Source organism: Martes martes (genome assembly GCF_963455335.1).
Source record: "Martes martes genome assembly, chromosome: 11".
NCBI classification, from domain to species: Eukaryota; Metazoa; Chordata; class Mammalia; order Carnivora; family Mustelidae; genus Martes; species Martes martes.
Genome location: NC_137899.1, coordinates 73790312 through 73934490, shown reverse-complemented (window position 1 = coordinate 73934490; position 144179 = coordinate 73790312). Strand labels below are relative to the sequence as shown.

Sequence of the window (144179 nt, the reverse complement as noted above, 5' to 3'; positions counted from 1 at the left end):
ATGTTGAAGTACCTACTAAGGGGGAATAGGAATTAACATGATGAATGAGACTCTGTTTTTGCCCCAGCTATCTCTCTACATTGTACCAAATTTGGTATTAGTAAATGTACCATTTCACCTATCATGCTTGAAGTTTCTTCAGGGAAAAGAAAAAGTTTTTTCTCTTAAGGAGTAAAGGACAAATATTACGTTGTTATGGCAACCAAAGTTGCAAAACATGAAAGAGAAGGTTTGTTCTTCAAAAGTTGCTATAACTTGGTAATCATGCATGAACAATGCCATCTGTTTGAAATGCACTCATTGTTACTTGATTACAATTGTCCCCAGAATGTTCTAAAGAATTTTTAGAAGAATTACTTCCTTAGAGCCTTTTAAAAAATTAACAAGCCAACTGATTACTTTAAGACAAATCTTCCTAGCGTTTCACTGTGTCTAGTATTTTTAAATCTATTTTCCAGTAATTTATGCATATCTAGAAACTTTTATATTGACAAAATGTATGCATCACTTATAGCTAGGCAGGAGTCTATAAATGATTTATCAGCCACACTTAGACCTATTAATTGGGTTTTGAGTGGAGGGTGATATCCATATTTTAGATGATTTTTATTCTTTATGGACTGCTTAATAACAAATACATGATTTTCATGTATAATATATGTAAAATTGTGGGTCAGTATTTGTCAATAAATTCATTCTGTTTCTGCAAGTAGTATTCTAGTCTTAAAATCCTTAGTTTTGGTGTGTCTTCTGTAAATGTGAAAGTTTTATTAACTACAAAATGGAGATAATGTCACTCTATTACTTTAGAAACTTAACAAATATTTACATTTATCCCTAATTTTAGTAGCAAAACACAATGGAAATGTCCCCAAATCTACAGTAATTTTTAGCTGGTGTGCATGGATGTTTTCTAAGCACAAATTTCAAGTCCACATCCCTGGAAGTTCTCATTCTATAGGCTCAGGGTGGTTCTCTTAGACCCATATTTGTTTCATAGGTGATTTTTGCGGCATTGTCACTGCTAGAGATCCTTTGGACTAAGGTTGTAGACAGGAAGCATTTTTTTTTTTAGGATTTTATTTATTTATTTGTCAGAGATCACAAGCAGGGGGAGCAGTAGGCAGAGCAGGCAGAGGGAGAAGCAGACTCCCTGCAGAGCGGGAGCCTGATGTGGGGCTTGATCCCAGGACCCTGGGATCGTGACCTTAGCCAAAGGCAGATGCTTACCTGACCGAACCGACCAGGCATCCCAGGAAGCATCTTTTAAAGTACTGTGAATTCTGTCATGGGAACATGCGAGATCCTTCTAAATACTGTACTGAAACTTTATTTCTCAAATCCAACAATTCTTCAAAATCATCTTGAAAACGGTTCTCCTGGACAGTATTCTCCATTCAGCAGTGTTTGTCAATAATTCATAGCTGGAAGAATGCTCTGGGTCAGAGGGACAAACAGATGGTCCTGGTGCCGTCTGGGGCCTGCAGGCTTGCCATTGTGGTTTGTGCAGTGTATTTTCATTTGTTTTTAATTGAACCAAAGATTTTAAGATGTATTTCAGAGAGCGTGGGAGAGGGGGAAGGGCGGGGCAGAGGGGGATAGAAGCAGATTTCCTGCTGAGTGTGGCACCCCAAGTAGCTCATGACCTGAGCCAAAATCAAGAGTCTGATGTTCAGCCACCCGAGCCACCCAGGTGCCACTGAATGAAACATTTTTAAACTATACTTCAAGTTCCGTCATTAAGTTTTTGTTTCTCTTGGAGAAGCAGAAGTTCCAGCAGCACGGGTCCTGCTTTCCCACTGAGGCTGGACTGTGCTGTCCCTTCACATGTAGCTGACATCTCCAGGTTGTCACAGCTCCCATCTCCCAAGCTCTGTGTGTGTGCATGCGCATGTGGGTGCAGACGTGTGTGAATCTGGTTGAATCCCTACTTTGCCAGGGCCGGCTTCATGGGCATGGGCATGCAGCATATACACTTCCCCTGGGCCCTGCAAATTAGGTAGCTGGATGTAGTCCTCATTCAGATCCGTGACCTGCCAGTCTCTTGTAGTGATGGGGTTTGCACTATGGTATCAGCCATTGTCTTCTTCTACTCCTGAACTCTTCTACCATTTTCAGGGTACAGCTCAAGTATTTTCCTCCAGGAGACTTTATCAGAATTACCAGACTAATTTAAGTGCCCCTTTTCTGAGCTCCTAGGGTACCCTATTTATTTCTGGAAACTAATACAATAATGCATTGTATTAGAAACACAAAATATTTGTGTTTCTTCCATTAAGACCAAGATTGGAAGGTGGGTGTTGTACACATGGACTAGGTGTAGGCATAGAACAGGTTAGTAACAGTAGTATGTAAGCCCAGTAAGGGCAGGCGGGGCCCAGGACATCCAGTCAGGCATGTGTGCATAACGAATGGAACTTCCACTCTGGGCCACAGCATGTCCGTAGGAGTTTGGTGAATGTCACAGTGGTGATAAAGGTGAAGTCTTTGCCCCTAAGATAATTTGCATGTTAGTACTCAGAGCATAATAAGTATTTATAATTACTAAACTAAACTATCAAAATCAAAAGAATAATACAATTTCTGGGGCATTGTAATGCCTCATTGTTCTGTGTAGATTTTCCTTCTGCGAAGAGGATAAAGTGATCCATCTGCTTCAGGCTCAGGGTAGGAAATCAAATCAGCTAATAATATCCTAATTGAAGATTAAAGGTCAAAGCAAAAGATTTGTCAGCAGATGGGTTATGAAAATGTCCAACCCAAAGAACAGTGCCTTAAGAATGAGGCAAGGAGGGGCACCTGGGTGGCTCAGTGGGTTAAGCCTCTGCCTTTGGCTCAGGTCATGATATCAGGGTCCTGGGATCGAGCCCCACATCGGGCTCTCTGCTCAGCAGGGAGCCTGCTTCCTTCTCTCTTTGCCTGCCTCTCTGCCTACTTGTGATCTCTCTCTGTCAAATAAATGAATAAAATCTTTAAAAAAAGATAAAGAATGAGGCAAGGAGTGAGTGGAGAAGGGAAAAGGTGAATGAGTCCATATCTGGGCGGCCGGGGGGTGGGTGATAATAGGCCGAGAAGATCCATGTAGAGAAATAAAGTACAAAAATACACCTTGGCTAAATGAATGACCTTAATATCCCTCAATAAGAAAAACAACAACAACAACAACAACAAAATGAGCATCAGCGGAAAGCTTAGCAGTTATAGGCAGGGTAGAAAGTGAGTCACAGAATGAGGAAAGTCTTCTAAACTCCAAGAAATACATGTTGAGTTCTTGGTTAAGACCACTAACAAAAAGCCAGTTATCTTTATTCACTCAGAAAGAGAAATCTTATAACATGGAGCTGATTTTTTTTTTTCTTCTCATTTTTGGGTCTAGCAAAGAAATGAGAAGAAAAAGAAATGAAGCAAAAAAATGGAATAAATAGCAGTTTACCTGAAGCAGTAAATGTCTAAATAGAGCCTGTATTTATTTTGAGAGCTCTCCATCCATGTGCTAGACATTGAAACCTCTTTAGGGATAGATTCGTGCTTTGGAGCTAATAGTCAACCATGGTGGTCACAGAGCTCTCCCTCTGTGGCCTGGGAGAGCCTAGGTGCACACAGTTTGGAATACTTGTCTATTAGATGTCTATTTTTGTCTGTCAGTTCATTTTACAAAGAGATGCTGCAGTTATAGCTGTTATCTTTAAATGCTGGAAAATAAGAAAGCAAGCCAAAAGTCCAAAATTTACATTTGAACATGCATTTCTTTTTTTTTTTTTAAGGCATACTCCATAGAAAAAGTAGTAGAAAAGAAGAGGAAAACACAGAAAATTAAATGTTAATTCTGTGGTCCTTTCATTTATATTTTGGTGCATGTTTCTCTAAATTTTAATGACTTAAGTTTTAAAAAACATTTCCCCTTGCTATACATCCTTCTCTCTGGAAGATTTATGTACAACTCTGAATATTTCGGGAGGGATAATTTCAAAAGATGTTTTTTCTGGGCTTAATCCAGTGTTCTTAATTGTCCTTCAGAAAAGTTGTATGGATGGATATATGCTCCACACTTGGAATGAGAGGGCTTCTATCTACATACTCAACCCAGCATTAAAGAGTGTCCTTTTTACATGGCAGCAAACATACACCATCTTTGTATAAAAAGACTTCCAAATTTGTGATTTTATTCCCCATCTCCATCTTACCAAGACGTGGCTATGTATGTGGCTAATTTAATGTACATTTCGTTTAGAATGTTTTTGTTTTGAGGGACAGAAAACTGAACTCGAATTTGTCTTAAGCACAAGTGGCAATTCATTGATTTGCTTTGCTAAATATTCAGTTAGATCTCACTTGAGTCTTAACTATTTTTATATTTAATGAATATAAATATACAGAGGCTTAATACAGAGGCTTAAAATATTTTACCAAAACAAACAAAAAATTCCCCCTTTCTTAGCCACTGCCTCTGTTTTGACCAGTCTCAAATAGACTCTTCCTTGTGTCACAAAATGGTAGCCAGTATCTCCCAAGAACAGATATTTCCAGTTTCAAGTAAAGCCTAAAAGAACAAGCACTTGCACCAGCAAACATCCCAAGTAATTCTGCTGGGCCCAGCATCAGCCATGCGGTCCTATGGTATCCAGTTACCATAAACAATGAGGACTGGGTCCAACTTAACTGACGTCTCTAGGATCCAGTAGTTAGTAGCTCATGAACTGATGTGGGAGAAGGGAGCTCATTAAGTGAAAATGAGGGCTAATGCCGAAAGGAAGTGTTGAGACAAATTACACATAATCGTTACAATATTGTCCCTGTGTGTGTGTCTTATTTTTTTATAAAACTGGATTGATGGTTTCTCTGCATTAGTGTTTTTTAAAGAGTAAGTGTTTGGATTAACTTGAAAAACTATTTTCTAAACCACGAATCTCTATCCGTACCCTAATAATCCTTCCCATCTGTGTTCTTTTCATTGGTTGGTGTCTTTCTAACTTCTTTTCATTCCCATCTGTGTTCTGTTTTCATTGGTTGGTGTCTTTCTAACTTCTTGACGTGTATGCTATGAATTTCTTACTTACTTAAGGTAAAACCAGTTGGGCAAAAGCATGAAGATCGAGTAGCTTTACAGAAGTGTGAGCATCTTATTTACTTCAACTCAGCTTCTCCTTGCTGAACAATTTCCAGTTGTCATGGGACACAATGATACCAATGGAGAACGATTTCATCATAATCAAGTAAAAGGATGTGTTTCCTGCAAAAGATGAGCTTAAAAAAAAAAAGTCACTTTGGACCTAAGAGAGTCAGTTTGGAACCACTCTAAAGGTGATACGATGTAGTCATGAATTGAAAACCCTTTGGCCACAAAAAGAGATAGGTTACAAAGTGAGGCTAATGGGTATAATGAACATATATAAAATTTCTTCATGCCAATAAGAACAGACCACAATGAGTCTAATGGGAATTACTTGCAGAAGTGTACATGAAGCTATTTCATGTCCATTTTATAAACTAGGATTCCATACCACTACATCTGCCCTCGTGTTTACGTTGGCACTTCTTTAATGTACGTGGGCTACGACTTCCTCGATCCTCCTTAGAAAATAATAAATGGCTCAATATTAAGAGTAGCCACCCTTGGCTTGGATGAGACATAATGAAGTGAAGCAGCTCCTGATTCTTGTACTCAGGCATTTAACCAACAGTAAGGATCCCTTTGTGTCCAAGACAGTGTGTATTTTCATGGAAATAACTGCACAAAGGCCTTATAGATGCTTGCTAGATATCCCTGACTCATGTCTCACTGAATATTTTTTGAGCATTTTCTTTAAATTGATGCTGTCAAACATCACCAGATCCTGTTGTATTTTTGTATCCCACAGTCTATACCATCACATTTCAATCTTCTGAATAAAATGTCTTAGAGCAGTGTTTGTTAGATTATAGTCAAGAAGCCAGCCACCACGGGGCCCAGATGGCATTGCCTGTGAGTAAATGAGGAAGATCCAAGATAAAAAGCCTTTCACTTCTCAATGCAGTCTGACTCCAGCACAACCAAGGTTAATTTACAAAACAGCGTGGTAGTTGACCCTGATGATGCCTCAACACATTAATCTTGTGTCTAAGTGGCAGGCTGTGTGAAAGACCTCGCCTCCTCCACCTCGAGAAACACTCGACATAAACACGAAGTGAAATTCATAACTTATATTTAAATACGACTTTCTGTAGAGTGTTAGGAACACTTAGGAACAGAGCTGGAAGAGCCAAATTTCCCAGGTTCAAGTCCTGTTTCTGCCCTAAGGGGCTCTGTGACCTTAGGGAGTTGCTTCATCTTCTTGAGGCCTCAGTTTCCACATTCATAAAATGAGATTTATAATAGAAACCTACTTCATAAGCTTACTAAAAAGGTGGAATGAGTTGTTATATCAGAAGCTCTCATAACCGTGACTACCCTAGAGGAGAGCGCTAGTATTACTGGGCCTGCCCCCATGTCCTCTACCTTTCGTCTCATGTTTTGGGCCCCTATACAGTCACGATAAAGACTGCCCAGATAGTTCAAACAATGACACCTGTGAACTTAAAAGGCTAGTTGCATGGTGACCCCAACAAGTAAACAGGTGTTAGGGTTTCTGTGACTCGGCTGTTCCTCAGTCTGTGGAGGAAAGTGGCAACATGAGGGGATCAGAGACTTGGTGCCTGAGGCCCCCGTGGATGAGGTCTTCTAAGACTTTTCCTGCTGGAGGAGTGACCCCTAAGAAACAACAGGAAGGAGGAATGAGTGTGCAATAACCCATGAGGGACCCATCACGTAGAGTAGGTAGACCTGGGTTCCTGCTCCATGTGGGAAGGCCACACATGGTCTCTAGATCTCTCAGTGCAAGTACTGTGAAGTGCTGTGCTCTCCTGACTTCTCAGACGCCAGCTCCCAGAACTCAGCTGCCTCATCCCTGCAGTGCCAGGCCTTGACCCTGCTATCTGGCTTCAGGGTGGCTGAACTAATCAGCCTAAGCTTGCTGTTTTCCTGCGCATAATGTTTGACAACGCTGAGACTGTGTAACGCCCATAAGGCATGCTGCATAATCAGAGCCATGAAATTCTTTAGGCTAAACCCTGAGAGCAGGAGGGTGTTAGTCTTCCAAAAATCAAGCGCGCTGAAGAATGCACCTGCTCTCTCTGGATATTATTTCTCTTCCAGAGCAATTGGTTATACAAAGAGCCCTTTTAAAGTCCTCGTTCATCTTAGCCTTGAGATTAGAGAGAGGCAGAGCAGAGACCACAGGGTTAAGGTCTTAGGCTAGTGCCAGACAGGTGGCAAGTCTTCTCTAAATGCTAGTTGCCTTATTGTCCTGCTATTATTGTAACTGAAGAGATAGGGTAGCCATTTACAAGGGCAGAGAAATTAACCTGAGGAAAAAAATTTGAGTGTCGGAGAAATCAAATCTTAACAATGACATCAAAAAAAGTTAGTACTTAAAATGAAATTGGACCACTTTGGATAAAAAGTAAAAATGTTCACTGCCTAGGCATTTCCTTAGACTCTGAGAAGCATCTCCACTTTCAGCCTCAATCTGCTTGCTCCTTGACTTGTGGGATTCTTCCAGATGGCAAGCAAATCATGGTTCCAGACTCACTTGGCTCAGAAACTTGGCTCACGTTTCTTATTCCATTTGGACTTGTTAACAAGGATCCAGATTGTCTAATTCATGAATAGCTTATAAAGCACAAGACACCCTAACACCAGGAATTGTCCCCAATGTTGCCTCTCTTGGCCCTAAATGGGGTCCTTAGAATTCCCACTGTAAGAGAGCAGACAAAGATGGCCCCAGGAAAAGAAAGTGGCATCTCAGCAATGTCAGTGCGGACAAACAGCCAAGGACTACTGATATGTGGACAACTTAGGAGGTAGAGAAATCTGTGTTTGGTCAGGAATTGTGCTCTAGGAGCAATGGATTCCTCAAACCCTAGTGAAGGAGTGTTTGTATTACAGCTCCATTGTACAGTAAAGCTATTGTTAGAGTCCAGTCATCCTAAATCAATTTTTGTTACCTTCAAAGGGTCTGAAAGAGTAGATTTTGTCTATTTCATCAAAACATGGGTGTTTAAAGTGGGGAAACAATGAAGCAGGATCTTACTTAATGCTGTTGAACAAAGATTTCAGTCTGTACAATGTTACATGTTAAATATGAAGCCTGTAGGAGTCTGCGGTTTCCTTTCATTGGTGTGGCCTACCTTGTTGATTCTTTACAAAATTGAGATCAGGATTATCTAAAATCTGACAGTTAATGACTTCTGACTGTTCTTTTTACTATAGTGCCCATCCCCACCCCAAGTTTTTTCTCATAATATCAATTATTTCTCTCCTAGTTTTTTTTTTAAAGATTTTTTTTTTAAGATTTTATTTATTTATTTGACAGACAGAGATCACAAGTAGGCAGAGAGGCAGGCAGAGAGAGAGAGGAGGAAGCAGGCCCCCCGCTGAGCAGCGAGCCCGATGCGGGGCTCGATCCCAGGACCCTGAGATCATGACCTGAGCTGAAGGCAGGGGCTTTAACCCACTGAGCCACCCAGGTGCCCCTCTCTCCTAGTTTTTATGTCAATCTATAATTACTTTGTTTATTTTTTAACTGTCTCTTAGGCTTCTTAAAGTGGATTAGAACAGAGACTTTGTTTTTCTTGTTCAATGCTAAATTCTCAGCTTCTGATACAGAGTCAAATACATGATAAATGCCATGTTAATGCTGGTTAAATGTATTAACCTGGCCCTGTTCCTTCATGTTACATTTACAGATGAGGAAACGAGATTTAGTGGAATTGCATATGATGTGTTGGAGATCTTTTGTTCAAGGCAAAATCCAGAAGTGAGCACTGGTCTGCTGACTCTTGGGAGAGTTTTTTCCCTTTTACAATAAGTTGCCTCTTTTTATATGTTTAAAAAAAAAAAGAAGAAGAAGAAGAAGAAGTGCTTAGCCTCCAAGTGCATATCTGAATCATCTGGGAGCTTTGTAAAATCCCAATGCCCACCCACCACTCTTCACCAAGCACTTAGAATCAGCATGTTTTAAGTTAGGTGGAAGATTCCAGTGGGCCTCAAAGTTGAGAAACTTAGCGTGTACGTACATGTGTACATGACCATTTTGTGTGTGTGCACACACAGGTGTGCAAGGGCAGGCCCAGAGTCTGAATTTCGCATGTACGCACATGTGTACCTGATCATTTTGTGTGTGTGCACACACAGGTGTGCAAGGGCAGGCCCAGAGTCTGAATTTCATTTAGGAGCCAGTGAAGGGTGACATAAGCATTGGCCAATGTATTTAATTTAGCCTGTGCTTTTATAAAGTATAAGCTCTAGCTATCTCTTGATGACTTTTGAATCCCAATTGTTGGTTGGCTGTATTGTTTATTTCTTCCCTGGGGTGATTTTTCATGTCTCCATGTTTTGGGAAGGCTTACCTGGCCACTATATAGGACAGGTTGGGGTAGAGGTGGAATGACAGCAGAATAACCACTTACTAGACTAATGCAGTTCTCTAAACAAGAGTAGGGAAGACCTGAACTCAGGTGGTAACAGTGGTGATACAATGGTAGGAATAGAAAATATATGTGAGACATTGTGGGAAATAGCTCTACAAGCTTTGGCAGATGACTGAATGTGAATGCTACGGGTGGGTAGGGGGGGAGGTGTCACTTCAGAGACTCTTCACAATTGTGCCTAGCCTGATTCCAGAAGTAATTTGTTACCCACATGTGGTAAATTAATACTTTGAGTGACAGTGTACCAATTTGCAAATTACTTCTTTCAGGGCATTAATGACTGAAGAGCATAATCACCATGGCATTATTTTTATTAGCATTAGCATTAATAAATATTTCATGAGCAACCAAAAATTACAGTGCCTATACTTTGAAGAATAGGTATTCCTCCAAAATATGAAATACAAACCTCAGGCTATCACCAGTGCCAAAAATTCTGTAAATATTTATAAATAACAATTCATTTGAGTAGAAGATTAATTGAGATGAGTTGCAATTATGCTTAATGTTAAGTAGTTTTGTTTATGTCATTATAAATTGGAGAGCTTGAGGAATTGAGCAGCTTGAATTCCAGTAACAATTTAACTGCAACATTGGAAGAGTTTCGTAAACTCTCTGCATCTCAGTTGCCTTATCTGTAAACTGAAGGAAATGATTTTTTATTCACCTGACAGTAACAGTCTGAACCATACTTTTTTCTCCCTTACTGTAGGTCTTCAAGTTTAATTTAAAAAAAAAAAAAAAAAAAAAGCTCTGGGAATAAATAGAGTATGGAAAAAACCCTGGGTAAGGAATCTAATGTCTCACGATCCAGTCTCTCTATTCCAAACGGTGCAAGAATTAGACAAATAGTCTCTTCTTTTGAGCTCTAATGTTCAAAATTCAGTATCATGGAGTCTGCTATTTTCAGGTACATGAGTATAGCAAGATAATGAGGGAAAGCTAGCGTATAGAATTTCTAGAAAGACGAGGAAGCACAGTGGTCTGGATCTAAGGAGAAAAGAAGAGCCCTAGAATTGTCCTTGAGGCTTTCTTTGTCCAACAAGTCTATGAAAGTGCTAGAGGCAGAAGATGGCAACTATAATGTTTTTAATTTTTTTTTTCTGATAGAAGTGATTTTGTTGGCATTTTCAAATTTAGGGAGACAGGCTTTTTTTTTTTTTTTTTTAAATGGGAATATTGAAGAGAATTTGCAAGAGAAGTCTTCTGCTTTGTACAAATGCCAGGGATGCAATCAGGAAGGCACTTGATTTTGTGGCCTTTTTGCAGATTCCTTTTCACCATGCTTGTGTAGGCAGGTAAGTAACATAAATTAATGAGTTAGTATGATTGAGTTGATAAAGTGCAGCAATAAAGACTGCCAGGTACAGGAATAATTCAGTCTTTTATTTTAAGCCACTCGAAAGCTATAACACCAGAGGGAAATAGTCACACCGTCAGCAAGCCCATAGAAAATGCTTTCACACCATTGGGAAAGACTCTGCCAGATTTCTCAAGAAATTATGAAGTGAACTAGACAAAATAAGCCAAGCCATCAAACATCAACAAGACAGGTGTGAGTGGCTGGTAAGCACCATTTCCCTGACACATGTCATTGAGACAAGCAGGCCAGAGGATTATATAAAATGCAAACACACAATGATAATATCTAGCATCGAGAACACTGCATCAATCAGATGACTTTGAGGGGGGAAAAACCGGTTAAAAATAGAATTCTTAAGAGTGTGGTACCAAGATCTGATAAAAATGACAAAGTTACTTAACAGGAAATATAGAGAGTACTGAAGTTCATCAGTTTGGAGGAAAGAAATAGTTCAAATATTTATTGAAGACCTATGTGCCCGACTTTGAGCTCAGTGCCTCAGATGCTTGGGTGGAGCTTACACTCTGGAGAAAGAAAAACAGACAATAACCGTAGTAAAGTAGATGGTATGTTAGAAGGCGATATGCACTGGATTAAAAGAAGAAATAGCATAACTGACTGAAGTTTGGGGTTTACTCAAGGAGGATAGACAGAAGAGTCCAGGTAGGATTCATTGAAATGTAAGCAAAGACTTGAAAACTCTGTGAGAGCATAGGCCCTGGGGAGAGATGTGTTTCCTCCTCCAGGCAGAAGGAAGATAGAGCCAAAGTCCTGAGATGTGAGCATGCATGGTATGTTGAGAAACAGCAGGAGTTCAGTTAGTGTGACTCAAAAGGCAAAAATGAGTGGGGGTGCTGTAAGTAGCCAGAGGAGGTCAGAAAGCAAGTGAGGGGAGCAGACCATGCAGTCAGGTTGGACCTAGAGGCCAACTTGGGAAGAATGTTAATTTTACACAGGGTTTTAGATAGAGGGGTAACATTATTGGCACAGACGAGGTAGAACTTCTGTGTTGAGACTAGACTGGCGGTGGGGCAAGGGGACCTACTAGGAGGCTACGGCAATATAGAAAAAAGAACAGCGTAACCCTCGTGAAATGTGCTCCTAGTTGATAACCCAGGAAGGGAACGAGTTTTGTGGTATATTGTCATTATCTGCTGCTCTCCAACTTGACTCACAGCCAAGTGCACATAAAACAGGGTAGGTTTCAGAAGGCAGGAAGTCAATTGCTCAAACCTGGAGATTTGGTTCCTTTTCTCTTTAAATACCTTCTTCAGAGAGTTCCTCCGTTTTATTTATTTATTTTTTTTAATTTTTTTCAGTTCAAGTACTTACTTTCTCTTCTGAAATTAAAGTCACATTGTTGGTTCCTTCCTCTTGCCTGGGTCTTAATTCTTTGCCCCTAAATAACTGCTAGTTGCCGCTTGGTCATGTGTCTATTTCCCCAAATCAGTGTTTCTAAAACTTCATTTGTCACCACCTGTTTAATTTCCTTAATCATGAATCTAGGAGTCTGTCAGTCATTCTGGGTTAAAACCAGTCTTTCTGATTCATGGGTCCTTCTCTCATATATGTAGGCAATATCTGGAAGGCATTAATGATTCTTTCAAAATATCTCTTGTATAAATTGTTGCTTTTTCTCCTCTACATCTATCTCCTAAGACAAAGTACATCTCATCCTTGTATTACGGTAAGTTTCCCAAAAGTTCCCTCCTAGATCCTAACTAAGACTCTCATAAACATAATTTTCACTGACCTGCAGAACCCTTCAGAGGTCTACAGTGTATAATCTAGCATCTAAAGAAGGATCATTAAATGTACAGATATTTTAGAAGGAACAAAAGAAAAAGTTTTGACTGTATAATAATTGATAACATGGTATATCAAAAATATAATGATTCGAAAGATAAACCAGGAAAAGTAAGTTTTTAGAAATGAAATTCTGTGTTACCATAACCCAATGAGAAAAGTTGTTTTCAGTGCTAACATTGGTTGTCAATAGGGTATTGGTGGGAGGATAAGTGGATACAGTGTTTCTATAAAGCAATCTGACGATACTTAATGAGAGGTTTTCAAAACCATTGGCCGTGTAATCAAAGTTGTATTCATTTTCTTAAGGAAGGAGAATTTCAGGAAAAAGATGTTTATAAATACATTTTCAAAGAATTAGTTACAAAACCAAAGTCTTTCATATCCATCCTATCCTCTCTATCTTTACTATTCCTGTTTTCAGAGGCCTTTGTCAGCACTCCAAACATGTTCTTCTCACTGGACTATAGCATTCCCTTCTAATAGATCCTCCGTGCTTGCCCCTAGAATAAGCTTTCTGAAACGTTTCTCAGTGATACTATCTGCAGTGATGGAAAGTTCTGTGTCTGGACGGTCCAGTATAGTAGTAGCAGCTTAGATGCATATGACTATCGGGCAGGTAATGTGGGGCGAGTGCAACCGGATTTTTAAATTATATTTCATTTTGATTAAGTTAAATTCAAGCAGCTGAATGTGGCTGGTGGTTACAGTATTGGACATTATAGTTCTAAAATATATAGACCTTTTGATGGTTCTTCAATGCCAAAAAGTCCTCAAATTTTAACATGTCTGAATAGTCATGGTCCTCTGAATAGCTTGTTAGGAAAGTTGATGCCCAGGTTTTATTTTGTTTTATTTATAGAAGAAAGGGACCAAGGGTCTACTGGACTGTAGTCCTTTTTGCCCCAGAGACTGAAGGTGAGGGGCAAGATGAGTTGGTCATTTTCCTTTAGAGATGGACAGAACCAACAGAGGACAGTAATAGGCTTCACTTAGGTCAGACAAATGGCTGATACAGGGCCAACCCAACTTCCACCCCCCCCCCCGAATTCAAAGGTTTATTCGCCTTCTGTTTTAAACAAGGGGCTTTAAGTACTTTCCTCCTCCTAAGTTTCAGGATTTTAAAATTCAGTTCCAGGAATGATGTCCTTTCCCCACCACCAGTTTCAAGGGCAGAAGTCAATGTGGCACATAGTAAAAGCAGGTTATCCATCTACTGCGTTAGAAAAATTTGCTTAAGCCACATGGACAGGACTCATCTCTGTCAGTGGGTCCTGTGAATATGAATTCTCAATCTCTGGTGATGCTAAGGGAATTCTGGACAAAAATTTAAAGCACGAAAGTACAAATTTCTTTCCATACTGTAGAAAAAATGTTCATGATCGGGTCCTTTCAACTCTCCAGTTTCGTCTTACGTATTACCCCATGTTTCCCCACCATTCTATACCCATTTTGCCAAGCCATGTGAGTTTCTTGATATATACTGAGTTTCTGATTCATGGGAGAATTTATGTGCTAGGTAGCTGTCACACATTTTTCATTTAATTTTTTACACCTTTTCATGAGGTAGACATATCATCCCCATTTCACAGATGAAGAAATTAAAGCTTATCTTAAGTAATTTACCCATTACTGTATCACCAATATTTAGCATGATAGCAGGAACTATATACCAGAGCAATGGGTGAGATACGCGTAACCAGCATGGATGGATCCCAAAAACTTGATCTAAAAAGAGAAAAAAATAATCCAATGTGCAATATCATTTACTAAAATTAAAAACTGTATGCAAAAAACTTGACACATTTAACAGAATATATGCACACACATCACATACATATGTGAGTGTGTGTATATATATATAGATAGATGCATATATTAAGATGAATGAGTGGGGCAGATGGGAGTGGGGGACATGGATGAAAGACAATGAATGAGTGGATAGATGGATAAATGAATGAATGAATGAATGAAACTAAAGAAGGGTCTTGTTTGAGCCAATTATAATATGCCAGCATGACCTAGAGATACAGAGGGAGAGACAGGGACAGAATAAAGCAGTGTGTTATATCAAAAGATTTCTTTTATACAGGGAGTTCTAGCATTGGAATATGTTAATAAGAGCAGTTGTGAATTGCCTCTGAAGTTTTAAAAACAAATCTATCACACTGTGTGCATTAGTGAGTGAAAAAAAAAGTTGATATTTTAGCAACATATGCGTTATTACTCATAAATGCATGGATGTTTCACTACAGAGCTGGGAGAGCAGTTAATGTCATTTTAAGGTTTGTTTACTGTTTATTTTCCAGGTATCTTGGTTGTCTACTTCATGGTTATCTTTATACATTGTTTCTCTTAGAATAAAAATTTCTCAGAGTTGTTAGCTACTTAATTTGCTTGGCATATTTCTTCATGTATTATATTTAGCAGAATTATATTGATATCTATATCTGTCTCCTACTATGTGCCAGTATCTACGCTAAGTTCTTTAGTGAATATAAAATACTTATGATTATGAAATATGAAGTAGATAGCCTCCCAAAGCTTTAGTATTTTTTTCTTACCATCAAAGCTTATCATGTTTAGTATTAGATTTAGTCCTAATGTCTAGAACAATCAAATTTATGCTAGCACATGCAGATTGTTTTAATTATATAACCCCAGCCAATCATTCCAGGAAATAATATCAAAGAAAGGTTAAACTGCAGCCCTGAATAGCAGAATGTGATACTAGAAAGATCTTATGTGCAAGAAGTTTGATCCATATTAAATTATTTCTCAATATGTTTGTCAACATTTTGCTCCCCTTTGTGTTCATCTGTGTACGTATTTCTCACCAAAATGACTGGCATAAGGAAAATATTTAAAAAGTGACATGTAGTCCAAAAAAACCCCCACATTCTTTCTCTTTGTTGTTGTTGACTGACTAAATCTGGTTCTAATACTGAATGGAATTTCCAAACATGACCCCGGGGCAAGAGAGAAAGCAAAAGTCAACATATTTCCCAAGGTATTAAACCTATCAGAAGGAAGTTCTAGTGTTTCCTTAAATACACACAATGCAAAATGAATCAAGATATGATGTCATGCTTTATTGAAGTATTTATTTTCATTACAATTCACACAGTTCTTCAAGGTCAGAATGACAGTGGTCCTACAAGAAAATATGGGATTTGTATTGCATAAATCATTCTCTACTATTTAGAAAACAAACCATGAATTGCTCTAGGACCTAGATGATATCAAAATTCAAAGATAAGGGACAGTGTTTCTTTTTTAAAGGCTTCATTGGAAAAAAGTTAAACTTTTGTGGTTATGCTGGAAAAAAAAAAAATGCAAAGACCAGTACAGCCTATCCTTTTTTCTTTTAGAAGTTGTCGAGGTCTTTTTTTTCAGCAGTGTGATTCCCTGACATCCCCCGACTCTGCCATTCTACTCAATTTCCTCTCACATCTTCTGTACAGCCCCCTCCCACATACACAGGACAGAAGTGGGACAAGTGGAGAAGAAAATGATGAGAGTAATGCCGAGGGAAGACAGCAGTGTGTTTAACATCACAAGATCAGAGGGAGCCCAGAAGCAGAACCTAGAAAAATCCTTTCACAGCATGCAATATAGAACAAAAATCCCCAGAAAACTCAAATACTACTATTATCATGTTTCAAAACAAGAAAGCTAAGAAAGGTGACAAAAGGACCCAAGAAAGGCTAGCACATACTTTTAGCCACCTGTGTGTCAGATGGGAAGTTTTCATCAGAACGCTTTAATTCTTGCCTTTGATGTATGAGCCCAATCAAGACAATAATGTGTCCTTGAACCAAAATGAATCCCCTATGATAGGCTATATCACTCTGGGTGATAAACAAAGCTTTTAAAGACATAAACTAGCTCCGTAGGTGGCCTTCACTCACTCCAAGAAAGCTTTTGATTAAAATAAAAATGTATGGAGGAGCAAAGTTGAATGAAGGCATACAGGAAGTGTTATTCCATTTGGAAGAAATAAACATGAAAATGAGGCCTCTTCAGTAACTCTACAAGGGTAGACAAATGGATGAAACCTGACCGTCAGATAAAAGGAGAAAGAACAACTTCGCCTCCATGGCCTCAAGATTTTTACTTTGAGGAGAATAACCATACAGTGTTGAACTACTACCTACGTGATTCTCTTCCACAGTGTTGCCTCACTAGCTCAACCACAAAATATGAACATCTGCTCAATGGGCTTAGCTAAGAAAGCTGAAGAGCAACCTACAGGAAGCTTGGGACTTCTGACCTACTGGTGAGCCATTTGGCTCATCCTTCACAGATGAAGAGATGATTCCTGTGCAAAGGGGTGAAAGAAACCAAAAAGCAAGATTGACATGGATGAACAATGGGAAATAAAAGGGAGAGATTGAAGTGAGATTTTTCAGCATTGAGAGAAGTTCTAATGGAAAGGAATTTCTCTTGGTTTACATCTAGAGAGCTACAATAAAAATGGAATCTCAGCTGCCCAGTAAGAATGGAAATATGGAAGCACTAGTTAGTGGGGAAGGTCAGAAGAAAAAGCCATTATAGTAAGTTTAATCACCTGACAGCGTTCTGTTGGCTATTGAGTGTGACCTAAAACTTGCTAGAGACAACTCTCACGAGGTAATTCTGTGGACATAATCTCTAGAAGTACAAATACCTTTCAGGCTTTGGAGTCTGTGAGGAAAATGGAGAATTGAGGGTACAGTTAGTAAACTCACCCTTGAATTTCTCAGAATGTCATAGTACTTGGACATGTCAGTGAACATTGCCAATTCATTTACTTTAATTCTCTGAAAGCACAATTTTTAGAAGACCTACATACCACTGGGGGAAGAGAAAGGGTAAACTTGGGTGAGTTTGGTTGGATTCAGTTAGCTGCTGTTTTTGTAGGAGAAATAGAAGAAATGAAAACTGTACACAAACCAATATTTCTAAAGCTACTGCACAAAGTTCTGTGGCAGATTTGATGGTTTGAGAGCAAGGATGTTATAATCAGACTTCATTGCAGAAAAGACATAAAATAGGATATTTTACTTTTTCCATTTTTAACTTTTCAAATTTAAATTATTAAGAATTATGGGAATATTATAATGCTGACATGTCAATAAGAAGATAAAATTTAAAAATGAGTTCAAAATGTTTTTTATTAATCATCTTGTAGTGAAATAAAACTGAATATAATAAAAACACAACGAACTAAACTTAATTCTACAATTCAGAGTTTTGGGCCAGTCCTTCAAATCATGGGCAGATAGTAAAAATTTATGAGTTGTCTTCATAATAAGGGACTGGTGAGATAAGAAAACTTTAAATCAATATTTATTACCCAAACATATTTAAGATAATATCTTTCCTTTTTCTTTTATCAAATCTATTTTTTTCAAATTAGAACTGCTAATAATCAAAGACATTTATAAATTCACCTACTATTAGAATTCTGTTCTTGACAGTTCTATATTTAATTGTTGAACAAGTGCTATGAGCTTGAAGGAAGTATCAAAATATCTATAATTATTAGTGCCCATAAGGAAACCACGTACTAATACATTTAAGCAATCATAACTTTTATTCAAATAATTTTAAAGATTCAGGATGAATGATTTTTGGTTTTGCATAATACAGAATTTCAGTATAAGTGCATCATTGGTTTTAAAATGGTTTTAAAATATCTGGTCTTTAAACATTGTTAGGGTTTTTTTTCCCCTGGCATAAAAAGTAGAGATTTTAGAAATAAAGATCAGTAAAGAAAAGTTATTAAAAGAATTCTAATCTCACTGATTAGGGACAACCACTCACTGTTAAGTATTAGTATGTTTTCTGGAGGGAGGGAGGGCTGGGAGAAGGGAGTGACAGAATATTATCATATTGAGGATCGACTAAAAAAAAAAAAAAGCAATATATTCTTAAATAAAAGTTATTGATACTTGGCTTGTAAATATTTTTTGTAACAATTTGCCCAGTTAGCCATTTGCCTAATATGTTTTTGTATTTCTGAATAGTAGTTATTTAATTTTTTGCAAATTCACATTAGTTGCTCTTCCTCTCAATGATTTCTTCCTTTGCTTTTAAACTGAAAGTCACTAAAGATTTGTAGAAAAGATATGGCCTGAACTGAACTTTTTTTTTCAAGAAACCGTTCTCAAATGTTTACTTTCAGAATCCTTTTACTCTTTTAAAAACTAGTGATAATTCCAAAAATTTTTATTTATGCTGGTTATGTCAGTAGTTTCTATATTAGCAATGAAAACCACAACATTTAAAAAATCTGTATATTCATTCAAAAATAACATTAATAAACTCTTCATATATTAACACAAGAAGCATGTTTTTGTGAAAAATAACAATATTTTCCAGGAAAAAAATAATTAGGAAAAATTTTCATTAATTTACATTTTTGCTAATCTCCTTCATGTCTGGCATAATAGAAAAGAGCCAAATCTAATGTCAACTTTTGTATTCAATTTGTTGCAACATGCTATTTTGGGTGAATTATAGGAAGAAACTTCAGGCTGGAGATCTGTTGAGGAAAAAAGAGTATTATAATAACCTTTTCAAATAATGATATTCTTTTTATGATCACACCTCAGTAAACTTTTAGTACTATTGCATTAACATCTGTTGGCCTACCTAACACTTTGCATGGTTTTTATTGTTTGTTTGTTTTTTACCCATATATGATTTTTTAATATCATTCCTTGGTCTTTGGAAAACTCAGTTCCTTGAGTTATACAGACCTTTCGAATGTTGACATTTTCCTTCTAAAATATTTTTAAAATCACATTGATTGGTATCTTGGCTGATTTAATAATAAAAAAAAGGTTTTGAGTATTGAGTACAAGTTTTCAAAAACTCTAATTTTCATTTGAAGGCTTTAATGTTGTTGGCAATAAATGCTGGCAGCAGTGTTCCTTGAAGTGAGAGATCTTCTTATCCTTTTTCAAGATAATGCCTGCCAGGTACCCAAGTCTGAATAACCAGACTGTCTATTAGTAATCCCTTCATGTAGGAAAAAAAAAAAGGTGTACCAAGAAGCGAAGTGGCTTGTTCAGTTTATGACACAATCAGGCACGTTTTTCCTCAAGACTGTTACTGCTGCTTACAGAAGTGTTTATCCAATTTTGTTAGTTTATTTTGAAAGCCTTGTGCCTAAGAGTTGAGATTCAGTATTAATAATTATTGCTACTTCATGAAAGATAGTCTCAAGACAGAATGGCACCTTCTTTTAATTTACATGGGGGTTCATTCCAGAAAAGTGCACTGTAAGGAACATCATGCGCTCTCCTTGTTTATAGCGTCAGCCTCCCAACTGCCTCCTTGTATCTACTCAACTCCCAAAATAGTAATCAAATGACCCTTCTAAAACATTAAATCATTCTTCCAAAGCAGAGGTTATGAAGGAAAAAAAGAGTAACTTTAAGTGGGGAAATGTGGTGAATACTACCATAACCAACTGATGAATGTTAATATCCTGAGATATTAGGATATTAGGATATCCATAAGGATATCCTATATGACATGACTGGATGGGCCCTTCACCTCTGTGGTGTTCTTGCCAAAACCCCCAAACTTCAGTCTAATCGTGAGCTCAACATCCGACAAACCCAGAGTGGGAGACATTGTGCAGGATAACTTGGCCACTACTCCTCAAGACTGTCAAGGTCATGAGAGATAAGGGAAGACCAAGAGACCATCATAGACTAGAGGAGATTGTGAAGCCATGACAACCTGAAGTAACTCAAAGCACGGACTGGCTCATGGTACAGATAAAGGACATTGATGGAGAAACTGATGAAATCCAAATAAGTCTTGAATGAGCTTAATAGTAATGCACCAATGTTGGTTATTTACTTTTGACAAAGATGTCATGTAAGGTGTTACCAGTGGGGGAAACTGAGTGACACACATCTGGGAACTCTTACTGCTGCCTCTGCAAGGTCTCAGTAAATCTGAAACTATCCCCCTCCCAAAAAAGATGAAAAACTTGAGGCAGATAATTTTATTATTTTGCTCAAAATTCTCCATTTGCTACTCATCTCACTCAAAGTTAAAGCTTAAGTGCGTAACAATCCCTATATAATCTGGCCACCCATGAACTTTCTAATATCTTTTCCTAAGTAGTCTTTCTGCACCTCACTTTGCTTCAGTCATGCAGGGCTGTGTGCTGTTTCTCTAACACATTAAGCATTCATCTGCCCCAGGGCCTTTGCACTTGCTTCTTCCTCTGCCAGATAGCAGCATGATTTATTCGTGGAATTGCTTCAGATCTCTGAACAAATTTCACCCTTTTAAAGAGGTTTTCTTTGACTGTTTTATATAAAATAATCATCTGTCCCACTCTGGCACTCCTTATTCCATTTACTCTGCTTTATTTTTCTCTATCTGATGTAATATCAGCTGATATGTTTACTTGTCCATTTTTTTTTAAATTTTGCCCCCCAGGAATGCAGTCTTTTTGAAAGTAGGGACTTCATTTTGTTCATTGCTATCCTTTAGCATTTAGAACAGAACCTAGTATGGTCAGCTCTCAATAAATACTTTTTGAGTAATAATTCAACAATAAAGTATTCATGGGTTTAATTAAAAACAAGTAATATAAGTGATAACTATTTGTTTTGCTATAAAGCTGCCAACCATTATTTCTTGGGAAAACCAGTAACTTATTCTGACACTATGCCTTTGATTAATTTTGTGTGTTAAAATCTTTTGATGATATTAACTAGCATTTTTTTTTAAAATGTCTTTTCTTAACAAAACAAAATAGTCAAAAATCCTAGATTCAACAAAACTGTTTCTGGAAATTTTACTGTTCAAAGAAATCCAAAACCTTGGTTTTAAACTTCTATATACTACAAGGTTCTAGAGAGATTCAGGAAAAAATATGCTAGATATCAGTATGGAAGTACATTTCAAGAGACATAGTCATTCATGTAACTATTACTGATGTGAAATAGCAACACAAGTTCTATATCTTTTTTTTTTTTTAAGATTTTATTTATTTATTTGACAGAGATCACAAGTAGGCAGAGAGGCAGGCAGAGAGAGAGGGAAGCAGGCTCCCTGCTGAGCAGAGAGCCCGATGCGGGGCTCGATCCCAGGACCCTGGGACCATGACCTGAGCCAAAAGCAGAGGCTTTAACCCACTGAGCCACCCAGGCACCTCAAGTTCTATATCTTTTAATTCTGGTATTTCTTTCTAGAATCAGGTGGGGGAAAAACTTTTCAATAAATTTTCTCAAAGGTCATTATATGTATCTGTAGGACAAAAACAAAAAAACAGGCTAGGATTGGATTCTAATTCTTTTTCTGAGAAAGTCTTAAAGGATGCATTTTTTTCAGTATTTATCTAATTTTTTCCCCATATGAATATGTAGGTCTGCTGTTTTTAAGTATATATATATATATTCCATATTTTAATTCACATTGGCACTAGGTAAGTGACAATCTAACTAAAAAGTACACAATATTAGAGAAAAAGTCCTTCAGGGTCTGATTGCATTGTCCTTCACTAATTGTGCCTAACAATTTATTCAAAGTTTGAAACCTTTTTTTTAAAATAAAATGGGTTTTACTCCGTTTATAAATAACAATAGAAAATTAAAGGCTGTGTTACTGTATTTTGAGTTACTGTATTTCTTAAAAGACAAATTATTTTCTTTAGACATTTTTCAGACTTCTGAATGATACAAAGTTTTTCCTGGATTCTAGCTTTATTCAAATGTTATTTTTGTTATTGTTTATATTTGGGATCTATGGATGGTTACAATTGAGCTGAAGAAAAAGATTGTGGTTCAATTTTTAACATTTATAGAACTGATACACTTCAAAAACTAAGCATACTGGTTCCCCATCCCTCCTGCCTCCATTGTCCCGCCTCCTAAAGAGTTGGGTCTAGATTCTGGGTAATTGAGACTTGGTAGACCTGAGAGTAGCAGTTTTTATACATGTAAGTAAATATGGCTTATAAGGTCATCAATTTATTGGAACATGGAAGAAAGTTTTGAGGTTGGAAGCAATATCAATAAGTTGCTCTCTTAATAGAAGAACTCCATTGATTTAAACTCAGCTAAAACTAACCGTAAACATTACATACCAATTTACAAAATTGTGAAAGACTTAAAACATACTCATTTCCATAATTCTGTTAAACCAGCTTTTTTCTTTTGAACTACAAGTTTGTATCTTTTGACCACCTTCACCTGTCTTGCCTACCCCCCAGCCCCTTCCACGGGCCACCACCGATCTGTTCTCTGTACCTGTAAGTTTTGCTTTTGGGGGGTAGGGGTTGAGATTTGGTGTTTTCTAATTCCACCTGTAAGTGAGATCATATGGTATTTGTCTTTCTGTATCTGGCTTGTTTCACTAACATAATGCCCACAAAACATAAGGACCTCAAGGTCCATCTGTGTTGTTACAAATGGTAGAATTTCCTTGTTTGGGTTTTTTTATGGTTAATTAATACTCCTGTGTGTGTGTCCCACATTTTCTTTCTCTGTTCTCCTATCAATAAACACTTAGGTTGTTTCCATGTCTTAGCTATTGTAAATAATGCTGCCATGAACATGGAGGCATAGATATCTTTTTGAGTCAGTGTTTTCATTTCTTTTGGGTAAATACTCAGAAGTGGAACTGCTGGATCATATGATAGTTCTATTATTAATTTTTTGAGAAACCTCCATATTGTTTTCCATAATGGCTGTACCAAATTACATTCCCACCAACAGCACACAACAGCTCCCTTTTCTCCACATTCTTGCCAACACTTGTTATTTTTTGTCTTTTTCATACTAGCCATTATGACTGGTGTGCGGTGATATCTCCTTTGTGGTTTTAACTTGCATTTCTCTGATGAATAGTGACATTGAGCATCTTTTTGGGGACCTGTTTGCCATCTGTAAGTCTTCTTTAGAAAAATGTCTGTTCAGATTCTCTGCCCATTCTTTAATCAGATTGTTTGGTTTTTTTTTGCTATTTGAGTTGTCTAAGTCAGTTCATGTGATATTTGTGTTCAGTCAAGGTGGCATTGTAAGTTCATCCTTTGAAGTCCTCCTTGGCTTGAAACACACAGCAATGTGGAAAACAAAATATATTTTTAGCAAAGGAGGTGATGTATAACTAAATCGTGTGTGCGTGTGTGTGTGTGTGTGTGTGTGTGTATACATATATTAGCCCAAAACAAGCTAAATGCGTCTGTGGAATAGACCTCTGCAACAGGTGCACAAAGTAGTAAGTGAAGCCGCAGCTTTGAACTTGTTGGGTTCCAGATCCAACCCTGTCAAGGTAACAGGAAGTTCCTTTACTGTGATGTAATGACTATTCAGTACATCAGCGTAAGTTCTTAAAACAAAGGTCTAGGATAATATTTCCGACTCGTTGCCCCATTCCTCCCCCTGTCCTTTGAAAGGATGAAAATAGTTGCTTTGGATCTCTAAGGGTAGTGTGATTTAAATGATGGAATATACCTAGAGAGCCAGGAGGGAGGAGACTCAGATTTGAAGCCAAGCCTGAACCTAACCCAGATACTGGCTCAGTGAATCAATCAATTTGAAATGTCCTCAGTCCAGTCACTAGTCACCAGCTTAACACCTGATTCTGACAAGGTGGCCCCATGAGGCCAAATGGAACAACTCAAAAATTCTTAGACAGTAGAAAGGGAAACCTGGAATTCAGAGAAGAAAGAAATTAAAATGCATTCAAGAGGAAATTGCATTGAATAAGCATTCGAAACATATGAGAAAAGCTACCATTATAGAACACAACCAACAAAATCAAACTTCAGAAAATGAATTCACATCAAATCAAATAAAAAATAAATGAACAGTTTCTCAATGACTTTAAAAGTTTGGTTCATTCAGTAAAAATGACCCTGGGAACATAACTGAGGAAGCAGAACTTATTCTACCTTAACTATTAATGATCATTCATAGGAGAATGGTTGAATGACGTGCGTACTATGAAATCGTACACACTTGTTTGTTGGGAGATAATATATTTCTGCATATCTTGCAAGAATGTTTGTCTAATGAATAGCCTTGGAATATGGACTATTACCTCCCTCTGGAGCACAGGCCATGTTTATTCTCCAGTATAATAAGTATAATATCTTCCTCTAGGGCCAAAGGAAAGAGGGTCTGCTAACTGCCAATTACTGATGATTTGGGTCCTCTAGGCTTGGGTCACTCAAGTGCATATGCAGGCATTCCTTGTCCTTCTTTATGTTACCCTGTGGGATCTGGAGCTTGGGGTGTGGTATAAACGCTGATACCCGTGATGCTGCTATTGCTGTTAGTATAAAACTTCTTTGTCACTGACCCAGGAGTCTCATGTCACCTGCCAGCACCCACGAAGCTGTGGCAGGCTAGCTTTCAACTTGCAAATAGAGTAAAATCTCAAACCCTTCACAGCTGTTAAAATTGTTAGAAAGTTGAAATCTCTATGATATGAAATGGAAAGATCACCAAGACATACTAAGGGAAAAAAAAAACAATGAAGAGCAATCATGTATTCTGAATATACACACATACTACACGCACATATTTGAGCCTGACATGTGCAGAGAAGCATGTAAATATTTAAGGAAAATTCTGGAAGGATACAGTCAATAATCAAAAATGACTACTTCTCTATTGGAAGAGAAGAAGGCCAGGTACCTGAGTTAGAGGTGGATGGGACAGGGAATGGGATACTGAGGAGAGAAGTATTCAATCAGTTGGCTCATTCAGTCTTCCCTGAGGGGAGAAAGGAAATAAGGAAATAAGGAAAAGTGAACTCATCTCCTTGCCAGTTGGACTTAACATATATGTAAACTAATAATATTTGGTAGGTGAAAGAGACCCTCTCCACAGAATTCTTCCAGTAGGAGTCCCTGACTGAAGGATGACTACAGGAGATGAACTCAGAATCGATGGATTTATAAGGCATAACTTGTTAGAGAATGTCCCATAAATTCTAGAACTCTTTAAGGTATAAAATGTAGGTGTTTCATAACTTCAGTGTTCCTGACTTCTCAGGGAACCCTGCGAAACCTTATTTGGAGACTCCATATATTATCCTGGGCTGGGAATGGGATGTCTAATGTGGGCGGAGGGACCTGGAAAGCTGTGTGGAAACTCCAGGCCTATTTCATCTATGCTTGTTGATTGAAGGTAGCCTTTTTTTTTTTTTTTTAAGATTTTATTTATGTATTTGACACACAGAGATCACAAGTAGGCAGAGAGGCAGGCAGAGAGAGAAGGGGAAGCAGGCTCCCTGCTGAGCAGAGATCCGGATACAGGGCTAGATCCCAGGACCCTGAGATCATGACCTGAGCCGAAGGCAGAGGCTTTAACCCACTGAGCCACCCAGGTGCCCCAATTGAGGGTAGACTTAAAATTATTTGTAAAGCTCGATCCTGGGTGAAATGCCTGATGGGGAGGAGTAGGAGTGTTCTGGCCACACATTGCTTCACTCAGAGCGCTGCTCTCCTGACCTCTACCCAGCCGTTGTATTGCGATTGTTGTTGACAATCATCAAAAACTCAGCTCTTTTCTACCTTCTTGTCTGTATTTGCCTAATGAAAACTATCGTTTGCCTCTTTTTTGGAATTTTTTTCCCCTTGGGTTCTGTTACACAGCTTCTTCCTCACTTTTTCCCACTTTTCCAATGACTCATCATTAAATGAGCATTTACTTAATTCTAGGTGCTGTACACTTCCCATTTCATCCTCACAATACTCCTGTGATCTAGGTGCTACCATCTCTACTTTATCTGTTTTACAGAGGAGCATCACGAAGCTCAAAGGATGCAATAATCTCAACTTCAAATAGAGGCAAGATCAAACTCAAGTTCTTCTGATTCCAAAGCTTGGGCACTAACACTTCTTTTTCCGTCTTCTCCTCTCTGACTCTGAAATGTTGTTTTTCTGAAGTTTCTTTTCTTGAGCTTCCGTTCTTGCTCCAAATTGGCATCTCTTAAACTCTTCTGGATCAAGAAGCACTTTGAGAATGTGATGAAAGCTCTGGACTTCCTTCTCGGAAAAAGTATGTATAGAAATAAATATCAACATATTTAATACTGGTTGTGGGTTTGCTCTATAATCGAGCCATGGCAAGAGATGCCAGTCTACGTGTGTATTCAAGAGACCCCATCAGGCTGAGTAGCTTCAGCTAGCACCTCTCTGTGGTTACCTTTCCTAAAAACTCATCTGGTACCCGGACCCACATCCTCGAAGGGCCACCTCTGTTGTCTCATGTGAATTGGGCAGGTGATTCCTTGTGGACTGCTGCCTATTTCATGCTGACCAAATTTGGCCTCAGGGGACCCCTGACTAGCTTCGTGCACCAGGGTTTCTAGTTCAGACCTTGTGGGAGCTAGACTAGCCAGAGCCAGCACAGTTTGGAAGGTTGGGTGTTCACACTGCCAAGAGCAGTGTAGGTCAATGGAGTAGGAGTTTATAGATTAATGCCCCTGCCTCTTGTCGTTTAGGTACGCGTTTCTGGAAAACATTCCATGTCCATCTCAGCACTGGCAGAATTGAGCCTCTGTGCCCATAGTGATAACCTCAGTAATACCTTTAAATTGGCTTTTCTTCTTCACTTGCTTCCCTGTCCCTGATCCCTTAATCCTGCTCTTGGGATCACCTCCCAGATAAACTGTATAGAAGTTCTTGCTTCAGACTTGGCTTTCAGGGCAACCCTATCCAAATGGAAATAACTCTCAAATTTACTTGTCTAGTCCTGACCTCCTCTTGGCATTCCCCTCCTGTGTGTCAAGCTGCCTGGTACTTGAACTTCTGTGTGAATGGGGCCCTCATGCTTAGCACATTCCATTCATCAGAGGTTTCTTACATTGGTTCGTGACATTCCGTAAGACAGTTCTTCAAGTCATCCTTGACTCTTTCTTCTTCCTTGTTCTCCTGTCCTATTACAGATTAAGTCCCATGTGTTTGATCGTCAGCACATCTCCTGAAGGTCTCAGCCCCCATACTTTAACCCCACAGCGGTAGCCATAGGGAGGGACAGTTATGGATATCTCTACCGGAACAGCTTTGGAGCTGGTTTCGATTTCCCCTTTCTGTCTCCTTTCCAGTGTCTTCCATTCTCTTTGTCCAAATGACCTCTCTCAAATACAAATCTGAAATGATCTTCTTGCTTTAAGTTATAGCACATAGAATAAAATTTGAATTACGTGGCCTGGCATAAAAACTCCTCTTGACCACAGCTTTTCGGCCTCATCTGATGCCCTGTCTCTCCTGTTGGAGTCATTGTGTAGCCACGTTGAACAGGCTCGGGTGTTGGGACACTCCACGCTCTTCACAGCGTCCGCGATCTGTGGGTGCTGCTCCTTCTGCTTGACTGCCCCTCCCCCTCCTCTTTGCCAGCCTGCGAAACTTGAAATCACCTTTCAAGAACTGGCTTAAAATAACACCTCCACAGAATTCTTGTTCTGGCCAAGCCTCAGTCTTGTGCAGTCCCACACCCAGTTCACATTTCTCTGTCTCCTGACCATGCATTTTCATAATATGCTCCCATCTTTATTTCCCTCAGTCTGCCCTGTGCTCCAGAAATGTGGGAGCCAACTCTGATTTATCTTGTCTTCCCAGTGCCCAGAAAAAGTGGCCACTTAGGTGCACCAAACTTAACTGAATAGTACCGAGAACATCAAGAGAGAACTAGACATTGAGGAAAAGCACAGGGAAGGGGTCCCTGGGTAGCTCAGTCATTAAACGTTTTTGGCTCAGGTCATGATCCCAGGATCCTGGGATCGATCCCCACATCAGGCTCCTTGCTAAGTGGGAAGCCTGCTTCTCTCTCTCCCATTCCCCCTGCTCGTGTTCCCTCTTTCGCTCTCTCTCTGTCAAATAAGTAAAATCTTAAAAACAAAAAAACAAACAAAAAAAAGCACAGGGAAGGGAGGATGATGGACTTAGGAAGGGATGTCTATCAACAGGCACTTGGGGAGAAGGTGAAGAGTGATGAATGAAAATAAAGTTGGAATGTAAAAGGAAGATCAGAGTTGTGAGAAGAAAAAGGTGTGCAGATAGAGTGCAGGGAGAGGAGAACTGCCAATGATAGAGACAGATGTTCGGGTTCAGGGAAGTTACTCTGGTTTACAAAAAATCTGAGCACAGGTTATTAGTGCTCAGTTTCCTAAGTACTGTTATTTATACCAACTACTGTACTCTCCAGATTAATTTAATGTTGCAAATTATTCTTTAAGTTATTGTGTACATAAAGGCACCATAATGTACAAAGTAATGTGAAGCGATTTAAATGGTAATTTCTATTTTGAAAATATTTTGCGAATTGAAATTTGCCTTTTGAGAATCTCAAGGCTCTAGGCCTCTATCTCAGAAAGACTGTGGGGCATCGGTTTCTGAGTGTTTGCTATTTTCCCTGATCTCAAAGCCAGAGAGGGAGCCCCAGCAGCAGTGGTATGTGCCTGCCAAAAAGTTGGAAACTCTCAAAAATAAAAAAACTGGACATGCTTCATCATCTAAATAACTTCAGAGGAAATAGATTTGATTTATAGTGTTAATTTCCCTTGCTAAACTATGGCAGACAAGTAGAAAAGATGAGAAAACTTTTTTTGATTTTAATATAGAAGATACACTGGAGAGATACCAGACCTATTATGCTGTCTGAAGTTTCTGAATTCCTATGAAAAAGGATTTCCCATAGTTCCAATAAAAGCAATTTTCCCCTATAAGTGCAGTGTTCTTTTTCACTGTCCTGTAGACATAGAGATATAATATTCTGTTGTGCCACAATCTGGTAGTCTTATGACTTTTTTTTTTTTTTTTTGATACTTTGCCAATAGTCTCGTCATGTTTTCTTCATAGAGTATAATTGCATGTATTTGTTCTCTATCATGTCTTCTGTTTATCTGGGCTGTTTTGCCAGGGGTTTCTCCTCTTAGACATTTCTTTTCTTTTCTTTTTTTTTCTTTTAAAGATTTTATTTATTTATCTGACAGACAGACATCACAAGTAAACAGAGAAGCAGGCAGAGAGAGAGGGGGAAGCAGGCTCTCCGCTGAGCAGAGAGTCTGATGCAGGACTCGATCCCAGGACCCTGAGATCATGACCTGAGCTGAAGGCAGAGGATTAACCCACTGAACCACCCAGGTGCCCCTTCTCTTAGACATTTCTCCTCTATTTTCATGTCTATATTATTGTCAGATTTTACTAGAGAAGTATCGGTAAACATTCTTCAAGTTAGTTGTTCTGGACATTCTTCCAGGATCTGTAAGTCGTAGATCAAACAAGGATACACAGACACACACAGCACACACACTAGAAATTCATTCTTTTCTGGGATCTTTTTAATTTAGATCTTATTTTTTTAATATGTGGCTTACCTGAATGTGATTAGAAATTTGTATATCTAGCAGAACTGAAAGCAATCAGAAGATAGAAAAGGAAAAGTGGAAAATGATCTAAACACACTTTCTGGACTAAGTAAATAGTATTGACACATTGCAACTATAAACCTAGAGATTATATGATTTTTATTCTCTCTTGATGAAGCTCAATATAAGTTATTTCTCTGTGAGGCTATGTGTGTGTGTGTGTGTGTGTGTGTGTGTATAAAAACAGACACACTATATATATATAGTGTGTCTGTGTTTTGTGTGTATACACATGCATGTGGATGTGTGTGCATACACACACACACACACACACACACACACACACACGCAATCAGTTTCTCCCATTAGCTGGTAAGAGTTCCTAGACCATAAACTATCTCTGCAAATTGATTCTACATTCCCTCAAATATGACTTCTCATAAGCCAAGTCCTTTAAAAATACAACATTTCATATATTTCTCAGACTACATGTCAAATCAGTATCATGCAAACATAATACTTTAACTACTTTCTTAGAGCATGGTGTTGAGAGGAAAAAATTTAATATATCTGTGCTACATCTACATTAATGCAGTGGTGCAATATTGAAACTGCTTTTATCTGCCACATTTCTCAAATGAAAGCGGCAGCTAAATTTTATGGTAGTTAAACTGTGAACCTTGCACACAATCTTGCCTATGTGGATGCGGCCCTTTGGTGTTATTAAGGCCGTAGTCTTTATTCTGGATCTTAGACTTTAAAAGTTGCTACGGACATAAGAAGCCCATCATGTGGTCATGTCTACACCGTAAAATCTTTCCAGGGTGCGCAGCAAATTCTTGGTAGAATTCATAAGCCTTTCAAGAAATCAGAGTAAAATTCTGCCTGGTATTTGCAAAGCAGGCAGCAGGGGAAACTGTGGTCTACCTTGGCTCCCAAAGATACTGGACATGAACTGAACGGTAGTTCTTGAACGGTTCTGGAATAATCCACCACTTGTTGGCATCCCCTGCTATCGACCTATTTGTACTTCACACACAAGGAAAGCACAGATTCCACTATTTAAATGTATGATGGCTAATAGTAAGCGTTTTGAGGCAAATATGGTTTCTATTAGAGTTTAGTTCAATCTTGCAGAGAAGTTTACCAGAGAAGGGACCGCAGATAAACAGCTTCCCATATGAGTATGTTTAAATGGCTTAGAAAGGGATTATGTTTTAAATTTCCTCATACTTCTTAATAAATGGAGCGTGCTGGAATCCTTGCTGTGATGCTGATAAACTCCTTGTATCACTCACAGTCAACAGTACCTTTTCTTGAGCTGTTCCAATGAAGGGGGTGACGTTCACTCTTGGCAAATCCCCCACGGAGTAACCTGAGCTCACAGGGGCCTTGCCACAGTACCAGTAATGATAGGATTCTGAGAGGATTTGAAACCCTACCTCAATAAATTTTTTTCTGTTTTTCAACATACATTCAAAGCACTACTTTGGCATTGTAATGCGATTCTTGACAGGGCTAAGGTAAATTCATCATGCTAAACTGAAATGTTTCTGGCAGATGTCTACTCTGTAACAATCAAATTGTGTGTGCTGTGATATATGACAACCACAGTGCTACTTCTGGTTGTAAAACTTACAAGTGGAGTATTTTATTCATGCAAACTTGGGATGCAATTATGCAATGTATTATCCCACCATGTTTTTTCATTCAGAAAAACTTTTGAAGACAATCTGCCAACTTCCAAATAATGGGGATATTTTAGTGCCTGTAGAAAGAATGGAACTTTTTCATCACAAAGATGTGCAGCATTTTGATGCTTTGATGGGATGTAAAATCATATACTTGTTGAAATTTAAGAAAGCATACAAGTAAAGTGTTTACTCTTCTTAAATATTAACTTTGCTCCCCATGGAAATAGTCGGTTGTTCAAGGCAGATGCTCTTCATTAAAGAAGAAAGGATTGCAATGCCAACGGTTATGTATCAAAATAGTTTAAAAATAGATGTTTTGGGATAGCTGTTGCTTAATTATATGTATCACACATACCCTGCTGTATAATATATCATATTTTAAGTCAAAGAACCTAAAGTTTTGTTTAAAGGATAATCCAAATGAATGGCAACTCTGACTTTGATGATGCATGGAAATCCTAGCACCTGACTCCTTCTTTTCTATGACATGATCTCTGAAAACAACCCCCCACCCCAGGGATTGGAATAGACAACATTTTAAGAATCTGGCAAATCTAAGTTTTTAATATTATGGTTTGGATTCCCATTGCCTTGTACTCCACATTTTCAACAATTAATAAATGTTCTGATGAACAGATAAAAGCCCTTGGTTCGTTTTTTAGGATATAGTTGCCAGATACAAATCACAGTAGTTTCTGGGCAACTTCATTGTCCTTCCCTTAAACAGACTTTTTTTTTTTGTTTTTTTTTTTAAGTTTTTATTTATTTATTTGACAGAGATCACAAGTAGGCAGAGAGGGAGAGGGGGAAGCAGGCTCCCTGCCAAGCAGGGAGCCTGATGCGGGGCTTGATCCCAGGACCCTGGGAGCATGACCTGAGCTGAAGGCAGAGGCTTTAACCCACTGAGCCACCCAGGTGCCCCTGTCCTTCCCTTAAAGTATCAGCTTGAACCCAAGTGGCTTCCTTTTGCCCTGGTGGCTCCCTCCTACTTGATTATTATTAGTAAGCACCTATATTTTAAAGATCTCCTTGAAATTTAATTAGTATTTGCAATGTGAATTTAAATATTCACATTTTGATGTGATTACTTTTTAAGAAAACAGTCTAATTCTATGATCCTTTTTCTATTTTTTGTGGGTTTTTTTGTGAAGAAAAATAGTTAAAGGAGATTTGGGGGTATTTTTGTTTTTTGTTTTTTGGTCCCTTTTATTTTTTTTTTAGAGGATAACATAACGTGTGATGCACAGAACTTAAGACAAATTAGGCAACCTCTGGGGGCCAGTAAACACCCTCCCAGACTAAACGCAAAACTTGGAAGCTGCCAAATTGAAAATTTGAATCAGGTTGTGCAAAAAGACAAAGGCCGGCAAGAATATAACTTTGGAAGATTTACTCGCTAATTTTAGAGCTGCTGGAGGCCCACCAAAGAGATTTGGGTCATGCATTACCTAAGACTTATGATGGGAAGTGGACTTACTCATTAGGGCAATTAAAAAATGACTCATTTAACTAACTGTTAGTAATCAGTAACTGGGTAGTGATCACTTTAGCTAAAAATGATCAAACCGTTGTGTGTATAGTCAAGTGGAAATTGTCCTCTCTTTCAGTTGTTATGCTTATAATCATCATCCAGTGTGTTGTGGAAATACACGTGTGATTCTGCTCATTGTTATTCATGCTACACACACACACACACACACGTTCATTTATTCATTCATGTATTAATTTAACAAGTATATAAATGAACACCTCTTAGCTGCCAGGAACACTGGAGATCTTTGTCCATGTCTCCTTACTCCTGTTTTCCTCGTACTTCCTCCCTGCACCCCCCGCTAGCTACATGCATTAACATCCATATGGTATTTTTCTCACTGGTTCACCACCAGAACACCAGGTATGCTACCATTCCTACCATATAAACCCTAAATGGATTTCTAATACTCGTGACACTGTTGATAAGCACTTTCAGACCCATTATCTCACTGAGTGAAAACATGACATTTGTGACCTTAAACATTAATGGACATTAAAACTTCCGTGAACTTGACTTTTGTACAGCATTCATGCAGTTGGTTTTGTATGCAAGCACTGGGCACATGTAACATGTCCATTCTCCAAGGATAGTCTTTCAATTCTCTTCCAGAAATGTCCCTCATCAGTCCCTCCTCTACCCCCATCTGTTCCTACAGTTAGTGCCTTAGTTCAGGCCCTCACCATCTTTTGTGTAAATGAACACACAGTCTTTTAACTGTCTACCTAAGTTCATCTTCAGTCCCCTCTAATCTGTCATTCATACTGCCGCCCCAATAAAATTATATTAAAATACAAATTTGATCCTGTTTCCTGGATTACAGTCCTCAGAAAGCTTTAGGTTGCCTACAGGTTTGAGTTGGGAAAACCTTCAGCAAAGCATTTATGGTGCTACCCGTTGGGCTCAGTTGTTGTTCTTGCCCTCACCTGTACTCTGTCCTTTTAATACTATCGCAACTTGAGAATGAACAGATAACTATTTACTCTTTCTCCAATCCTGGTTTTAATAATCCCTCCTTTGGGAAACCTTGCTGGCTCTTCCAGAGACCCTTAGTCACTCCTCCTCTCTACTCTAGCAGCAAGTCTACCTGTCTCTTAACTCTTGAATTCTATCAATTTAATGTGCATTCTCTGAGAACTCATTAATGGACACCTTGCTGTCCCTACTCACGGTCCTGGGTCTGGCACACTTAGGTGACCAGTAAATGCTCCTTGACTAATTGGGTGAATATCTGAAGTGCCAATTAAAATGTTGCCATTTACCAATCTAGTGTTGAACTAGACAACTAAGGCTGATGGTGGACCTACTTTAACTTAAAGTATCCAACTCTGAAGGCATACAGATTGCAAATTAAGTTGTTTTATTATCTTTGTTGACATTCTTATGGCGTCTCTAAGACCTTTCTGGAGGGACTGATTTCCAGGCTAAGATTTCTATTGTGGGTCTGCTTACATTGATAATGATGTTGAGTCATTCCAGGATGTATGGAACAAAGTTAAACCTCATCATCTGTTGGGATCCTAGAGCTCTAAAAACTCAATCGTAGATTTTGGATCCCTCACGGTAATGATTTCCTCGTTCTTTCCCTGTTCCCCTGCCGGCTTGTTATAGTACCAGATGTTAGCATGAAAGTGTGTAATCATCAAACCTGAAATTGCTAAGTTAATTTGTGGAGTGTCTAGTGTAGTTCTTGTGATACTAGATTTGACTGTCAATGCTAAAGAGACAAACATCTAAGAAACCACTAGAGTTTACGGTATTTTGATAAATCTAAGAAATACATGATAACAAGATTGGATTCAGACAACATGTGCATTTGCACACACACAGACTCGCTACTTCATTAGAGGACTGGTAGAAAACAGATGGCTCACTCAAAGGCCTTAATTAAAGAGCACTTAATAAAAGGGACTGTTCACAGAGGAAGAATCAGTTGTAAGGTAACTAACAGAGGAATCTGAAGTGCCAGGAACTAGCCACAGTGGGAGACGTTACTTCACCATGCCTGAAGGGGCAGAAACAGGGAGAAGGATGACTACATAGCAGCACTTTATGTCTGGGAATGGAGTTGTAAAGGTCATTACCTGGCAGAAAGGGGCCCAGGGAGCGGGATAGGAATCAATACCTTGACCTCTCTCTCCTCCCACCTTCCGATTGCCCATCAGTGCTTGCCATCCACCAAAGCCAACTAGAAACCAGAAAGCAAGGGATCCTGGCACAAAGGCAGAGACAGAGAACAGACCTAGAGAGACAAATGGAGAATGACCAGCAAACAATTCATGAAGAACATCTAACTCCTGATTCCTTATCCATCTAGGAAAAAAAAAAAAATTGATGAGTAGGCACAAGATAGCGGAATATTGTGGGTTGACAGACTTTGGGTCAATGCATGTAATGAGAGTTAAGTAGTACAGTGGCTGTGATTTTCAGTCTCTAGGAGAACCCATGCTAAGACACCACTCCAGGTGACAAAGATGGGAGACAGGAGTAAGGCTGGTGAGACTTCAGATCCCCATATCCTCAAGCCAGCTTCAAGCAGAGCAGTTGTGATTGAGTCTATTATATTAGATTACATGTAAAATTTCTTAAGCAAAATATGGTTGCAATAGCAAGATCTGGGAGATCAGGTTTCCTGGGTCTAAAGGAACTACTTTAGAAAATGAGCTTAAGCAATCCATTGTTTCATCTGCAAAATGGAAGGAAAAAATGCATATCCTAGATGAATCACAGCGTTGCGAAGATCAAATGGGAAAGTAGAAATGGCTTCTTTCTGAAAAGCTAAACAAGTGCTACAAATGTCAGGCCCTACCACTTTTGGATACTATCTTACAAAGCCGTTCCCCGAGTATATGCTTGCAATCATCATATCCGCGCTCTTGACTATCTTGCCTCTACACATGGAGCACTTCACTCGACTCCAACTTAAACAGCACATACAAAGAAAAGATAAGCAGTAAGAAAATCCAAATGTGTTGGCAATATCGCTGCATGTTAACAAGAAAGAACTAGGTTCACATTGAACTCCGTTTTCGTGGTGCATAACTCTCCTTTCCATAGGTCCTATTAACTTCAAAGGGAGCTCCGTGCATGTAAATGATTATATTTATTGGATGCGCCAACTCCTTCTTATCCTCTGGGCACAATTAGAAATATCATAGAAAAATGAATGTTAGAGACTTGGATCCATATTTGATATTCTATGGGAAATTTCCCATAGTTACAGATGTTAAAAATCCTGCCCAATGGTCCAGTTATGAATGTGTACTATTTCTGCTTCTATCATCTTTGGAATTATTTTTACTCTCGTTTTAGAATATTCTTTTTTACATTAAAGGAAAAAATGTTCTCTTTAGGTCCAGATCAGCCCGTGATAAAATCTTGGCTTATACAACTTGGTACGGTGATAAAAATTTGGACTGCATGGCCCTGCTCTTTCGGGGAACCATTAGTGCTTCCCCGAGAGTCTATCATTAATACTTAACAGCAGTCCTATTCCTACTTCAAGTTCACTCTGGGAACTGTTGGTTGGGTCAGTATCTGGGAACTAAATTCCTGGATGCCCAGTTTAATATTAGATCCCCTAAACTATGTTGTACTTTCAGGATTTGTTGTAAATTCAGGCCATTATTAATATTCTTAGTAGGTAGCTGTAAACTCAGGTTTTCTCCAGTTGAAATTGCCACAGTCAATGAGAACAGATGGTATAGGTGTATATGAAGAGCTGCACTTTTTCACACCTACTTGCTGTTTGTTCTTTAAATTCAGTGGTCTAGGTGCTCCTGGCTGGCTCAGTTGGTGGAGTGTGCAACCCCTGACCTCCAGGTTGTGAGTTCGAGCCTCATGTTAGGTGTAGAGATTACTTACAAATAAAAATCTTAGACAAAAATAAGTAAATTCAGTCATCTAATGGTTCTTGGTGGAGGTGTCTCTGGAACTCATTCTGAGAATGACTTCTGTCCTCGCCCAGACTCTTTAGTGAATGTGAGGGCCTTGGAAGTGGTAGAGATATGACTCCTTGGCCATATAGATTATTATACATTCTGTACTATACAAACAGTATGTGTGTTAGACAGCCAAGAGGGCAGGTTAAGTCTTTACCTGTACAGTTCTTTAAAGTGACAAAGGAGGGACAAAAGTAGAAGAATCCCCTCAAATCAAATATTGAGAATGCTGATAAAAGAGAAGATGTGTTCTATGAAAAGATGAAAACCTTTACTGGAAATGTACCTGCATGAGGGGTGGGGTGACAGATACAGAGACTTACGTGATACTGTGAGAAGCAATTTGATTTATGAGAAGAGTCATTCTAAGTAGTCTTACGGACAAATAAGACTATATCCACAAAGTAATTTGGATCCACTGTGAATTATTCGTAAGAAATAAGTAAGCAAAGGGAGTCTAATTTTAGTAAATATTGATAGAGCAAAACAATCCAAAGTATATATAACAATCATATTTCTAGTGAAAATGTGTGTAAGTGGGTTTATTTTGAAAGGAAAAGTCCTACTCCCAGTGTCATAACCAATTAAATTCTCCAGGTAATGACCCCATTTGCATAGTGAGCGGAACCCACAAGTGGGAATTTTAATGGGCACACCACCTGAGTACAGTAATTGAGAGTGACACAACTTGAACTAGTTTTGTGCTTACCCCACTGAAAATTCTACTCATATTATTTTTAATGTCAAGCTACAAGTCAAATTTCAAGATGATGGATTTGTTCTTTTTTAAGCACCGAGTTTGAGTAAAAGAAATGCTTTAATTCTGTTATGCATTGCATATCTTTGCTTTAACTAATCTGTAGTTCTGATTCTCACCATTGCTTCATTTTCTTCAGTGATTGGAATTTAATTTTATTCATTAATTTGTGAATAATTAGATAAAAAAAATAATGTCCTCAGCAGCCAAATTGCTTTTGGATTGCTATTTAATGTACTTTTACCAGGATATGTATTCTCGTTAAACCGGGATAATAGTTTACTAAAATGTAATTGTGTAAATATGCCCAATTATTCTTTCTGATCTAAGAAAATCTAATAGAATATGCATTTGCGAGTATTTCCCTCCTCCTCCGCCTCAACACCAAGAAAACGCCCCTCCTGCAGAGCTGATCACAGATGCCTTGTCATCTGAAGGTGTTACTTCTAAAAGATACTCTCCTTATCTCTCAGGCACTATTCATGTCCTTGAAAGAACTGAGCATTCTGATGGAGGGATCATATGACGTCCACATCAAATTATATAATAAAGGTGATCTCCAGACTCTAAGAGTCAGACACACATGACGAACTGCGCTTTCTAGGTTTTGAGATGACATTTTAAAACTTCTTTTGTTTCACTCTAAGATTGCTTGAGATCCTAACTATTTGTAGGTGTTTGACACCACTCGGCCACATCTGTAATTGGCATTGCATCCAGCAGACAGGCTCTGTACATCTTTACACTGCAACCTACCAAGTTAAGAAATGTATTGGTTCAATATAAAACAGCAGGCTGTTTTTAGACATAGTTACTAGTGCACAAGCTTTAATATGGCTTGGCTTCATCCTATAATGAGATCTTTTGGTTCCCTGCTCAACAGGCTTTTATTCCTTTGCAAAAGGCTATGAACTATGTCAAGTGGATCAGCTGCTTTTGTACACCCTCTTTCTTGGCTTTGGAACATAATTCTTTTGCTTCTACCCCTTTATGCATCAGACAGAACTTAAGAACCTTTTCAGTTTTTCAAGCTAAACTTAGAATTTGTTTGAATTTGCTTTTTACTATTTTCCTAATAATTATATTCTCAACCGAACCTCACACAAAGACCTGCCTGGAAGTGAGCACTTAATTGCAAAGCTACACTTTGTCTTTAACACATGTTATCTATACCCCATGTCGGTAACGTGTCAAAGGATGGTTATATACCAGTGATTTCTTCGCGGTCCCCTCGCAACTGAAAGCAGCACTCGGTTTCAGCAAGCACCCAGGTGAGGGCCCGAGGGCATAAATAACAGACTCACAGTGGAACCCGAACTAGTGGCCCGAGTTCAGTAGGAAGGCAGGAGACCGCTCATGTTGACATTTGGCAGCTTGGGAGTATTGGTGTAGCCCCCGTGGCCATTGTCCCACCATTGTCCCCTTTTAAAGAAGAAGGGGCTGGTGCAGGTTTCTGCTTGCCTAAAGATCCTGCTTCCTAGGTGAGGCGCGGCTGTGCTTATAATCCTTTTCACTCCAGAGTGCCTAGTGACGCCATTAAAATTTGAATATTTATATGATACTTTGATTTGCAGCCCTTTCACAGTCGAGGAAGCAATCATTGTTGGGAATTTTGAGATGCAAAAATTTGTGCTGGATTTAGTCACTACTGATCATTTTTGCCAAAACCACCCTCCACTGGAGGGCTGCGTCATCGCAGTGTTCTCCCCGCTCCACACCCACTTCTGCAAAATCTCTAATATTAAGTAAGCAAATAAATACTGGCAGTTTTCTCACAAGAGGTGCCAAACTCCTTATCTAGGTTGAAACTATGTGAGGGTCCTGACTCTTTACTGAGGTACCTTGAGAAAACAGACACTGGAAATTTACTGGTGACAGTGGGGCATGGAGAAGGGTTAAAGAGACTCCTTTGTAAAAAAAACGCTTGATCAAAAAGCATAAACAGTAAGTGTGCAATAAACCCTATCAATATGCTAACCAGTCTTTAAAACAAAAATGGTATGCTTTAGGGGTGCCTGGGTGGCTCAGTTGGTTAAGTGTCTGTCTTTGGCTCAGGTCATGATCAGGGTCCTGGGATCAAGCTCCCCATTGCATCAGGCTCCCTGCTCAGTGGGGAGCCTGCTTCTCCCTCTCCCTTTGCCCTCCCTCTGCTGGTATGCATACACTCTGTCATATAAATAAATAAAATCTTTTTAAAAAAAAGGTATGCTTTACTACGTTAGTGTAAAAGGAAAAGAAAAATGGGTAGTGTATTATTTGATGAAATTTTATCTTGCCTGTCAGATTAGATGTAATAAACCTATGGGCTTACAAATCACAAGTAATTGGAAAGGGCATAAAGGTCTTGAATAATTTGAAAAATAACCTCATTAATAAATAAACTTATTCATTAGGTGGTTGGGTAAATCTAAGCATTTAATCCAGAATTCCAGAAGGCAAGCCACAGACTCAGGATTCCAGTCTTATTTATGTTAGGCAGTGACTTTGACATTTATAACATTAGAATCTAGGGCACTGATAGAGGTTGTATGGATAAAGAATGAAAAGTTATTACATAAGGTTGCCTTGGTTACTCCTTGAACTGTTCAGAGAAACCCTGACTACTTTAGGTTAGGAAAAAGGATACAGTTGATAGACTATAAGAATGCAAAAATCCGATCCTATTCCTAAATAAAAAGCCTTCTAGCTAAAGTGATTGGGGGGTGGTTAAATAGTAACTATAAAACACTACACCTCCTTACTTAAAAATTGCACTGCTAAAAACCCTAGATGAAAATACTTCTGATGATTTAACTTTTGGATGAAATTCATTAACTCTAATACCCAATTTCATAGTTTTTTTGTGTTTAATCTCAGTATACATATTAAAATGAACTTTGTTTTCATTTACTTCTTTTGGAATTATCTCCCAACTTCTAAAAACCATTTATTTAAGACCATGTTTTAAAATCATATGTTAATTATGATCTGCAGTATAAACGGATCTGAATCTTTCATAGTTTATTTAGGAGCATGAGTCATATGATTTACATAAGGAAATTAGGAAATCTTCAGAAAGGGAAGTAACAAGATAAAAGCCTCAAGTTTTAAATGACAGTCAAATTCATTCAAACATCAGTGTATCAATTAGGTAGAAAATATGCTAAAGCACAAGAGAGAACTTTTTTTTTAATTTCAAAATAATGTATTCAGGATAATACAGGTCCAGTTTAAAAATATTAAAGGTTAAGTTTCCACATTTAAAAAGAGACCAAATCTGTAACTGTAAACTCTAGCACTTAGTCATGACGGCCATATATTCAACAAAACATTTTACATACAGAAATTCTAACATATACTGAAACTATTTTCACATTTTCCTACTTTGGTTTTTTTTTTTTTTCTTTTCATTTTTTAAAATCATACAAATACTTTATGGAATGACTAGAGTAGACAACAGAGGAAAAGTACTGTGAATATAAATATGAAAAAAAATTCTGCTATTAATTAATGTTCTCTGTTACGGAGAAACATTCCTTCAAAAGTGCTAATATTTTCCTTGCAAATAGTGGCAGAATATATTTAAATATTAGATAAAACTCGGCTGAAAAATCTTGCAAGATAAAAAGTGACACATCTTAACAATTCCAGGTCATTAAAAGGCTAATTTATATGTCAATACACAGATGATATTCCTCTATCCTAATAGATACGCATAACTTTGAGTATACGTAAATATTCAGATTCTGGCTACTATGAAATAGTACAAAGATGTTCTTATATTTACTGTAACAAAAACACTCTTTAGACAAGAGAAAGATAGCGGTTTTCTATAATTCTGTTTAAACCTGACAACTTAAAGGGTATGTGTGTGTATACACATACATAGCAGTGAAAAGGGGATTCAGAAGTTTGCTTTTTTTTTTCTCCTTTAAGTCCTTTAAGTAATGACAGAAATAGAAGCTAGGTTTTATCTCAAAGGAAAAACCAGAGGTGACATTCCTGCGCTTTAGGTTTAAAACCTTTCCTAAAAGGCTAGCCTTTCTATGCATTTGTTTTCACTATCAAGTTGAATTTTAGCTGGAAGAATTAAAAAATAACTATTAATCCAAAAGTATCCTTCCAGAATTTCTACAAGGAATTACATTAAATCAAACCAAACTACAGTTCTGGGAAGATCAGACTTAGTAGGAGAGCACATAGTATGGAAATTTGCCCCCACCTTCATCTGGGCTACACAAAGTGTCTGTGTCTTACTAACTATACACTTCAGTTGATTATGAGACTATTTCTTTACACTGCAGCATCTTGATAACCTGCAGTGTTATTTTCGATTCACATAAAATTGCAGTACTAAAATCTGGTCACAGTAGCAGATGTCCAGTTTCCCACTGTATTGGAAGGAAGGGTTTACATTTAAGGTGAGCCCTGTTTATAAACATTATGTACGAAGCAAAACAACCTCCCCCTCCTGCAAAAGACTGAAAGCTCTCAAACCCTCCCCGCCAAAAAAAAAAAAAACAAACCAAAAAAAAAACCACTTTTGATTAAATCAAAATCAGAATACTGAGATTTTAATATTTTTAAAAAATCACCTAATTTAAATGCATTTTGTCAAAAGTATTCCACATTCTTAATAAAATAGAGCTATTTTAATAAAGCATTATATTCTTATCAAAACTTTATCATAACATTTAAATGATGTGTAAAAAATTGCATATTTTTCGTTAATTTAAATTTTATAGGCTTTAATAAAAAGCTGTATTCCTGCAACTAAAGAAAATACATACTTAAGGCATTTTTCTTTTAACAGCTTAAGGGCACACAGAGTTCAGGCTCCCCAACTAAAACTTGGTCTTACTAAATCTGATTCATCCAAGCCATGGATGGATCACTCATCCTAAAAGGCCTCCTCAAATGCCCCCTTTTCCTTGAAACTGTGTGCCTCTGCCAGTAGACAAGAGCTAGTCTCTTCTGTGTATTCCTAGAGCCTTTCTAGCCTCTCTCTCTCGCATCATCCTCACTTCAGTATGTCTTGAGGACTGGTGTGTACTTGACAGGTGTCTTTCCTCTACTAAAGTGTATAGTCCTCTGGATGGGAGTTCAGTGGCATCCGTCTTTGCATCTGAGCAGGCCGTTACACACAGCAGGCACTTAGTGTCTGATGAACGAGGGGAGAAAGGGAGAACCCAGCACAGAGCTGAACACTGGGTGCCCAACTATGGTGTGGGTTTGTCTCCCAAAGTTCGCTTTGAAAGAAGGGATGCTTACTTGCAACCATGAACAGATAAACATCAAAAATATAAACTGTCTGGTTTAAATACAGAGAAATAATACACGTGGAGCAAGAGGCTCTTAAGAATGGTTAAAAGCAACAGAAACATGCATAAAAAGGAGACATTTAGCTTTTTTTTTTTTTGGTCAAAATGTCCCTCAGTCATTGTAACTTACTTAGTTTAGAAGTAGTTAAAATTTCACATATTAAAACACATAGTTTTGGTTAGAGAGAAAAGGCTTTCAGAGATTACTTAAAATAATGAGTTAACAGTGCAAATACTGGGTTGCTTCATGAGACTCTCACCATGTGATTTTCCGCTCCCTTCGAAGAAAAATTGTAAAACCTCCAGTTTTAACACAAACAGAAGATAAACACCTATGAAGGAAAACAAATTCCACAGCATTCCATACAGATTTCCAAGCAGTCTGATGATTCACAACAGGCGTCCATGATGCCACAGTCCATGTCACAAGGGCAGTTACAGTCGTCCCCCATCTCGTCTCCACAGCAACAGCAGCAGGCTTCTGAGGTGCAGATGCCACAGGAGGCCTGGCCCAGGACGATATTGCAGAGGGTGAGGAATTCACAGAACAAGCAGGCCAGGATACAGTGGACGCAGCAATCTTCATTTTCAGGTGGGAAGAGACCATGTAGTGAGGAGAAAAAAAAAATGGACACAAATGGAGAAATCATCAATGGACTAAATGATAAGAATTGATCAAAATAATCCCAAACCCCACGACATGCAGTCTTAGAAGCCTTCCCATGGGCTGGAAGCTCACAAAGAAGCTTAAAGTTTTAGAAGAGCCGCCTTTAGAAGTCGATGTTGCAGTCAGAAAACAACCAACCGACCGAAAAGGTGGTGGTGGGGTGTGGGTGCAGATGTGTGCACGTGGGTGAGATTTTGTTATTCTCACACACCATACGGTGGTCTTAGGCCTAGGTTCCACTGCTCTGTGCCTCTCACCCATCTTCCCTACATCCTGTTGCTCTCCATCACATAGGCTAAACACTTCCGTGACCTCGCAGTCCTTGAGCAATAGACGTTTGACTGCACCACCCGCCTGCTCCCAAACTGGAGGAAAAAATATTCAGTACGATACATTCAGTAGATTTCTGAGCGTTTCCACGATTATATTGTCATCATGGTTTGTAAGATAACTGTTATAAAGAGCTAGGTTTGTTATCCTATGAAGAAAACAGAGTTACCTTTCAGAAAGCCAGTTCTGTTCAATATGCCTTCACAGAGATATGAGTACTAACTAGTTCTAACACTTGTGACCTTAACTTTCTACGTCACTAGGGAACGCTGCTATTTCAAGGCTGAAAGGGGAATCTACAGAAACTCACTTGACGTTGAAGAACCTTTAAATTTTCTTTTTTTTAAAGATTTTGTTTATTTATTTGACAGAGAGATCACAAGTAGGCAGAGAGTCAGGCAGAGAGAGAGGGGGGGAAGCAGGCTCCCCGCTGAGCAGAGAGCCCGATGTGGGGCTGGATCCCAGGACCCTGAGATCATGACCTGAGCCGAAGGCAGAGGCTTAACCCACTGAGCCACCCAGGTGCCCCGTTGAAGAACCTTTAACCGAGTATTCTTAAAGCCCTAAGCATCTTCTTGAACATAAGATTCTTTATATATTAATCACAGAATACATCATACACAGAACTTTCCATATTGGATCAGTTTCAAGGGGGGAAAGAATGGCCATTCCACCCAGCCTGAGGAGAGGCTTACATCTTTGAAGGCTCTTTTGGTCCCTTCCTATGTAAAGCTCCCTCTTCCACAATATAATCAATGTCTCGAATCTTGACTGAGTCTTTCCCTTACTTTGCACTATACTTTTCACAACAGTGAATGTGGAAACGTCCCTCAGTAAGCTCTCAGAAAGGATAAAGGTACCTTCTGGATTCCTGTGAGTAGCATTTTTTTGCTCAGTACTGTGTATTTCCCCTCCAGGATCATGTTGCTAAGTTCACTTATTTTCCAGGTGTAGGGTATCCCAATTGGTTAAATATACTGTAATTAACTTATCCATACTATTTATGAATATATTTGTCATATCCAATGTTTTTGCTATTCCAGACATTACTGTTTGGAATAGTTTTGTGCAAGTGTCTTAGAGCTCCCATGCTAGGTGACTGGTAGAACTGTGGGCTCACAGGATATGCAAACTTGTTTCCAAAAACACTGCTTGCTCCAAAATTTACTCCCCCAAACCAAGCTTAAGAATGCTCAATATCTACATCCTCATCAATCTTGGAGACTGTCCTACCTTCATTACTGCCAGTTAGTTGAGTGTGAAAGGGCATCTCATGGTGGTTTTACTTTGCATTTATATCTTCACTAGTAAGTCTAGACATCTTTTTTGTGTTTCCTCGTCTTTGAAACAGGTGTTCAGGCCATTCATGTTCCCCCTCATTTTTCTAATTAAGTTACATGTTTTTTTTTTCTTACTGATTTGTAGATATTTAAGATACCAGTCCTTTCTCAAAAATGACTATTTGCTCTCAGTATGTGGCTTTTTTAAGGTAAAAATAAAATAACAAGAGACAGATGAGTTAATTTTTAGACCTTGAGAGTTTAAAGTAATAAAGAGAAATCTGAATCAAATCTTACAGTTAGCTAGAGGTATGGGATTGATTACATGGCTGAGGAGGCATTAATAAGATTTGGTAGCAGAATGAAATAAAAAGTTTTTATGCCTGATTCAAAAGAAGGGAGCCCAGCCATGCCTACAGAGAGAAAAGAGGAAGAAACCAATAATCAGGAGGGGAGAGACTGAATGTAATTGTTAAGAAATCAAGAGCCTGCAGGATAAAAAGGGACAGGAATGACATTCCAAACTAAACAGTTAATCGCCACTCAGAGGACCTATCTATTCACTGGAAATTAAAAGCTCTTCCCGATTTTAGACAATGACAGTTGTCATACAGAAATGAGAAGCCCTACACCCAGAGTAGGGTCTGTCCAAACTCCTACTTTAAGCCAACAAGATTCACAAATTAAAGTCTATTAAACTATTTTTAGTAAACAAAATGAAAAAGTTCTTAGTTGCCAAGAGATCAAACACTCCTTTCTAGTCTATCTTCTATAACAAAACGTGGTTTCTATAACTAATAGGTATGACTAGTTGTTTTTCATAGAATGGGAAGCCTAGTGTTAATGAAGGAAAATTATTTATTTGCTGTTTTCAGAATTAAGAAATACGTTTCTTAGGAGAGAGATGTTTTCATCACTATTTCATTTTTTTAAACGATTTATTTTTAAGAGACAGCACACACAAGCAGGGGCGAGGGGTAGAGGGAGAAGCGGACTCCCCACTGAGCAGGAGCCCAATGGGGGACTCGATTCCAGGACCATGACCTGAGCTGAAGGCAGATGCTTAAATATCTGAGCCAGCCAGGCACCCACACCATTTCATTTTTTTAAAAACTATTTTAGATACTTACTTTGTACTAAACTCTGTGTAAGGCTCTTTCCAAATATGAATTCCCTTAATTCTAATAATATTTTCAAGAAGCAGTACTGGTATGATCCCCGTTTTACCAATATAGACTTAGAGGAATTTTAGAAAATTCGCCCCGAGTCCTAAAGGCCGGCTGCAGAGTCAGAGTGAGAAGCCACGCGCCTCGCCAGAATGGGCCAGCCTCGAGTCCAGCATGCTGGGCTGACCACGGGGGTGGAGCACTCAGTTCATCTTCCTTGGGGGAAGATCAGTTATAAATCCAAAACTTTCTGATTTGTCTTGATCTGTTTTTAGCCTTGATTCATGTTCCTTTCCTTTCTAAAGATGAGTCTGACTCTCACTTTTAATGAAGAGTTGGTAGTAAAGGCTATAACCCTCAACGAGAGCAAAGTTGATGAGTAGGAGACCTGATAAGCAGCCGGTCACGCTGTGGAGATAGACGGGAGACGGTAGGCAGCCAAGAGAGAGCATGTCTCAGAAGAAACAAATCTGTCAATTTAAAGGATAAAAGTTCAGGTCCATCCTTACCTGAACAAAAGCAGTGAACGGATGACATAGGAATTCTGGTCAGACATGGTCATGACACTGGTCTCAAAAGAAGTTCTTAATGTAAATACTGAAACTTACACAGACACAAAAAAGACATCATCTTAAAACACAGGTTCTACATCATTTACTTGGAAACCACTCGGGGCTACTCTGAAAAAAACAGTCAATTCAAGGACACCTAAAAAAAGCCACAAACCAAAATACAGTTCAGAGAGAACAGTGATACTAAACAAGGTGCATCTATACAGACAGGGACCAGAGACAGTCATTATCTGTCCTTTAGAAGTAAAGAACTACCCAGGTACGACGACGACAACAAGAAGATCCCTAAATGCTCTCCGATCAATTTATTTTTCTTTTTAGTCGTGCTCTAGAAAGGGCAGTTGGATCATATGGTGACCTGAGGCAACGAAGAGGTTAAAGTAAGGCCAAAGAGCTGACAGTTTCTGCCACGGTCACCCCACCCCCTTCAGGGGAATCAACAATCACAAACAGCATTACCATGTTGGTTTTATTTGAAGCAAAGAGAGGATTAGAAGTATTAGCCAACTAAGAAGACGAAAGAAGATGAGTCCACTGCACTGATGTAGTTCACAGTCAGAAATAATTATTTTTCCCCCTGTTCTTGAGGTTTTTCATTTTTCTGGTTTTATTCAGTCATATTTGCAGTTTTTGCCAAAAGTATTTAACCTCTGAGAAGCCAACTAGGTTCTGGGAAGGATGCCTGTCTCAGACTGGGCCAAGCAAGAATTGCACAATTCGGTGTACTACTGAGAGGGGAGCTCAGCGCAAGACTGACAGCTACTGTAAACTGAGGACAACAACGGAACACACCAGCAGCCGCAAGAAGCTGTAAAAAGAAAGCTTTAGCACAACGTTTGATTAAAAGAAACCAAAACTGTTACGTAACAAAACTGTTACGAATGACTGCAGACAACAAACCCAAACAAAATCTTTTGAGTCCTGTGAGAGGTCATCTATCTGGAAAGCATTGAGCTGTCCCATGCCATGAAGGTAACACCGGGAACCTAGATGACCAGCATCCTTGATGGCTGGTGGAAGCCTCTGTGACTGGTCCGACGGCCTTGGTTCTGTTTAAGATGAGACCGGAGGCTCATTTTTAGAAGAACACATTAGTTTAATAAAGAAATGATCCCAAATTGATTGATTCAATCCTATGTGACCCAAAGTGCTTATGTCAGATTGATTGACCCAATCCTATGTGACCCAAAGTGCTAAGAAAATATGAGGGAAGCAGTTACAGTGAACAGACTACTGACTTAAGAGCCATCAGAAAACCATGTGCACCCTAAACTCTGCTCTGTTCTAAGGGAGCCTCTTACATTTCTTTAGTTTTCTTTTTTTTAAGATGTGGTATGACAGGTGCTCTGAATTTCTTGGAACAGAGACCCCAAACAGCAGAGTACTGGGAAGCACAGAGCAACGAATTCTGAGAATAACCCACAAACCATTTCTGAGTGCACGCAGAGTTGTATGTGTTTTATCTCGACTCATCTCTAATATCATTTCCTATGACTTACACGCTTGAAATGACTTTCTTAATCAGGTCCCCAACAAGCAAACTGTATACAGAGAAAAAGAGGTTACCATTTGTAACAGACTGACAGTGTGCCAAAAAGCAACTGCAGATAAAAATATGAGCAGTCAATTATGCGTAATTAGTAATTTAGGAAATTGCACAGAGATCAAACCTGACTTTATGACCAAAGCTACAGAGAACCCACAGGTGTCGCCATGTCTTTAGCTGCTAAGGCTCACATCTGCCCGGTAGGGGTACAAAGGGGCTCATTGTACAGGGGATGCCTCATTGGGTGGAGGCATTCTTGTGCCCAGACGCAGCTTCACTGCGACCGTTGTTTCTCAATGCAAAATCAAAAAGCAGGCTAGAAGTGGGTTTTAGTAATCCTGAATCACAGCCAGGAGAGCTAAGTATGTGGCCTCTGAAAAGCCAGCTGTGAGGGATGAGACACAGACATCTCCAGGGAGTTCTGCTCCTCAAGTGTATGCAGGGGCAGGAAATATTTACTAATACAGCACGGTAGCTCAGCTCCAAGGAGCCCTGTGTCTCCAAGCCAGAGGACACACAGCATCTGGCCTACAGCCCTAGGATGACCTGCCGCCTGCATAAATTGGCTCAAAGTGTCCCTCCTACCCAGAACACTCTGGCACACTGCTGTCCCCGTGAGGCCATGCTTCTCAGCCAGAACACAGTCAACATTTTCCTAGTAGGGAAGAAAGTGAGTTAGGTCAGGAGGTAAAAGAAGAGAAGAGCTGTATTTTCCACCGCAGTGCAGAGAAGACCACACTTAGGAAAACTGAACAATTATCTTTACTATTATCTTTCCTCTCAGCAAACTCAAAAGAACCTTGGGAAAAAAATAACACCATTCTCCCACCTCCCACAAAGGGACTCCTTGATTTTCCTCCCACATGTCCAAATTCTGGATTCCATCCTGCACCTATGGGAAGTGCATTTGCATTTTAAATTACAGTTAAGTGAATAGCACAGATTTGGTTTTTTTTTTTTTTTTTTTGGCTTCTCTTACTCATTTATCTTGCTGCCTGTTCCATGGTCGATTCATTAAATATTCCAAACTCTGAGAGATTTGATCCAGTAATTGTTAGTCATGACTTAACTGTAGCACTGAGTCAAGGAGTCCTTTCTGAAGAGTCGCATCTACTAAGTCTAGGAACACAGCCTATATAACAGAACACGCCCTGCCCCCCTGCCCTTCTGCCCCACTCAGGAGCTGTACAAAGAAACCTGAAGAGGAGTAAATGCTCAGTTAGTAGAGGTGTTTCTTTAAAACATGTTACATGTACAGTTAGTAATGGAGCAGAGAAGAGGGTAAAGAAAAGTTTTAAAAAAAAACAAAAAAACAGATGGTGCAAATAACATTTACATTACTTTAACCAGACGACAAGCTGCCCAGCTGGTAATAACAGCACTGTCCTCAAAGGGTTACGATGAGCATGACCATGCCTATAAGTGCCCAAGAAGGGATTTCTCGTGAAGTACTTAACCAAATATTGTTACTGTCATAGTGACGGAAATAATGCAAGATTTCTTCCAAGGAGCCCACACCCCGCTTTACCTACCAATATTTCATTACTCTGATCACCACACTAAAATCAGGCCATTCCATTGTAACCGAAGGAGGGTTATAAAAGGTTCGGTTAAGAGAGATCCAAAAAGGCAAGAAAGAGAATCTGCAGCAGAGTGAAGCAGGCAGAAATCTGCCCAGGAAAAATTAGGAAATTTTATGTTTGGCTGCAGCGGAAGACTTAAAATAATCATCTTTTTCCATATTTAAATTATGTCCATTTACTTTTCTCTGGAAGCTGGAAGGCTTAAACAGAGAAACACTACACTTTACCTGATCCTAGTCGGTGTTGACTTTATTCAGTTGGCCAGTTGGAAAACCCCTAATCCAAAAGGTTTAATTAATAAAGTTGAATGTAACTTTTGGATAACAAAATCCACTTTAGATCTTAGAAGCAGTTTCCTAGAAAGAGTATGTCTAACGGTCTGCTGAAATTGGTCATAATGCCATCTATGGCCAGGAAAAAATAATTTTTTTCATTAAAACTAAGATTTATTTTTTTTTTAAACTTGTTCTTTCTTTTATTAATGTATTGTATCACATTGGTTGATTTGCAGACGTTGAACCAACCTTGCAGCCCAGGAATAAATCCCACTTGGTTGTGGTGAATAATCCTTTTAATGTACTGTTGGATCCTACTGGCTAGTATTTTGGTGAGAATTTTTGCGTCCGTGTTCATCAAGGATATTGGTCAGAAATTCTCCTTTGTGACGGGGTCTTTGCCTGGTTTAGGGATCAAGGTAATGCTGGCCTCATAGAATGAGTTTGGAAGTTCCCCTTCTGTTTCTATTTTCTGAAAGAGCTTCAGTAGAAAAAGTATTATTTCTTCTTTGAATGTTTGGTAGAATTCCCCAGGGAATCCATCAGATTCTGGACTCTTGTTTTTGGGGAGGTTTCTGATTACTGCTTCAATCTCATTATTGGTTATTGGTCTATTCAGACTGTCAATTTCTTTGTGTTTCAGTCTTAGTAGTTTATAGGTTCCAAGAATGCATCCATTTCTAACAGATCGCTAAATTTATTGACATACAGTTGTTGATAATAATTTATAGTGATTGTTTCTATTTCCTTGGTGTTAGTCATGTTCTCTCCCCTTTCATTCATAGTTTTATTAATTTGGGCCCATTCTCTTTTCTTTTGGAGAAGTCTGGCCAGTGGTTTATCAATCTTATTAATTCTTTTAAAGAACCAGCTTCTAATTTTGTTGATGTGTTCTACTATATTTCTGGTTTCTAATTCATTGATTTCTGTTCTAATTGTAATTATTTTCCTTCCCATCCATGGGTTTGGCTTAATTTGTTGATTCTCTAGTTCTTTGAGATGTAAAGATAGTTTGTGAATTTGGGAATTTTCTTTTTTTTTTTATTATTAGTTATTTTTATTAGCATATAGTGTATTATTTGCCCCAGGGGTACAGGTCTGTGAATCGTCAGGCTTACACATTTCACAGCACTCATCATAGCACATACCCTCCCCAATGTCCATAACCCAACCACCCTGTCCCTACCCCCCAACACCTCCCAGCAACCCTGTTTGTTTTGTGAGATTAAGAGTCTCTTAAGGTTTGTCTCCTTCCCAATCCCATCTTGTTTCATTTTTTCCTTCCCTACTTCCCAAACCCCTCACTCTGCCTCTCAAATTCCTCATATCAGAGAGATCATACAGTAATTGTCTTTCTCTGGTTGACTTATTTCACTCAGCATAATATCCTCTAGTTCCATCCATGTCATTGCAAATGGCAAGATTTCATTTCTTTTGATGGCTGCATAGTATTCCATTACACACACACACACACACCCCCCTTCTTTATCCATTCATCTGTTGATGGACATCTAGGTTCTTTTCATAGTTTGGGTGTTCTGGACATTGCTGCTATAAACATTTGGGTGCACGTGCCCCTTCGGATCACTATGTTTGTATCTTTAGGGTAAATATCCAGTACTGCAATTGCTGGGTCATAGGGTAGCTCTATTTTCAACTTTTTGAGGACCCTCCTTTCTGTTTTCCAGAGTGGCTGCACCAGCTTGCATTCCCACCAACAGTGTAGGACGTTTCTTCTTTCTCTGCATCCTCGCCAACATCTGTTGTTTCCTGGCTTGTTAATTTTATCTATTCTGTCTGGTGCGAGGTAGGATTTACGTTCTTAAAACTGTACAGAAATGATCTCAGAAATCTCTCCTCAAACCTTAACGTTCTTCCCATTTTTCCCAACTGTGTCTCTTTCACAATTCACATTTTGGTTTCTCTTCTTACTGGTGCTTGTCTAAATACTGTGCAAAGTAAATTAAGAATTTTTTTTGGGGGGGGGGCAAAATAGTGCCCAATGGGGTGGGAAGGTGCAGAAGTTTTTAATTAAATAAATTTATTAATGTATTTATTGAGGTATAATTAACATGTAACATATTAGATTCAGGTTTACAACATAATTTATTGTAATTGCTCTGTGAAATCATCACCACAATATGTCCAGTTACTGTCACCATAGTTTTCTCAGGAGAACTTCTAAGATCTACTCTCTTGGCAACTTTCATATAGGTAATATGTTTACTATAGTCACCATGCTGTACGTTACACAGGAGAACTTCTAAGATCTACTCTCTTGGCAACTTTCATATAGGTAATATGTTTACTATAGTCACCATGCTGTACGTTACATCCCCAAGACTTCTTTATTTTATAAGTGGAAGTTTGTCGCTTTTGGACTCCTTCATCCATTTTACCCACCCCCACCTGCTGCCTCAGGCCATCACCAATCTAATCTGTTCTTTATACCTGTGAACTCATTTTTTTCTGTTTTTAGATGTCACATATAAGTGCGATCCTACGGTATTTGTCTTTATCTAACTCACACACTTAGCATAATGCCCTCAAGGTCCATCCATGTTGTTGCAAAGGCGAGATTTTCCTCTTTTTTATGGTTGGATAATGTTCATTTGTGTGTATACACACACACACACACACACACACACACACACAATTATATTATTGATCATATTCTCTTTATCCAATCATCCATTAAGAAACATTATTTCCGTATTTTGGCTATTATAAATCTCCAGTGAACATGAGGGTGGATTTGCCTTTTTGAACTAGCCTTTTCATTTCTTCTGGATAAATACCCAGCATTAGAATTACTGAGTCATATGGTACTTCCTTATTTATTTATTTAAAAAAAATTTTTTTTTTTTTAGATTTATTTATGAGGGAGGGAGAGGGAGAAGCAGACTCCCCACTGAGCAGGGAGTCTAGTCTGATGCTGGGCTTGATCCCAGGACACTAGGATCATCACCTAAGCTGAAGGCAATTTTCATGACTGAACCACCCAGGCACCCTGACAGTTCCATTTTTAATTTTCGAACAACTTCCATACTGTTTTCAATAGTAGCTAAACCAATTTACCTTCCCAGTAACAGTGCACACGGGGTCTCTCTTCTCCACAACCTCAACACTTGGTATTTCTGTCTTGTTGATATTGGCCAATCTGACAAGTGTGAGGTGGTATTTCTTGTGTTGTTGATTTGAATTTCCCTGATGATTAGTGATATTAAGCACCTTTTCATGGGACATGTTGGCCATCTGTATATCATCTTTGGAAAAATATCTATTGAAATCTTCTGCCCATTTTAAATCAGATTCTTTGGGGTGTTTTGCTGTTGAGTTGTTTGAATTCTCTCTATATTTTGGATACTAACCCCTCATTCAATATTTACAAATATTTTCTCTCATTCAATAGCTTGTGGTTTTGTTTTGTTGATGGATTCCTTTGCTGTGCAGAAGCCTTTTAGTTTGAGGCAGTCCTACTTGTTTATTCTAGGTTTGCTTCTAAAAAAATTCTAAAAAAACAAAATCTAAAAAAATTGCCACCAGAGTAGAAATCAAGGAGTAGCTTACTGCCTATATTTTCTTCTGAATTTTATGGTTTCAGGTCTTACAGTCTTTATTCTATTTTGAGTTAACTTATGTGTACGGTATACAATAGTGGTCCAGTTGCATTCTTTTGCATGTGGTTGTTGAGGTTTCCTGGTATCATTTACTGAAGAGACTTTTACTCATTGCATATTCTTGGCTCACTATGCATGCGTGGGTTTATTTCTGGGCTCTCTATTCTGTTCCATTGATCCATGTGTTTGTTTTTATGCCAATACCATCATGCTTTGACTATTACAGCTTTGTAATACAGATGAAATCAGACAGTGTGATGCTTCTAGCTTTGTCGTTCTTTCTCAAGATTGCTTGGCTATTTAGGGTCTTCTGTAATTCCAAACTTTAGGATCGTTCTATTATTTCTATTAATGCCCTTGCCGTTTTGCTGGGGATTTCATTGAACCTGTCAACTGCTTTAGGTAGTATGGACATTTTAACAATATTCTTCCAGTCCATGAGCATAGAATATTTTCATATTTATGTTGTCTTCAGTTTCTTGCACGAATGTCTGTTGGTACTTAGGGTACAAGTCTTTTACTTTCTTGGTTAAATATATTTCCGGGTATTTTATTCTTTGATGCAAATGTAAATAGGATTATTTTCTTAATTTCTCTTTCTGATCATATACATATATATAAATGCTACAGATTTTTCATACTGATTTTTGGATCCTGCACCTTCACAGAATTGGGTCTAACAGTTTTTGTAAGAATCTTTAGGGTTTTCTATACATATTATGTCATCTGCAAATACTGATAATTTTATTTCTTCCTTTCCAATTTGTATGTCTTCTGTTTCTTCTTCCTAATTGCTCAGGTCAGAATTTCTAATACTATACTGAATAACAGTGGTAAGAGTGGGCATCCTTGTCTTACTCCTGATCTTAGAGTAAAAGCTTTCAAGCTTTTCACCATTGAGTATGGTGTTAGCTGTGGGCTGGTCATATACAGCTTTTGTTACATTGAGATATATTCCCTCCATACACAATTGTTCAGATTTTTAATCATAAATTTATGTTGAATTTTGTCAGTTTTTCTGCATCTATTGATGATCATATAATTTTTACATTTCATTTTATTAAAATGGTATATACATCGATTTGCAGATATTGAACCATCCTTGCATTCCTGGAATAAATCTTAGTTGATCACAATGTATGGTCTTTTAAATGAATTGTTGAATTTGGTTTGCTAATATTTTGTTGAGGCTATTTGCATGTACCTTCATGAGGGATACTGCCTTGTAATTTTCTTTCTTGCAGCATCCTTGGTGTTGTTTTTGTATCAGGGTAATGCTGGTCTTATAAAATGAGTTTGAAAGTGTTTCCTCCTCTTCTATTATTTTTGGAAGAGTTTGAGAAGGATGGGTTTTACAATTCACCGGTGAAGCCATCTGGTCCTGACTTTGGTTTTTTGGGAGATTTTTTTCTTACTGATTCAAACTCCTTACTAGTAACCAGTCTCTTTATATTTTCTATTTTATTATGATTCACTCTTGGTAGTGTTTCTTGGTTATGTTTCTGGGAATTTATTTATTTCTTCTTGGTTGTGAAATTGGTTGGAATGTAATTGTTCATAGTAGTGTCTTAAAGCTTTTGTATTTCTGTGATATCAGTTGTAATGTCTCCTCTTGCATTTATGATTTTTGAGTCTGCTTTTTTTGTGAATTTAAAGGTTCACCAATTTTGCTTATCTTTTCAAAGAAACAGCTCTTGGTTTCATTCGTTATTTCTATTGTCTTCTAAGCCTCTACTTCATTTACTTCCACTTTACCAACTATGGTCTTCATTTGTTTTTCTAATGCCTTGAGGTATAGAGTTAGATTGTTTTAGATTTATTCTTGTTTCTTGAGGTAGGTATTTATCATTATGAACTTCCCTGGTAGAACTGCTTTTGCTGTATCCATTATTTTTGTTATGTTGTACTTCTGTTTTCATATTCTCAGGGCATTTTTAAATTTCTCCTTTGACCCAGTGGTTGTTCAGTAAACTGCTGTTTAATTTCCACATGTTTGTAAATTTTCCATTTTTCTTGTAATTGATTTCTAATTAAAGACAACTATGGTTAGAAAAGATGCTGAATACAACTTCAATCTTTTTGAATTGATTTAGACTTATTTTGTGGCCTAACATGCTCTATCCAGGAGACTATTCCATGTTACTTTTGGGTGTAATGTTCTGTGTATATTAAGTCCATCTGGTCTAATAATCTGCTTAAGGACAATGTGTCCTTATTGATTTTCTGTCTGGGTGATCTATCTGTTGATGAAAGGGGGGTATTAAAGTCCTGTACTATTAGTGTATTGCTATTTCTTCTTTTGGGTCTGTAAATACTTGCTTTACATATTCAGGTGTTCCTATGTGGGTACTAAAATTATTTAAAATGTTATATCCTTTTGTTGTATTGCCCCCTTTATCAGTATGTGCTTGTCTCTTTTTACAGTCCTTATTTTAAAGACTATTTTGCTTGATCTAAATACACTTACTCCAGCTTTCTTTTGGTTTCAATTTGCATGGAAGATTGTTTACCATCCCTTCTCTTTCAGTCTGTGTGACTTTACATCTGGAGTGGGTCTATTGTAGGGAGCACATAGATGAATCTTGTGTTTTCATTCAACCTTTTTAATAGAAGAATTTAGTCCATTTACATTTAAAGTTAATTACTGATAGGCATATACTGACTGCCATTTGTAAAAAAAAAAAAAAAAATTTTTTTTTTTTTTTTTGGGGCTGTTTTGTAGCCCTTCTGTTTCTTCCTTTCACTTGCTCTCTTCCTTTGTAACTTAAGATTTTCTATAGTGGTATGCTAAGATTAATCTCTTTTCCATATTTTGTGTGTGTATCTGCCATAGGTTTTTGCTTTGTGGTTAGGAAGAGGCTTATACATAATGACATTTCTAACAGTCTATTTTAAGTTTATAACTTGTTTTAATGCATTCTAAAGCTCTATATTTTTACTTTCCCCTCTTCCTTGATGTCACATTTTATATTTTTATCTTAGCTACTTATTGTAGTTTTACTATTTTTCTAACCTTCATACTACCTTTATAAGTGATTAATCTGCCATGTTTACATTATTCTGAATTTTACTAATATTTACCTTTACCACTGAGATCTGTACTTTCATATGTGTTTCTGTTGCTCATCTGTGTCCTTTTACCTCAGCTTAATGAAGTCCCTTTAACGTTTACTGTAAGGCAGGCTTAGCTTTTGTCTGTCTGGAAAATGCTCTCTCCTAAAATCGAGAATGACAACTTTGCTGGAGAGTCTTCTTGGTTGTGAGTTTTTCTTCTTTCAGCACTTGAAATATATCATGCCATTCCCTTCTGTCCTGCACAGGTTCTGCTGAAAAATCCAAGTATAGTCTGTAGGGGTTCCCTTGTATGTATGTTGTTTTTCTCTTCCTGCTTTTAAGATTCTCTCCTCTTTAACTTTTGACATATTAATTATAACGTGTCTTGGTGTGAGTCTCCTTGGGTTCATATTTGGAGATTTCTCAGCATCCTATATCTGGATGTCTCTTTTCTTCACGGGGTTAGGAAAATTCTCAGCCATCACTTCTTCAAATAACTTTTTTGCCCCTTTCTCTCTTCTCCTTCTGTGATCCCTTTAATGTGAATATTGGCCCACTCGATGTCACCTAACTCCCTTAAGCTATCTTACCCATTTTTTTTTTTCTTTCTATTGCTCTGATGAGGTGAGTTCCACTGCCCTGTTTTTAAGTTCACTGATTTTTTCTTCTGCTTCAGATATAGTCTGCTGCTGAATCCTTCTAAGCATATTTTTCAGTTTGGTTTTGTGTTCTTCAGCTCTGTGACTTCCATTTGGTAATTCTGTATATTTCTTTCTTCTCCCAAGTTTGGTGAACATCTTTAAAACTATTACTATTATTTTGAACTCTGTCAGGTAAACTGCTTAAGAAGTTTTTCTTAGGATTTGTCTTGTTCTTTCTTTTAAAACATACTCCTCTCTTTATTCATTTTTCTTGACTCTCTCTGTTGGCTTCTATGCATTAGATCAAACAGCCACCTTGCCCAGTATGAAGAAGTAGAGTGGCTTTGTGTAGCAGGTAAATCTTATTGTTCAACCCTATCCTAGCTCTTGGTTGTCTCTCAAACCTTTGTATTGTCCAACAGACTACTTTATTTTTAGTGGCTCCCAGTGGTTGAGAGGGTGCTAAAAGTTATCCATGTTCCAAAAGAAAGGATCTCAGTCAGCACCTAGACTCAAACTGTTTCAAAGACAGACTCGCCCCCCTCCCCCAACACACACAACAACAGCTTTTAAAGTATGCAAACATATATAATCCTGTAGGACTACAAGTATGACTCCCACTGCCTTCCACAGCTAGGCAATCTAGAGGTGTCCACTGGGTGGAAGTTACAAAAATCAGGATAGCAGGTAGGTATGCAAGTTCCTTTTGGAAGGATACTGGTAATCTGGAACAATGCAGAAGGGGAGCTTGAAGAAAGCATGCACAGGCCTGTGGATTCCATATCAGCAGGCCCCTAGATATATGCCCCACCTGAAGCCTGCCCAAAGTCTAAGCTCATGTTAAGCAAATAGGCCCCTCTTGCAGAAACACTGGGGCTGTGTTTCAGTCCGCTATCTGTACAGTGCCCTAGGAGTGGCAGTTGGCCAAGAACAGTCTCTCCTGTGTTAGTCTGTGGGACCCAGGAACACAGTCCCTGCTGTCCACCAGAGCTAGACAATCCAGTGGTGTCCTTGGGCATCAGATACATGTATAAGTTCATTGGCAGTCTAGATGACAAAGATAGTGACCCCACTGTGATGTTTCTGGAGATGACAGTAGTTTAGTTGGCGGGAGGCAGAGGGAAAGCAACCTCCCTAAGATAGTACCTGCCAGCTTCAGTTCTGAGTACCTACCCTCAACGACCCCTAGAGGTGTGTTAAATTAGATGCCTGCCCCCTTACTGACACTTGTTTATGTTAAAGAAAGAGTATTTGCCTATCTTAAGGTTTAGGTCTAACCTGTCAATCAGCTGCCTCTATACTGGGCCATGGGGCCTGTGGGTCCAAGAGCACAAGCCTATTAATAGCCTTTCCTCAGTTCAGCATAGTCTTCTTTTGGGTCTTAGGGATGCAAGCACCGTTGATTTACAAAGCTAGATGTTTGGGGGGCTCATCCATCAGATGCAGTCTTAAAGGTTAGGGTGCTGAATGTGGGAGAAGCTCCAGGTTTTGAGTTCCCTCCTAAGTGTGCATCACTGCGCTGGAGTGAGCTTTACTGCAGGATAGCCTCAGCCTCTCCTGCTTGCTTTGGATGTGGGTTTTTTCCTTGCCAGATGGGAAGGATACACAGCTAGTTTGCAGGTCCTTTTCAGGAGAAATGGTTCCAGATGTAGCTGTAGATTTGGGGTGTCCATGGGAGGAGGTGAGTTCAGAATCTGACACTGCCATCTGGAGATGCTTAGTCACCCATTATTAGCCTATTACTGAGCCCCCCAGAGTGGGCCAGGTTACTCGTGACATTAGATCTTGTGGGAACAGACAGGCAGACAGACACACACACACACAAAGAGAAGCTGACAGTGCTCACAGGGCTGCGATCAGGCCCCTGCACCTCTGTGATCCAAAGGGCGGAGAGGCCCCAGCAGTTCCTGTTCCTGCAAGCTCCTATGGAGGCAGGACTGCAGCTCCGGCAGGGGGAGGGGCCTCCTACAGGCAAGAATAGCCTCGCCTTGAGAAGGCTCAGGATGTGCTCCCCCCTTCTGATAGAAGAGCCAGGCCCCGACCAAAGAGACACAGCAGTCTGACAGACACTCCAGACAGGATGAAGAGCAAAAGCCTAGTGAAATGAGACACCAAAGCACATTTCAAAGCAGTGCACAGGAGGTAAATCCCGTTATTTATGGAATTAATTTGTGAATCAATGATGGCATTGTTACTCTTTCCACATCCCTCCCTCTCCACCCATGTTATCTATTAATACCATTTGGGGTTTGTTTTTTTTTTAAGCCTCAGATGAACAGGACAGCATGACATTGAAATTATAAGGTATAAATACCTCCACCTTAATTTAGTGTACAAACAATTTCAGAGCCAAGAAAATCCATGAACATGTTGTTTGCAAGGACCCTAATACTGACAAACCTGGTTTTCTCATCCAAAAAAAAACCTCTGTAGCCTCATTATTTTAAATCATAGAAAAGATAAAAAACAACAACAACAACAACAACAAAAAAAACCTCTTATTGTGCTGCCTCTCACTGCTCTGCACTTCACCGCCCCCCCCACCACCCCCCAACCCCGCTGAGGTGTCCCTGAGTCACAGTTCATTACCTAGGCTGCCCATTCAGGCCAGCAAATGCCAGAACGACTGGAAGGAATGCCACAAGTGTCTGTGGTGTTTGTCTGTTTGGGTTTGGTGAGGCTTCTAGCAACCAGGAAATGACATTCTATTTTCTAAGTCTTGACTTGTCTTGACTCTGTCACTAACTGGCTAAATGACCTTGAACAAATCATTTCATTCAGTGTCTATATGCATATAATGCAGAAGAAAATGATCTCCAGATTCTTTCCAGGCATCAGACTTCTGTGAAAGTCTAGCTCAGGGTCTTTCCTTGGCCTTGAACAGAGCTGTTACTTGGCTTCACACACTGTCTAAGTACAGTGGAAAGGTAATGAATGCTGAATATGTGTGGGCCCCAAGCTGGCTAAGCCCCAGAAGCAGGTGAGCCCAGGACACGTGTTGGGTGAAGAGAAGGTAAAGGTGGCTCCAGGTAGTCCGGAGGTTATTCAAAGGCACACAAAGAACAAGATAGTTTTAGAAATACAAGTGGCTCAACATTGTTGGGGCAGAGAAAACCCTCAATTTTCCATTTTGGAAAGGAGGCAGGAGCAACATCAATGATAATAATATGGTGTCAGGAGGGTCAGGTAAGGTGACTTTAAGGAATATAATGGGGGTCCTCAGATTCATAGGAGTTGATAAGACAACAGATGAGGCAGTGATGGTTAGAAAATAGTGAAGTATGACTCCCTGGTTTCTGGGGCCATTTACCAAGAAAGAAACATGGAAAGAAAAATCGTGTGGTTTAAAGTACTTTGGGGAGGCACCAGGGTAGCTCAGTTAAGCGTCTGACTCTTGATCTCAGCTCTGATCTTTATCTCAGGGTTGTGAGTTCAAGTCCCACACTGGGCTCCACACTGGCCATGGGCTCCACACTGGCCATGGAAACTACTTAAAGGAACCTACTTAAAAAATAATAATAGACATGGTAGTCTGAAGATACTCAAATGGAAATGTCCAAGAGGTGGACATTTGGACAAGAGTGGAGACACTGGCCTAGAGTGTAAGAGACAGACAGATCCAGGGTAGGAAGCTACTTGTGGCTGAAATTCTTATAATGAATGAAATTATTAAGTTGTCCAGGGAGAATGACATCATTTGAGAAAAACTGAGGACTTACTAAGGATGTAGAAACTCCAGGGAATGGAGGGGACATGGAAGCAAGAAAGGAAAAGATTTCAAGGAGATTGTGTCAAATATGGTGCTTAGCCAGAGACATTTCAGTGGTGTGACAGGGATGAAACTGAAGAGCAGTGGGAAGAGGAGTAATTGAAAAATGAGGAAGTAGAGACAGCAAATGCAGACATCCTTTCAAGAAATCTATGCAGAGAAAGCGTCTTCTGCCCCTGGAGAGTGAGGGGAAGCTTGCGAGAATTTCATTTAAATAAAGAGAGTGGCAACAGAATAGAACAGCCATTGTGGAAAATAGAGCAGGTCTGCTTGTCCGTATAGTCCACTGTGGTGTCCCAGTCCCCAGCCGTGTGCCTGCCCCAGAGCAATTCAGGTGATGCTGAACGAAGGAGGGGCACACCAAAGGTTTGCTGAGGGATTCTGAAAATCCAGCTGAGACCCAAGATCCCACATGGGTCACGATGGTGATTTTTATGGAGGTCTAGGTTTCCTCAGTAGTGCTCAGCTCCCTGGTATGGAGAGAAGTTGAAAAAGTCTAGATTTTGGTTCTGAAAGGCAGGTATGCCAGAAGGCCAGGGTCTTAAGCAAGTTAGGAGGTTTAGCAAGGGATCTAAGTATCAGTTAGGAAGATGATATTTCGGAGGCCTGATTTTATTTACGTATACACACACACACACACACATATAATGGGGTCCACTGGGGTTCAAGAGCTAGTATGTTCATACTTTGTAAAAAATTATACTTTTAGTCAGAAATAAGTGACCGAATAACCAAAAGCACTAGATTAAGGAATAAAATAGGACTGCTCTACACACTCTTGTACCCAAGCCTGGGCACAGGGCAAATCCTTAAATACCTGTTGACTTTATGAAATTCATTTGTATGGCCTGAGGCGGAGATGACTTTTGGTTTTACTTCATCTTCTCCTGTCACTCCACAGAACACGTTTTCCAGGAGAGAGCTACCACAGACATTGAAGTTCTTTCTAAAAGAACTGCTCTTCTGTCATTCCAAAATGCAATTTCTGCATCCCTCACTGAGCATAATTATTAGGAAAAAAAAAACAAACTTCAGCGTCTAGTGTCAACTTTAAATTATGTTATGTTATGAGGATATTATTCCCCAAGAGGTCCAGTTCTTCCACTTTGATTTCCCAAGAGAATTCAGAGTAGAAATTTAGGCAGGTTTAATATGTCTTTGGGAAACTAGTGTATTAATCCATTTTGCTCTTTTCTTTCAATTATCTTCACATTTCCCCCCAATTCCTGGATTTTTCAATCTTTGAGGAGACTATTTATTTGTATGAATATTTTCCCTGTCAAAGGAAGGAATATCATTAACTTACCTGAGCAAACTGTTTTCTAATTATTCTGTATTTTCTTCTAATTGCCTCATCTACCTCCCGAGCCAACGTCCACCACCTGACATTTTTGCTTTGGTCAAGTGTACAAGAAGTAGGGAAGCCAGTACAAACCACAGGGTCCTGTGCTGGGAAGAGGGCCTGAAGCCACCCTATGTTACATATCAATTAAAATCCCTTAGGAAGATGTCTCTGAGACCCCAGAAAAAAATTCTCACCAGGTTGTTGACTTTTGATAAAGGTTTCTTCTGTTTTCTCCTGTATTTTTTATGGAGAGTTAACATTACCCAAATTGTGGCATGCAAAACCACAGAAATAATTTTCTCCATGCCTCTGTATCCCAATATTGTTGACTATGCTCTGGTTAAAAAACAAATAATTTTACAAAAGTATGCATGAAAAGGTAAACGTGAGAACAATGGCTACTTACTATTTAAGTTTTTCAAGGTGGAAATTTGGATATGTCTTTTACACTTATTCCAATTTCATGTGAGCCAAAAAAAGCTATTAAAAAATCTGCATTCTCTGCATTATGAAAACTACACACAGAAATGCAGGATTACAAAGGAAATTATGCTACAAAGAATGCTTAGGATGTAGCAAAGCAGGGTAGAGCACGGTTTGGTTTTTTGCATGCCATGGACAAAAGATTTTTAAATGTGTAAAACAGAAATGATTTCATAGGAAACCAATTATGTTGAAATAGTTATTAAAAGTAGAACAAAAGTATTAAGTATGTATTTTTTCTCACACATCAATAACAAGATTCTGTGGTCATCTGATAACTACTATAATTTTACAGTAGTGATTAGCATAAACAATATTTCAGGACTTCTGCAACAATGGTAATAGAATATGAAAATATCAGTGACAAAGTGAGAGGTACTATTAATGCTACTGAAGTTTATTGCTTCCACTTACAAGTGAAGGAAATGCTAGATTTCAAGTATAGAAGTTAAGTGAAAGTCACAGACCTCTCCCCAAACTAGGAACCCTTCAACTGGAGGATCCTAAGTGAATCTTTCAAAAAGCTTCCCAGTGTATTCAACTTAAACCTTCTATGTAAGAAAAAATTAATGCCTTGCAAGATTTTTTCAGAAACAAGGCAAATTTATACTATCAGCTCCTCCTCTACCCTATTTTATGCTATACTAATTGAGAATTATACAAATTAATTACAAAAGGTCCTCAAAAACTGTACTAGTTTAACACTATATATTGGTATTAGTGAAAACATTTCTAAGAGAAACTGTATATATTTCTGTGTTACTTCAATTGATCCTTTAAAATTACATTCTCAAATGTCCCTGTGTAACTCCAGTGAAGGAACTATGTATTCTGAAAGACAACTCAAATATCACCAGAGTTTAATTCAATCTAGAAAAATAAATCATTATTTAAAAAAAAAAAAAAAAAAACGTGGGTCTCAGCTTAAAAGAAATAGCTCTAAAAATCTCCATGTACCCAAACTCACAAATATACAAGCTAAGAATAAACTTATTAGAAAATATTATTAAAACATCACTTTGAAGTCACTGCCATTTGGGTTCTTCTAAATAGCAATAAATTCTTCAATGAAATCATGCAAAACTTGAGTCAGGTGGGGGAGAAAGACAGAAAAATGAGGGGAAAGACAGATCGGGGGGTAGGCGATGAGAAAGACAGGCAGATGGACAGAGCTATGGAAGGTGTACTTTGGAGTAGCAACCCAAATGAGACAAAACTTGGCTTGCAGGCCAGATCTGCAAAGATAGAAGCTTCTCTAGGGACAAAACAGACCTATTCCTAGAGATGAAGGACACCCTTTTGTTCCTGTTCCTTCGGCACTACCTTTTTTTAAATTTCCCCCCAAAACTGCAGTTCTCTATTCTTAAACATTTTAGTGTGTATTTAGACAGTGAAACAATAGTTTTTTTTGTTTTTTGTTTTTTTTTTTAAGTAGATCGAGATGACAGTGCGGGCAAACAAAGGAAAGAACTGAAAGAACATCATACAACATGGGGCAGAAAGACCCCAGGAAATCTATGAAGGCACCAAGACAAAAAATACACAATATAGTACTAATTAAAAACGGTTTTAGTTGAAGTCAAAGGAATATGAATATAACCCAGTTAAACTCAATATTTTGAATTTTCTCTTTCTTCCAGATTGTCAGTGGAGAGACCACAGGACATTTGGACATAAATTAAAGTATGGATTACACATCAGTATTATCTTTAGTTCATTAGCTTATTTAAATATTTTTATTCTTCGAAACTTCAGAAACTGAATTTTTTTTTTACAATGCTAATACTATAGCTAAAGTAAATTTTAGGCTAAAGTGAAATAAAAATGTCTTGATTTATCGTGAGCATCTGAGATAAAGTTTTGCTGTGAGTTGTCACCTCTGATATTTGAAGACAAAAATTATACCCAATGAGCAATACTTTGATACTATTTTCCCTCTGTATACTTAACAAATTGCAAGAGACTCATGAGTCATCAGCCAGTTTTTGTCAGAAGATTCAAAACATCCTGCACATTCTGTATCTTTTCCCAAAAACTTCCCCCTTTGAGAATTGTAGTATTACACAGTGTCTAGTGCTATTATTGTAACTATGAAATAATTCTTTGAAATCCCTCTAAAACGAATGGAAACTTTTATCATAATTAGCATCATTCCAAATGATAAAATATTTTCTTAAAGTGGAAGGTTTCCAAAACTGCAAATCCATGCCACATCCTACTGGTCACCTGAGAGATACCCGGCTCAGTCAGTGTATAGGGCCTGCAGTAGTATAGTGCTTATTCGTAGGAGGCACTTGGTAAGATCACCTTATAGCACCTGGCTGCTTTCTTTTAACACTGTAAAACCTGTGAAGGGGGCGCCTGGGTGGCTCAGTGGGGTAAGCCTCTGCCTTCCGCCCAGGTCATGATCTCAGGGTCCTGGGATTGAGCCCCGCATCGGGCTCTGCTCAGCAGGGAACCTGCTGCCCCCCCCCCCCGCCTGCCTCTCTGCCTACTTGTGATCTCTCTGTGTCAAATAAATAAATAAAATCTTTAAAAAAAAATAAATAAATAGAACCTGTGAAGAGTGTAATATACATACATATATCATTAACTACAATCTAAGGCTCTTTGTAACAGATCTCCTCCCCTCTCTCCTACTCCAGGACATCCTTCTCTCACCTTAAGTAGTTCATTATCAGTAACAGGCAACCAATATCTCCCATTTCTAAAAACATTCCCCTTTAGTAAAATTCCTTGAACCAGAATAGGCTAGACTTGCCATCTTTAATTCCTCTCTTTTCATTCTCTTTTGAACCAACTTCAATCAGACTTTTGTCCCCATCACAACACCAAAAGCATGAAGGTCACCAATGACCCTCACAGGACAATGTCAAGGGTCATTTGGTTTCCAAGCTGTCCCTCTTTCATGGTGCCTTCTCCATCACCAGTTACTCATCCTTTTTTTTTTTAAATGGTTCCTCTTCCTTTTCTGACCTCTATGAGAGTAGTCCAGGGCTCCTGCATCCTGTGCAATGGTTCTTAACTCTGCATGCGTATTGAAATACTGTAGGGAGCTTCTAAAGGATACTGATACCTTAGCCACCCCTACCGCATTCCAGATGAATTCGAATTTCTTGGGGCAAACCCAGAGAGTGGTAATTTACTTCCTATTTTTTTTGTCCAGAATCTCTTACTCTAGATATCCAGGTGCCAGGGCTGAGAACCCCAGCCCTAGGGGATGCCGTCCACCGAACATTCTATACCTTATACTTATATGAGTCTCTGATGGCTCATGAAATACCTCTCTTGGGCTGCAGACCATTCCTCTGAATTCAACTCCTCCTTTCCCATCACCACTTAAATAAAGGGTATCTCAGATCCATGGCCATGACTAAAATCCTTATCTTCCTCCACCAACGAAACCCAGTTTTTCCCGTAGCCTTCTCACATCTCCATTAAAGAGAACTCATTACTTGAGACTGTTTAGGCCAAAAAGACATGGGCGTCATCCTTAACTTTGTCTCTCATGCTGAAATCTTAGCATTCAGTAACTCTTAGTCTGCCTTCAAAATACTTTCCCGTGCAACATCTCACCACCTCCACCACTGCCGCCCTGGTCCAACCCAGCCATCTTCTATCTGAATTACTGTGGGAGACACAAGGCAGGCTTCCACCTTCAGCCCTCATGGGCCTATAGTGGACCCTCAGCACCAGAGGCAGGTAATGCTTAAAAATGGTAAGTTAGATCATGTCCTTCATTGTTCAAAACCCTAACAACAGCTCATCAGCATCCCCGTTATCTTCTCTCCCTTCGCTATTCAAATGTCTTAGAGACATTTGATTTTAGAGTAAGATGTCTGAAGGTGTCCAATGTCTTTACTTCTGGGAACAACAAAAGAAGTAACAGGATTCCATACCATCTTTCTTAAAAACTTGAGGAAAAGAATCACGACTTTTGTCAGATTCTCAAAGAAGCCCATGAACAAAAAATGAATCACTGTGTAAGAGACTATCATAATCAATATTCCAATTTATTACAGGTTAGGACTTAACCTTTTCAACCTTTTGCCTGCAATAGTAATTCAGTTAAGAGCAGGCCACGTTAAAAGATAAATTTACTTTATATACTTTTTAAAATTAACCTGTCTTCTATTTTTCTGGATTATGCAGTACTTTCCTTACTAATGTTTCCTATACTTTTCTTGTAACTGTTGAACTGCTTTTTTTACTTGTTGATGTTGTATTTCCTTTCTTATACTATATATATATATATACACACACACACACACACATATATATATAAAATTATACTACTTATATACTTATATATAAGCTATGATTTAAACTGAATTCTAAATTTCCACCAAGTTGTGGTCCAAAATATGAGAAATTTGGGGGCACCTGGGTGGCCCAGTGGGTTAAAGCCTCTGCCTTTGGCTCAGGTCATGATCTCAGGGTCCTGGGATCGAGCCCCGCATCAGGCTCTCTGCTCAGCAGGGAGCCTGCCTACCCCTCTCTCTCTCTCTGCCTGTCTACTTGTGATCTCTGTCAAATAAATAAATAAAATATATTTAAAAAAAAAAGAGAAATTTGGAACACAGAATCCTAACTGCCCACTCTGTCCATGCCTTCCATTCAAATGCCAGTTAGTGTTCCTGGAATGAGGTAGGAGTGAGGGCTTGAGACAGGCTTTTAATCACTTCAAGTCACATTTCCTCATACCCAGCCATTCCACAGAAGTTACTCAGAAGGCTTCTAAGATTAACCAGCCACACAACAGAGTCGAGTCCTCTAGGTTAACAATTCAGTAAATGCTTCTTGGGTCGCTCAGTTGTCTGGCTTGGTAACTGAACTCAAGAGCTGAATTCTAAAGAACCTATATGCCAGCTTGTCAAGAAGTTAATGTTACTACCTTTTTATATAGTCAAACTTTGCCTCTCTCCTAGATCCTTTCTACTGAAATGTAAACACACTCAAAGCTTTTCCCTCTTAAAACAAAACAACCTCCCTGGACCCACACTTCCATTCTGGACTATAGCCTTTCTAGAACTATTGATACCAGTGTGTTTCCTCAGCATTCCACTGCCCACATCATTCTGGCTGCTCTGTGAAATGGCTCTTAAATTAGGTCACCTAATGACGTCCACAGTGAAATCCAACAGAATTATTTCAGTATTCATCCTGCTGAACCTGTCAATTATCCAGTGCAGCCTTTTCCTAAAACATTCTTTCCATGACACTACCCTTTCCCTTTTTTTTTTTTTTTTCCCCTCAGCAAGATAATCATCCTCCTATCTTTGCCTCTGACCTCTCCTGTAGATTATCTTCTCAGTGTCTTGGCCTCACTCTGACTTTCTCTATTCGACATCACCTTTGGAGAAAAGTCTGAACTTTCCATGGGATTCCTCCCAAGCGCACAAGCTGAACTCCCATTCCCAGCCCACCAAACTGGCTGGCCTCTAGTGATCCCTGAATCACTTAGCTTTCAGCCATCTGATCTTTTCTCTTCAATCTCTTAAGAAAACTCATCCAAATTCACAATGTCAAGTATTCTGTGAGAATATAAGTTAGCATACTTGGTTCTAACTCCTCCCAAGCTCCAAGCATGTATTTCCAAATGCTCTTGGATTGTATATTATCATTTGAAATTCAACATGTCTAAAACTCAACTTGTGGTCATCCTCAAACTACACTGAGCTGCACATGACTTCCTAATTTCTGTTCATTTTCCCAACTAATTGAAATAGAAAACTAAGGTCAGTCCCCACTAGGATGGATGTCTGACTGCTGTTCAGCTCTACTCACTTTTAACCCTGGGACCCAGCACTTAATCCTGACACCCTGAAGAAAACCTCTGGTTCTCAGTGCTCACCTTCAGCACAAGTCACAGGGTTACAAATAATCATCCCAGAACGGCCTCGCTGCTGTACCTGCCCAGTGCTGTCTGACCTATCAAAAACACCACTGAAACTTTTCACTACAAATGCAAAAATTAAAACGATGGTGTATTAATAGGGTTGTGAGATTTATTCAGTTTTTCCCTTGAGCCTATTATTCTGAAGCTGGGTTTCTGAATAGTCTCTTCACTCTGCCACTCCACACCCCATAGCTTCCTGGCCAATCTATCTGTATCTCCATTGTTTAATTTCCTCCCCACCCACCTCCTGAGTGAATGCTAAGTTCATTTAAATTGTTAGAGCAGTGGCCTAAGCAACTTGTCTGCAAAACCCAAAAGCCAAAGGTAAAGGACGTGAAATGCATACCTAGCTGATGGCCTCTCTCTTTTCTTTCACTGGGCCTTCTTTCACTGGGCTCAGCTCTTTTTTATTTTTTTAAATTATTTTTATTTATTTATTTGACAGACAGAGATCACAAGTATGCAGGGAGGCAGGCAGAGAGAGAGGAGGAAGCAGGCTCTCCCCAGAGGAGAGAGCCCTATGCGGGGCTTGATCCCAGGACCCTGGGATCATGACCTGAGCCAAAGGCAGAGGCTTTAACCCACTGAGCCACCCAGGCGCCTGCCCCATGCTCAGCTCTTTCAAAGAAGCAATCTAAGGTGTTTCAAATGTTAAGTTGTATGTATTTCAGGACCTTATAAAATCTTTCCTGTGCTCCTCATCAAACTGATGGGTATGGGAATAATTTACTCTAGAACATAAATTACAGAGTTAACCTATTTTTCTCAACTCTAAAGGACGTGTGTTCAAATATTTGCATTTAGCCCTAAAGACACACTTACCATTTATAAATACTTTGGATAGATAATTTGTTCAATTAAAAAAAAAACACAGCTGATTAAATATCTCAAGTGAGCAAAATGATTTATATATGCAGAATGATTTATACTTTGACACTGTCAACTTTGATCAGGCCTTCCTGGCTCACACACCCCTCTCACTGTATTACTGTTATTCCATTTAGTTTGTTAGTTGAGCAGTAAAATTTACTAAAAGCCTGTTTTCCACTGGACTGGCAAATACTGCCTCGGAAAGCAGAATTCTAAACCTTTCTCCCACACATTTTGACATGGAATGGAAGGCACTGTGCCTGAGAAAACAGCACAAAACAAAACATCATCCAAGCAAATTAAGTATTTTGAGGAATGCAGGGACATATTTTGCCAAAGCCACAGAAAGTTTGTTTCTGGAAGCTCAGATTATAACACTATGGTCATATCATAAAATCCTATTATTTGTCCACTAAAATACTTGTATTTCTATAAATGCAGGCAAAACTGACATTTTTATGGGGGGAAAATGAATATAAGATTTATAATATTATGTAACTGAAAATGAACAATTCAATTTGAATTTTACCTTTCTTTCTGGCTTTAGGAGTTGGGAACATGTTGTGGACTGAAAACCTCAAGGAATGATGAGGAAACAATGGGGGTGAGAGGCAGAAGTTCTGAGTTCCAGTCCTGCCTCAGTGGAGTTTCTTCTCGCCTCACTTGGACCTCAGATATTTGCACTCCTATGGCTCCACATTTTTGCCCTTGATAATTTCAGCCACTCTGAGGTTTCAACTATAATGTCTATAAAATGTTAAGGAACAGGTACTTGTGTTCTCAGATTTATACTCCTTCCTTGCTTCAACATCGGCTGAACACTGACTACAAGCCAGACTCTAGGCTCTGCTGGAAATTAGAAATTTGCCTTCAGTGAGATTAGGTTTTAGTGTGGGAAGACAGATAAACTTGAGTATCCTTGCGGATGGGGAATGTGCTGCGGGAACACAGAAGAGGGGCAATTAGCTCACAACGGCACCAGGAGATGATGCCCAAGTTGAGTTCTGAACAAAATGTGCACAGGTCAAAAAGGCAGAAGAAAATTATGAGAACATTCCAGGCTGGGGGGGGGGGGAGAAGCAACAAGGGCATTTAGTTGTGCCACTAACCACACACACAGAGACCTCTAAGGACTGCAGTAGAGGCATACTTTCAAACACACCGAGTCTTTTGCAGATGGAGAGTGGAGGATAGGGGAAGTCGGTGGTGGGGAGGGGGCAGCAGGACCTATCTGATCACCTTGTGCCCTTTTCAAACTGTCCTGGTGGTTATGCTAAATCCCCTTTGAAGGCTGTGTGCCCCACCCAGCCTGTCTCCCAGGCAGGCCTGCTATCCTCCTCCTGACTACCATGCCCTGTCCCTCTCCTACAGACCATGAAAACAAGGGGAAATACACAGAAAAGGGGGAGGAGGCGGGGTCTAAAAAGGTAGGAAGCCAACAGAATAGTTAGAAGAGAGGGAAGCAGAGAGAACCAGTAAAATTCGAAGACTGAGTTTAGGTCTATCCAAAGGCTCCACAGAGCTTGGTAGCATCCCAGCTCAACAAGTCTAAAGTAGTAGTTATTTCTAACACATGAAAGGATGGTAAAGACAGTCTCTGTGTGGGTGCTTACTTAAGGTAGCCATACTGAGCAAATATTAAGGCATCTGGTTTTTAAAAATTGCAACCATGGAATTTCTGCATTATGGAGAGAAGAATTTTTTTCAAAGAGATGCACACTGGATATAAAATGATGTCCTTCTGAGAAGCTGTGTGAAAGCTTCAGCTTTCAGGACATCCTAGGGGTGGTGTGGACTTGCCATTTGTCACATTTCCAGTCTTACTGCTCCTAATCCCACTTTAACAGTGAGATGCTGATGGTTTTCTGGAAAAAACACAGTAAATCATAACACCCCTTCAGCCTGGAATGTCTCTCCTTCTACCCTATGTACTGAGTCTCCACTGCCTTCTCAAGGAAGTTAACATTCTTAACCCTCGTGAGTTCCTTAAGTGTCCCTGCTGTCATTGTCATTATCAAACACTTCCATCTGGGCCAGACGGCTATTCTAACTCCAAGGAATTCGACAGCAACTCCGCTTCACAACAATTATATGAAGTAGGGACCAATAACCTCCCCATTTTACATGTAAGACACTGAGGCATAAAGCCTACCCAAAGACATATCAGACAATGGTAAAGCCAATATTTAAACCCAAGCAGACTGGTCCCAGCATCTGTGCTCTAATCTGTAGGCCACAAAAAAGAAAAGTAGGCAACACTTTATCACTTTATCACAACAGCGTCCGTGTGATAAAAAATGAGATGGATCTGGGCTGCCTGGTGGCTCGCTCAGTTAAGCGTCTGACTTCGGGTCAGGTCATGATCCCAGGGACTTGGGATTCAGCCCCATGCTGGCCTACCTGCTCCTCTCTCTGTCACCTTCCCCTTGCTTATGCTCGCTCTCAAAGAAATAAAATCTTAAAAAACAAAACAAAACAAAAAAAGATCCTAGGTACTACCATATCTACAAGGTTCTAGATGGTCTTAGTCAACATTTCTGTTCAATGAGCTCCTGGAGCTGGAGGTACATACACAATGGCACTTTAATCCAAAAGGCATACAGTCTGTTCTAAAAACTTCTTAGTTGAAACTTCTTAATTTTTACACAAATACAGGGCTCTAATTGGCACACCTGAAATGTTAGGATTCACCATTCCTAGGACAAGAAAAGTGTCTGAGAGTCTAATGAAAACCCTTGGCAATTTGAATATTATAGGATACTAAATCATATTATAATTATTGCAAAGGTCAAGAATCTTAAACATTTAGTCTTAAAACTCTCCACCTGGGTGATGCAATCAGAAAATTAAAGTATGTATGAAAATATTTAATTATACAAAACAAGTAGGAATCTACCTATTTAATAACCTTTAAATAAAAAATACAATGTTCTCCAACATGGGTATTTTTTTCCTCTACTGCATAAAAGGCACTTTTTAAAATGACATTTTTTCATGAATATGAGTACACATTTATTTTCCAGGGCCAGTCTGAAGGAAGAGTAGGATAAAGGTGTGTGAAATAAAACACTGCCTCACTCACTAACTGGCAGGCAACTCCAGGAAGCCACTGTGCTGGGCACCACGATAAATTAGAAAACAATGCAGACTCATCTGAGTCCAGTCTCTGGGAAAGGAAAACAAGCATAGGGCAAAAGTGTGCAAATTCCTTTTAGTCGGAAAGGTTTCTAGAAGGCACATGTATACAAAGATCCCTGCCTAACCCACAGGTAACCGGGTCAACACTGGGTGCAGCGTTGGAATGACCAGAAATTACCTTTATCTCAGGGAACTCTAGGAAGGCAAAATACCAGTGCTTAGGAGCACAGGCTGTGGAGCCAGAATGTCTGAGGTTGAATCTCATTTCTACCACATACCAATTGCTGTCAGTGGGTTCACTTGACCCGTCTGTGCCTCAGTTTCCTCATTTACAATGAGAAAATCACATAGAGTGGATGAACTTACAGTGCTATGGGGAGGGTACAAGGAGATCACATGAGTGCAGCAGGAACACAGAATGAAGTAACTGACGAATCAACACAGCTTAGCAAGAGAATCGATGGTGTGCATTTCTACTTGCACTCCCGCCGTAGCTAACCCACGGTTAGCGCTCACGAGATCTTGCCAACGCACAGACTCAATTCCAAGGCTGGGTGAGTCTTTAGCTCTGTGGCAGCGAGGGGAGGGGCCCCCATCTCAAGAGTTTTCCCAAACTTGTCAGCAAAGAGGTCCCTACATCTCTTAATGAAGCAAAATGAAATAGTTAAATATCTAATTCCATCATCTGAGCCAGAAAAATGCCCCTCTGCTTGTCATTATTATTCATGTGCAACACAAAAATAACCACAAGGGACGTTTGTCCAGAAAAAACACACGTTGTCAAACTGGTTAGCTGATTTGAGGTTTATGGTGAGTAAGACTCTGCTATTCATTTGCTCATTTTGCTGTGAGAGCAACAGGCATAGACAATAAAGATCGAAGAAAATGTAAAACAGAAAAACAAAACTGAGAAAACTATATTAAGTCCCTCATTTTTTGAATAATTTTTATCCATTTTTATTCGTGTCCTAAATCGAGTGTTCAAGACCTACCGTTCTGACATACAGAGCTCCTGAAATCCAGATGCCATCCCTGTGCGTCAAATCCATCCCTGCCCTGGCCCCGTCCCATTCAGCAAGTATTACATTTCTGCTCAACCTGGAATCCCATATTCTCTGTTCAGCAAGAAACTTGCCCTGCAATGGAGCAGTCCTGCTGGGAGGACAGCATCACAGAATCCTGGAACCCAAGCTAACTTGGAAGATTTCTCCTCCAAACCAATTTCTAGAGAAAGCAGCCCCAGAGAAACCCGTGTTGCCCAGCGAGCTGGTGGCCACACTCACAATGTTGGTCCTTTCACTTGCTATCTGCCTGTTCTGTCCTTTTTTGTTTAGCTACAGCACATTTACCAGAGAAGAAACATAACTTCAAAACTGAAAGTCAGTGCTTAACTTTAAATAGCATCAAAAAGCATGAGGACACCTTATTTGGAGAATATACATCAACTGGGACAAGGAAATTTTCATCTAGATTTGAGCAATCCCCACACCAGGAACATAGAATCGGCTAAGTTCTGCAGCCTCCCGGCCAAGTTCTCGATAGGACACTCTACAATATATTTAGACCTCTTCATTTGTGTTTCATAGGACTCGTACCCCCACTCCAATCTGGAAAACATTTCGTGATAAAGAGCAGGATTATCCTTAATCCTTATCCCCCTCGCACACTCACAGAACTGAAAGAGAGGGAGACAAAGGGGGAGAGTAGAATTCTCAACACTATTGATTTTCCTCTTCCTTTGTATGTTACTTAGGAAGCTGTATTCCTGGGGCACCTGGGTGGCGCTGTTGGTTAAACATCTGACTCCTGATTTCAGCTCAGGCCATGATCTTGGGATCGAGCCCCCGTGTCAGGCTCCGTGCTGGGCGTGGAGCCTGCTTAGGATGCTCCCTTCTCCCTCTGCCCCTCCCCCTACTCACACTCTCTCAAATAAATAATAATCTTAAAAAAAAAAAAAAAGGAGCTGCCTTCTTCCATCAGAAATAACTTCAGATGTGGTATTAAAAATAAGAAAATAATGAAAAATTTTCTAAAAATTCCGCAAGCTATTTCAAGTTAAATTGATATACACTGTTCAGGTTGGATTGAGAGAGCATTCTTTAAAATAAGTAAATATTAAATGGCAAATAAGAGGTTAAGGCTGTAATAAGTAAATTCAAATGTATAAAACAAGTAGATTTCAATTATTTCACCCAATCACCTAGAAGCGAAGATACTCTAAAGAAAATTGCATTGCCTTCCCAACTCCTTGGAGAGCCAGTTTAGTTAACAGCCTCTCTCTGCTTCAGAGATGACCATACAGCTTACATGTCAAACTCATTTTAAAGTGTCAATCATGTCCCTTTCAATCTAATTAGTTTGGAAAGTAGTGTCACTGACCTAGAACTATGCAGACCATTTATTATCATATCATTTGATCAACCTAACACTTTACCTCAGTTGAGTTTGAGACACCTGTAGCCAAAATGTAATATCCTTTCTCCCGCTCACTACTGGTAACTCTCGATACAATTTCCTATTTACAACTCAATTTATTTCTATGAATAAGCATGGCCAACTTCACAGAAGCATCGACAGAATTTGCCTTACTTAAGATTTCATGGTAATTAAAATTGAAAGGTAAGGGGAATAAGAAAAAAAATTAGATATACCTCAACCAGCAGGAGGAAAGATACATCTACATCTATATTTAGAAAACAGATTTGAGTTTTTGGATCCCAAGAACTGCTAAAGGAGAGGAAAGAGGAAAAAGAGAGGAACATGGATAGGCTGGCAGAACTCTGGGACCTTATACATGGTAGGGAGACTATTCATTTTACAAAATATCCATATATAATATGGCAAGCTGGTTTTATAAAAGAAGTCTGTGGGTTATAAACCCACTGTCATCAGATGGGTTTGTGTCATAATAGAGAAAACCTTTCTCAGGTTCATAGTATTTAGCCTGACTTTGACCTGGCCAAGGGCAGGATGGAGCAGAACTGAAGACATAATAATTAGCTCCTGAGAGGTCAGAGAATACCCCTGTACCTCCATGGGAAGAGCTAAAGGCCAGAGCAGAGTGAGTGGGGAATGGTGGGGAGGTTGGTTGTGGAAACCCTGATGGCTGGAAGATACTAGCCTGGCCCACTCTCTGGCAAGAACATGACAATCACCAAATCTTTTTCTCATTTTAGTGCTGCATATTTAAGAACTCATTTGCACATACTGTATGGAGCACTGGGTGTGGTGCATAAACAATGAATTTTGGAACACTGAAAATAAAATAAAATAACAGAACTCATTTGCAAGACGAACATACAAGCAGGTAATCTCTCTGAACCACAGAATAATATAATGAACCAGAGACAGAGAAAACACATGCATCCACCACCAGTATGTTGCTTTCATATTTTTAAACATGGTATGAAAAACAGTAAGTATATCAGTGCTATTTAAAGTAAGGACTCCTCACTCCAGAAGACAATAATCTTTAAAGCAGGATGTCAGCTGCTGGCACTTCCTTTCCTAGCCTGTGTTTCCCTTTGGAGTGGTTGCATTTTACCAAAATTCCAGTTTGTCTGAAAGATAAGCAAGAGTCTTGGTTCATGTTTGCTTGATCAAGTAGTTATTGGTGAATATGATTTTCATCCGGTCAAATAAAATAAGCATATATCTCCAACTTACCTTCAGGTGAAGAGCCTGTCTTTTGGGAGAAGACAGCATTTACTTTACTCTTCTTACTGATATCGCTGTTTACAGACAAGCTGGACTGAATTTTTCTATGCATTTTGTGAGAAACAGGTGCTGAAAGTCTTCGATTCTCTGCAGATACATGTTTGGCCCCGTGGTGAATTCCATTTCCATTGCTCAGACTTGTGTGGCCGTTCTTTATCTTGCTGGTTTCTTCCTCAGTTGGTTCCTGTGAGCACGTTGGAAGCTGAGGCAAGCGCTGGGGTTGGGCTAAACAACAGGAAAAGTTGGTCCAGTTAAAAAAGAAATATTTGAAAATCATCAAAATATATTCAGGAACCGTACCCCCACCCCCACCCTGGGCTTTACCCACAGTTCTACAAAATGGAGAGAAAAAAAGAGGAAAAATACTAATAAACATGGACATCGAGGAAACATAATTAGTAAAAAAAGGTTAGTGGGGCAGGGTCATCAAAAGTGACTTTATAAAAGGCATATGAAAATAGTGGGAAAGAGTGCTTTGTTTTTTAAGAAAATTTAAGTTGGGATTCACAGACCTGTACCCCTGGGGCAAATAATACATTATATGTTAATAAAAATAATTTTTAAAAAAGAAAATTTAAGTTAGAAATCTGAAAGTTATTACACATTCATTAGACAGCAAGTATTTGTTTTTCTATGTACCAGGTCCCTCTTTTGGTGCTAGAAACATGGCAATATTATCTCAATAACCCTGATACTGGGATAAAATATTTAATCATCTTCTGAGAGAAAAGGAAAAAAGCAATGAATCCAAGTATCATAGCTAGACAATACAGAAAGAAATAGTTTTCTTTTCAATTTCATTTTACTTTAAATTTTTAAAAAGGTTTTATTTATTGAAGTAATCTCTACACCTAGTGTGGGGCTCCAACTCATGACCCCAAGATCAGGAGCTGCATGTTCTCCTAACTGAGCCAGCCAGACACTGATTCTATCTCATTTTGAATCCTGGAGAAAACATTCCCTATATTTATTTTTTAATTTGGTATAAAAAATAAACCATTTTTGAAAAGTTGGAAGTAGAATCTGATAAAACACATCTGCCGAAATTAAATGTCAGCACTTAAGAAATGTTCCCATTTAGGTCAGGACCAAGAAAAAGTGGCTCATCCCTCTTATTTGACATTACACTAGAGGCACTGGTGAAAGCAATATAACATGAAAAAGAAATAATAGATCTGGAAAAAATATTTTTGAGATGCATCCCTAATTTGAATGTTCTAGGGGAAATTTCAGGAGACTACAAACCCTGAAATACTAAGAATTTAACAAGATATATACAAGATCAACCACATTAAAATCAACAAAGTTCCTCTACGCCAACAGTAACCAAACAGCTAATATACAAGAAAAAATGAACCCTTTACAATATCAAAAAAATAAAAATAAAATAAAGGGAAAAGCCCCTCCCAAAGCTCCCATTAACTATCTAAGAATTAAGCTAGGAAAAAAATGGGGAGATTCTTGGCAAAAAAATCACAGAACAATACTGAAGGACATAAAAGAAAATCCTACTAAGTGTAGAGTAAATATTCATCCCCCCCCCAATTTATTTGTTCAGTGTAATTCCCATAAAATTTCCAACAGACTTTTACATGGAACTTGAGAAGCTGATCCAAAAATTTATAAGGAAAAGTAACCAAGAATCGCTAAAGCAATTTTAAGGAAGTAAAAGAGGGTTACAGCACCTGACTTACTACACAGTCTTCTTAAGAAACTCCAGCAACCAAAGCTATGTGTTATGGGTCCAGCACAAATAACCAGCAGAAAAAGAAGAGAGCACTCCAAATATGTATGTGTTTGCACATCTAAGTGCATATATACCTTATAGAGATAAATTACAGATGCATTAAATGCCTATATATGAAAAGCAAAACACTTCAGATTGAAGAAAAAATCTGAGAGGTGCCTGGGTGGCACAGTTGTTTAAGCATGGGACTCCTGGCTTCAAGCTCACACCATGATCCCAGCTCTCTAGCATGCATGCTCGCTCTCACACAAATAAAACCTTTAAAAAGAATATAAGAGACTTACCACCATGATACTAAGGAAGGACAAATTTGATTCTTTGGACAATGACTCATAAAGAAGCAGGATGACTGATAGGGAAAAACCATACTCTAAGATGGCCGACCAAACCAGCAAAGGAATTCCAGTCCCGTCTAAAAGCCCTTCCGGGTTCTTCCTTCCTACCCCGATTCTGGCGCGTACCAAAAGTACCAAGTATGGGGAAGTAGAAGGGTATAAATCTCCCCCCCTGCTTGTGCTCAGGGCTCACACCTTTGGAGAACAACCTCCTCTGAGCCCGCCGGTGTTAAATAAACCTCCGATCCTCCAAAGTCTCCAAATGGCGCTTGGTTCTTCCACCAGGATCCAGTCCAGGTTCTGCAACATGACTATTCATCATTTGTGCTGCCTGGAACTTCTGAACACCCTCACAGATTTTCTGGTTAATACCTCTATCCCATTCCTCTGCTCTTCTGCAGTTGGGGGGCAGATATATGACCTAAGCCCCACCAAGCACAAGGATGACTTACAGACCAGCAGTGGTCATTGCAAGACCCCAGCCACACCAGGGAGGTGGAACTCTCAGCACAAACGATACAGAAGGCTTTGTTGGTCTTGGCAGTGGGGTGCAGCGTCTGATATTCACTCCCTAGCAGACCATGGGCTGATGGTGCAGCAGTGGGGTTGTCAACAGAGAAGCCCCACTGAATGGATGGGAATGATCTTGGTTTTGGAACTCCTGGGAGGGTCCGTGTGCTAATGATGAGGCAGCAGAAGGCAAGCTGAGGACAAAGCACAAGCTGACATCCTGCAACATTTCCACCCGCTGCCCCCACTCCTGGGTGTCCCCATCCCTCCAGGAAGCTCTCAACTGTCTTAATATTAATGCCATACTGGAGGGGAAAATCAACCTTAACTTGACAATGCAAGGCCTCCAGTATCTTGTAGGCCCTCTTTAGCATATGAAAGTTCTTTTGAAAACCTCCCTTTTTCCCTACCCCCAACTCCCAAGTATGTAACCAGATACTCCTCACAACAATCCCCCCCCCACCCCCAGCTGCAGCTCTTTCTGCCCTCAGGTCCTGTACCTGTGCTTTAATAAAACCATCTTTTTGCACCACAGAGGTCTCAAGAATTCTTTCTGGGCCATTGGCTCTATACCCTACCCCACCAAACCTCACCAATATTCCAAAACTACATCACTAGTAAGTGTTTTTCTATTTAAATTAGCCACAGTGAATTCGAATTTTTGCAGCTAAAGAGCCCCCCAAATGTTATTTGTTTACATTGGTTAAGTAATGAGGTTATTAAAATCAACATTTACATTGATTGAGTAGCCCCTAAGCAAAGCTATCAATCATAGTGCTTCAGCAAAAACAACAGAAAGAACAAAAACCATTCCATTCTTTGCCAAAATTGTACTATTTTACAATTTCCTGTAATTTCAAAACCAAAACCTGCTATTTTAATTAGTCTTTTTTTTCCCATTTATGATTATGAGCAGTTATGAAATGTAAATTAAATCTGAATACTAAGAACTCAATTTAGAAAAAGTACTGCATGCAAAGCTTAAGAATTATACATGGCATTGACAATGTCTAAAAGGACCTAATTATCTGTGATCTGGGGATTGGCCAAAACGGTATATATTTTTGACAAAGAAGATAGTTTGCATTTGAGTAGGTCTTTAGCACAATTGTTTACTTCCATTCTTGTTCACATATCCTACGTCTCTTGAAGAAAAACATCTTTAACATATCAAAACATTCTACTCATGATTGTGCCTATTTCAATTTTAAAGACATTCATTTCTTTATTTAACAAACAAAAGCATACTTTCCTACCAAATCTGTTACCATTAATACCTTATTAAACTTATGAACTCCTCATACAGTACAGTTTTTCGGTTCTTCAGCGATACTGGAGAATGATTATCTAAAAATTAAATATTTGGGAAAAGCACAAAGTAATGGTATGAAAATATATCAAAATACTTTGGTTTTCTCCTTACTCTTGATGAAAAAAAAAAAAAGGTTACTTCTCTGTTCAGCTGCTCTATGTGACCTTCTTATAACAAAATTGGACAAGGCATCTGCAAGAGGAGATCTATTTCTTATGGGTGTGCAATCATTTGATCTAGAGATTAATCTGCTGCTCCCCTAGCTTCTTGTATCAACTAGAATGACATCCTAATGACTGCTATTGAACATGGATAGTTATGCATATGTATTTAAAGGGATGCCAAAGAAGACAGTTAAACCTCATTTGGTGCTCTTTTCAGAGCACTTACCAGTAATCTCACCAAATAAATGGAATGTTTTGGGCCACTTTTTCTCTGAAAAGAATATTTCAAGCAATCTGAGAGCTTGGTTAAATTGAAATGTCCAACTGACCCATGCTAAGGAGCCTTCTTATCAATCAAAAATGTCCTGTCATAGTCCATAATCCGAGATAAATTTAAAATTACCATGTCATAGTTAAACATTCTCAATAAATAAAAATAAAGGTGGTAAAAGACAACTATGTCTTGCCACCAAATTCTCAAACTGACAGATCTGACCTTTTTCTATCAAAATCGACTATTTGCAAATTACCGGGTATGGCTGGCGTGGTATTCAAACATATCCTTAATGATTTATCTACATTTCAGTCTTCAAAATGATATCTATTTCTGTTGGCAGATAAATGATAGTACATTCGTTTTTGTTTCACTGTCACCTAATTATTTTTCCTATAGTTTGTATTACGGTCAGGTAACAACCGAGTATTATCTCTTTACGCCAGATTTTTAACATTAACACAATTTCGTAGTTTTATGATTTGTTCAGATACATGCAGTGTGTAAGTCAAATTAAAACTGGATAAACCCTAGATAGATTAGCTATCTTAACATTTATTTTAACTTCACTGCTAATTTTTCATGGGTATGACTTGAATCTTATGGTAAAATTATAAGTAAAACCAAGTCGGAAACAGGGTTTTATTCTCAAATAAAGAACAAAAACATCTCACTGATTAAACCCCAACTCCTTGGCTTTAAACAGATTTCTTCTCCTCATTGTGTAAAAGTTGTGTATGGCTTTAAAAAAAAAAAAAAGCACACTAATATGGGAACGACACAATGCTTCTTAAAACACAAGTGATGCCTAGGGACCCTCACTCTCCCTTTAATGATCCACTGCTCTCATTCAGCTGTCTTTCTTTTTTCAAATCTTTACATATGTGACAGCTCTCAAAAGTAGACCATAGACCATCTGGCATTTTCAGAGGTGTAACTTGTGCAAATTCAGCTCTATTGGGAGCGCACTGCTATCTTCTGCCTGCGTTATAAAGGGACAATAGAATGTAGAACTTATGAGTTGTTTTGAATTATTCATTTTTTTGCCTGTATATTCAAGAAATTTTACAAACTCTGCATTTTGTACTACATAATCACATGCGTTAAAGGTACAAAGAAACTTTTTGACACCTCTTTTCTACAGAAAGCTGGCATTTTGTTTGATATGTGAACATTCAGCATCTGTTATATCATTCTAAACAGGATAGGTGCTTCTACAAAAGACCCCATTTTAAACTTACTCTCTATGAGCAAAAAAATGGATTCTTGATATTCAGTAACGAATGCAATACACATCAAAATTTCAAATACCAGTTATATGAACATTCAGCATCTTCAAACCTGGATAGCATTGGTCACCCGCTTACCATATGTGTAAAGAATTTTTTTTTTTAAATCATTGCTCACACAATGCCGCATGATTGTAATTTTCATATCCGTGATGAATTGTTACAAACGTCTTAAGAAATACTGTGCTTTTCGGGTTCAAATGTTTTCAATCAGGAGGGAAACCAATAGAATTAAATCTAGTTATTTTCAATAAGAATAATAAATATGGGAGTAATGAGTCAATAGCATGAACTTCTTTTGATTAAAAAAAAAAAACTGGGTGATATTGTAGCCAATAATAACTACACTCGAAACTGCAGCTGCAGGAGTGGCAATATAAAGCAACATTTTGTTACAGCCTATAATCTATTAGCATGGGCAAGACATCTTCAGTCCCTGGTCTTTTTCACAAATCAGATTTAATAAAATTACAAAAGAATTCTCATACCACGCACCCAGTTAAATGCTGGTTGTACACATACAAAGAAAATGTAAATGCTTAGAATTCACAATTGTAACAAAATTATCAAAATAGAATACTGCCCGGGGATGACTTGGTATGAACAGAACTTACTCTTCCCAGAGATAGTTCTGAAGCTTTTACTGGGTGAGTGGTCTTATGCTCCCCCATGGTCATTCTGAGACAAACATGCACGTGTGTGCATACACACTCAAATGGTAGAGATTATATATATGAGTAACAGAAGATTTTATTATAAATATGTGTAACATGCATCTAGACAGAGTAATAGCTTTAAAAATCACTTCAAGATGCACTCGTGATAAAACTATATTTACCTGTCATAATGTAAATTTAGGGTAAAATCAAGTAAAATAAGTGCACTAATGGCCAACTCTGTTCCTCAGCTTGATGCAAGCCTTCCTTGTTGTACCCTAGAGAGACCCTGTACCCTAATACTCCCACAGTCTGGGAGCACCTGGTGTTTTCTACCTGTTTCCTCAATTCCCCTCCAATGGCATATCTGAAAATTACTATTTCTCTCTTGAGTCTCTGAACTTTTTCATCACCTAGTACATTTTCATTTTTTTTAATGTATATATTAACATGGCGAAATGTTATTTGGGAACATTGATCACTTTGAGAATCCCAATTGAATTCCATCTACCCACATGACTTGGAATGCACAGAGGGGAGAAGCCTGTCTTATTACGAAAGCATTTTTAACAGTAATTCATCAGTAATCAGTGACAGGGGTTGCAAAGACTTCTTCCCAAACAAAAGGATAAAACTTTCAAAGTTGTCTGGAGAATCCATCCTTTCCTTCATTTGGTAAACAACATTAAGAGAGTACTTAAACATCTTACAGCAGAACCTGAAAAAGGAAGGACTCCTAGCTTTTCCCCAGATTCACGCTCCCCATTGTCCTGGGCTCCTGGCTAACCCACATCCCCAGTCTTCCTGGTGGTTCAGTTCAGCCACGTATCCATGTTCACTCTGAAAGAACGAGCGCAGAAATTATTTCTGCCACTTCCAGGCCTAGGCCTCAGCCTGGGGTGTGTCCTCTATACTTTCTTTCTTGCATTTGCCAACAACCCAGCTTTGACCACAGCAGAGGGAAGATCTTAGGCTGGAGGAACCAAATGGAAGCAATGTACAGGACAGCAGGGAGGAGAGCCTCTCACTGACCTGGAATGCTCATCCTATACTGTTCCCTAAGATATAAACTTCGATTTAGCCATGGGATTAATGCCAGGACTCACTGTTATAAAACACTAATACAGCTTCTATCAAGTCCTATGAACAACGATGCACATTATATATACTTACACGTGAACTGCCCCTTGCCCAAAGGACCCAAAAGATACCACATTTCACTAGAAAGCAACAGTACATTATTAATAGCAGAAAGACCACTGCCAAATCCACAGGCTGTGGTGAATCTCAGAAGATAGCGGACGAGCCTTACAATGCAGAAGCTGATTATTACTGAAGGATAAGCATGTATCACGCAGTTCTGTAGGGAAAGGACCCCAGGGTTTCTCTGCCGTTCGAAGACAATTTGTATCTTCACCATGGCTGGTGGGAAATCTAGTAGAGTGACCAACCATCTGGTTTGGTCAGGACTAAGGGAAGTGCTGGGATGCAGAACTTTTAGTTTTAAAACCAGGACATTTCTAGGTGAATCAGGACTTGGTCTCCTCTCTATCGGGGGCAATTTGTGCACAACTGCTGCTGTTTTCCTTCAAAAGACACCAGCATCAGGAAATGGAGGGATGGGCACAGGCTTTGAGGGAGACCCACTAGGGTTTGAATTCTAGAGTCAGTATTTCCCAGTTCTATGACCTTGGGAAAGTCGCTCCATTCCCCTGGGCATTAGGACCTTCACTGGCAAAATGAGAAAAAGTGACAGGTCCCTCTGGACAGGTTTAACACTTCCCAGTTTCAAACCATTGTTTTTCTCTTCCCTATAAAATTTTCCTGTTATTTCTTTCTGATTTACTATTAGGCTTTTATTTTTTCTTCCATTACTAGGGGTTTTTGTTCCCCCCTGTAAATCAAAACAAAACCTTTTTAGAAATAAACAGGTCTGAAAAAAATACACAAACATTATCTTTCAATTTTCAGAAAAATAATGACTTGATTGAAAAATATACTAAAAGATAAGGATTATGAAGGAAAATAATCAACATTTTAAGATTTGCACGTTTTACTGAAAAGTCCCCAGCAGTAAACCAAAGAACAACAAAACATTTTCTATATTCCCTCCAAGTGTAGCCTTTCTTGAATGCTTGTTTCTAACCACAAACGAATGACAAACTTGGCCTGACTTTATGCCCACACTTGCACATCAGTTTCTAGTTAACTTACATGGATAATATGAGCCCACCACTCCTGCACTTGAGAACAGAGTATGTTTCAGTTTAAGTTAGCAGGCTTCCTTATGGACTGTTATCTACAAGCTTTATTTATATATTAAGAGATCATACTGCCTTCCAATATAGTCCCATAGTGAAGACGGGATCTCTGCTATGGCGCCCCTCTGTTCTCAGGCTCTATAGGTATTTCCATCATTTGATTCAACTGATAAAGTGACATCTGCTTATAAATATTTATAACTGTATCAAAATTATCTAAATAAATGCATATGTACTTATATTTTATAGAAAATAAATAGCCTAAGCAGTGTTTTTTTGGATGACAGGAAAACATATGAATAAAAAGATAGCACAAAGTCACAATCTTTCAAAAGTCTATTTTACATACTGAAATTTTATGGTTTTTTGTTTTGTTTTTAGTTATAAAAGATATTTCTTAGGTTTTGTTTTTTTTTTTTTAAAAGCAATTAGTGGGCAGGCAAGCAGAAGCCTGAAAAGGCCTACTGTTATTACTACATTAAGTTTTAACAAAAAGCTTTCCTCAGGATTCTGAGAACAATAGGCAGGAGAAGCATCAGATAGCAACGACTCATATTTCAATCTTTAGACCATAAGTTAAATATTTCTTTGACCTTGCTGGCGTTTCACCCTGGGTTTATAGGAAAAGATTTTAAAAATTATTAATACCTGTTTTTGTAAGTAATCACTTTAAAAGCACCTGACTATCACAATGGGTTAGGACACATTCACACGTCTTTAACAGGTCAGAAATACTTTCTTTTTAAAGATTTCATTTATTTATTTGACAGACAGAGATCACAAGTAGGCAGAGAGGCAGGCAGAGAGAGAGAGAGAGAGAGAGAGGGAGAAGAAGGCTCCCCGCTGAGCAGAGAGCCCGATGTGAGGCTCCATCCCCGGACCCTGAGATCATGACCTGAGCCAAAGGCAGAGGCTTAACCCACTGAGCCACCAGGTGCTCCAGGTCAGAAACATTTTATTTAACAACATCAAACGACATATATTGCAGTAAAATTAGTGCTGGTAACAATTAAGGAAAGTATACACCAAAAACCCCAAGTATCTGAAACTTCGGAACTCATCCTGGAACTTTACATACTGATTACAGCTTTCAAGGACCACAAAGCATGGAAGACCCTCCATGAAGAAGCGCGCAGCACCTAAGGTTTCAACTTAAGATACACACTGACACACCTGGACGGACGGAGAACTGCTTTCTGACATAGGTCCTAGACCCATCCCTGCTAAAGGGGTCCCTTTAGCCTTCCCCCATGAAATAAGGCTCCCTAGTCAAGCAAGGATACAAGTTAAAAAAAAAAAAAAAAAAAAAAACTTTAAACAAAGAGCTCTGATCAAATAGAAAAACCTGCATTGAAAGTAGCCTGTTAAAATGTACAAACACCTAAGTAAAACCAAGAATGGAGAAGATGAGGATCAATACACCCTGCCATAGAAAACCAGGTGGCCGAGGAGTTAGTTAAAAGAAGTGGCCACCAGTTCCTGGAACACGGATCACGTGGGTACTGAGGCTGGAGCTTTGGGGTACTCTGCAGAGAATTACTTATACTGGTATATTGGACATCTGAGGGCTTTCAGCAGCTGCTACAAGAAAACAACAAACTCCATTCTAACTGGTGATGGTAAAAGCCAACTGGGGGGAAAAATAGAGAGAGAGCTATCCTTACCTGCAAGCAACACAAAGCTAGCAACACACAAACAAACTTGGCTAGTGTGTAAATCCACAGAGGTGCTCCCCTCTGCAAAGACCAATTTCACAAGCCTTCCTTGCCTGAGCGCAAGTCCCGGTGATCAGAGCAAGGGCTGGATTTTGGCCTCCACTTGCCTCTGTGCAATTCGCAGGCATTCGACCCCAAGCAGCAGTCCTAGTGGCCAGGGAGGTGAGACCACCGACGTTCAGATGGTCAGATATGGTAACTGAATTTCAGCAGCCCAATTACATGTTCAGTCAAAATTCAGCACGCCGATCAGGTAAACTCGAAGTGCTGAACAATGGAACAGGGAGAAGACCGAGAACCAGGAAGCCTGAAACTGCAGACTCTGTCCGGTGCCTCCTGCACTCACTGCCCGTCAGTCGTTCACACAACTCGGTCACAGGGGATACAGGCTGCGGAAGGAGCAGCTGCTGGGCCAAGACTCACCACCCAGAGAAGTAATGCTCGTGACAGCAAGCTACTACATGGAGACAGAGGGAGACCAGAGCTCAAAAACGGAAGTGGCAAGTCAAGGGACCAGAGTCAGAGATCCTTATTCAGCACTTCTGATGCCAGTTACCAGAACACCAAGTCTTCCCCCCCCCCCACCTCCCAAGAAAGGGTACTGACAGACAATGAACAAAGATGTTAAAGAAATTATATTGCTAGAAAAAATCTCTAGCTTAGCAAATAAAGGCTTGTGACAGTTCCACCTTAAGGCAATCCCTGAATCTAAGTCCTTGTTAACAACAAGAAGAGAACTGCTAAGGCCCCTATAAGGGAGTCCTCCCCTGAAGCCCTTCCCAGTTCCGGCCACGGAGGACACCCAACAGGGGAAATCTTTGCCGAGAAGCTCAATGAAGAGATGGTTCTGTATTATCCCTAACCTGAGGCATATGGATAGTCCCCAGACCAGTACTGTACTTGAGAGTTGACAATGCAGCTATCCCATACTCCATTCACCATCATACAGCCAGGAGTATGATAAAACATAGGTAGCAAGACCATGAGGAGCTAACTCCAAATATGACTGAGGTCACTTCTGAACCATCTCAACGGAGGCATAAACATCACCCAGAGGTCTTCGGAACAACAACATGACACCAGCTCTAGATGCATCATCTGAACATGACTTTGATTTGTCTCTCATTAGAGAGAGGCAGAGTACACATGTTTGTTCAAAGGATAACTGGGTCTCATTAAGAATATTGTGAAATCATATACACGGAAACAAAAAGCACCTGTGTGTCCACACACAAGTAAATGTGGGGGGGCCAAGCAAGGACTGGACCATAGCAGACACCTAACCTGGATCCATCCCATATCACCCACTTTCTTCTGGTGTCAGCATAGCTGTTCATGAGAGCAGGACCTCAATTTACTAATAAAAATCCTTCAAAAAATAAAGCACTTTTAGTTTCCCATGTTTTGTACACAGAGCTTAAACCGGGCATTCACTGACTTGCCTTTGATTATACAGCGAGTGCCTTAAAGACAAGATTCCGTCTTCTTAGAGTTCCATCAACCTTATCAGGCACTACCTGCTGACAAAGAACCTTGTACAATGTTCAGCACCCAGTGGACACCCAGTGAAAATTAACTGATGATGATGAATTATACTAGCTTTTAAGCTGTCACTTGATCCCAGTATATAACAACCTTTCTGAATAAATCAAGCAACAGTTTGGTATTCAATACCATTATAAACTTCATCCTTCACCTTCACGAGTCTAGGGAATTGCTGTAAAAGCATAATATGAGGATGGTGGAGCTACAGCAAGGATTCGAGAAATTCTCTCTGCTATAACAAGGGAATTAAAGATTCAGTTACAGATATCATACAATGTGTAGGGAAATGCATCAAAAATACTAGTTAAGTGACCTTCTTGAAAACAGCATTAAAAACTCAGTAAAAATTATCTGACTAAAAGTTTCCCCCCTACCCTTTAATAAAAGTAAATCCAACCTAATGTATAAGTAAAACTGGTATCTCTTTGAGGTTAGAGCAGTAGAAATGCAAATGAAGTTCCAGGCCGAAGACAGGGAATCTGGTGGAGGAAACGATGCACTGCTAACTGAACGTTTAAAAAGAAATTTATTTCTGGTAGCTTATACAAGGTAAATCAGAAAAAAAGTAAATTCCACTGTTATTCCCCCGAGCTTTAATATAGGTCATAACCCTCAAAGTTCACTGGTGAGTATTTGTTATTGGGATAGCTTTTCACTCTTCAATAAATTCCTTTAAGATATGGTCCGAGAAGAGGAAACCTTTGTGTTTTAGTTCTAAGAACATCCCATTATAGATGATGCTCTGACATAATTTAAAGATTTAGGACTCCAAGCAAAGTTCTCAGAATTGACTCTAAGGCTGGGATGGTCCCAGTGATCATGTCCAACCCCTACAGGAGATCCTGAGGAGCTTCCTCCCTAAGGAATTAGTGAACAAGCTGCTTACCCCACATAACTGAAAACAACCTTCAAAAAAAAAAAAGGGGGGGGCAATAAAGTATATTTGAATTTTAAATTCTTTCTTACTTGTGAACCACAGATCACATAACACAATGGAAAGGTTTAACACAATGGAAAGGATAACAAACACAATGGAAAGGTTTCCATATGTAAACGCATAAGCAAAAATAACATGATTTTCTCATTCTCATTTTGTCTTCTCTGAGGATGAAATCTCAGCCCCGCTTCCCACCCTCTTACAGGGCTACTTTACATTTTTGAAGACTGATTTGGAGAATGTGAATTTTAGTTTCTTGTCTTTATCAATGTATCAAGGTGATTTTTAACCTCTATGGGAATAAAATTGTTACCCAAACATAAGCCCCAAGAAATGGCTTCCATACAGAGGAAGAAATTTATTAACCACATTTAAAGATGAACACAATGGAGAACATTTATAAAAAGTTTTCTTCTTCTCATTTTGCCATTTAAACCCACTAAATCCATCGAGGTGCCTCTGGTGACAAAACTAACTTAAATGTATTATAAAATATTTGTTAAGTATACTATAGTGCCAGGCACTGTTCCAGGCATAGGAGAGATTACAAAATTTACAAATACCTTGCCCTCACCAAGCTTACAAATATTTATTATCTTGCATGACAAGAAATCCAAAGATAGGGCAGCTCTACTAATATTAATTTCCCAGGTTCTGTATTTTCACCGCCATCCTCGGCATGTCAACTTTCCCATCGGACTCTTGCCTCATAGTCACAAGACTCTGAAACACCTCCAGCCATCACATCCAGAAATGATGATAGCCCTCGAAAAAAAGACATGCTCTTTCTTACCATCCCTTTAAGAATATAGAGAAAAAAATCCTTTCCTCCAGATGTCCCTCAGGTTTCGTTGGTGCACACTGGGTCCACCAAACTAAAACGAAAGCTTCCTTCTTCTCTCCCCACAGATTAACACTTGTTGAAAGGTTTGCCCCCTCTACCAAACTGTATGAATGCTTCTCTATAGAAAGAAACCTGTCATTTAATGAGCATTTACTAAGCGTTGCATTCAAGTGCCAAGTCCTTCTGACAACGTGCTCCAGCACCTGGAACAGGGGTCACTTAGAAAAACAAATGAAGGAGTGACAGAAACAACAACGTTCATTCTACAGCTCCTAATTTCAATTATTCAAGTAAAACCTTAATAAGTACATATTTCTTACCTAGAAAAGTAAATAAGGAAAACGTAAGCACAACAGTTCCCTTTTCCCATACCTCCCTGATATAATTTGACTTCTACTTAACCCAGACACCAATCTTCTGGCCCTGAAACAACTAGCCCACACGCACGGTGTTATTTATAATATATCCAGACATTAATAATAGTTCAGATGAAATGGAAAAAATGAGAACGTCTAATGTACTCGTCACCATAGACCTCATATTAATCTCATTAACATTTAGAAGAATGTTGCTCGGTCTTCCGACAGTAGATAAAAACCCATAAATAATCACTGGAGTTGGTAAAAACCACCACCAACAGATGTTAACACTTGAAGACAGAGTGGGAAGTGCCCATCACATATAAAATTATGTTTTCTTTATGCGTTATGCTTTCTTTTACCAAATACTTAAATGGTATTTCCACAAAGACTTGAAGGGGAAGAAGCCTCACCAAGAGAAGTAACAGGGTTTCGGGCCAGCCTAACAACACGTGCAAAGTTCCAAGGCAGAACAGGGCTCAGAGCATTTCCTGACCCGACGTTGAGCCAGTGTGGCTACAGAATACTCCCACGGTCCTTTGGACCATATACTTATGGCCTATTCAAATGATAAACATTAACAAATACATTAGAAAAATCACAGAATATGCTTCCATCAACAATTTCTGGCAATATTCTTCCAGATATTATGTTTCTTCACCCTATAAGCCATTACTATAATAAATTATTCACTTATAAGACCACTCTCAGTAAAACTGACCAGAAGTTGACTTACATGCTTTACTGTGAATCAAGATACTCCCAGTAAAAGACTTCTTAGGAAATTACAAAAAGGGGCCATCAACCGTGTATGTAAAATACAACCACAATTTGGCATATTAGGAAACATTTATAGAAATCTTATCCTTTAATTAGTTTCCAAGAAAGAAACACATACATCCATTTCTCGGAAATGTACAAATCTATTTATATTGAAATTGTTCTGGGGCTAGAGAGACTAGCAGGACTTATCCGACGTTCTTTAATAGAAAAGTGAATGGTTGTGCAAGAATCTTGCTACTATTCTTATGAATCTGCTCAGATTTTAGATAAGAGACTATCACTGTGATTTATACTTACCTTCCTATTCTATTCCAATTTCCCAAATCCGATTCCTTTACTAAAAATACAATTCTTTAGCAGTAGCTCTCAATCTTTTTCCAACTCCAATAGGGCTTATTTGAGCAACACATACCCTTTACTAGTATCTTGTGTGGGTTCAAAAAACAAACTTCTCCAATGACTCTCCTATCTCCTGGCTTGCGTGCAGCACCAGAGAATCCTAATTCTAATGCAGGAGCCACAGATAGGTAGAATGCCGACCCAGAGCAAATTTTTATCATGAAGGCAAACAAAATGGGCAACTAGGGACACCTGGGTGGCTCAGTGGGTTAAAGCCTCTGCCTTCGGCTCAAGTCATGATCCCGGGGTCCTGGGATCGAGCCCCTCATCGGGCTCTCTGCTCAGTGGGGAGCCTGCTTCCTCCTCTCTCTCTGCCTGTCTCTCTGTCAACTTGTGATCTCTGTCTGTCAAATAAATAAATAAATAAAATCTTTAAAAAAACAAAACACAATGAGCAACTGGACAGTCAGTAGATTAAGTTTATCTACCTGAGGTCTTAAAAATTCCCCTCATTTTCTAGCACTTATTTTCTATTAGTCTTTCAAAGACAAATGCCGTATGATTTCACTTATACATGGAATTTAAGAAACACAACAAATAGGTAAAGAGAAAAAAAGAGAGAGAGCGACCTGAAGGCAAACCAAGAAATAGACTCTTCACTACAGAGAACAAAGTGATGGCTACCACAGAGGAGATGGGGGGATGGGTTAAAAAGATGATGGGGATGAAGGAGGGCACTTGTGACGAACGTTGGGTGTTGTATGGAAGCAGTGATTCACTATATTGCACACCTGAAACTAGTATTACACTGTATATTAATTAACTAGAAATTTAAATAAAAACATCTATATAGATCTATATATATCTCTATATAGAATATATAGAAGTTTTTGAAAGGAGATATAGATATATATAGGGCTTTCAAATCCCACATTGTAGTTTACAAACTCCACGTGGCAACTATATATTCTCATGGATAATCAAAGACCATTTTCAATAATTTTAGCCCTGCTTCTGCCACTAACTTCTTGGGCCACTTTAGATGACTTGTTTACCTCTTCATGCTCAATTTGCCAGCTGAAACAAAGTAAAACAAAAAACCCACAAAGGTTGAACACACTGATCTCTAGAGATGTTCCCTAACTTTAATAGTGTAAGAATATATAGGCTCATGATTCATTTTCAACATGTAGAAAAACAATGTAAATGTAGCATATGGTATGTAGAAAACAAACCAGAAAATATGAATGTAAGCACCCACGTTGTCAGGGCCTTAACATTCAGAATCTAAGTCATCTAGAGAATATCTATTAATATAATTATTCAAATGTCTTTTTTTTTTTAGAGAAAGACATATGAGAGAGTGGAAGGTATGACACGTAAATAGAACCATTCAGTGGGAGCAAGGTTAACCAGAGGGAGTGACAGTTGTGACTAAGTGCTTTGCTCTCCACCTTCAACCAACAATTACTAATTTAACAAAGTTCACTTAGCCAGGTGTCAGGAGCTCAGGCCTGCTACTAGTGACAACAGTAAGCAGGAGAGGGTAAAATTAAATCTCTTCCATTTTTTTTTTTGGTCTAACATGGAAAACCAGAGACCAAAAGAGAAGATGAAACTCAGTCTCTCTGTATGTTGTGTGGTATCTGGTTTATGACCATCAGTCTTAAGGGGAAAGAAGGGTGAGATGGCAACTGTGACTCGTCCTTTAGGCAGCTGATTTGCACTGAGGGCCCCCTGGCCAGGAGACCCCTCACTCCTGTGCCAGGCGCTCAGATCTGGAGCCTCCCTGGTTTAAATTCTTCAGAGCATCCCTCTCTTGTGTCTTGTGAAGGTCAGAGTGGGAATGATATGGTTACTCAGATTCAAGGGGTGGAAGAGACCAGATAGTCTAAGTCATCTGTAAAACTTCTGAGCGGCACACTTGTGCATTCCCAATTTCACCCCCGATTCCAAGAGCTTTTGTGCCTCCGATCTTGAATCTTTTCAGGGTAGTGCCATATCGTGTCATGCTAACACTCAGGCTTTGGCTAGCCCACACTACAAAGCCAGTTCTAATTTCTCCACCTACTTTCTGTCTTTCAGAAAATGTTTACCATCTCCGATCTCTCATTTCCTTGTCTGTTTTTGCTTTCCTTAAATTTATGTCTTTGTTAAAATTATCATTAATTTGCTATTATTTCAGTGGGATTTCCAAAGAGAACGGAATATATATGTTCAATCTGCCACGTTGAAGCAAATAGTTTTAAAAACCATCAGACACACAAAAAAAATCTCAAGAAAATGTGGCAAAATGTTAACACCTGTTAAGTCTGAGCTCGGTTGGTACATGGGTGTTTTCAATATTCTTTTTTAACTCTCATTTTTAAAGGAGCTAATTAAATGCTAAGAAAAATCAGAATTCTATTTATTAAGCACCTAAGGCCACAAACCAGTGAATTGCTACTGATTGGTAACTTAGGTAGAAGCATCATTTTATCCTGATAACACTAATACAGTGGGATATTACCAGGAATCAAGGGCAAAACAGTATCACCTTTTTCTTAAAAAATAATCTTTTGTTTTGACTGAGATATTTCACTACATTTAAAACTGAAAATGCATTTTAAGGTAAAGAGGGGCATCTTCAGTGCAGTGGCTCATGTCCTTACATTTTTGTAGGCAACTCTGATGATGTGTTTTAGGTTGTATTTATTTTAGGATCATAAAAAGAGGCCATGCTGCGTGCACCTGACTCTCCCCAGCTAACTCCTGGATAACCAAGGCGAGAACCCAGAGAATCACACTCTACTTTCTTTCCTGGTTCTTTGCTTAGTATCTCTGGATCCGCCCGAAAATGGGACTAAGGAAGAGGCTCCATTCTTTCCAAAGAATAACTCAGAATGGTTCAGCACTTCTTCCTCTAACCCAGGTACTAGTTATTCTTATCATAATGTATAACAAATTCCACATAGAAACTTAAGATTTAATGAAGTATTTCCACCTAGGTTTTCCCACTTGCCTCCTCACTGACCTCATGAGGTACTGAGGGAAGACGGTACTTCCCCCGCCATCCATCTTCTGAAGATGCAGAACATGAAGTGACCTGGCATAACGCCACAAAGCCAATGAGTTTCAGGCAGGATTAGAATCCGAATCCTAGGACCCAACAGCTTACCTTCTTGACCTACACCTGGTCTCTCTCTAAGCACGGGGGTTGCGTGCTGGCCCCTTCACAATGTCTGACCAGGAGCCTCCCTCCTGCCAAACACAGAGCTAGCCGACAAGTCAAGCTTTGGGCCATTATTTCATTTTCACTTTTGCTCCAAATACGTTGTCTATTTGGAATATGGAAGTCAACAATTGGCTTGCCACATGTGTACCTTTCCCTACCTGAAAAACGCACCATGCTATGGTTGTATCTGTCGTCGGTGACACCTCCAGTTCTTCCCAAGTCTTCATACTTATCATTAACAGCAAGAGAGATCCCAGCACTGAGTCTGCAAGGCGGGCTAGAGTGGGTTCCATCAGGCCCGACTGACTGGCAACTCTCTAGCTGAAGCAGCCTGCATGCAGACTTGCGAAAAAGAATTAAGTTATCTGAATAATGAAACTTCTTTATGACATTTTTCCAAGGGGCTGAGTACTGATACTGTGTGCCGAAAACAAACAACAAAAAAGCAGGGATCGGTTAAATGTGGAGATAGACATAATAATGAGTCTCTCTCCCAAACAGACCATCCGCAAACATTTTCCCATTTGTATTAACCCGCAGAGAAGTGAAAACAACACTGGCCCTGCAATTATAAGAGAAGCGACTGAAACCATCCCCGAAATGATTTCACGTCATCCTTACCTCCCAGAAATGCTATTCTAGGACCATAAACAGCCATCTTTTCAATTCATTGTAATTTAGTGTTTCACACACTAAAATGGACACTAAAATCTGTCATTATTACTGACCAAACTATAATCGCACCTACTCGGGCTGCCAGAGCCCTAGATTCTGACTCTGTGGGCTTAGTTATCCCATTTTAGTTTTTTGTCAAAGAAGTAGTGGTTGGGCTTTTGTTTGTTTGTTTTTAGTTAAAAAAAAAAAAAGAAAGAAAGAAAAAGAAAAAAGAAAATTAAATGCAGAAAATGAACACTCCCTCACATTCGTGCTTTTCGCACATTAAGTATGCACTCGGTGAACTGTTCCACTTAAATATTTTTACTTTAACACCGTAGATGTCATCAGAAAAACAAACTAAAGATTTCTCCCCAGTGAGCGTTCTAACAAACCCCTCATTTTCTTTAGCCTCAGTGGAGACGAGGAATCACTCATGAACGCGATGTTTCTCAAAAGAAGCAAACCCGAGAAAGGTGATGAGCAAGGGGATGAATCCTTGCCTAAGTAATGGGCCCTGTTTCTCAGGAAGAAAACTTTTGGACATATTTAAGATAAGGACATTATCTGTACTGAAATCAGAGTACACACTTTGAAGAGTTGTGCAAAAGATACAATGTTTTGTGTCTCTCAAGATGGTGAACCGTGCTTGTGGAGGGCCTTACACTACCTACACTGGACATTCTGGAGCCTCATTAATTAGTTTCCATGGTAAAACCAAAACCTTTGAAGGGACCCCCCCAAGGTGAGAATGAGGGGGCAGGACTGCCCAGGAACAGTTCTGGTTGGAGTATTTACTCCTTGTAGCAAAACAGCTCCTTCCGCAGAGTCAGTTTCTGCACTTTTACTTAATAAAAACCATTTATTCCAAACTCCCTCCCTCTCTTTTTTCCCTCAGAATGTATTTATTCCACAATTCCAAGTCTTCTTACTCTGTGGGTGCTGAATTTTCTGGGGTAGGTCCATTATTCGGAATTTTGCAAAAGGGTAACTCCTAATAACGAAATGACCAAGCTCCTGTAAATGCTGAAATATTGTGATACTGATTATTCTTACACAAGCAAACGATTATGACTGGTTTACCGGTGACAAACAATGGTGCCAAAGTTGCACGGAACTAATGTGTTCCCAGCAAGTCTATAAATATTTGCTATTATTCTTCTTTTAGTAACTAGTTCCAAATGAGCAAACTATGAACTTCTAGACAGTAAGAATGGTGTAAAACTGCCCCTAATAAATCTTCTCCGTCTTATGCTATATTTCCATACCATTGAAAGAAATAGCTGATATTGCACAAAGTTTTGAAATACACTGTTCTCCAAAGTATATGCTTCATCAGCAATTTATTTTAACATCCACATCTCCCTCTCTAAAGGAACTGAAACTAATTATGTATTGTCCCAAATGCCCAGATACCACTAATATCATATGAATTCATATATTATTCAAAAAGCTGATCTTTTTTTACTTATTAATATGACGCTTAGGTAAACTGTATCTCTATTATAAGGGACTTTGCTTTACTCCGAGAACAAACTCTGGCTATAATAGTTAAGGAGATATTCTTTCTACTCTATCTACAAACACTTGATTGGGAGGCTGCTCATTGCAGAGATTTTTAACTGAAAGCGATAGCTTATTCCCATTCGGGACAGAGTGTCAAGAGAAGATGAAAGCAGGCATTTGTAATTCCTCAGAAAAACAGGCAAAAGTGTTTTCGACCTTAAGAAATCCAACTCTTAAATAACATAAACCTTGATCTTGGGTTAATACATCAAGATTCCAAAGATAATCAAATAATCCCTTACGGCGGCATCAAGTTTTCGATCATAAAGTCCTTTCAATGCGCTACCCACCCCATCATGCCACTTCATGAGGCCACAGTGAAGCTTAAAGTGCTGCATAGTGAAACTAAAAGCACAAAACACTTTCTCAACGATGTAAACATCTCTCCAGAAAACTACTTCCCAGAAGGACTAAGGGCAAAAACAAGAGGCCAGGATCTAGGTTCTCCCAAACAGGCAGCCCTACAGTCCCTACGGGTCATCAATCATCAATCGCAATTGTAAGAAATCACCCCCCCCCTCCAAAAAAAAGAAAAAGTTTTTAAATATTCAAAAAACTGTTTAACATGCAAGCTTTTTTTTTTTTTTGTTCTAGGGCAATATATTCAATTGAAAATCTTACCAGTTCTAAGTCTGAGCCATACTTCAAAATTAACGGCAAAGGGGGCACCTGGGCTCCTTAGTGGGTTAAGCCTCTACCTTCCGCTCGGGTCATGATCTCAGTGTCCTGGGATCGAGCCCTACATCGGGCTCTCTGCTCAGCACGGAGCCTGCTTCCCCCTCTCTCTCTGCCTGCTATCCTGCCTACTTGTGATCTCTCTCTCTCTCTGTCAAATAAATAAATAAAATCTTAAAAAAAAAAATTAACGGCAAAGCTCTCAGAAATTAAGGTTGTCTGGGACCTACTCACATCGGATTCTAGGTTCTTTAGTATAGAGTGGGGCCTGGGCATCAGTATGTTTTTAAGCCCATGTGAAGAGCTGAGAACCTTTGCTTTGAACAAAGGGATAGGACTATAGCATCATATTCCTGCCTCTGTAACTTTGGCTTCAGTTATTCTCATTTCTTCTTGGTGCAGAAGGAAATGAGTGAACAGCAGATGTCAAGATTCTCTGCCCATCTCTTGGAATCAGAACAGGCAAGTTCTCATGGAGGCAATGAGGAAATAGTTCTCAAAATTAAACAAGCCTTTTTACTAAGATGTCAAGTATACCGTTAGCCCGGAACTGTCTTGAATTCATCACAACAAAGATAAAATTCCAAAGGAATATAGTACATTAAAATTTTCCTAACTTTTTTATGTTCCAACACAAAGGCAGGATATAGTCACATCATGACTAGTGACAGAATGGCAATAACTGCCAAGTAGGAAAAAGGATTAGAATTTTCAGCTTGGGATAAACTTATAATTTGGGAAAACTATCACCTCCCCTGTGACTTGAATATAATCTCTAGGGGACCATGAACAGCATAATGTCTCAACCCTTTCCCTACTCCATCCCCCATGTGAGACTCAAGGCTAGATAATCAGGAGATGAGCTGTGTGGCCTTAGGTACACTGCTTGACTTTTCTGAGCCCGGCCTCATCTAGAGACAATAATACTTATTATTCCACCTGTCTGATACAAAGTTGCTGATAGGCCAAGTGAGATCATCAATATGAAAAATTTCATTAACTGTAAAAAGCTCTAAGTAATAACATTGTTAATATTACTAATAAAAAGCATCCTTTGATATGCATGAACTGTAGACTGAGAAAATTAGCTCCTTAAGAGAGGCAAAGATAGTCAATCCACATTTTAAGACAAATTACTACAGCTTAACCAATTCAAAGCTGTCAGTCTCCTACAGAGAAGCTAAATGTAGTCAAAAGGTACAGATTTTCATTTATGCAACAATTAACATGACAGTATTGGGAGCAAACTCTGTGCATGGCCCTAGGCTAGATGCTGGGAGGGCTACAAAGCTGAAAGAGCCGCCAATTCTGCCTTTAAGGAGCTTCAGTTCAGTGACAAGGAAGAGGGCCATCCACACGGCAGGACAATTTCAAAATTAACAAGTCCTTTAGGAGAGATGAAGACGAACCCAGTCTTCGAGTCCAGAAGAGGGAGAGATCACAGCAGGCCTTGCTTGTGCAGCTGGAGATGCATAGAGACAGGTAACCTGACTGAAGCAGAGGAGGAGGAAAGGGTTGCACATGTAGAGGGAAGAACAAGGAATCTATTTTGGCTACAGTAAAACTACATGAAAGGAAGTCGTGGAGGAAAAAGCTGAATTTCTCTTATTCCCACAGTTGTCCAAAACAGCTTCGGGAAAGTCCACAGTCGCCCTGCACCGGGACTCATTGCTAGGACTGCAACGGAAATCCAGCAGATTGTAGCCACGGCGTAGCAGAACTGGGTTACAAATTGTGACAACAACTGAAAGGAAAGGGTGCTTGGAGAAACAGGGAGGAGACAGAATTCTCTCTTGGGAACTGACAATTAAGTCTGGAGCTCAGGGAGTTTGGCGGGAGGGGGGATGGGGACACGATGACCTAGAGTGGGAAAGCTCAGAGACAGAAAGGAACTCAGGGCATCTGGAGGACAGAAAGAAAGCCAGGATAGCTCGGGAGGCAGAGGGAGGAATTTCCAGCAGGAAACCTGTCTTGTCAAACACTAGAAGAGGACTGAGAGGAGGCCGCTGGGCAAACTGCCCTATCAGTATTAAGAGATCATTTTAGATCTAGGACATCTATCAAGGTACACAAAGTACCAGCCATGTAGACCAGAAGTGGGTTTGAATACCAGGAGCTCGTCCTAAAATACAGCCTAAAATGTCTCAGTGATAGAGACAGATACATTAGAATATAAGACAGAAAATTGTGTCACAAAATCAAAAGGCAAGAATGGACCAAAAGCAAAAATCAACTAGAAATTAAAGTATAGCTGAGAAGCAGAGAGGTCTCAACTGAGATCAGAAAATGTGTAGTCATCCTAAAGCTAATCGCATTGCCTAGAACATCTTTTTTTTTTTCCTTAAATTTATTTATTTGACAGACAGAGATCACAAGTAGGCAGAGAGGCAGGCAGAGAGAGGAGGAAGCAGGCTCCCCACCAAGCAGAGAGCCCTATGCGGAACTCGATCCCAGGACCCTGGGATCATGACCTGAGCTGAAGGCAGAGGCTTCAACCCACTGAGCCAGCCAGGCAGCCCACCTAGAACATCTTTTATCTAGGAGTCCCCAGGCCTTGCAATCTGAACGGAGAAGACGGACCGTGTTGGCTGTTCTCTTGTTATCATGGCCAACTGTACACAAGGTCAAAGAATTGAGGGAGATAATGAAAGATCATTTGCAGGTGTCAGCAAGCCATGAAAACAAAACAAAACAAAACAAAAAGACATGTGAAGTTGAGATGAGATTCAAGGCGGGGAAAAGAACACAGTTAACACATTAGGCATAATTAAAGTAAAGAACAGGCAGAAATGAGAACATGAGTTTCTGATTTCAAGATCTTAGAAAAGAGACCTTGGTGGCAACAAGGTCCAAAGTGTGTCCATGTTTGTAAGGTGGCTCCAGTGAAACAGATCTGAGGTTCTTTGAGTGAAAGTAGTCAAGCATCAGTGTGATTTCAAAGAAAGGAAAAGCAGCTCTACAGTTCAAGAAAATTAAAAGCAGCCTTGACTCAGAGGACAAATTGGATACTAGTGGGGATCGAAGAGGTCATGCTGGAAGGTGGAGCCGGATGCAAGGGCAGGCACAGCACCATCACACCCAACACCGCTCCACACGGGGACTCACTGAAGACTCTGCCATTTGACAATGAGCGTGGGCGACCGCCAACACCCCTTCACACCGACCTTCCAGGCCTCGGAGGGCCAGTGAGGCTCAAAGCTAATGTCTACATCAACTGAAATTTTTTGAGCCTGATGTGAATCAATCCAAACAAACTTGGACTTTATAGAAGAAGTCAGTTTATTCAATCTTCTATAAAAAAAGACCTCCTGATATATATTTAAAGTATGTTCTAAATATTATACACATATATTTCACTGGGATATAATCTTTAAGAAGTTAAAAAGGCAAATGAGATATATCTACCTGGAAAACACTGAAGGGCATTGGCTCTGTTGCTTTTAACACTGTAAAGCCAGATCAAAAACCACCTACCTGAAACTGGCTAAAATGAAAAATATTAAAAACCTAAATATGTAAGAACATGGGTTTAATTTTATATTTCCGGTGGTACATATTCATATTCAGAGTTATCTGACAAGACGTTTAAAAATCTACTGGAGGGGCGTCTGGGTGGCTCAGTGGGTTGAGTGGCCCAACTCTTGATTTTTGGCTCAGGTCATGATCTCAGGGTTGTGAGACTGAGCCCCCATCCCCAACTTCTGCTAGGGCTCCGTGCTCAGCGGGGAGTCTGCTTGAGATTCTCTCTGTCCCTCTCCCTCTGCCTCCACCCCTGCTCACACGCTCTCTGGTCAATAAATAAATCTCTTTCAAAAATTTCCTGGATATGAGAGGGGTGCAGTAAGAACCTAACTCACAAGAAAGAGTAGGAAAATGCTAACTGCCACAATCACACCATTCTTTGTTTTGTCTTCACCGCTGCTGCCTAGATTTCACTCACCTTTGTAACTATGACAGCACCTTGGCAATGCTCAACAAACATGGAGAAGGGACCCTGCAAAGATGGGCCTCTACATGGATGGTACAGTATGGTTTGTTTTGGTTGTTTTTTTTTTTTTTTTTTTCATTAAGACAAGGAACGATGGGCAACATTCAAAGATGACATGTATGGTCTCATTAGACCACACTGGCATGAGGGCACCTGCCTGGTTCAGTCGGTTAAGCCTGTGGCTCCTGGTTTCAGCTCAGGCAATGACCCCAAGGTTGTGAGATCGGGCCCCACGTCAGCTCTGCCCTCAGTGCAGATTCTGCTTCAGATTCTCTCCCCTTCCTCTCCTTCCCCCTCTGCTCCTCCCCATGGTTTGTGTTTGCTCTCTAAAACGAAACAAATAAAATCTTAAAGATCACGCTGCATGAATCAATTATTTATGACAATTTGAGATGGTAGGAATCTTTTTTTTTTTTCTTAAATTTCCCAGTCCAAATTCTCAAGAACCATGGCAAATGTATTTAATGAGATTATGTTCCAATGCAGAACAAATCACTCCACCCACTCTCTTCTCTAGCTCACTTAATGCAATTTTACCCTCTAATACCAGCATCGGAGGGTTTTAAAAATTTCCCTGACTTCTGGGTGTCTTACTATGGAACCCAAAGACTTAGGAAGACTCCAGCTTCTGATGGAAAACCGTGAAGCAGGATTTTCCGTCAGTCCTGATAGACTCAGTGAAGGAAACACGGGACAAGTCACCGTATTGACTCCCAAGTGTGCTAGGATGGAGGGGAATGGAGCTCCTGGAAGGAGTGGAGAGGGATTTCCAATGTCCCTTCTCGTTCTCATACACCTCATCCTCTACCAAGCCATGGATAAAACTAAAGCTGGAAGCAGGTCTCAGTCCTTCTGTGCCTGGATAAAACCTAGCAACCACTGTCTTCAAGAATCTGTTACATAGCAACTGTCCCACATACCTGTACAAGCTACTCATACTTGTGACAAAGGCAGGATCTGCCCAGCCCAAAAAAACTTCCTCATTCTAGAATTTCAGAGCCTTACTGAAAAAAAAATTCTAAAATGGGTGTACAGTATTCATTTTTGCTTACCAGAACTGAATTCCCACTCCCTTGATGCCTCCAGCCAGGCCTGGCTTTGTAGGCATGAGACGTGTGTGTGCAATGGCACAGAACCCCACGCTCGGAAGAACCCTGAGTGGGGTCAATGCTCTACCGCTGCCGTCTTGAAATTCACACTTTTTGAATAAGGGGACCGGAATTCTCATTTTGTGCTCCAGTCCACACATACCCCACCCACCAATTTATTTAGCTGGTCCTGTCTCCTGCAGAACCTGAAGGAATCTGATCTCCTGGCTTATCTGTTACTTGAAACAGTTCCTACAGGGTACTGGGCTCTAATGTAACTTTGGGAAGCTGGACCCTTACCCTGGCATTGTTAGCTATGTAGGAGAATTTTCTTTTTAAAATAATCCCAATCTCGTATGTTACTGGACTAGATGGAGAAGACCTTTCTAAATCTTACAATGAGGCAAACCAGCAGCTCCAAACAATGTGCACTGTTTTTCATTCATTAAGTCCTCAGCTTAGAGAATAGCAAACGACTCTTCCATTCCTCCACAACAGGTAACTAATCTTAGGGCAAAGCAGAAGGAACCAAAGATAACCAACTTGATGGCTTCTCCTCAATTAAGTTTCCATGAGGAATTCAAAAGATTGAGAGTCAAACATAGATAAGCCCCAGCTTTGCCTTTTAATGGCCATAAAGATGGGAACAAACCTCTGCATTTGTTTCCCCACCTACTGAACGGGACAATTTTTATGAAGCCTCCAAAATTTCTTCCAAATCTAACAATCTGCGTTTGGGAGAAACTATTTCAGTCAGCCATCCTTGTAACCGCACCTTGTACCCTGTCCTCACCAGGGACCATTCCACTTCAAAATTTAAAATTTAAATTTAAAATTCTTACTTTCCGTTTTCGTAATTCATCTTCTCTTTTCACTTTCCCTGTTCACTTACTCCATTGATACCTGTTCTGTTTCTCCAGGAATAGAAACCTTTATGGATTGTCAGCCTCTCTGGCTATTTTTCTTATTTGTTAGACCCTTCTTGTTTTTACTTCCTTCTCAACCCATCAGACAGCCACAGCCCAGCATTCCAAACCCTCTTTGGAAAATGTCCTTAAAACCTCTGCCATGCCGTCCTTTGGAAACAACTATCATTTGTCCAAACTAAAACCCTTGGCCTCATTCCCAGCACCTGCTTTTCTCTTACCCACTGTACGCCATAGAAAGCTGGATCCCACCTGCCATGACCCTAACCAAGACGTAGCTTTCTCAGCTGGATTAATACAACAGTCTCCCAGTTGGTCTCCTGATACTTTCAGTCTCCCATTCTTATTTATATTCCAACTACCGCAACAGTAATCATCCTAAAATATAGGCAAATAAAAACATAAACCTATCCAAGTCGGTACTCCCTTCGATACCTTCCATCTTCCCTTAACCCTCTGTTAGCAGTTTCTTTGCCTCTCACCTCTCTCTACTTCTAGTCGAACATTTTATATCTCAGCTTATATAGAACTTCTGTAACTCTCCTCAAGCTGACCTATTACCTCTAGACCTGTAAGTATGCTGTTTTTCTTTTTTTTTTTTTTTTTTTGGCTTACTATGGCACCATCCACTCCCATGCTCTGCCTGAGTTGGCTAACTCCTTTAGGTTTTCCTGTAGACATCAGTCCCTCTGGAACACCCTCTCTGACCTCTCCCCAACGTGAGACTTCGTGCTTCTCAAATGTGGAAATAGAGCAGCCTGCCCTTTCCCATCATAGCACTCATAATACACATTTCAAGACCATAAACTCTGAACACACAGACCACACCTGCACTGTTCCTCACTGTATCACCAACATAACACAGAGTCAGCCCAGTGTAACACTCCATCTTAATGTAGCCGATTTCTTATTCAGCTTTAGAAGTTATATTTTGACTGCTAATCCTGAAAGTTATGTATGAATAACATACTCCACAAAAAATAATTTATGTGTAAATTCACATAGTGTTCAGCTCCAGGAAGTTGGGAGGTTTGAGAACTAAAATTATCTAGACCACAGCATTTATGGTCTTGATCTTTACATGTTAGTTACTCCTTCAGTGGTTAGCATTTTCAGGTTGTCTCTGAGGTAGTTCCCAGGCCTCAGCACCTCCCTGAGGCTCAAAGAAAGTCCCAAATGGGAAAGGAATAAATCTGATTCCCTCACTGGACCCTACCCACCACTCACACTTCAATACTATCTCATCTCCCCCCAGTAAAGACCAGAAGATTTTAAGGATATCAGAAACAGACTGAATCTTTGACAAAAGGGCAGCAGGAGATAGACTGGAAATGAAACCAGTCATTGTAGAGGGTAGGGGTGAAGGGTGAAGTAATAAATGAGACTATTCATAGGAATAGTTAAGAACAACAGCAGCAACAACATCACTGCACTTTACAGAACACAAAACATTTAAAAAAGTAATTTGGAAAGGCAGAGGAAGAGAGGAAAAGGAAGAAGAAAGGAGGCCGAGAAGGAGGGAGAGTGGGAGGTTGGGCATAAACAAGGGAAGGAGGGATGAAGGAAGGAAGGAAAGAAACTAAATCAGACTCTTTTCTTATTGGCTAGACAAGAAGAGTAAGAAACGGGGAACCAAAAAAGGTCCTACATAAAGTGCCATTTCTACCCACCCCCATGGACAATGAATGTTACTGAGATCATGGCCATAGTTCACTGAGAACTCTTCAGAAGAACTTATCAGCAAAAAGCAGTCAAACCTATGACTTGACTGCTTTAATACCCTTAGAGTCATCTGTAGATATCTGGAACTTGACATGAATGAATCATGTATAGCTTGGGAGTAAGAGGGAGTTAGAAGGAATAAAAGGAAGAATGTATTGATTTAGCATGTTCATGAGAGGACCTTAAAGTCGGAAATAGTACAAGCAAGATGGGTAAAGGATCTCATTAATTCTATGTGCTTCCTACGCATTTATTAAGCATATAGCATCCAATGTGCTGGCTAACATTGTGACATAAATATCCACAATCTTGGGAAGACATGGTCTACGTACCCAGCATATCTGCAAACATAACCCATTGGAATCATGGATCAAAAAAAAGCAAAAGCAAAACCAAAACCAAAACTTCGTAACTGATACCTGTACCCAAGGATAATAATAATGAAAACCAATAAATGCATTCAATGTTTACACATACAGCTCTGTGCTAACTAAGCATACAAAATACGTTTTCTCATATAATCCTTAAAATAGGGATGCTTGCGTGGGTCAGTCAGTTAAGCAGCTGCCTTCGGCTCAGGTCATAATCCTGGGATCCTGGGATCGAGCCCTACATCTGGCTCCCTGTTGATGAGGGAGCCAGCTTCTTCTCCCTCTCCCTCTGCTACTCCTCCTGCTTGTGCTCTCTGTCAAATAAATAAACAAAATCTTTAAAATAAATAATCCTTAAAATAACACAATAAGGTATACAGAATTAGCCTTCATTTTAAAAATGAGAAATTTGATCACAGAGTTTAAGTAACATGTCCAACACCAGCAATAATGATGTCAGTATCCGAACCTGGCAGTCAGCTTCCAAGACTCTGAGCCTAGGATGCCCAACGCAGAAACAATGGGCAATGGTTCTCCCTAGCAACTGGACCAAAACCCAGATAAGCTTGGAATGATGCACCCTAAGGAAGAAGTATGTCAATAAACTTGAGTTCTATTCTAGAATGCAGCCTAATCATGGTCATTGGCCAATGAGATAAATACAGGTAACCATCAAAAAGAGCTTCTGATTGTCCACTCAACCCTGAAACCAAATCATGAGTTGGATTTTGGAATAACTGGTGGTTAATGATTCTTCTCTACAGCAATAACCAAAGCATCTCAACTGTAGCCACATTACCATTTGGTCAGCATATTTTTTTAAAAAAAGAGAATTTTTCTGAGAGACAAATGAAGGAAAAGATACTGAGCCAGATGAAGTCACAAAGGCTTACTCCCAATATGGGATCCCAGAATGAATGAGCAGGCACTATTAAGAGAGAATTCCACATCACCTAAGAAACATAACACAAAACTACATTTGTCCCCTTCCCCCACAGTCTTATTGGATGATACTTATTTCAGGGGCTTGTTTATGTCCTCTTTCATATAAAGTGAATTCTAAAGGAATAATAGTAATAATATTAACTATAATGTGCATTCAAACATGAGAACTGCTGAAGAAATTTAATCTAAATCTCTCACGCTCTTCCCTTATCATCAAGAAAGAAATGTTCTCAGTATGTAAACAGCACGCCTGAGTCTCGGCCTTTTTCAGCATTTGACATAAAGAAGGCATTCCCTCAAGTGATCAAGTAATATTCACTAAAGAGTGATCAGAGGTAAGTTGGCAAAGTCTTGGAAGAGAAGGAACAGAGCTCCTCAGAACCCAGCCTGGCGATGTTGAGAGGAAACTCCAAGGATGCCAAGAGGAAGGTTTCCAGCAGTAGGAAGAGCGAAGAGCAGGAAGCATTAGCTCCATGAAGAGGAGACAAGCGTGAATTAGAGAAGAGGCTTGCATTCTTCTACCAATTAAGTGCTTACTATTAGGAGAGCTAAAAACTCTTCAGAATGAATAAATGGGTTAAACAGAATGAGGATTACCATTTAAGTGGAGCATTCTAACTTTGCTTCAGATCATGGGAATTCTACAAAATCACAAAGGAGAGAATTAGCTGTACAAAATAGTTTAATTTAATGGGAAATTTATTTCAAAAGAGGAGCTAAGGAAAATTTCTGGAGTTAAGTAATGACATTTAGAATTAGGAGACGTTTATGTAAAAGCAATGTCCAAGGATAAAGTTAAGTAATAAGAATTTTCAGAAAGACCTAGAAAAATCTGCGATAGAGACCTGAGGCACTTTGGAAAGAAGAACAAAGAAAAATGTAAGCTCTCTCTCTATAGGAAATAATTAGAATAGAACTTGACCTAAATTAAAGGAAAATACTACAAATATCTGAGTATAAACACAGGATACACACACACACACACACTCTCTCTCTCTCACTCTCTCTCTCTCTCTTTCCTACCTTAGAAATCCCCCCAAAGACTAAGATCAAAATGTTACTTCTGTTCCTTTTCTAGTCTAATTAAAACATGAAATGTTGCCTATTGCCTGTTATCAGTTTATGCATATTATGGGTTAAATAGAAAAATTAATATTAATTGAGGGTGTCACTTCTCTGCCACATTTATTTTACCAATTCAGAGGAATAGTGATTATAAAAACACGGCAGAGCTCCAAATTATATACTGAATCATATACGCTAATCCGAGGGGAAAAGCCAGACTTAGTGTTCCCATAAAAAGATACTTTTATAAACTAAAATTTAAGCCTGATTCCAGAAATTATATGCCAAAACGTTTCCTCAGAATATGAACCCCCTTTTAAACTGTAAAAAGAAAATTCATAAGATGAAAAAATAAAACCTCCCAATCATAAAATTTCCTCAAAAACCTCCATTATGCTTTTAATTCTTTACTGATTTAGGTCTTTTCTTTTTTTTATTTTTAAACCAACTTGAGTAGTTGGAATTGTCTTTTTAATTTAAATTTCATAAGAAAGAGAATCACAATGCACATTCCCTGACCAGATTGTGTGTGGCCTATTTATTCGAAATGTTCGATTCCATATGGATTTCTTCTCTTTTATTTATAACTTCCAGAAAGAATTCTCTGTAATAAGTTAGCAACTCAAGGGCAACCGATTTGAAAAATCCAGGCCCTGAGAGCACTGTACCTGAGGTCTGCCACCTGCAAGGTTTTCTAGAAGGACCGGGGAAGGCCAACAAAGCTCGAACTTCTGTGTGGAGCACGAAACAAGCGTGAGCCACAAGTGGGTGGTCCACTGAGGTCAGGGTTAAAGTTCACGGAATAATTTGGAAATCATTCTCCACTTGGATCTCGTTTATAAGCCTGAGAATACACCCTTTAATTAGAATACAATTTCCAAAGCAACCACTCCCTTGACTTTCCAGAGCTCAGTTATTCTCAGGAAAGTAAAAAAAACAGCCTCATCACATTGACAGCTAACAGTCCCCTATAAATTATGCCTTAAATGTCCAACAAAGAAAGCAGCAGGCATCCGGGACAATGTAGATGTTAGCTGCCAGCCTTCGAACCACTCTCAGGAGCAGAGAGAGAAAGAGAAGTCCTATTAAACCGACTCACTCTCGTCCACTTCTTGCTTATGCAGCTGAGCCGTCCCATGGAAGCTTGGAAAAAGAGTGGGCTGTGCATTTGAAAACGTTCCCACACCCCAGCCGGCCTCATTTTTCTGATGATCCCTGCGTCCAGCCAACCTCGCACTACAGTGGGAACACTAAAATCAATTCCATGAGAGCCAGCTGCCCGCCTCTTCCACAGTGCTCAGGGAGCCACACAGGACTCCTGGAATGGGAGCCAGCCCTGGCCTGACTCACCACAGATGTTCCCCTCCTCCCCCATGCAACTTAGAGCCAGGGCCTTCTTTCCAGGGCCTATTGTTATTACAAAAGATTTTACTGGGCCCCCTCAAATGTGCTAGATGCCAAAGAGGAAAACACACACCTCCCTGACCTTGGAGTTAAGAGAGACAGGCAGTGAATTATGCAGACGACCACCTACTCTACGGGGAAGGCCAAAGAAGAAAACCCAGACAGCTCTGCGGAGGCAGTGTCAGGGAGTTGGAACAGCAGAAGCTACCACAGTGTCAAACTTTGAAGTGCTAGCCAGCCTTGAGTCGAGTCTAAAGATGACATAAATCGTTCCGTTTTGGCAAATCCAGATATCAGATTTTTCTGGAGACCCAACAAAGTTGCCTTTGCCTAGAAAATGTGTGACCAGGAAGAGGACAAAAATACAGTTTCTGAAATCTGTAATCAGAATTCAGAGACGGAGGGCGCCTGGGTGGCTCAGTGGGTTAAGCCGCTGCCTTCGGCTCGGGTCATGATCTCAGGGTCCTGGGGTCGAGTCCCGCATCGGGCTCTCTGCTCGGCAGGGAGCCTGCTTCCCTCTCTCTCTCTCTCTCTGCCTGCCTCTCTGTCTACTTGTGATCTCTCTCTGTCAAATAAATAAATAAAATCTTAAAAAAAAAAAAAAAAAAAAAAAGAATTCAGAGACGGAGGTCACCCGTAACTATTCGGAGAGTCTTGTCAGCTATGTTTCGGGCCGGGGGGTGGCTTTGCTGCCTTTGGCCTTTTTCTTCTGGATGTCCATTCGGCTGTCTGTTTCCCCAGCAGCCTTCTCAGAGGGGGCCATAAAACTAGACAGTGGCTCCCAGATGCTCCACTGTCCCTTGGTACAAGCTAAACCATCATTATCGCCAAAGAAACTATTTAATGCAATTAACATTTTTTTAAAAAATCACTGCCCACCTAACCGGTGTAGATGACAGGGCAAAGAATTTATTTTCAATCCTTTCCCTTTAATGGTATGAATTCTGTTAACTAAGATGGAGCTTCACCAAACACTATAGCAAAAATCTTTATACTTACTTGTTTACTAGAAAGAATAATTCACTCTTTGAACCTACAGAGGGGAAGTTCCAGGTCTAGAGAATGTGACGCAGAACCCGCATTCTGAACCGCGCCCCCGTGATACTGCTGTTGCCAGACATTCCCACAGTCAGATGAAAATACACCAAAGCTTTTGTACATATCCTACAGACTACGTTCAGGAAGAGGAAGAGAGTAAAAAGAAACCAAGTAGTGCTAAAAATGTTAATTGCAAAACAAAACAAAAAAAAAAAAAAAAAACAACCAACAACAAAAAAACAACAGAAAACCAGTTTGGAATCATTTGGCACAAGAACAGGGACCAGAATGGTACCAATCACCAAAGTGCTGTTTACTGTCCTTTTGCTCTGTCTTTATCTTTTTAGTTTCACAGTCCACTCAGAATTGTCCAACTTCTACTTCATCACTGCTCAAGAAGGAATTAAGTTTAACTGTATCTCTACGAGAATAAAGTCCAAAATTTACAGGTCAATTCTTCCTTCAGAAAAAATAAAAATAAAATAAAAGGATGAAAATGGACAGACAGTATTACTTATATCCTAGTTTTAGCTCTACATCTTAAAATACTCACGAATATACTTTCAGATAAACTCTGCTGATGTATAGATTTCTGGGAGAACTACAAGGAACAATTAACTGAAAGCATACTTTCATAGCCATATACCCAAATCACTCCGATTTTCTCTACAAATACTTACTTCGGATGAGTTCATCATCTGAACAGTTTTCCCAAATGGACTGGTCTTGCATCTCTCCATGTGTGAAGCAGCTCTCGGTAGCTTGAGTTACAGTTCTCTCATTATTTTCTTTATCACATTTTTCTAGATAAAACACAAGATATATTATTATTAAATGTTATATATTTTTCTCTATTTTTTTAATTTTAAGGTATGTTTTCCCCCAAATGCTTCCAAGTCTGCCATAATTTAAGCAAATGGGAGCCGGATCTCTATTCACTCTTGCATAGGTTGTTGAAGTAGTAACAGATTTATTGAGTACCTACTATGTGACCAGCATCAAAGAAACAGACATGTGTACAGCAAAAATAACCTATTAAGATTATTGTAAGTAGAGGCCCCTGGGTGGCTCAGATGGTTGAGTGTCTGCCTTCGACTTGGGTCATGATCCCAGGATCCTGGGATTGAGCCCCACACTGGGCTCCCAGCTCAGTGGGGAGTCTGCTTCTCCCTCCCCCTCTGCCTCTCCCCCTGCTCATGCTCTGTCTCTCTCAAATAAATAATCTTTTAAAAATCTTTTTAAAAAAAGATTATTGTAAGTAAGTCATCCTAACACAAGGGGTCTGCCATGACAGAGTCACATGCAAAGGTCACGTACAAGATGAAAGTGAGTCTGTACATGTAGGGGGCGGGCATGGAAGGGAAAGCACCAAAGGAGAAGAGATTCCACTGAACGGCTGGGCTAAAAGTCAGACCGCAGTTGAATGAGGGACTGAGAAGTGAGAAGGTGTAGAAACCAAGTGTAAAGTTCTCTCTGTGGAAGCTTGGGAAAGAGGCATCGACTGTGTTACGCATTCTCAGAAAGGGAGGCTATTGAGGATGGGAGATTTATACGTGGGTTTATGGGTCCCTGGGGGGAAAAACAGTAAGGAAAAGTAACACCTTATCAGGACATAAGAACTCAAACAAAAAGCTAACTGTAACACAAGGTGAAATCCACGTTATAAGAGGTCCAGAGCACTGAAGAAGTTTGAAGGAAGAAAAAGAAACTCATCCCGATTCAAAGCTCAAGAAAAGCACTAGAGAAAAAGGTGCATGTTGGATGGTCTTCAAAACATTCGTCGGAATTCTAAAAGCAGGGATGGGAGAAAGGCCATGCCTGGTAGAAGACGGCAAGGGCAAACTCCGTAAGCAAAAAGGTTCCAACGCTCTGGAGTGTGAAATATTTTAAGAGGGACATTAGGAGATAAGACTAAAGGTTTGATCAGGGACACAGCATGGATATTTGCACGCAAAGGTGAGAAATCTGGACCGAATTTAAGGCAAGATAAGTAAGTCAAAGTAGCCACTGAAGCTTTATGAAATGCCTTATCAGAGCCATGCATTAGGAAGATTAATACATTTGCACACAGCAGTGTCTCAGTCCTGACTGCGCTCTAACTCACTTGGGGGCACTCTTTAAAAAAAAAAACAGATTCCTGGGCCCCACCACCAAAGACTCTATTTCAATTTGAGTGTGGGGCACTTAGGTAATTTTATTGCACTTAACATCCCTGAGAATCACTAGCGTATGGATGTACCTAAGAGGGAGAAGAGAGGAAGGGAAGCTAAAAGAGAGACTTAGAAGAGTCCAGTTTGATCTGAGTTGAATATACTGAACGACAAGATGGGAAAGGGGGACGTGAGAATATAATTAGATCTATTTCTCTATCTAAAACTAGAGCTCTGCACAGATGGGACTGGAGATGAGGGAGCCCTCTCGGTCGAGGATTTGACTGGGAAAACCTGGAGGCCAGAAGAATAATTTATTAATTTAAAAATATGTATTTGTACAAGGTAGATGTTTAGGCTTTGTGCTAGGAAATGAGGATACAATGAATTGTGAGATGCGACTCGGGCCTTCACGGACTTTACGGTTTAGTGGATGAGTTTAGTGTTGCACATTTGGATTTGCAAATCAGAAATAAATCAAGTTATAGCTGGAAACAGTGACCTTCCTCAACTTGACTGCTAAAGCCAGTTAAATGAATGGGCCCATCAGAAGAATTAATACATTAAGAGTACCAAGACGGGTCCGTACAATTAGAAAGGAGTCAGAGAAGGACGAGAAGCTGGACAATGTCAAGCCATGGAAGCAAGGAAAGGAAAGAGATTCAAACAGAAGTTGTTAGTCAACTGTGTTAACATTTCCAGTGGAAGGAAAAAATGTCTGCACATGCAAAAGTTTCTCATGTACCATGGGGATTTCACAACAATTGAAAAGTTCTGCCATGAAACACATTTCAACACATGAAAATAGATGGACACCCTCTTAGGACTAAATCCAGAGGCTAAAGTCTCTGAAAAAAAGCAGGGTCTTCAATGCTAAGTATTTTCAGAAAGCAAAACCACATTCAGATAGCAGTAAAATATAAATCAGAAGCATGCTAAACCAATATGTTCTAGAAGATTTATGTAACATTTACTCAGCATTATCCGAGAGAAAATGTAATCTTCCTGAGAGGTGTTCATTTCAATTAAAATCTTGACTTTTTTAAACAACTCCAGAAGTCTTTCCACTGTTACAGTCAACTCAAGGCCTTTCTGAGATTATCAACAGAAGAGCTTTTTTATAAAAACTCACTAGTTTACATACACTAGCTCATCAGCACAGTCCTACATACTTGCAGCTACTGTTATGTAGCTAACTGCCGCCAGGTGTCATGCTAGTAGGCTTGATTCAATTAGTAACTTTAATTGAAGCTGAATGAAATTAATTATATAATTTTGAGCTGTTCAAGTTTAATTCCATTAAAATTAATTCATGAAACCAGGGCATTATGAAGCATTGCTGACTAAAAGAAAATAGGTATGAATAAAGCCTCTAGACACACTTGACTCACATTTGAATCATGTCCAATATTCAAGTGCTCAACACAGGCCCTCTAGACTCTCCACTGAATAAATGAAAATGTCATGTGGTCCATACACACACGGGTCTAGTACTGACCCACTCGTAAGAGGAACATAAAGTTCCTTCTGCTTTAAATATTTATTAAGGAACAGTTTCACTTTTTTTTTTTTTTTAAGTTTCCTGATCTGTGAAATTCTAGAATTAGAGTTCCCCTCAAGTTAAAAAAGAAAAACTATCACTCTCTGTCCCATTATGTTCAAGAAATAATCACTAAAATGTAATTACTCTCAAATCACAATCATCAGTCTATCCAACTTCACCTTCTTTGAAAAGTAAATGTCTTGGCCCAAAAGTTGGCCTCAGCTTTTTGCTATGACCCACAGCACCCAGCCCAAAGCAAGGCTCAGAAAAGGTCTTAAGTATAAAAATTAAGTCGACTTTTGCCAATTCTCCATGTCTATAAACTAAACTTCCGTGACCCCTTGAGTGTTGTACAGCTTTCTCACCTATGTATATTGTTTTATTAACATATCTATAATACTTAATGGAATACCTATTCTGCAGCCTCATAAATGGTGCACAGTTCCATCTAACACTGAAGAAATGCACTAAGGCAGAGGAAGAATTAATTGATAGACAATTATAAGATGAGCACCACGATGTCTAGGCACAGAACCCACTTTACTACAACTTCCAATGCCTTGGGTCAGCCACTGCTCATTAAGACGACCAACAGGCAGTTTCAAAGAGCAGATTTCTAGGATCAGTATAGGTTTATGGTGTTACTTCTGAACTGCAGAAGCAGGGCCACAGTCCTGGTTTAAACATTTTGGGTTCACGAAGGTCTTTAGTGGCTATTCATCTAGTATGTGGTCCCCAAAGACATGTCCCGCATATCCCACAGGTAATCAAATAACTTCATGATGCATGAGATCAGTCTGTATCTTTCTGCAAGAATTCTGTACGCATATCCAAGCAGCACTCCTCCCTAACTTAACAATCTTTTCTTGAAAAGAGACCTTCATCAGCTCAATAATGTCGTTCTTTGCAGAGCTCCTTAACCATCAAGATGCACAGGTCCCAACCTCAGAGGTCCCAATTCAGGTGGTACAGGAGAAGTTCTGTCATCATCATAGATAGCCAGGTGTGAGGGAAACTGCTCTAAGTTCTTCTGTTCTACACAATTTAGAGAAAACTCGGGAGGGCCTATTGAACACTGAGATACAGACCTTGCTTTTTGCATCACCTCATCAAAGGTTTCCAAGTAATCAGAAAATGCAAGCTGACCTTATCACCAATACAGAGGTATTCAGTTGTGTCTCCGTGCTGGAACAACTATGAGAATATAAAACCTGAATCACAGTGAACACTCATCAGTTCTACTAAAAGATGACTACCGAAGCATGTTTTAGAGACTAAAATAAAAACTGAAGATACCTTAAAGATAACACTAGACCAGAAAATAGCTGCCTACTTCTGGCAGCCACTTCCAAAAGGCCGACTTCCCAAAGAATTCTAGTTACTCTGAACACCGAAGTACAGACGAATCTTTGGCTGGGGTGGCCATGCGGAACCCCAACAACAACCAAAAACCTCAGCCCTGGCCCAAAAAAAAATCCTCTGGCTGGGCAGACCCAGCATACACACAAAACAAGAAACTATAAAACTGAGGGTAATGAAAAATGCACTGGATTATAATTCTGACTCAGAAACTGGCCAGCTGTGTGGCTGGGGCGCATTTTCTTCAACCGGAAATGAGGGCATTGAGCTGGATGGTTGCAGAGGTCTTTTTTTTTACTCCAAATTCTGTAAATCTAACTCTGCAAAAGGGCTGAACAACAGAGCCAAAACTTCACATACACATAATGAAGGGCACTCAGAATGGAGTGGAGGAAATTGGAAAAAAGCCTTCGTAAGACATTGGATTTAAGTTAATTCTCCAAGAAAATAATAAGCATGAATTAAGCAAAAGAATCAGAGGAAAATAATAAGAATTCTAAGCAGCTGATTTAAATACAATATGTCCTACACAGAAATGACTTTCTTACAGGATTAATACTCTTAAATTTCTGTTATTTTTCTAAAGAAAGGTATGGATAATGAGACGCAATCTCCCTCTAATCTCAATCATTCCTACTGACAAAGAAGGAGAAAGAACCAGGTAAACAGAATTTCCATTTAATTAAAAATTCTCTAATATTTTACTTAGTTGACATTATACAAATTTAAAACTTTGAGAGTAAGAATTTTACTTATCTGAGAGCTAGGGAATAACCTAGTTGAATGGTGATTAACAAAAGAAAACTCGAAGAGCATTAAAAATAAGCAAATTCGATAATAATGTATGTACAACATTATGTTATGTTCTATGCACACAACAGCCACTCAGCTGGTATATGGTTGTTAAACAACTTTTTGAAAATGAAACAACACTTCCTTTTGTGGAAAGAGTAAATTAATGAATTTTTGCAATTACAGCATTAGCAATTTTCAAAGGAATTTGACATATAATATTCATTTGATCTTCAGAACCATCAACGATATTTTAAAGAACACATTAGCTCCATTTTACTGATGAGAATACAGAATGAGTCTCAGAGACAGATATGCAGTTGAAAATAGGATCAAAGTCAGAGCTAGAGAGCATCGTGCAGCTCGGCTCATTTCATACCACACCCAGTGCAGAAAGACCCACTGCAACACTCAGCCCTTCAAAATTCCAAGGAATGACCCCTCACAAAGAAACACATCCTATTCTCGGTCAGTTAGGTTCATTAGCAAGTTATACTTTATTTTCAACATAAATTTGCTCCCGGGTAATTTATAACTAGTCCCAGTTCTGCCCATTGTCAGTAGAGATGGTAAAGGTAACCCTTCCTAAACGACAACACTTCCAACTACTGAAGAGGGATATTCTTTCCAGCAGTCTGTCATCAAGCAAATGTACAATCTCAATAGCTAAATGCTGTTAGCACGTAATAGTGAAAGAATCTAGTCATGCTGCATAAGGATGATTAGTTTGTCAAAGCTACTAATGAGCTTTTAAACATAAAGTTCTGTATGTGCCACGGGTTTCCAAGAAATGGAGACAATATTGTCATGTAAAAGTCCAGATGTATCTGATTCCTTCCTGACGAAGGAAAAGACTCTCATTAGTTTCTCTGGGACAGAAATACCATCTTTAAACCATAGTTTCCACTAGAAGTGGTTAAGAGCAGAGGATCTCAAATCAGGGCCCTGGGGTTCACCACTAATGCTATAGATCCTGGGCAAACTACTTCTGCCAAAACAGGACCAACGACAGTATCTATCCCTTAAGGTGGATGTGGAAAGAAATGGAATCATGCCTGGGAAGCAGAGTTTCTGGTACAGAATAAGGGCTCATTCATATTTGCTATTAGTATTTCATTAACTGTTAGGACAATAAGAATCTTTTTTTTTTAAGATTTTATTTATTTATTTGACAGAGAGAGAAAGATCACAAGTAGACAGAGAGGCAGACAGAAAGAGAGGGGGAAGCAGGCTCCCTGCCAAGCAGAGAGCTCGGTACGGGCCTCGATCCCAGGACCCTAGAATCATGACCTGAGCCGAAGGCTGAGGCTTTAACCCACTTAGCCACCCAGGCTCCCCAATAAGAATCTTTTAAAAAAGCTATCATATGGGAGCTGTTGAGGGGAGTTATCTATTCAATAATCCTGATGTGAAAAACCTTGCAAGAAATCTGTTTCTAGACTGAGTATAAGGAAAACTATTGTGGTCTCTGAGAAGCTATATATTTTTTCCTTGATGCACAGTGAACATCAAATTTTTTAAAAATGCCTTCTTTTTGACCCAAATTTATAGACAAAATTGAGTGACTCTGACCCTACAGTCTCCTGTACATTTCGATTTCCCCCATGTTTTGATCTCTTAGATACCTATATTTTCTATTATTATGTTTTAATCTTCTTTTAAAATGTACTATTATAAGCTGCCTTAAATATTCTGCTGAACTAGGCAAAGGTATATGTAAATGCACAAACCAACCATCAAATACATTTTCTACTTGTTATCCAGACTTTATTTGCTTACTTCATGAAAGACTAATATAAACAACGGTGCTTGGCAGAAATCTTAATAAAACCTCATAAACTTAGTGTAAAATACACACATATTCATATAGAAAAGGAATATATGTAGTTTTCTTTATACTTAAATTTGGGGGTTTCTGCATGTTAGGTCTCATCCAATTCAACTTGGTATTTGGTAATAATCTATAACAGATCATTTATAATCTACATAAGATATATATTCTTACTGCTATGCAATCTATATTCACACCTCCTTTTTCTGAAAACAAAATTGCCTTAAACAATTTTTACTCTTCCATTAAAATGCCAGCATTATTTCAGGTGATCTATGTGTGCTCCGGTTTATGAAACCTCAAGTAATCCAAGACTAAAATAACTGGGAAAAGTAAAATATCTGGGTCTGTTTGTCCCAGAGGCTCAGAACAATGTGGAAATCTACAAATGCTTCCCAAATGTAACCTTTAAAAACCAAAGATAAGGCAGATTTCAGGAAGACCTGAGGCTCTGGAATTTTACTTCTTCACTCATCAAACAAACACTAACAAACCAACCCCTCAAGCCCAATGACCTTCAAGAAGCACAGCAAAACCAACCTGCTTTGCCTACTGCTCTCAAATGGATCAAAATCTCATTGTCCAAAAACAACAACAAAAACAAAGCATTTTTAACAGATGAATGAGCATATGCATAAAATTTCATAATTCTGTAAAGACAATAAATTATATAAGCACAGATCATTATGAAATTTACAGACATAAATGCCTGAATCAATTGAATTGATTCACTGTTACCAATATTTTGAAAAGTTAAGACTTCCGAGCAAAATCTAAAATGCACTCCTTCAAAGGGCTTCTTATGCATTCAGAGGCTTAGGGTGCATTTACATGCAAGAGTGGTACAAAGGACACTGACTGGACTAGTTCACAGGGTGGGGGGTAGGGAGAGGAGGTTATACACACAGCACAGTGGAAAACAATTCCGCAATCAGATCAACATACAATTGAATATGACTATGCAAAAGAATAGGTACAAAATGCAGCTGTAGTTCCGGTAATATCTCAATCGGGGCTCTAAATAAACGGCAGAAGGAGCAGGGAGAGGTGAGGTGACAGCGAGCTCCTACTGGCAACCAGGACACATTACTTCAGTCACGTTTTATCTCCTCCCTTTGACATCTAAACTACAGTTCCTTGTCCTAAAGATATATTTTCAGGATGACCTACCCTGAGGCCTAGTGAACTCCTGCCTCTTCAAATAGATGTTCAATTGTGTTCTTTCAACCAAGTATACTCATGCTAACACCAAACACTCACCGGCTCATGGAATTTGGAGTTAGATGGGCTTTTAGAGGTCTCAACCCAATCCGATAACCTGAAGTCAGATGAATACTTATCACCATCCAATATTCCCAAGAACCACCCAAGGAGCGAAGGCAGGAACGGGGACACAGCCTCAGCACATCGCTCACCCCAGTCTGGGACTGTTTTGACAATTCAAAGACTTTCCTCACAATTGGCTAAAATCTACTTCCCTGTCTTTTTCACTGATTCATCGTATTTTGCTCTTTGCAATCTAAGTCTAATCTTCCTTCCATGTGACAGTCTCATCTTAGAAAATATCTCATGCTCTTGTGTCTTTATCTTCTCTGTGCTAAACACCCTTAATTTCTTCAGCGGCTTTTTAGGGCCTTTTTTTTTTTTTTTTTTTTTTTACCTTCTGCCCACCTTTATGGACAGGACAGTCTTCTTCATCTTGTCTAGAAAGCTATTATGAAAGAGTTTTGTCTTACTGACTGCGAGAACACAGAGAAGCCATATCTACAGCAGTTCTCTTGCTTAGCAAATGACTAAGCCTATGACAAAAAGGAACTGAGGACTCTGACATCTTCCCCTTTTCTTAAAATGAGGTCACACACCCATCTTTAGTCTTTTCATGATCACTGTTTTAACTGCCACAATTCTAAAACTTTTGTTACCTCTCAGTTCTATCAGGTGGAGATGAACCCTTAACTTGGTACTGTTATGAGAATGAAGGCCAACGGAAATCAAAAGTGAACCAAAGGGGGTTGTTTCTTCTGCAAAGGCTTTTTCACAGCTATGATTTGAGTCCAATCCTGATATAGGTTAAGTGAGAGAGGATGGAGAAGAGCATTTCACAGAGCAGTGAAACCATAAATAAGATAATGATAAGAGAATCAGAGCTGTACTGGAATTTATTTTTTGAACTTCAGAATGACAGATAGATTATAGGTCACGGAATCTATCCTCTCTGGTACTTCTCCTAAAGGCCCAAACTGGAAGCCTCTCATAGAATTCACTAAGCTGGCTTCTTTTCTTTGAGACACTGCCTTCTTTGGATTCTCCTGTAAGACAACCAAGCCATGCTGGCTCCATAATCTTTGTAATCTCATTAACTTTTACAAGGGTCCATAATGACCACCTCTAGGAGACGAACTTCTAGATCCATTATTCTAGGCCTGTTCCCATGTCCTGACCTACAAATCTGAAGTTAACTCTACATCAATACATCTTTAGCAACTCCAGCTCAACATTTCTTAAAAGTCATCACTTCTCTTCTGTCCTGTTTCTCCAACTGTAGTCTGTATCTTGGTTAATGGTATTCACAGACTCATCTTTCAATTCTCTCTTTTCCCGGCCCCAACAAAATCAATTATGAGACCCAGCTACTTACAACTTCCCAATTTCTCTCAGATGTAGACTTTTTTTTTTTCCTGTGTCCACTACCAGTGCCACCAATCCTCATCTCCTCCAACCAGAAATACTTTCAACACAAAGACTGACTATGCTATGCCTTAGCTCAAGAAAAATTAAATTCATTTTGCATACTGATGAAAAGTTGGTATAGTTATTTTCATGTTGTATACATCTTAATGTAAGCTCCTACACCTTCCCCACGCTCTGTAATTTCACCTTGCATTTTGGTGAGAAATAAAGAGTAATACCCCTCAGAAAATGCATGTTGCTTAAATGATAGAAAAACTAAAAAAAAAAAGAGTAGGTCCACATTTCTAGAGCCCAAAAGATCAAGGGCTGATCCATCATGGAAAAGAGTAGGAGGACTGTATCTTGAAGGGGAAGCCAGTTCCTTTGTACTCTGCCAGCTGCCTTCGGAGCGCCTGTCACCTACTCAACCGCAAATTGCTTTATTTTTAGTGCTCAACTCTGCATAATCCAAACCATAAAGACCTACAAACTGCGTGTTCTTCAGAGGGGATCACTAGCAGTCCAACCCAGCAAAACTGACTCGTTGCCATTCTGAGTTTCTCATTCAACCTCTGAATTTGTATGCTCGAGAACTACACCCGTCAGTTGGCAACTGGCCATCAACTCATCTGTCACACGGTTCTTGTTGGAATGTGCAACTGATATTTAGACAAGGAATTAAAATTTAATTTGGCACATTTATATCTCATCCTCTCTCTCTCGCCTACTTTATAAATTCCTTGTGGGCAAACGCTGCATGACACATTTTTAATCTTCACAGGACTTTGTACGTAGTAGGCACACAAAAAAATGTTTGTTAACAGGGTTTCTCTTCAAACGTGTCAATAATGAAATCTATGTGCTGGCATGAAAATTAACTTCAGACTTGACTCCTGAAACTACTAAAAAATTCAGGCATAAAAGCACATGCATATGAATCATCTCACTTCAGATCACATGGGTGTGAATCTGAAAACAGAAGTGGACTGCAAGTAGAAACCACAAACGAAATTAATGTTAAAATAACTCTGTTCACAGCTCCTACTTAGTGAACCCTAACTGATTAAATTAGAATCTTTTAAAATACAACTCGATTTCAAAAACAAAGTTAAAAGCTTTCCTTCTTCCGAGTATGTGTGCTGACATGAAAAGAAGATACAAAAAGTTTAACTTCAGGAAAGGAGGAGAGGAGGGAAGGGAAAAAGAGACAGAGCCACAAAGATAAAGAAAAGCGAAGCATCCAAAAACTGCTGCACAAACACATGTAAGATTAGGTCAGCAGGAAGGACTGAAGCGTCCTTCACCTGCTCCACTGACTCACCAACATCCAACTAGCCAAACACCCAGAATCTAGCCAGTGCAGAATCTGTCTTCCCTTAATGAAAACTGATTATAAAGACCTTTAGAAATAGAAACGTAAAAATCACATCCCTTGCCTTTACATACGGTAGAATAATTACATTATCTCAGAAAGACAATTTGGTTGAATTGTTATCCTCTGTTGTTGCTTATTGTATCACCTAATTTTCCATTTGCAAATGGCTTAACTTTAGATTGTGTCCATTTACGCTTCCTTATTTTCCCCAAATCTTTTATTATTATAAAAATATAATGCGGGTAAAATAATCGCACACAGCTATTAGAACTTTCCATGAAATCACCTCAACAAGATCCAGGAAATAAGGTTCAAAGAAACAGGAAAGGCTCTTACACACCCAAAAATTCCAATTTCCCCACTAGCCCTATAAAGGTCATTCAATTTATTTATATATATGTATATACACACATATATGTATATTTTATATGTATTATATTTACTATTTGTATATTATTTATATTTTATATATTTTATTTACACACACACACACACACACACACATATATATATATATATATTTTTTAAATAAAAAATCCTTGTACATTAACTGACCAAATAAGGCCAACAGGCACAGTTCTTGCTGCCCTGAAACCTCTGCCTGTCAGTTGCACTTCTGGTCTCTCTGGCTCCCCATATACCCTACAACACAAGATTAGTTAGAACAAACACACTCTTCCCACACATGTATAATCCTCCTCCCTTGTCCCCCACTGCTTCTACCCTGCCAACCTCCAACCCTTTACTAATTCCAAAAATTCATTCTATCAGCTTCTATTCTCAAGCTCCTTCCTGCTCCTTGCTGAGAAAGGCAATCAACCATGCTGACCTTGTCCACTAAAAATTCATGCCATTCATTCTTAGTTAAGCCCTCAGTGTTACTGAGCAGCCTTTTGTTTGCCCCAGATTGAATCCCTCTTGAATACTTCATTCTTTGAAATCTTTTCCACTCATCTCAAATTTCTCAGCTCATCCTAAAACCACCCCCCAGTCTTGCTCCCAGCAAATGTTACCATCTACTTTGCTGAGAAGATCAAGGCCTCCCAGGATCTCTTTTTCCTATCAAACTTTCTCTAGATTATCATTCATCATTTTCTCCCAGGCCCATCTGAAAAGGGAACATTCTCTACTTTCCTAAGACTGGTCTCTGTCCCATTCGGTCCCAGAATTTTACTCTTTCAATTACACACACCCATCACACCATCACTATGCTCCATACCCTTTCATCTTCAATCTCTCTATCCTCTAGATTTCTTTCCATTAGCATGTGGTGAGCATGCTCAAAATCTACCCATCCAACAGAAGCCTTCTATGCACCATGCTTCTCCCTTACCGGAACGCAACTTCATTCATCTTCCACGACCACTAAACCTCTAATGCTTCTGTGACCACTCCTTATGGACTCTCTTTCTGCATTGTTTTCCTTCTCCTCCCTAAGAGTGGCCATACCTCCAAGTCTGCCCCTCAGTCCTCTCTCTCATTCTTGTGCCCATCCATCAGCTACCTGGTGGTGAACTTTTAGCCTAGGGGGCCTGACCCTCACCACTCTCCTAGGTACAAGTTCTACTTTTTCATGGCTTATTGGCTCTCGTGTCAAGGGATAAGTTCCAGGAACCAACGGGATCAAAAGATGATTCAACAGCTCCTCCTATGTTGCCACTCAGGCTAAAAAGGCAAACCTGTGGACTACCTTGAATTTTTACCTTTCCAACATCTTCCATATTAAATATGTTGCCCAATTATATCAATTGAATTCAACAAAATTTGGACACTGTGCTTTAGGAGTCAACAGATGATGAGTAAAAATCAAAAGCCCTCCAGGGGCTCTCATATCTAGGTACAACTTCATCCTACTTTTGCTATAGTTCTTAAACTAATTTCTCAATTCTACTCCTACTCATGCTGCCCTATGTCCTCTTTTGTCAGGTGACAATAATAGCTTCCTGGATAATCACTACCTTCACTCTTGCCCCTCCCGCCAACACCATCCTTTGCACTGCCACCAGATTTATTTTCCTAAAAATACCACCTTGGTCCTGTCCTTCCCTTTCTCAAGAACTTTTAATGGTTCACCACTGTTCATAGTTAAAGATATTAAAACACTTCCATGGAGAATTAGGGCCACCCTCAAAATCACCTCAGTTTATCTTCTCAACCTTATTTCACTCTTGTTTTCTTCCTACAATCCATACAATGGGTTTAGCAAAGTACTTAGCATTCTGTAGTAATTCCCTCCAAGATCTGCTTCCCACTATCTCACAGAGCTGAGTCCTGCGATCATGGTTCTTCATCCAGCTCAAATCAAGTTTTCCTCGAGGTTTTTCCAAATACCCTAGAGCTAGAGATACTTTCTCACTTCCAGGTCCTGCCTTCGCACTTCCTTCGTATATCTGTTATAGCACCTATCAGTCTACCTTGCGTTATAGTTATGGGTGAATGTATGTATTTCCCCGTCATTCTGCGAGACCCTGATTTCATTCAGTCTATTTCTCTCTGTACTTGTCACATAACAAGGTTCAATTGATCACTGTTTCTATAAGAAAGGATCACTGAGATTCCAAACTCCAGCTCACAAAGGAACACAACTAATGTGCAAATTATGCAATCTTTGCCTCATTATTCCATAATCCTGGGATCTCCAAAGAGAAGTATAGGGCGGCAGGACAAGAATATCTGCTGAAGTGGTGGAAGAAAGTATAAAAATATCTATTTCACTTATTTTTATCTCATCTGCCTATAACTCTTATTTATGTATTTCTTTTCTAATGTTCACACACAATACATTTGTATGATGGTAAACAAAACTTAAGAAAATTCTTTGAAGACGAATACTCAGTACTATTTTTATTAATTGGGTAGGTAATAAAAATGCTGAAGACCAGTAATGCAGAATGATAGGACTGAAACTTTGGAACTTGAAAAAGAGATTTTAAAAAGCTTTCTGAATTCCTTCTACTAAAAAAAGAGAGAGAGAGAGACTTACTAGAAATCTATGATAACTTGTCTTTCTACAGATAAAAGATTCTAAAACAATGATTTCCAACCAGAAATAAAGAGCACCTGGAGCCTGTTAAAAGTGAAGATTCTTGAGCCTTCCACCCAGAAATGGACTCTTTAAGTCTAGAGGGGGACCAAAAATGTCAGTTGCCTGGAGAGATCAGGATAGCATCTCAACACTACTGACATTCTAAGGCCAAATTATTCTTTGTTGTAAGGGGCTGTTCTGTCCTATGCATTCTAAGATATTTTGCATTAACCGTTGCTTCTACCCACTAGATCCCAGGAGGACCCACTCCACTCCCTGCATGTCCACTAAACAGGCCTCCAGATGTTGCCAAATATCTCTTGGAAACACGGTCAGCTGTGACTGGAACCAGAGACAGAATCTATCCAAAGATGACACACTTTGAGAAATGCCATCCTTAACCAGAAGGTTAAAACAATATGATACAAATAGAAGAATATGGGTATTACAAGCATACACTGCATAAAATGAAATAAACAGGCTTCCCATAAAGGAAATCTGATTAGCCACTATAAACTCCTGACAACTCAGCTAATCTTCTAAGTCGAAGCTCTTCTTATGTAATTTCAACTCAAAGATGTTCTCCCTAGCTTCTATTTTAAATTATTTTTAATTAACTTCACTGGCATTTTGCATCCTGCTATGAAAAGTCTGCCTAATAGTCTCAGAGGACTCTCCCAAGAGAAAAGAGTGCATTAAATCACACATTATCACATTAAAGTATATTCCAGCACTCACAGTCCAACAGTGTAAGTCTTGGCAAATGCAATAGGGCGTGTGGGGGGTGGGGGCGTGATGCAGGGACTGGAACAGGCTCAAGTGATTCACAGTATCCAAAGCCTATTATCTTTAATTCATCCAGCCGTAGGAAACAGTTGTATTGATTCTCTCCTTCAACCACATTTATCACAATGACATATATTCCACAATTTGTGGTTCTACCCTGATTTCTACTGACTGCATGAGACCTTGGCCAAGTCACTTAAATTCTTTGGGCAATCTTTCTAAAAAGTAAGCAAGTTGGACAAAATTATTTCTAAAAACCCTTCTGGTTACAAGTCCCAAATGTATGACTGAAGTACTTAATTAAAAAGCTCTTTCCGCTGTATGGATTCTAGTAACTACTGCACCAAAAGGTAAGTACTTATATTTTCTATGTTGATAACACAATGAATTTTAAGATGTCTAATCCGAAAACCGAAAAAAAAATGACAATTTGATGAACCACGTACACAACATCCACACCTTTTAAATTTAAATTCAATTAATTAACATACAACATATTAGGATCCACTCTCTCTTAAAACGATACTACGTTTTACCTTAGTAGGTGAAGGATGATATACGATGAATACAATTTACGTATTACTCATCCTTCACCTACTAAGACATTTATACAGGTTCTCTGCATAGTTATAAATATACGTTTACGTGCTATTTTCTGTAACAGAGATAACAGATCAGTTGCCTAGAGGCCATTTCCAGCTTGAAAGTGTAGTTGTTTGTTGGCCTGGACAAAGATTGTATTTAATCAATAGCCAACTTTTAAAAAGGGAGAGATGATACATAAAAACCTGTATTTCCAGTGTCTCTTGAAATACTGGAAGATATTAGCCCAAATGGCAACAATGAGCTGGAGCCTCCTGGCCCATGAGCCATCCTACGGCCCACAATCCCTGCTGCTCCCTTTCTTCTGACATCCATCCTGGGTCCTGGTTCCCTCTCACAGCCTGGAGCATATGAGCTTATGCCCTTGCTCTGTAACAATTTTCAAAATACACAGAAAATACTTTTAATGCTTTTAAAGTAACAGAATTTTCCTTCCAGAATCACAGGAAAAGAGTAGAAATTTTGAAGAAAGAGAACTATGCTTTTAATAAGAAAAACCTTCCTAACTCTGAATGCTGATGAATAAAATGAGCTACACTTTGGGGTCTAACTAACCATCTGAAAGAATGGAGAAAGGAATGCTAGAGTTGATGGTGAGTTCACTATAGACCCCCTAAAATGTCTTGTAACTTGAACATTATAGGTCCTCAGTTAGCAGTATGGATAGCTCTTCATAATCCAGTAATAAATGTATTGGTTTTATGTTGTCATCTATGTATCTTTGTTTACAAGTTAAGACTTGACCTTCTATGTCCCGCTCATGAAAAGGTATTTTCTGCTATTTTCCTACAACACTCCATTCTTCTCACTGATTTCAATATATAAAAATTTTAAATTAAGTTTCCATTAACTAAGCACCCACAACTTACCAGAGAATGATTAAACTGTTCTTCTGAAAGGATGATAGAAGAATCCAAGGACAGAAGGAAGAGGATAAAACAACTCAAGCAAGAGCTTGAGAGTTAAGTGCTTTGTGAGCAAAGCTGCTCTCTTCACTAATGTCTTTACCAGTAAAACCAACCTAACCATGGAAGGCAGCATCTTGAAGCTCTTAATCTACCTACTGGCTCAATTTTTTTTTCTTTCAATACACTTTATGAAATCTGCTTGCTTGAGACATAGTATTATAACAAGATTCTGAGAATTCTTTTTTTAAAAGATCAACTTTGTATTATGGTTACAATTAAATCGATGCCTATTTAAAAGATATTGTGAGTCAAAGATAAACTAGTAAAAAAGCACTATATAACTATGTTGTGAAGGATAAGCCAATTTTCAGGTACAATATAGTCCAAGAGTTTCCACAGTGATAATGTAGGTGTTGTATGCAGTCAGTTGCACCTCAGACCATTCTAGATGACCACTTCTTAATGCCAGATCCTGGGGTATTCTGCAGCATTGCATTTGCACAGGCATATTTAGTACCACTGCAAGTTCTGACTCTGAAGATGCATTATTAAAGTTGGACACTGTAGATATCACTATGTCAAATCAATTGTTTTTGTAGTATATCTGATGTGGATTTTGACATAAGCATCATTTAACAAGAGTGATTAACAGCTCAAGTGTGAACATAAACATCAATGAGTCGATAAGACTATGAAGGGCATGCCTAACAGGAAAATGACTATGTTGGCAATACAGAGTGAAGAACGTGGGCTGCTTCTGGGAAAATATGTTGATCATTCTAGCTCTCTGATTCGTTCTATTTTCTCTTCAGAAAAAAATGACTCACTGTTTAGAAGCAAAAGGCAATGATAAACATAATTCAATTTAACAGCCCTGAATGCCAGAACATTCTAATTTAGCCATGGATGTTTTCTGCAAAACCTTTTCTGAGTTCAACATTAACTTCTTCTTTTCCATTTCTGCTGCCTTAACACAAATACAAACACAAAAACAAAATCCCAAGAAGCTCACTACATTACGGTCAAAGGAAAAGAAAAGCTATCAGATATGCTTAAAATCAAGAGTATAAAGTAGGTTTCTGAGATCTGGAACATTTAGCTTATATCAATTTCAGAACTTTTTAAATCAGAGCCATGCTTAGAGGAAAATGCATCTGAAGAGTAGGGTCCTTGTTCACTGTCGCCATGGAAGACCTGAAGTAGGTTACCTTCAAGAGAAAAAAGATACTGCCTGAACTTGTTTATAAGCTTTTTAGGGAAGTTTCCCAGAAACAAGATTAGTTTCTTTACAGGTTGCCTGTGTTTACACTTTGGAAGAATACAAAGGAGCTAATTCATTCTTGTAAAGTGTTTCTTTTAAAGTATGTTTATTTCAAAACAGAACAGTTATTGAAACATCTGTGAGAGTCATTCCCAAGCAGTGGGTCCCAGAAACCTGGATCATCAACGGAGTCACAGGGTGGCCCACAAGAAACAGAAAGATGAACAGCGAGCGCAAACTTGGTCAGAGATCAGCAGCACACCGGGATCTGATGAAGACACTAGAACCGAAGCGAAGCTGAGGAGGGAGGGATCCCACATATTTGAGTCTTAGGCCCCAAAATGCATATGCTTAAGAAAGACGCAGTCATGCCATCCCCTTTCCCTCCGCAACCAAAGGAAGGGGGAGTGGAAGGACCAGCGGATCCCGCCCTCTTATCCGGTTGTTGATCTGGGGCAGGAGTCCTGGAGAACTTGTTTGAGTAACAGTAACTGTGCAAAAGTTCAAAACTACGAGGTGAGAATCCGTCCTCCCTGCACCAACCTCCACCCCTCCGCCCCCGATCAGTAAACGTGTGAACAAATTTTTAAAATGCGACAATGACAAAGCGTCTTGCAACTTGCAAGCAGGCACTCACCCTGGGCTGGGGCGCCCAGCCGGCCGCAGCCCGCCTCGGCCCCGCGCTGGGGCCCGGGAGCGAGCGCTTCACCCGCGCTGGACATGGGCCGCTCCACGGAGCCCGCGCCGCGCTGCCGCCTAGCTCTCCGCCCCGGGGGCGGACCGAGGGCTCTTAGGTGTTGGGTGCAGAGGACTGACTGCTTCTGGCGGAAAAAAAAAAAAAAAAAGTGTTTTTAGAGACCAGCACACCACCCTACGGGACATTCCCTCCCCCTCCGCTTCCCTCCCCCAAACCCCACCCCGGAGAAGTTTTGATTTGAAACCCGGGAGGAAAACTGCTACCCCGCACGTTGACAGCGGGGGTGGAAGGGGGCAGGGAGGCGCTGAAGGCGGGCGGGGAAGGGAGACTGGATTTGGAAGCTTGGGGAAGGGGACCAAACCCCTCCTCCTCCTCCTGGCCGGGCCGACCACCACCTACCTCAGCATCCCCCCAACTCTCTCAAAGCCCCTTCTTCCTCCTCCTCCTCTTCCGCCCGGAAAGTTAGCAAAGCTCTGGCAGCCGCGGCATCTTGCCCCAGCGGCCTGGCAGCACTGGCGGCCGCCCCGGCGCGTCCCTCCCCGCCTCCCTCCGGCTCAGCCCAGACACTGCAGTGGCGGCAACTGCGCCAGCGGCCGCTCCTCTGACTCCCAGCTCTCCGCCCCCTCTTTCCAGCCAGCTCAGTCCGGCCCGTTCCCCTCCGAGGGGGACTGTTCCCCTTCTGCCTCTCTTTTCCCCGTCCTACACCCCTCCACTCCTGAAACACTTCTCCCTCTGTTGCTCTTTTTCATCATATCCGGATCAGGCGGCCTCGAACTCTTGGCGGGTAGCCCGAGGTGGGGGGCGGTACAATGTGGGCTCCCTCTCGCCCAAGCCCTCTGGGTCAGGAGGCCAAAGCCTGAATGGGCTGGCTCAGAGCAAGGGGTTCTTCTAAGGGCTGGGAGAAAGGAGAGAGTTGGTTGGTCCCTGGCTGCCCTGGCATCTTCCTGGCCATACTCACCCCAATCCCTCTTTCCCAGCCTTTCTTCCCAGTCCTGTCCCAGACCTACTGAAGCTCTGGGAACTATCTGAATGAAGGAGAAATCTTTAGGGTGGACAATGCAAAACCAAAAAGAGTACAAATATTTATCAGACTTTACAGGTGGGATAGCAAAGTGTGGTTTTGAAACTGTGCCCCTTAGCAGAGTGTATAAATTCTTACTCTGTGCCTCTTAAATTACCTTTATTCTCTTTTTCAAGCCTTGATCCTGGTCAAACAGGATCCTAGCTCCATAAAACCAGCTGCACTTGCTTGAAGCCAGGAGAGGCATCCAGGCTGACAAGACTGACGCCATAGAGGACACTGCAGCCCAGGGCCCCAAGCCAGGCCTACTACACCCTGAATGGCTTCTGTGGCGAGATAAACTTGTGGTCGGAAGTCAAAAGCCAAGGAACTCTCAGACGTTCTGATTGTAGCTTAATCTGACGAGCCTAGAACAACAAGTACAAAGTAATTTGCAGATATAAAGTATTTTAATAATACATTCACATAACCTGTGCTTTTTCATTCATTGTAAGTGAAATGCAGAATTCATTTGTAAAAAGGTAGAACAAACTCATTCTTCAAATCTCTAGGACAAGAGAGGAATCACAGCCATGTTACCAAAAATTGGAAGAAAACGTGCACTGGATAGATCTTTCTAGGTATATCAGTCATAATATCTCAAGAATCTCATTTCTTCAAAAAAACCAACTGGAATTGAGTCCAACTAATTGAGAAGATTTTCTTTAGAGTCAGTGCAACCAAACTTTTTTTTTTTTTTAAGATTTTATTTATTTATTTGACACACAGAGAGAGAGAGATCACAAGTAGTCAGAGAGGCAGGCAGAGAGAGAAGAGGAAGCAGGCTCCCTGCGGAGCAGAGAGCCCGACACGGGGCTCCATCCCAGGACCCTGGGATCATGAGCTGAAGGCAGAGGCTTTAACCCACTGAGCCACCCAGGCGCCCCAGTGCAACCAAACTTTCATTTAAACCTGAAAAACACAGTCTTTCAAGTTTCTGATGACAGTTATTCAGTTATTCAGACCATACTCACTCAAAAAACATTTTTAGGACATTTTCCCTAATAACCTAGGACTAACACATTTTTCTTCTCTCTTTAGTGTAGAGGTTTCAGATATGACGTGCACAGAAGTGCCTTAACTTTCCTGAAAACTTGTACAGGGGCCTGGACTCTGAAATCTACTTGATGGAAGCAGATCAGTTCTGAGGATCGCTGCATTACCACTCAAGAATGAACATATACGAAGCATCACTGTGTAGTGCACTGTTATCTTCAATCAGAGAAACAGGAAGAAGTTAACCACTCTGAAAGATTCTGTTTTAGCCCTTTCTTACTATTTCCTTTGCCTTTTTTTTTTTTTTCTGATCCCCTCACAAAGATGGTAAAGTCCATGAATATCAAGAAGTTATACCACTCTTCTGGAAAGTCACAGTCAGTGATAAGTATTTGGTAATTTTGCAGAGTACTTAGTGTTGCACACATGTGAGTCAATCCTTGAATTTAAACATCTTCTTAATGGGAAAGAAATTCAAATAAAAACATTAGGAATAAATGAGAGGCTGTGTTGTACAATCACCTTGATGGCCAAATGCTGTATCTTGTTCAGCTGTGTGACTTTGGGCATCTTAGTCAAACTCTCTCTCTGCTTTGGTTGCCTCATAAAATAAGGATGGTAAGAGAAACTCTTTACAGAGTCCCAGAAGGGCTAGTGGGATAATTATTAAAATAATTATAAAATAATTAAAATAGAAATTAAAACTATAAAAAGATAATTCTCTTATAGCATTTGGAAGAATGTCAGATAGGAGGACAGGTGCTCAAAAGTGTTGACTGTTATTAGACAGCAGAAGCATTGCGATGGGTTACACAGAGCATGGCATGACGGCAAGATCACAACGGCCACATCAACATAGCAGGTAACGAAGCATGTACTTTACACGAACTTTCTCAATGAATTTTTACATTGGCTCTACCACTAACTTGCCAGGATTTCATTGCTAAAATTTAGAACTCAGACCTATCTGACTATAAGGCAGATTATCTCACTTGTTTAGGCAGACTCAAGTCTTCCCTCTGGAAGGTATAAAGGTGGCATCTGATAGACCAGAAACTAAGTGTGGGATCCTAAGTGTTCCCCAAGCTGCCCAATTACCCCATCCCTTGCTGTATTTTTTCAGTTTGACTGATCACCTAGCTTGGTTCCTGATGAGCAGCACTCCATGCCCTCATTCTCTCATTCTTCTATTCAGCAAATATGTATGGAGGCAGAAGGCGCTGGCATGACATGGCAATGAAGATAAGTGGGACCACTGCCCATGGAGTTCACAGCCTAGAAGGAAGTATGGTTACACAACCCCTTAACAACAGAGTTGCTAAGAGGCATGGCAAGGGAAGTTTTGGGGAGCTAGGGTAGTAACATAGCAGGGAGATACAGTCTGGTCTAGGAACCAAGAGAAAGTTCCTGGAAAAAATTATGTCTCTGCTCAGACCAGGAGGAGAAAGTGAAAAGAAGAGAAACAGACTGCCCAGGTAGAAGGAGCCATGAGGGTGGCAGGCCAGAGAGTGGAGGACAGCCAAGCATCCGGGGAGAACTGAAGACGGTCAATGTAAGTCCAATGGCACTGACACTAGAGTTCGGGAGTCCAATAAGGAGGCAAGGGATGATGCTGGCAGTGAAACCAAATAGAGATATAAGGTAGGGAGCTAGAGGAATCAAAGGTGACTTCCAGCTCTCTGAATTTAGGTGGAGAGTGGCAATACCACCCACAGAGATTGAAACATCTAGGAAAAACAGGTTTGGGGAAATCTGCTGAATTAGTCATGCAGATCATGTGGTTTCTGAGGTTCCTGCAAGAAAGCTAACTGGAAGCATCCAGAAGGTTGCTGGATAGGAGCCTGGAACATAAGCACATGGATGGTACTTCACTGGCTAGAAGTTATGAGCGCCCAAGATGAACATGTCACGTAAGGGCAGAAGGCCTAAAACACAGCTACGCCCTGATACTCAATACAAGTGTGTCCTCACTGGCCTCTCTCCCTTTTTCTACAGGCTTCCCAAGGTCATCATACTGTTCTCTCTCTAGCTTGAGAACCACCATTATTTAGTTACTACTGATTAGTGTACACCCACCCTCCCAGATGCCCATGGGTATCATCACATCATGGTCTTCATTCAATCAGGTTCGCCACGCCTCATACTATAATGACCTGGATGGGTGAAAACTGTCCCAGGTCTGGCCTCCCATTACAATTAAGTGCTCTAGCCCTGGCTCAAAGCCCTCTACCTTTAAAATCCTAATGTGTATTGCAACCATTTCTGCTTGGTGACATACACACTAGTGATAGAATATGTGAACACGTCAAAGAAGTCGGACATGACCTAAGCAGATAAAATGAACTAATCAAATGAGTTTATAAAGCATCCTTACGGACTACTTAACCTTTACCATTCGTTCAACATTCAAACATTTATTGTGCACCTACTATATGCTACATTGCCACATGTTAGGCTTGGTTGCTAAAAATTTTTATTTGAGGTCTTGAAAAGCAGCTAAATTAGTTTTCAGCTGGGCAGAGGCTGATTGGCATAGCTCAAGTCAGAATAACTACCCTCACATAGTAAGCTTAACCAGAGTTCTGCAAGCAGGATAGGTCATTGTGCGTGGATCCCCGGGAGTGCACAAGACAAGTCTCTGGAATGTGAAAGAATAATGAGAAAATATTTTAATTTGAGCATTTATATTTGTTTTTCTTTTATTATTTGTAATTTCTATTTTTCAGTATGTTATATTGTATATATAAAACATTAGTAAAAAAGCACTTTCATGTTATTTATAAATATACATTAGGGGTTCATACTAAAAAATATTCTACTATTTGTTTTGTGGGGAAAAAAAGGCTTATATACGTTAATCATTTAAGGTCAGTCATTCCCAGATTGTACCAAGGTCTTTGGTAGTTTTTCTAGAAAAGATATATACCTAACTCATTCATGTGGAAGTGTGACTTTAGCAAACCCAAAACTCAGGGACATAGCAACTAAGAAATCACCCTAAGACTCTATACCAAAAATAACCTTCATGACCTTCACATCGTGCCAACACAACGGCCATCAATTTTCTAAAATCCTACTAATTTTTTTGTGTGTGAACACAGACCTCTAAACAAACTTTATTTTCTATTGTCTCAGCTCACAAAAAAATTTAGGGCACAGGGGCTTTGAGAAAAAGACATTAGCTAAGGGAGCTATTAGGTCAGAAAAAATGACAGCAGAAGAAATGGTAGATGACAGACAGGGAAGATACAGGAAAATAAACACGTCATACTGGTGCCTTTGTGAATTCAGCCCAGTGAAAGTGAATGTTTCTAATGAGGGTCTAGGTCATTAAGGAAGATTCCGTTACATCAGTACTGCATTCTGTTTCTTATGGGAGCAGGTTAGTATTTTTATATTTCAGGTAAAATTTCACCAAAAAATGTTCACATAAAAAATTGTTGCTACTTGAAAGAGTATCTTTCACAGAATTACATTTTTATACCTGCAAGGGAAATGAGCAACTGTGATTCTAGGCCAATTTGTTTTAACTATATTTCTCCACCTCCTAGTGTTTTCTCGAAGAGAAGAGGTCAAGTGGACAGGTTTCTGGAATCCCATTCTTACTTCAAATACAGCGCTTTCCTCTTTTTCTCCATAACACATCAGTCCTTCCCTTAAAATTTTTTAAATGAGAAAACCCATCCATCTACTTTTTAAACATTTGAAAACCACCATCTTGCCCAACTCGTTCATTTAACACGCAAAAGGATGTGAAGACAAAGTTCATTACGCTCCACAAACATGCACTGAGTATCAAGCCATATGCTACATACCTCCTCTATGCAAAAACAGAGGAAATAGTAGGAGCTCATGGTGTAGAATGCTAGGAGTAGGGCAGGGGGCAAGAGTGGGACAGGGACAATCACATAACCGTAGGACAGGGCACAAAGAAACCAGCACCTTACTGCTCAGGCGTAGGCGGGGACAGTCACGGGATGTTTCAGAGAGAAGATGATACCAAGTGGAGTATCGCTGATGAGTAAAAGTTTGCCTGTCAAGCAGCTCAGGGAATTCCAGAAAGCAGGGGTGACACATGCAAAAGCCCAGGAGTGGGAAAGCCCCACAGAAGTTAAATGACTTGGCAAAGGTCGTTGAGTGGGTTCATTACAAAGCTGGCCCTAGAGCCTAAGTTTCTGGATATCCAGGCTTCCCGTTCCAGTTGTCTAGCTGAGTCACGTCAGTGAATTCATCTGTTCTAAGTGATGGCGAAGAAAGGCCATGCCTGATCCTATATTTAGGAATTCCTGAGATTTTCTGTTGTGCATACGTGGCCCAAGAACTGGGCACAGGATCTCCCGCTGCTGGATTAGTCTGACTTGTCCTTCCCCGCCAAGCCCTCCGTGAGTGTCCTTTCAGTTGGCTGACTGCTCTGGCCTGCGGCTCTGGCCTGCAGGGTATTTTCTTGCTGTCACTGTACTTTTCTGCTTGTGTTTTGAAGGAAAGGAGGGAGACATTAAGCCACACGGTGGCACATGTCAGATAAGAACAGCGTGAGTGAAGACAGAAATGAAAATGGGGATATTGTATACAATGGACAATAAGGAGACATTTTCTTGGAAGACAGAAAGCAAACCTGGATGTACCAGGCATTGTGGAAAGGTAATGAATACAGGAGGGCCCTGAACACCATCACTGACCTGCTAAACCTGCAACTGCTGGGTGGTCATGACGAAGACATTTAAAAGATACTCAATCCAGAGACCTCTAATCAACTATGGGAAAAATGGGGGGTTGTCTTGACTACCCTCCCACCTTCCGTGGCTTTCCTCTCTCCTTTTCGAGCAGCCCCTGCCCCCCAGGCACTTGGAGTCCCATTCTATCCTCCTACTATCCCAGGTTTCCAACATTAGTCTCTAGGCAAATAATGTGCTAAAGTTTAAAGGAATGAATTCAATTTAATGTATTAAAGATATAAATAGGGACGCCTGGGTGGCTCAGTTGGTTAAGCGGCTGCCTTCGGCTCAGGTCATGATCCCCACTGGGATCAAGTCCCACATCAGGCTCCTTGCTCAGCAGGGAGCCTGCTTCTCCCTCTGCCTCTGCCTGCCTCTCTGTCTGCCTGTGCTCACTCTCTCTGACAAATAAATAAATAAAAATCCGAAAAAAAATATATAAATAACTCATAGCCCTCCTCATTCTAGGAGCAACAGTCCTGTTCCTATGTTCATAGTACCCCAAAATATTCCCAGGCCAATAAAGGGGTATAGATTATTTATTGCCACATTGTTTTGGTGGTAGCAAGTTGGAAGCAACCTGCATAGCCACCCCTGGGAGAGCAGGAAGTTAAGGAGTAGATGCAGAACATGGGGGTATTGTGTAACTATCAGAAGAAAGATTATATGCACACGATAGCAAAACAAACAAACAAACAAACAAAAAGATCTTTAAAACACTATTTGGTGAAAAGAGTAAGAAACAGTATAATTTCAGCATAGCACCGATTAATGATTAAAAATACATGCACAAAAAACCCAACACAATTTATAATACACACAAGCAAAAGGACTTACATAAATACCTTACAATGGTAATCTGTGGAGGGAAGGATGAGTGGACAGGAATCAAAGAGAACATACGCATGCAAATAAATGTATGTACAAGAAAGGGGACTTGCACAGACCAGTGATGATAAGGTGCCCTGTACCAAGGTACTGATTAACTCTTCTTTCAGAGATTCAAAACAGTGACAAGTACTACTGCCAATAATAATAGTAATAGTAATAGTAATAATAATAGACTTGCCCAAATTTGTATTTGGTAGAGGAGAGGGGCTCCTGGGTGGCTCATTCAGTTAAGCATCTGCCTTTGGCTCAGGTCATGATCCCAGGGTCCTGGGATTGAGCCCCATGTCAGGCTCCCTACTCAGCAGAGAGCCTGCTTCTCCCTCTCCTACCCCCTTGTGCTCTCTCTCAAATAAATAAATAATCTAAACACACACACACACACACACACACACACACACACACGACCAGAAGAATTGAAGATTCTGTGTCATATATATTGGGGGAGGAGTAACTAAAATGACTATGGATGTGATTACCTAATTTATCTGTGTTAAAGGTCAGCAACACCAGAATATTTTGGTTACAGCAGCCAACTTACACAAAGACGTTTTCTTTTCTCACTCTCATTGAGACTTTTGTTGTCTGCAGAGTGGTGGCTTCTAAAAAGAGAGGTCTACATCGGAATCCCCAGAACCTGTGAAAGTTACATCATTTGGTTAAAGGGTCTTTGCAAACACAAATAAGTATTTGAAATGAAGAGATCATCCTGGATTATGTGATTCATAGTAAGTAGGAAGTAGGAACAGGGTCCTGTGATAGGGCACAAGAGGTAGCACCAAACCCTGTGCTGAGAGAATTTCCAGAATGATATGGGTTTCGAGAGGAGCCTAGATGAGAAGGATTCAACCAGAGGAATAGGGGGAGGAAGGGAAAGGGAGAGCATACAGAGAACTCCAAACCCTGTACCTGTTCTTTTGTATTTCATAAGACATGTATGCCTAATCCAAAACAAGACCATATTTATACATTCCAAAAACTTCTGTGTCAGAATTCTATTGGAGGGATTTCTAGGCTAAGTGCTTTAAAATTTTATTAAGTTTTTAAATTTTAATTCCAGTATAGTTAACAGTTTTAGGTTAGCTTTAGACTAAGTTTTTTTTTTTTAACTCTCTATTAATGAGAATATTCAATTTTCCAAGGTGATCAGACATCAGTTCATCTGAGGTATAACCAAAATGCTATTAGCTAAATGGTGCTGGCAAAAATCTACCTGATAGCAGTAGGCAGGGGAAAACAAAACAAAACAAAGCAAAAGCTTGGAAAGCTGATTTGTATATGTACCATAAATTGTACCACCAGTACCACCCAGAGAATTGTGTTGCCCCATGATGTTACAGGATTAGGACATCAGTTAGAGCTCCTCGGGTCATTTCTTTCTTTATCCTATAGTCTTTGCTTTTTAAACTCCAAAGAACAGAGCATCTCCCCTGGGTCTCTCTGTAATGAAGAAGGGGGTATTTGAAAAAGTCCATTAACAAATAAAGGTAATGTTTTAAACAAGGAATGATACTTATAAAGGTATGATTACAAAGTTATTTCAAAATAAAAAGAAATCTCTAAATCACATAAAACAATCGTTAATGCCAAAGACTATAAGAAAGACAATGCTGAAACAAACCATTACAAAATGAAACCATGACATTTAAAATTACTAGAATACTTCTGGAATTCTGTTTGGTCTGTACTGAGACCCAGGGCACTCTCTTTTCAGAAACTAGCATACAGACATTGTCTGTGATCATTCAGCGTTACAGACACTATACCTGTTTCACATAGGATGTGAACACCTTCAAAACCAGAAGGAAATAACTTCTTTGGACCACCTAGATTTTTCTTCTCCTAATCGATTTTTGGAAAGGGTTGAGGATTTTCTTAGCATCTTTTAAAAAATCATTTCTAAAATGAATGGAACTCAGGAAGTAACCCTAACTACTTTAAAAGCAAGGCTACTTAAGATTCTTAATTCAAATTATGATTCTAATTTTTAGTTTAGTGTAACAAACACAAATCACTCCTTTCTTTGGCTCTGCCAAAGTCATACTTTCCAACACTCAATGGCCCTTAAGGGGCCACATCTCTCCCCTAGCCCCTCAAGCCCATTAGAGTAGACAATGGGCCAAGGGGCAAAGATGACTTATGAGAATTTGAAACCTTAATCCAAGAGAAAGATGAAAACTGTCATAAAACAATCATCAGTTTGAACTATTTCCCTAGTAGCCTTTGATCCAGGGCAAACAGATACATAAAAAATTTTAAGTGAGATGAAATGGAAGAAAACCATTTTTTAAATTTTCTAATAAGTTTAACATCATAATGATTTAAAATCATTAACATCATTTAACAACACAAAGCATCATTTTGTTTGTTAAAATTCCCAAAAGTAATAACCTGTACTTGTAAGAACCTGGCTTCTAGGATTATGGATGATGCTCATAACTATAAGACAAATTTTTACCTATGTGCAGGCAGTTTAGTGTATTGAGTAGAAGCCCAATGGTAATTTCAAAATATTGAATAAAAGATACAGTTTTGGTTGCCTGGATGGCTCAGTTGGTTAAGCCACTGCCTTCGGCCTGGGTCATGATCCCAGATTCCTGGGATCAAATCCCGCATCAGGCTCCCAGCTCTGCGGGGAATCTGCTTCTCCCTCTGACATTCTCCCCTCTCATGCTCTCTCTCTCTCTCAAATAAATATATAAAATCTTTAAAAAAAAAAAGATAGTTTCTTTTTACATTAGAACTATTTTCAAACCATTTTGTTTCCCTAGCTATTTTAAGTGTATAACAATAGCACTGTACTTGATAAATTTTAAAATATCAACACTTTAGAAAGCCAACTTTTTTCATTCATAGTAAATTATGTTTCTAATATATTGGTTTATTATTATTATATATATGTTTTAAAGATTTTATTTGACAGAGAGACAGGCAGAGAGAGAGAGGGGGAAGCAGGCTACCCACTGAGCAGAGAGCCTGATGCGGGGCTCGATCCCAGGACCCTGAGACTATGACCTGAGACAAAGGCAGAGGTTTAACCCACTGAGCCACCCAGGTGCCCCTATTATTATTATATTTTTTATTTAAATTTTAGACAGTTAACATACAGTGCAATATTGGTTTCTGGAGTAGAATTCAGTGATTCATCACTCAAATACAACACTCAGTGGTCATCATAACAAGTGCCCTACTTAATACCCATCACCCATCTAGCCCAAACCCCACTCACCTCCCTCCATCATCCCTCAGTTTGTTCTTTATCGTTAAGGGTTACTTAGGGCTCCTTTTTCTTTTCTCCCTTCCTATATGTTCATATGGTATTTGTCTTTCTATGACTGAATTATTTCACTTAGCATAATACACTCTAGCTCCATCTAAGTCATTGCAAATGATGGGTGAAAAAAAAATATATATATATAATGGGTGTGTATACACACACCACATCTTCATCAGTTGGTGGACATTTGGGCTCTCTCTAAAGTTTGGCTATTGTTGATAATGCTGCTATAAACATCAGGGTGAATATACCCCTCTGAATTTGTATTTTTGTATCCTTTTGGTAAATACGTAGTAGTACAATTGCAGGATTGTAGGGTAGTTCTATTTTTAACATTTTGAGGAACCTTCATACTGTTCTCCAGAGTGACTGCCCCAGTTTGGATTTTCACTAAGGGTACAAAAGTGTTCCCCCTTCTCTACATCCTCACCAACACCTGTTGTTTCTTTTGTTAATTTTAGCCATCCTGTCAAATGTGAGATGGGATCACATCATGGTTTTGGTTTGTATTTCCCTGATGAGTAATGTTGAGCATCTTTTCACATGTCTGTTCACCATCATCTGGATATCTTTTTTGAAAAAGTATCTACTCCTGTCTTCTGCCCATTTCTTAACTGGGTTATTTGTTTTCTGGGTGTTGAGTTTGATAAGTTCTTTATAGATTTTAGATACTAACTCTTCATCAGATAGGGCATTTGCAAATATCTTCTCCAATAGGCTGCTTTTAGTTTTGTTGATTATTTCCTTCACTGTGCAGAAACTTTTCATCTTAATGAAGTCCTAATACTTCAGTTTTGCTTTTGTTGAATGAGTTCAAAAGTTTTCCTTCTGTTTTTATTTTTCGGAACAGCTTGAGACAATAGGAATTAACTCTTCTTTAAATGTCTAGTAGAATTCAGCCATCCAGCCCAGGAGTTGTTTGTTGAAAGATTTTTGATTACTGGTTCAATTTCTTTGCTGGTTATAGGTATATTCAAATTTTCTATTTCTTCCTGTTTTAGTTCTGGTAGTTTGTAAGTTTCTAGGAATTTGTCCATTTCTTCCCAGTTGTCCAGTTCGTTGGCACATAAGTTTTCATAGTATTCTCTTATAATTGTTTGCATTTCTGTGGTGTTGGTTGTGATCTCTTCTCTATTATTCATGATTTTATCTATTTGGGTCCTTTCTCTTAGGAAGCCAACTTTAAAAGTAAATATTTTCACTGGTTTAAAATGAGTTCTGTTACTGAACTATCAAGCCAATAAGTAATCAATTGTCCATACAATCAAGTTATAGCTACTATGCTATAAAAACTATTATAATGTATTACACAAATTTATATTTCTGAAAATGATCCAGTTGACTAAGGAAATTGACTTAAAATAGTTACTTAAGTCATGTTTCCTTTAGTATTTTACTTTATGAATTGTAAAGCAATTTAATCATCTATAATGTGAAAAAATTACTTCATTCCCCTGTCAATGTTTATATTATGCACTTATAACTATACACTATGAAGATATATTTAAGAACTGTTATATTTTTCTCTTTAGCATCATGTAAATTCTTCAATATTATTAAATAAAATAACTCATGTATACTGAAGGCCAAAAAACACACTCAGTATTTCCTATGCTAGCCACATTAGTAAGGATCTGGGCAGGCAGTACTCTGAACTGACCTTCAATGATCCTCACTTCCTGCAAAGTCCCTTTCCTTGTATGTGGGCTGACCTAGCGACTTGTTTGCAATGAGCTGAATAAGACAAAAGTGATGGTATATATCTTCCACAATTAAGTCATGGAAGAGCCTAAGAATTCCATCTTCCAGCACTTTCTCTGTCTCTTGCTGGTAGTCATGCTTTCTCATTGTCCTATAATAAGGAACTGAGGGTGGCCTTCAGTCAACAGCCCTCAGAAAATCGAACCTTACCAAAAACCACAAGGACCTTGGAAGCGGTTCCTCCCCAGTGGTGCCCTGGGGTGAAACCATATCCCTTGCAGACACGTTGATCTCAGCCTGTGAGATCCCTGAAGCAGAGAAGCCAGGTAAGCCTTCCTAGATGCATTACCCACAGAACCCATGAGTTAATAAATGGGTGTTGTTTTAAGCCATGAAGTTTGGGGGTCATTTGTAAGGTATCTATAGGTAACTGAAGGAAAAAAAAACCTTGCTAAATTATTATTCTCCATCTACAAAGTACAAAAGAACACCATTCAGCTCTCACTATGGAGAGCTTAAGCCTTAGCAGTTGCCTTAATGCCCAGCACTTAGGCCGATGTTCCAGGAACAAAGGTTCCTTGTACCTTTGCTTCTCAATCCAAATAAACACCAGAGTTATCCTTCAGCCAAGTAAATGTGTGCTTACTCTTAGTGTCTGATTTTTTCCCATCACACTTACAGATAGTTACACACATTCATCTCCCTAAAGCATCAGATATTCTGATTTTTTAAAAATTTTTTCTTAAAATTGAGATGTAGGATGTAATAGGTCATAAAATACAGTTTTGACAATTACATATATATATATATATATATATATATATATATATATATATAACCATCACCCAAAATATTGAAGCAACATATGTCCATTGATGGATGAATAAAGAAAAAGTCATATAGGTATACACACATATACATATATACCACATATAATGGAATATTATTTGGTCATAACAAAGGAGGTCATCCTGCCATTTGTGACAACTTGGATGGACCTTGAGGACATTATGTTAAGTGAAATAAGCCAGATAAAGACAAATACTGCATGGCATCACTTATAAATGGAATATTAAAAAAAAAAAAAAGGTTGAACTCATAGAAACAGTAGAAAAGTGGTTGCAAGGGGCTGGGGAGTGGGGGCAATAGGGAAAGGTTGGTAAAAGGACACAAACTTCCAGGTATAAAAACAAAGTCTGAGGATCCAATGCAAAATATGAGAACTACTGATAATACTGTACTGTATAACTGAAATTTGCTAAGAGTATAACTTAAATGTTCCTACCAAATACACATACACACACTCTCTTAAGGTAAAAGGTATTAATTAACAGATGGGGGGTGGTGAAGATATACACATATCAAATCACTATGATACACACTTCAAATATCTTAAAATTTTATATGTCAATTATACTCGATGAAGCTGAAATTTAAAAAAAAATAACACCCTAATTAGCTCCCCCACCAATTGGGAATTAAAAGACACCAGGATATACAATTTCATGTATGCAATTCCTTTAAGTTTGTAAATCTAGAGGAAATGATGATTTTGTAGAAAAATATGAACTACCAAAATAAACACAAGTGGAAAAATGGAAAAAACCTGTTATCACTGAAGAAAC

At 39.3% G+C, this 144179-nt stretch overlaps 1 protein-coding gene across 2 annotated transcripts; it reads right to left on the bottom strand.

Moving 5' to 3' along the window:
• Window positions 1-41111: 41111 nt before the first annotated feature.
• On the bottom strand, window positions 41112-130673 carry MDFIC (MyoD family inhibitor domain containing). Of its 2 annotated transcripts, none has more exons than XM_080818363.1 (5): window positions 130317-130673; window positions 129858-130041; window positions 111598-111720; window positions 77141-77416; window positions 41112-43816 (listed from the first exon to the last, which is right to left on the bottom strand). In XM_080818363.1, the coding sequence occupies exons 2-5, from the start codon at window positions 129940-129942 to the stop codon at window positions 43569-43571; spliced, it is 732 nt and encodes a 243-aa protein (XP_080674489.1). In that variant the 5' UTR covers window positions 129943-130041; window positions 130317-130673; the 3' UTR covers window positions 41112-43568. The 2 variants fall into 2 exon arrangements, with proteins under 2 accessions (XP_080674489.1, XP_080674490.1); XM_080818364.1 differs by having other exon boundaries at window positions 129858-130038; window positions 130317-130669.
• Between the last annotated feature and the right edge of the window lie 13506 nt (window positions 130674-144179).

Excerpts from the sequence above, each read along its gene's own strand:
- MDFIC (XM_080818363.1), bottom strand. The coding sequence starts at position 129,942 with ATGTCCAGCGCGGGTGAAGCGCTCGCTCCCGGGCCCCAGCGCGGGGCC. Across the intron at positions 111,721-129,857 it reads GCTGGGCGCCCCAGCCCAGG|AAAAATGTGATAAAGAAAAT; the intron begins GTGAGTGCCTGC and ends TGTTTTATCTAG. Across the intron at positions 77,417-111,597 it reads AGATGATGAACTCATCCGAA|CCCAACCCCAGCGCTTGCCT; the intron begins GTAAGTATTTGT and ends CCTGTTGTTTAG.